At 41.8% G+C, this 144,179-nt stretch overlaps 1 protein-coding gene and 2 pseudogenes across 1 annotated transcript; 2 read left to right on the top strand and 1 right to left on the bottom strand.

The window, feature by feature from the left end:
• Positions 1–84,960: 84,960 nt before the first annotated feature.
• Positions 84,961–122,363, bottom strand: LOC147455034 (uncharacterized; annotated as a pseudogene).
• Positions 122,364–125,734: 3,371 nt separating this feature from the next.
• On the top strand, positions 125,735–126,436 carry LOC147455033 (uncharacterized; annotated as a pseudogene).
• Positions 126,437–133,193: 6,757 nt separating this feature from the next.
• Positions 133,194–137,445, top strand: LOC147455032 (uncharacterized). Its single transcript, XM_086516898.1, has 5 exons — positions 133,194–135,305; positions 135,389–135,625; positions 135,747–135,898; positions 136,675–137,058; positions 137,148–137,445. Exons 1-5 carry the CDS (start codon positions 133,955–133,957, stop codon positions 137,208–137,210), a joined length of 2,187 nt encoding a protein of 728 aa, XP_086373024.1. The 5' UTR covers positions 133,194–133,954; the 3' UTR covers positions 137,211–137,445.
• Positions 137,446–144,179: the final 6,734 nt, after the last annotated feature.

Raw genomic sequence — 144,179 nt, 5'->3', positions numbered from 1 at the left:
AAATAGATGGCTCTAAAAAAGGCTAGGCATACGATGGTATACATTGGGTGAAGTAAAGCACTAGGTCTTTGAACTTGCTAGGTGTAGGGAGGCATTGTAGCACGACCTAATCGTAACCCACAAAATTGTCAAATCCTGGATCGGCAACCCGGCTAGTGCATGGAAGCACGAGCATCGGATGAATGGAATGGAGGATTCAAGAGATCAACTCTCCAATGTAAGTAGAGATTAGCCATTGCAAGACTAACTCCAAACCTACTCTAATGACTAATCAATTAATCTCCTACACACATCAAGCCCACCGAAGTCCGACTTGCCATAGACTAGAAACCCCAAGCACACTAATGACAAGCACACTCTAATTACCACATGTCAATTAAGGCACTTCATCAATAGCTTACACACACGAGGTGAATGGTGCTAGAGCTTCATAAAACCTATCTACACACACAAGCAAAGAATAGAGCACACACACAAATTACAATATTAAGACCCAACTTAATCAACCTAATTTGTGTTGCTAAATATCGCAAATCAATTGCTCGTAGAGAGATAAGAGTGGTTACTAGCAAAAGAAGTATATACATCTCTCAAATCTAGAATAATGAAAGTATAATACTACTTCATGACAAGATGAAATGTAGAGAAGAAGAGACTAATGAGAAAATAAGAATTAGATTAATCAAGAAGAGCTTACTCTAATTACAATGGTTAGCAATAGCCTCTCAAACATAGACATTAAGCTCAAGGCTAGGCCAAAGAGTGAACACTCTAGAGAGAGGGAGCTCTCAAAAGTGGATCCTCAAGAGTGGATACTCAAGAATGAAGCCTCCTTGCCTCAAGGCTTCCTTTTAAGGGCTTTCACCACAATCTCTTCTACTACGGGTTTAAGCTTGAGCCCTCAAACTACCAAATACAACTTTGGAACTCCAAGTGAGCCCAAGACCTATACAAAGTGAGTGGAAATATTGTGACATCCATAGCATATCTCCCGCTCGATGCATATTCGGTGTAGCCTGTGTTAGCCGCTGCTAACATTCCCCCCTTCCTAATTTGGCGCACGTCCTCGTGTGCCGGTGATGCAAGACACGGTGACATGGTAGAAAGCAAGTCCATGGAAGAAATGTTGAGTTGCAAAACATAAGAACAAGTAATGAGCATCAATGGCCACCAAGAATGAATAAAACATGAAGCATAAATGAACAATCATGCAAAGTGATTTTTTGCTTCTAAAAGATGGGTCAATCATAGTCAAAAGCAAAAAAACTAGACACATAAAGCAAAAAAAACACCTAAACTATTGTGAAGATTAAACCACTTGAAATTTCAGTTTTATGCATGAAACACGAGCAATCAATTATGACCCTAGGCTAATGCAAGTCAATAAACCTATTAGCCTAAAAACTATGTGAACAATCTTAATAAATCATTCAAGTCTATCATGTCTACGGGCTATAAAAAAGCTCCTAATCTATTAGTACATTGTCAAAGATTTTTGAAGCTCATGGAAGTTTTGTCTTTGTCATTTCATTGAAAAAAGTAAACACACAATCACAAGGCTACCACCCCAAGGCAAGTCTAGGTGTGACTCTCGGCTCCTTGAACCCTCAAGAAGGTGTTCCAAAAGCCTACTAGCTTACCAAGGCAACGGCTAACCCCTATCAGTCCAGGGCATCGGTTTAGGGCCTTGACCAAGTGATCCAAGGTGATTCCCCTCGCCTGCAAAGTGCCAATAAGGTGCTAGGCCTCACATAGACACAACATAACATACAGATTTGATTTTCATGTGCCTAGTAGCATTTTTGCTACTTTTTCTTGACACTTTTTCCTTCATTGATTCATTTTTTAGCACTTTGTTGCTTCAACATGAGATGCTAATGGCAATTGGACTAAAGGACTAAAGCCTAATCATAGCCCTAGGTCATGTCAAAAATGAATGGAGTATTAAGACTATGAGTCTAGGACTAATGAGAAATGAACCTACATTAATCTAAGGTCAAGGCCAATTACCTATGATTAGCACACATAAAACCTAATTTTTTAATGAGTTAATTTTCACAAAGCAAAGTGTTGAAACTTTAAGATACCTAGCTTTCGAACATGAAAAAACCATAGCTTAGAAGCAAAAATTACTTAAGCCAAGCATAGAGAATGAAGACATGAATAAAAGAGCTAAAATCATGGAAGGATTACACCTATTCATGCTCCTTGTGCATCCTTGAGCAAACATCCCCTTTGTAGAGAAGCCTCTTGATCTTTTTATTTGCAAAAGAAGTTGATTTGAAGCTAAGTGTAAACACAAGCTCCAAAGACTTGTATTGAAATCCAAAAGCACTCAAAAAACATTAATGAAAACCTAAAGCTAGGGTCTTGCAAACCCGAATTTGCCAAAGGGAAAAAACCCAAGGGAAAAAAATGCCTTTGGTTATGCACATGATGCTCTAAAGTAGCAAATTTATGCATACATAACAACCATGAGAGATAAAATGAGCTTCTACATAAGCAAATTTTACAATTTTTACAACCTCTCATGCATGGTTCAAAGTTGATTAATTTCTAGCTCACTTGAAGTATGGAATAAAAACAACCCAAGAGCTGAAAAATAATGCAACTTTGATCAAATGAAGTGACTTTGAAAGTCAAATTTTACAATTTAAAGCTTTTCAAAAAGTTGGCAAACAACTAGCTCATGAAATTCTACAATTTTAGAGCACTCTATGAGCTAGAGATGACTGCAACTTGATGAAATGAAAATGAATGGCTCTCAATAGCCAAATTTTGTATTTGAAAGCTCAAAAAAGTTGGTTAAACACTAGCTCAAAATGAAAAAATTTAACACCAAACTATGAGCTGGCATATATATACAACTTTTAATCCAAACAATTGAAATGGCTCTAAGTAGCCAAATTTTGTAATATTTTGCAATGATGACCCCTTCTTGGATCAATGAAATCACACACCTGCCACACCCCTTCAAAATAACTCAAATCGTTAGTGCTCTTAAGCATTTGAAAATTCAACACAAGCACTAAAAATCATGTTCAATTCTATCAATGGTCATTTAAGATACCCAATTTAGTGTTATGCAATGATTTTTGCATACATATTAAGCACCGAAAAAAATTTGAGCAATGCCAGGTTCAAATTCTAGTGCATGCTTCATTCATAAACTCAAAAGGATACTACTCTCCCATGTTTTCATTCAATTCAAGCTGCAAGCAATGTAAAACCCAAACTTTAATGCGCGCTCTCCACTAAACATGACTACATCATTCGCTAGTACCTCTTAAATGTAAAGCATGCATAAAAATGAACTTGTCTTTTAGATCAATAAGTTCTTATCAAACCGTGCACCATATTATGCTCAATAGAAATCCCACAATTTAATGCTTTTCAATGACCATTCTCCCAAAATCATGCTCACTTTAGCATATTTGGCATAATGTCAAAATAAAGAGAGAGTTTAGGATGAAGCAAATTTTGAACTCTCTTAATTGGTTAAGCACAACCCGATGTTGAGTCATGATTGGCCAATTTCCCTTCAAAACAATGCACAATTGTTAGCGCCAAAGCATTTATACATGCAATGCAAGCACTAAAATGTCTTGCATAATCTTTTACCTTGGCAATAGCCACATTTTTGCAATTATAGGAAGGTCGCAAGCAATGTCAACAATTTGAAACTTCATGAAGCACAAGTTCCTTTAAGCCACATCTAAGCATTTTGTTTTTAACGATCAATCCATGGCTAGCATGAAATGATGAGGCACATCGCTTGATTGGAATTGTCTTTTTTGTTGTCTCTGGCGAGATCTTGTCGGGCGATAGAGAATGAGAGAGGGAGCAAGCACTGAAGGTGGGAACACTCTCTTGAGAAGAATGTACCACTTTATTTTTTTTCTTTTTTCTTTTCTTTTTAATTTTTATTTTATGTCTACTACTCAGCGCCAAAGGTCAGACCCTGCAAAGAAAGAACGACAAGGGAGACATTCGGGGCTGCACCGAGCTGAGGAAGAGAGTAAGAGGAGAGAGTGGGGTTGAGTCATAGGACAAAGCGGGCAGCCACTCAACCTGGGCCCCACGCAGCACGGGATGTACTAGGGTGCGCAAGTGGGGAGAGAGAGAGAGAGAGAGAGAGAGAGAGAGAGAGAGAGAGAGAGAGAGCATGTTGTGTGTGTGGGGTACGCCACCAAGCCAGGCAAGTGGATCCAATTGAGTGTGTGTATGTGTGTGTATGGAGTCAACAAAGCAGGTGCGAGAGAGATAGCGCCGAGTAGGTAAACGCTTTTTGAGCGCAGTGATGCATCCGACTGAGCCCGCTTCTGTTGTGTGTTTACTGTTTTGGCGAGGTAAGCCTGTAGCAGAAAATGGGTGTGTGTGTGTGTGTTGGCAGAGGTTGGCCGCTCAGCGTTGCAATCATCGAGCGAGCAGGGTGGGCCAGCATGATGTAGAAAGAGCATGTGTATGTGTTTTATTGCGCAATTATCGACACTGGCAGCACCTCATGTGTGTGTGTGATGGCGTGGGCCAAGCCAAGGCGGGGTGGGCGAGCAAGGCTATGAGTAGTGTGTGGGTGCGCACCATTCCAGTGAGTAGCGGCCCAGTAGGACCAACGAGGTTGTGTGTTCGTGTGTGTGTGTGTGTGTGTGTGTGTGTGTGTGTGTGTGTGTGTGTGTGTGTGTGTGTGTGTGTGTGTGTGTGTGTGTGTGTGTGTGTGTGTGTGTGTGTGTGTGTGTGTGTGTGTGTGTGTGTGTGTGTGTGTATTGTAAATGCACCAAGCCAGGCAGGCCAAGAAAAAGGGTGTGTCGTTTTTTAGAAAAAGGGTGTGTGTGTGTGTTTGGGGTCCAAAGACTAGCGCCGTATTTGGCAGGAGAGCTAGTGTGTGTGGAATTACCATTCTTTTAAAAAAAAATAAAGAATACTCACTTAGAGTATGTTCCCACGCAATGTATTGTGTGTGTTTTTGAGTAATATGGCAAGCCATTTACTTTCTTTAACGTTAGCCTTCATATGGTGAGAATGTGATTCTGCGAGACCATAGAAATGAGATTTCAAGTGAGACATTTCTTTTCTCAACACTCCAAATCACTCACTTTTTGACATAAGGTGGTCGAATAAAATGACATATACATAAGTAGCACACTTCACAAAGACTGGCATTCCATTATAGCCGACAATGCGTCTCTCAAACATTCCTTATGTTATCACATTTGATGAGGCATATGCCGCATTCCGCCATCTTGACATACACATCAGATGAAAAAGAAAATTCATGCACACCATTTGTTTAAGTCCATCAATTGGGTATTGCACACACTAAATGAATGCAATCGTTGCCATGTTCATCATATCAATCAATCATTACGATGGCAATACATTTAAATTTTTCACAATTGGACATTAATTGAGCAATCTATCTCAACATTTGACCCAATATGTGATACCCATATCAACTATTTGGCCGAATCATCATCATAATTGGTAAAAAATACCAATTATTCATTCAAGCACCGGATTGCACATGCCATTGAGTAGGCACACACACCCAAATTTAGGCCAAAATTTTATGCAATTATTCGATCAATTTTACATTGCAATGCACAAATTGAAAACTCAACCAAGCATAAGTGAATGCATGCATGCTCCATTTCTAAAAAATTAAACTAGTTTCTCCCAATCAAGCAATGCACACACTAAAAAATTAAGCACAAATGATTGAATTTTTTGTAATTGGAAATGAATTTAGGCTTATACCTAATGATTGCACATACTTTTCATGAACATTTCACAATCAAAAACCATTTAGGTGTCCCAATTGACCATCAATCATTAAAAATCAAGTGGTCATGGATGGGCACACACAGTCTATTTTTGTCCAATTTTTTGGCAATTAGGCTTATCCAATGATTGAGTTAGCCTCACATACTCACCATTTACATGATTGCATACTCATGTATCATTAATCCCATCACTTTATATGCATGCACACACTAAAAATAAGGTGCACACCCACTTGAAATTTTTGACAGTTTTTTTCCTCTTTGGTGTGTGCACACACACAATGATTTTTATCCACACACATGAATTCTTGATGAGAATTAAGCATTATTTGGATACACACAAAGTTCATTAGTCACAATTTGACTATCAATTTCATTCAAAGTGTATCAAATAAGGTGCAAAGTGTAGGTCAATTTGTGTTACACGTCTAATTTTAAAAAATAATTAGCAAATGGAATCACATTGATCAATCAAAAATTGACATAACAAGTGAGTGCACTTACATCGTAATTACACTCCAAGCTATTCCTTTGCTCCACATGAAGTTGCATCATTGCATACACAAGTGTGTGCACCATCAAATCGGCTCCAAAATTGACCATTTGTAGGTCAAAAAACCACACACTCAAATCATCAAATTAGGCATAAATTAGCACAATTAACTTGATTAGAGTGATGATTCCACCTCTTTCAAGGGAATTTCACATACTTTACACTTCAATTATTAGTGGTTAGGTTAGAAAGGTTAGTCAAAATTAGTAGAAATTAGCATGAAATAGTAAAATATTTAGCATGGAAAGAAGCGAATTAGCAAGGGTTATTGGGGGTTTGGGGTATTCATAACTTAACATTAACATCAATTTCTTGCACAGCATCATCAAATTAAACCAAAAATTGAGTTACACAAACTCAAAAACAGAGAAATTAGTAATGAAATTACTCTATTCTACACATCCTAAACCCACTAGCTTAGGTTATCGATCCCCGGTAATGGCGCCAAATGTAGGGAGGCATTGTAGCACGACCTAATCGCAACCCACAAAATTGTCAAATCCTAGATCGGCAACCCGGCTAGGGCATGGAAGCACGAGCATCGAATGAATGGAATAGAGGATTCAAGAGATCAACTCTCCAACGTAAGTAGAGATTAGCCATTGCAAGACTAACTCCAAACCTACTCTAATCACTAATCAATTGATCTCCTACACACATCAAGCCCACCGAAGTCCGACTTGCCATAGACTAGAAACCCCAAGCACACTAATGACAAGCACACTCTAATTACCACATGTCAATTAAGGCACTTCATCAATATCTTACACACACGAGGTGAATGGTGCTAGAGCTTCATAAAACCTATCTACACACACAAGCAAAGAATAGAGCACACACACAAATTACAATATTAAGACCCAACTTAATCAACCTAATTTGTGTTGCTAAATATCGCAAATCAATTGCTCGTAGAGAGATAAGAGTGGTTACTAGCAAAAGAAGTATATACATCTCTCAAATCTAGAATAATGAAAGTATAATACTACTTCATGACAAGATGAAATGTAGAGAAGAAGAGACTAATGAGAAAATAAGAATTAGATTAATCAAGAAGAGCTTACTCTAATTACAATGGTTAGCAATAGCCTCTCAAACATAGACATTAAGCTCAAGGCTAGGCCAAAGAGTGAACACTCTAGAGAGAGGGAGCTCTCAAAAGTGGATCCTCAAGAGTGGATACTCAAGAATGAAGCCTCCTTGCCTCAAGGCTTCCTTTTAAGGGCTTTCACCACAATCTCTTCTACTACGGGTTTAAGCTTGAGCCCTCAAACTCCCAAATACAACTTTGGAACTCCAAGTGAGCCCAAGACCTATACAAAGTGAGTGGAAATATTGTGACATCCATAGCATATCTCCCGCTCGATGCATATTCGGTGTAGCCTGTGTTAGCCGCTGCTAACACTAGGCCTCTCTTCTAATTTCACATAGTAGCAAGGTGGCCAATTTAACCACCCCGCTTAGTGAAATATACTTTTGATTACAAAAGTACCATGCCCATTTTTCTTGAACTTAGGTATGTGTTATTTCAAAGAGAAGACTAATACAAGATATCCTTACCTGAAGATTCTTGTTAATAGATGTGAGTCGAATAACTATTTTTGTTTCCTTTTCATAGCATATATCTCTGCAATAGCTTCTAGTATTTGCTCATCTAATTGCTCAATATTTTTGAGTCGCTCCAACATTTCATGACTCATCCTCTAGCTCATGTGCAACTCGAAAGGGTTGGGAGTAAAAACTTTATTGGAAATATAGCATCAAGTTTGACGACCAGGGTCAAGCTTGCTTCTATAAAGCTTAATTCTCATTGGTCCTTTATATTGGCTACCCAATAGGATTCAAACTTAATTGTGGGCTCCCTAGTGTGTGTGTGTGTGTGTGTGTGTGTGTGTGTGTGTGTGTGTGTGTGTGTGTGTGTGTGTGTGTGTGTGTGTGTGTGTGTGTGTGTGTGTGTTTTGTCTCTCATCTCCCTACACTTAGTGCTTTCCCAATGCAAGTGGGGGGGTGCAACTTGGCCCACTTGGGGTCCTTAGTTATTAAAGGTCTAAAATACCTAGTGTTGGCAATAGTCTTTCCCATTGATCCTGGGCCTAAATGACTTTAACACTAACATTTGGAGGCTTTAATTGTCATAATAATCAATATCTAATTCTCCTAAATGATTTCTCATGTTAAATTGATCATTTAATATGGGGAAGTGCCAAGGGAGAAAAAGCTAGAATATTGGTTAAGCTAGCAGACCAGCCACAATAGGGATCCAAAGGGGGGGCCATCTGCAAAAGAGCCATGTGAAACAATGGGCTAAAAAGACCCTAAGGTTCAGCCCATTAAGACTTCCAAAATGCTAAGGTTCCAAAATTCAAAGGTTATGTCCAAAGGTCAACCTTAAGGAATTGGACGCTTTGTGCGTGACCAAAAAAGTCTTGCATATCCCTACATAGGAGGGGGCGAGCCTAGCAAGTAGGGGATGAGAGAGAAATCCACACACACACACACACACACACACACACACACACACACACACAAGCCCCCTTTACACAAAGGGAATGAAGGACACATGTCAGATGCCTAAGCTAGTTGCTCCCAAAGTGTGCTCAATTCCTATTGGATGACCCTTGAAGTGGACCAATGAGAATTAGGATAGAGTAAATTTAGCCCAATTAATTTTAAAACACTTAATAAAAAGAACGAATGAAAATTAAGTCTCCTGGATGATTATTGGACAGACCGTGAAGGGGTCCAATAGGAATTGAGCAGCCCAAGGGCTACTTAATTCCTATTGGTCGGAATGGGGAAAGGTCCAATGGGGATTTAATTCATTTAAATCAATTAAGTTTAATTGATTAAGCTCTCACAAAAGGGGAAAGGGGGACACATGTCATAAGGCTATTGCTTATGCTGCTTAATAGCCATTGGCTTGACTTGGGGAGGTCCAATGGGGGAAAAGCAAGAGCAATTAGCAAGAGGGCTCGCCCAAGAGAGAGAGAGGGGGCTGATTTTTGCAAGGCATTATCACACACACACTCACACAATCTCATGTGTGAAGAAAGAGAAGACTATCTCTTCCCAAGCTTTAATGGAGACCTCATCACCTACTCCAAGCTTGTGAGATAGAAGCCTACATCGACACACTCTTGGCATGTGGATGCAAATCCAACCAAGAGCCAAGCTTCAATGCATGCTCATATCCTCTACCATGCTAATTACTAAGCTAAGCTATGATTATATGAGTGATTATGTGAGGAGATGTACATCTTTCTCGTAAGATACTCCTTCTTCCTCTCAATCTACTCTCATGCCCTGCTAGCTCTCACCATCTTCGAAGGTGTGTGAGGTCTTGGGTCTGAGAACGGGGATAATTAAAGTTGTGTTTGCTAAGTGTTTTGCTTAGTGCATGAAGCTTTCATCTTCATTGCACTAGCTAGTCTTGAAGGAACACAAAGAATTGTATTGTACAATGTCTCTCTTGATGGGAGAAACCATAATACAAAGCCTTTTGGAGGGGGGACCGGCTCCATGCAAATCCGGTCCTCAACTATTGTCAATAGCTTAATTTCTCTCTCTTTTGAAAGTATTGTTGATGCTATCTAACTAGGTGTTATGCTTTTTGTTGCTCTCTCCACCCAAGCACTCTTGTAATTCTCATTAGGAATTTATTCTAATGAAATGCCCACTATGTTCATGCTAATTTCCGCTACACATAAGTTTTTAGACCATTAAATGTTACATTGGTATCAGGGCACAAGGTTTCTCTTTTCTTGCTCAAGAAGGGAGGTCCTCAAGCTAGCTATAAATGGTTGGTATTATTAATTGCCTATGAGTAAGTAGAATAGGGATTTTTCAGCCTTGCAGTGTGCTTGCCTTCGTGCAGTTAACGGGGCAGCACCGTCAAGAGCTATGGTCTTAATAGTGGAGTCCTACGGGGCTTGCCTACGGCTAACCACTATTGAGCTATTAGAAGCTTGACAGGAGCCGGTGCTGTTTTGGTGTCGAAAGACCCTCTCTTCTATTCCTTGCAATTAATGGTATTCGAGCTGCAGGTATAGTAGCTTGAGTGCTTTTTCTAAAGGGGTAAAGAGGAGTAGCAACTAGGGCTTGAAGTGCCAAAGTAAACCTAAAAAGTTTACACCTAAAAGTTGTTAGAATGGCTACAATAGTAAAGAGAGTGAAATTAATGTTGATAACTTTGATTTTGCTCATGAGCAAGCTACTAATGATGCTTCAATGCTTGTTAACTATCTTGTTTCTAGGCTTCCTTAAGCCATGGGCAATCCATCTCTCCAAAGTGAAGTGCAACGGCAGCTCCGTGCTCACGGGATTCTCCAAGCTCATCACCATGACGAGAGAACACCTAGGAAGCCTCCTTGTGAGACTACCAAAAGAGGTCTCTCTCTGATTCGGGAAGAAGAAGAGAATCCATACGAAGGGCTCAAGAATTTACTGCTTGATGATGCATCTCCTTCCCAAAGGAGAACTCAAGAGCCTCCACCGAAGGAACGAGAAAGAAGTGAGTCTCTATTGAGCCAGCAGAGGATCACACCCACATTTTTGCTCACACTCATCATTTTTGTAACCATTGATTGTAATAAATGTCTTTCCGACATTGATTTTGATTGGAGCCATTCATTAAGTAACGGGACTCAATTGAGTTTCCAGCTTGTAATTCCGAAGTAATTTCACTTGCTGATGTAATTAGTTAGAGATGTTCTCACCTCCAAGGCTTAGGTATATAAGCCAAAGTTTTGTAACCTAAGAAAAAGAGTTTTTATTTAATCAAAGTGAGTTTTTTGGAGCGCCGTGACTGTGTCAGAGAGAGAGAGAGAGAGAGAGAGAGAGAGAGAGAGAGAGAGTCTTATCTACTTGCTACGCGAGCTACGGAGCCGCCATTGGAGAAGCGACACCACCATTGTGTTAGCAACGGCGAGAGCTACGCACAGATACCAAGAGTGCGCGCTATCGGCTTCTATGTGTGGTAAGTTCCTACGAGCTTCGGTGTGAGTTTTCTTCCAACTCGTGTGTCGGAATGGAGCGTGCAGCATATCTATAGAACCACAACGAGTAGAGCTACACATTGGTACCATTGGGGTCAAGTTTCGATCACCTGTATTTTTCGGCCTGTCTTCATACGCGTTTACCGCACGGAGTGATTATAGGTTGATTTTGCAGTTCAAGTCTTTAGGGTGTTGTTCTTACCTAATGTATAGACTTCCCCTTGAGTTTGAGATCGATTCAATGATTCTAGATCCTGTTTCGTATAGCATTCGTTCGTAGTACGGATTTCAGTCACTTGCGTATTTTAGAACTTAGATTTGATTTCCTTAGTAGTGATTGTCATTAGAAGGTCGAGTAGGTGATTTGACACCCACCTAGTTGTTTCCATGCGCCTGCGGGTCAAGCTCCGTCCTCGTCTGACAAATTCTGTTGTTGATTGAGTTCTCGCTATTTAGCTTCCGCTAGCGGCGTAACCGCCGTAACATTTGGCGCCGTTGCCGGGGACGAGAGCCCTAAGTAGGTGACCTTAGACTAATCCTACGAGGTGAGTCGTATAAACTACTTTGTATACTTTAGTTAGAAAAGATCTAGGAGTGGTGGACTCCGAAGATCTCGAGAGATACTAGGAAGTGGGGTATTCCTGGGTCTTCCGTGTTGACAGTATTTTTAGATTAGCTTAGATTTGTTTGTTGTTTTGTTGGTATTGAGTAGTTGTTGATAGGAGAAGAATTTGCTAGTCCGTGAGTGGCAGTGGATCTCTTTAAAATCACAATTACCAAACCCATTTTATGATTAGGAATAGCTTAGGTAGGACTTCATTTGATCCTGATCTGGAGCTAGTAATCATTGGAGTATTTGCTTGATATGGTTGATTGCATGTTAGATCACTAAACCGTCGAGTTAGTAGTGAAACTTGCAATAAACAAAAGCCAGAGAAATTTTCTGTGTATCTGGGAGTTGCTGAGCACTAGAGAAAGCTTTAGGAAGGATTCTGTGCCAAAAAACTGGAAATCTGCAACTTTAGACATCATACGTGTATGATGTCTAAATGACCAAACAGAAACCAAAACAGAAATTTTGACTTTACCAGAGTGTTCAAAAGGGGAGTTATACCCTAATTTCAACTTAAAACAAGAGCATTAACACTCAAAGAAACCCAAAAAGACAAGTCGGAGTCCAAGAAACGCAAAGAATAGGAAATTTTGGATTCAGATCTTGTTTTTACATTCAAACCTGACAAAAACACTTGAAACTCAATTATAAACATTGGAGAAGGCTTAAAACCAAAAATAGTCAAAATCTAGAAAAAAAGACATCATACGCGTATAATGTCTTTTAGCACATCCACTACTTATTTTTGATATCTGACCTGACAAGACTGTTACAAACACTGTAGAAAGCAAAAATATCAAGTCTTGACCCAAATTGATGAAAAAGACATCATACGCGTATGATGTCTTTGACCTAATTTTGGACATATTTTGATACTTTGCCAACACAGATCCATTGTAATAACTGTCTAGAGGTTATATTTCAAGTTTCATCCCATTTGGATCACAATTGACCCAAAACAAGTCAAAAGCGGAAAATTGCCAAGAAAAGCCTAAATTAGCCATAACTTGCTCAAACAGAGTTCAAACTGAATTTTGTGAGTGGACAGAGCATAAGGGGGCTACTGAGAGTGAGCATAACCAAAATAGTCCAAATCTGTGAAAAAAGACATCATACGCGTATAATGTCTTTTTCAGCATAACTGCAACAAAATTCTCACTTGATGAAACAGAAGTTGTCCAACTGACAAGATTAAACAATTGACCAAGTATCAATCAATTTGGATCAATTCTGACCACAAAAACTTGGGAAAACAAAATTGCCGAGACGGAAAAGTTAAAAAGTCCTTTAGGGGAATTGATGAATTTGAGATCGGGCAGGAATCTCCAAAATAACCAACCAAAACAAGGGGAACAAGCAAGTGTCATATCAACCGAGGGAAGTGTAAACCAAAGTTGGGTGCAACCATTAGAGATGATCTTTGAAGGAAGTGTTTCTGATACTTCTTCGGAGAGATCTTACGAGATTTTCACCGAACACATGGAACACTTGAACCTGAACAACAGAGAAAATATGGCAGCAGGATCATCAAACCCTTCCGCCACAATGAAGCTACTGTTCATAAAATATCAGTACGACAATGAGCAAGGTGCCAAGATCTACAAAGATGGAATGGACCGCTATTGTGTAAAGATAGAAGAGAGACCTAGTGAGTTCAAGGACTTAGTGCCTGTGAGCTATAGCGGAGATAGATATCTAGATGACGAGGGCACCATGTACTTGGTAGTCCTAAACCCTAACATTGTGGACAAGTGGGGATTGATGGGCACCAAAGCCAAAGTAGATGAAGAACTCGAGGAGAAAGCACCAATAATGAACTTCCTTGATGCGAGGTTAAGAAGAGAGAATGAAACTACAAGGATCAACACTGATAACATCTATGTGGGGCTATACAAATATAATAATGGGGAGCAAGATCTCTATTATAGATGTGAAGAACCCTACACTGGAGAGTTGACAGACCAAAAAAGACTTTATGTCTTTACCTACACAGAGGGATCGGAAGTGAAAATTGCCGCTTACGACAAGTATGGGAGGCAATACTCAACAATGGGCAAGAAAGAATTAGAAGGATATACATACTTTGGGGGACCACTACATAGTATTATGTTACTTCTAGCTCACAAAGACCAGCACCAACAAATGGATTGCAAAACCCAATGACGACAGGAGGACAAAGAACTCAGGTTGCTGACTCTTTCAGTCAACCTCAGTACTCGAAGCCCGGACCAATGGGATCATTACATTCCAGAGAGTCAATGGATACGAATCGAGGTAGTGCAGTTCCAATCCCCACATATACCACTCCAGGTCCAAGGTTCGAAGCGGAACCATCACATTTACCTCCTAGTAGTAGATTCAGGGCAGGGGAACCGACAAGGGTAACCCATGAAGTCCATGATGCTAGAGAAATCTTTAGCCGGGACACAGGAGCAATGAGATTGGTAGCAGACCATAGACGTATGAGACCATCTCAAGTAGCGAAGTGTATGCCAAAGAAGTATGGTGGTTCAGGAGATCCGTATGCACATGTGTCACTCTTTAAGCAAGTCTTAAGAGCTGAGCAGATAATAGATTTCCATACACAATACGAGGGATTTGGTCTTACTCTAGAAGGTCTGGCATTGACATGGTTTCAACCACTGAACATAGGGGGATTCCATGACATTGACCATTTGCTAAGAGAGTTTGCTGAGGAATTCTCAAAACGAGGGATTAAGCACAATACGGTCTCACAAATATATGCTTTTAAACAGAGAGAACACGAAAAAGTGAAGGAAGCTTCACTTCGCTTCAAACAATACATTGAGAGATGTCCAATACGTGAATGACCACAAGATGACAGACTATCTATTCTCTTTATTGAGGGACTGAGAAACGACACTCTCAAGAAGGACTTGCACTTGAAAGCTTGTACAAGTTTCGAGCAAGTAACGAGAGAGGCATTGTACTTAGTGGATAACTGTACGGTTTATAGAGAGGTGTCAGCGGATACAGATTTTGCATCCAGTAGCTCCTCCTCCGTAGCGAGCGAGACTACCACTAAAAAGAATGTTCAAACAACAACCATGCCAAATGTAGAGCAAATGATAGAAGATGCTCTAAAAAGGATGGCACCATACCAAAAACCATTGCCAAAAACACTGAAATGGTGTGCTATTGAACAAAAATGGACAAACCACCCAACAGAGGAGTGCTATTACAACAAAGGGTATGTAAGGGAGCGTCAGTATGCACCTCGTGCTCAATTAGCACCACCTCAGGTACATCCAGTACCTCGATACCCAACGGGAAATGTACCAGGACCTATGGGGATGGAAAGACCGCAACCGGTATTGGGACAACAACCACCTTTACCAGGAGCAAGACCAGTAGGCATTAGATATGCACCAACCTTAGAGAATCAGGAAGAACAAGCCTTAGTGCCTGTTCAAGCCTATTATGAAGAATCTGGTGCACACATGTCTCCAACTGTGTATTACCCACCAGAAGAACCCAAACAACCAGAACCATGGGGCATGATTGGGAATGTTGGAATACCAATAGTTATAAGTGCTTCTGATGAAGAGAGATACAATTTGGATGCAAGAACATTGATTTTCATAGCTCATGGAGGGTTAACAGGACAAAGACCATCCTATCCACAAAGGACGAATCAAATGGGACCAAGACCAGCACTAGGACCCTGTTACAAGTGTGGAGGTGACCATCTGATGAATGTTTGTCCACATACGGAAATCATTAGAATTAACGCTTATTGCACTGAGTGTGGGGTTACTCACTTCATTGAGGATTGTTCAAAGAATCCAAACAAAGTGCAAAAGACGACATTGAATATGTTAGAAACTATTCCTACCAGCAGTGGGTCTGAAAATGAAACTCTGATACCAACTCAAGTTGTTACTAGAGCTCAAGCTAAGAAAACCACTAGAGAACCTGAGAATGGAAAGTTAGCGACTGAAGTGGTTAGTCAAGACCGCGGAGTCAGAGAAACACATGGAAAGCTAGAAAAGCACGCATGAAGTTGAGAAAAGAACGTGAAGACGCTATTCTAGTTGAGGAACTAAAGCGAACTAAAGATAGATTAGAAAAACTTGAGAGTCAAAACGGGAAACGAGAAATGAGCCCGGAAAGAACGAAACAAAAGAGTATCAAAGAAACAACGAGCTTAAGCTCAGGGGGATCAGTGCTAGTCGACAAAGTACACGAACCATTGGACGCACTGATGAGAGCTTACGAAGCTAGGTTAAAGAACAACCAAACACAAGAACAGAGGTGGATGACATACCCAAACGCGGAATTGGAAAAGCAGAGACTTGAAATGTGCCAGAGAATGATCGATACTGCACAAGCCTTATTAGAACCACCAAAAGAAACAATGAATTGTGGAACGGAAAACCCAATTCAGCAAGATACTATCGTTTCACGGGTAGCTGAAAAGACTCCCAGTGCACAAAAGCTTGAAAATACACACAAGGATGACCGCATAGTATTGAGCACAACCGATCAGGAGATAGAGAGTTTTCATCCAGTCATACAGAGGTCTTACGGAAGAGATGAGGATTACAATGAATTTTGGAAACAAGTGAGAGAGGCAAACTTTGCAAACGAGCTAAGTTGCCAAGCTAATCAGACAAATTGGGAAAAGGACATCAGGAATCCTCCCATAGTGGAATTTGAGGCAGGATCTCAAGTGGACTTGGATCTGCAATCTTACTGGGGAGATGGGGGCTCTGTTAGAACAATGGAGAGCAAACCTCACTCACTGAATACCTTACCTTCATACTTAGGAGAGTATGAAGCAAAATCCGAGACTAGAGCACTTCCCTCACGAAGAATCTCATCAGAAAAAGTCATGGACTCGCAAGGATTGATAGAGATCTTGTCAACACCAGTGACATGCACTATCACTCTAGCTGAGCTTTTGAGGCTAAGACCACATATGTGGACCACTGTAGGAAAATGCTTGGAGAAATTTGGGATAAAAGACCCAACATCGAGACTGCAAGAGGGTATACAAGAGCTGAGTAAACCACAAAAGAACGCTAAGCCTGTACCCTTAAACAAGGTCGGAGAGTATTGCGAAGGTGAAGAGGGGAATACAACCTTACCAGTTGAATTCCAAGGAGTGAACACGGTGGCAATACTAGACAGCGGAGCTGGGGTAGCCATTGCTACAAAAGAAATCTGGAAAAAATGGGGGAAACCAGCAATAAGGAAGACTAGGTTGAAACTCCAATTAGCAGATGGACACATGGAGAAACCTATGGGGTTATTAGAGAAAGTCGTAGTGACTTCTTGCGGCATTGAATACGAACATAATTTTGCTATTGTCGATTTTGGCAAGGAGAATAACTATGATATCATATTGGGAAGACCATTCATGAGACAGTTGAAAATGGTCCAAGATTGGGGCTATGATCACATATACCTGAGAAATATGGAAACCACTACACGTGTGAACCTGAGAGACCATAGCTACAAAGATGTGAACCAAACACCGGTAGAGGAGTTTGATTCAGCTACTTTGGCGGGATCCGAATTTCCAGCTTGGTTAGGTAAGCCAAAGGAGTTATGGATGTGTGGAGCCTCGAAATGTGGAAGTCTGAGGCGAGAAGAATATGTTTTAGAAAGGTCTATCGAAGACGAAACTTATATAGGAGAACCCTTTCCAGAGGACACACTTGAACCATTAGAATGGACACACATTCTAGCAACCCTAGATGTTTGTGCAATTCCGGATGGTCCCACAACGAAATTTTGCGACAAGGACGGGTACGACGTGGTTCCGTACTTCATGTTGAGAACTGTACTCGAAAAAGAAACTGAAAATAACGATACACTGGAAAAGGAAGATGAAGAGGAGGTGTTTCACGACATTCTCGATCATCCTGAGTGGGGAAATGAAGCAGACAACGAGTCAACGGACAATTCAAGTGGAAACGAAGAAACTATAACGGATGTCCGATTTTATGATTTTCCGAACCAAACTAAAAAACGCCAGAAACGCTATAGAGAAAAGAGAAAAACAAAGGGGGTTAGAACCAATCCGATGCCTAAAATAAGAGGAAAAAATCAATTCCTAATGCTAGTAATGCTAGCCGGAAGATTGTGTTAAGGACAAGATTTCTGGAAGAATGAGAGGCAATGATCAAAAGAGCTTACGAAAAGACAAAAGAGGCTCAAGAAATCAAGTTCAAAGCAATGGAACGAAAACTGAAACAGAAAAATCAGAAAAGAACAAGCGCAACAGAGATCACACGGAGTCCAAGTTAGAACGTAGAAACAAGTACAGAGAGCTCAAGAAAACTTTGAAAAAAGTTTGGACGACAGAAATTGAGAGTGGAGAGGATGAAAACGCCAAAATTAAGGAAAACATGGATGTTCCCTCTCACTACAGGAAATTCACAATAGAGGATAGGAAGGTGGTATTAACCCAACCTATTCGAGAGAGAAGGGAGAACGAATCTTATGACGGACCGGAGGATGCAAAAAAAGTTGATTTAGCAGCTCCAGGTGAGACACCTAGACCGGTGTACATAGCCACAGATTTGTCTCCAGGCGAGGAAGAGAGACTTTTGAGTCTTCTCAGAGAGTACAGGGATGTGTTTGCATGGTCTTATAAGGACTTAAAGGGAGTTGACCCATCGATATGCCAACACACAATCCCACTAAAACAAGACGCAAAGCCTAGCAGACAGAGACCATACACATATAATGATACGTTTGCTAAGCGAATCAAAGAAGAGATAGATAAGCTAATGGAAGCTGAATTCATATACGAGATTGAACACACCGATTGGGTATCTCCGATTGTGGTGGTACCCAAGAAGAACGGAAAACTCCGAGTGTGTGTCAACTTAAAGAAATTGAATGCTGCAACAATCAGGGACAATTATCCCCTGCCGATAACTGATCATGTTCTAGAGCGTGTATCAGGGAAAACAGCATTCTCCTTTCTTGATGGTTTTTCAGGATATAACCAGCTAGCCATAGCACTGGAAGATCAACATAAAACAGCTTTTGCAACGGAGTGGGGAATTTATGCTTATCGGGTTATGCCTTTTGGTCTAACCAATGCTCCCGCAACCTTCCAGAGGCTGATGACGCATGCTTTCAAAGAATACTTAAGGTTGTTTCTAGAAATATACATGGATGACTTATGTGTACATTCTCTTCTGAGAGATGAGCATCTAGAACACCTAAGAAAAGTATTTGAGAAATGTAGGACATATCGCATTTGTCTCAATCCTGAGAAATGTGTGTTTATGGTCCGACAGGGCAGAATTCTGGGACATATTGTCTCACAAAACGGAATATCCACGGATTTAGAGAAGATAAAAGTTATAGTGGATATGCCTAGACCAACCAATACGAAACAAGTACAGAGCTTTATGGGACATTGCGGATATTATAGACGATTCATTTACATGTACGCTATAATAGGCCAACCACTTTACAGGCTAATAATGAACTTTGAATGGAGAGAGGAGTGTGAGGAATCATTCAAGAAATTGAAAGAGGCACTCATTACTGCTCCAGTCTTGAAATCACCAGATTGGGAGAAGATATTCCATGTGCATATAGATGCTTCGGCATATGCAATAGGATGCATTCTGGCTCAGCCAGAAGAAGGAAACATGGATTTTCCTATCTGTTACGCCAGTCGACAGCTCAACAATGCAGAGAAGAATTACACCACAACAGAGCGAGAAGGATTAGGAATGATATATGTTGTGAAGAAATTTCGGCATTATCTTCTAGCCAACAAGTTTGTGTTGTTTACGGATCACCAAGCCTTGCTCTACCTAGTGAATAAACCATGCAATACCGGGAGAATAGTGAGATGGTTCATTATCTTACTGGAATTCGACTTCACGGTAGTAGTAAAGAAAGGAAAAACACATCTTAGAGCTGATCATCTTTCGCGATTGACGAATGGGGAAGACCCTATAGGAGTAGATGACGACATGCCAGACGCGTACTTGTTCAACATAGAAATGATACCGAAGTGGTCTCAAAATGTCGTTAGCCTATTAACCTATGGAGGAGAGTTTGATAGAAGACAATACAACCAGAAACATATTGCTATTCAGCAATCCAAGAATCTTCAATTGGTTGCAGGAAGGTTGTATCAATTGGGAAATGATCATGTTTTACGACTATGCATCAATCCTGAGGAATATAATATATATATGTGCGAAGCACATGTTCAGGAATGTGCATTTCATTGTTCAAGAAGGAACACATATAGGAATTTGTTACAATTGGGAGTCTATTGGCCAAGAATGAAAGAAAGCGTACATGAATATGTCACTGTATGTATTGTATGTTCATCAAAACCACCAGCAGAGTATTCGACATTATATCAGATAATGATCGCTCCGGAATGGAGTCAGTATATTGTTGAATATCTCACAAATAGAACTTTCCCAGAAGGAACGTCAAAAGCTCGTCAGAAATCTGTAGAGACAGAAGCTAGAGATTACGCTTTAATAGGAGATCAACTCTATAAGAGAGGTAAAGACAACCAGCTTAGGATTTGCGCATCAGAGACTGAGTATGTGATAATACTAGAGCAAGCTCATGGAGGAGTAGGTGGAGGCCATTTCTCAGGTGATAAGACAGCGGAATTTAATGAGAGTACTTTCAAGAAATGATTTTGTTAGCATAGCGGGTAGACATAATTGAAGATAGCAACATAATCATAGCAATTAGTTAACTTGGCATAGACAATACTTTTGCAAGAGAGAGAGTTTAGAGAACATGACAACAATTGAGGACCGGATTTATGTGGAGCCGGTCCCCCCTCCAATAGGCATTTGTATTATGATTTCTCCCATAAAGAGAGACTTGTTACAATACAGTCTTTGTGTTCCTTGTGACCTAGGTGATGCCATGAAGATGGAAGGCTTCATGCACCACAAACATAACATAAACTTGAAGAAAGCTTTAACTATCCCAAGCCTCAGTCCCAAGACCTCAAACACCTTCGAAGGTGGAGAGAGCTAGCAGGGAATGAGGGTAGGGAAGAGGAAGAAGAAACATTTCGTAGGAGAAAGAATTAGTTCCTCACTTATCATACTCTTGTTGCTAGCATACATAATAGCATAGTAATGAAGAAGAAGGAGATGGCAAGCTTAAGCATTGAAGCATGGCTCTTGGTTGGATTTGCACTCCATAGCCAAGAGTGTTGGTGTAGGCTCTCAACCTCTACTTGCTTGGAGAGGGAGCTCTTGCACTTTGCATAGCACACAATGAGAGTGATTGTGAGTGTGTGTGGGTGAGTATACCCCCTAGGCACCCCCCTAGCTTGCTTGGGTCGACCCCCTCTTGTAGCTCATGCCTGAAGCTCATTGGACCCCTCCAGGCCTAGCCAATCACAAGCAGGAGCCATTACAAGCAACATGGGTAGCCTTGGGACAAGTGTCCCCCTTTCCCCTTTGAGAGAGAGGACTTGATAAATGCTAAAACAATTAGATAATTCATGTAATTTATCATTGGACCCCTTTGAAGCTTAGCCAATAGGCTTCAAGCAACACATGAAGGTAACATGGGTAGGGGCCTGACATGTGTCCTTGCTGCCTCTTCAAGTTGGGGCTTCCCTTGTGTGTGTGAGTGGGTGTTCTCTCTCTAGCTCCTAGGAAAAGGGCTCGCCCCCCCTCTTGTAGGAATGATTTTGACTTTAGGTGATCAAGCACCTTACTCATCAAGCATGACAAAGCACTTGAACTAGGGGGTGTTCCCACAAGCATCTCAGGCAAGCTTCTCAAGGCACCTCAAGCACCTCAAGCATGGAGCCAGTCAAGCACCTCAAGCATCTTAATCAAGCACCTCAAGCATGAAAAACACCTCAAGCATGACAAGCACCTCAAGCAGGACAAGCACCTCGAGCTTGTTAGGAAATAAAACGTAGCTAAATAGATAATTGAGTAGATTACTTAATGGAGAGAGACAGATTTATATACACGAGATTATAGAGTAGAGAAAGAGAGAGAGAGAGTATACACGATATACGTGGTTCACCCAATGTGGGCTACGTCCACGGGAAAGCAGCCACTCAATGGCTTTAGTACTTCAAAACAAGAAGTAGTTTACAAAGGGATTATACCCTTAATGGAGCTCCCGCCTTGCTTCACTCTCACCACCTCACACTCACCTTGTTGCATCAACTTCACACTATGAAATGTGTGTAGAAATGGCCTCCTTTTATAGGCCAAAAGGGCTGCCCTCTCTTATGAGAGACAGCCATGTGTAGCCGCCCTTGTGCGAATAAGTCCAAATCGGACCCTCCAATCCGCCCATGTGCGGCCGCCCTTGAGAAGACAAGTCCGCTTTTGAATTCGACCACCGGCCATTGAATTCGGCCACCGGCCACCGGCCATTGACTTCTGACCACCGGCCACCGGCCATTGACTACCGGCCACCGGCCAACCGACCAGTTGTTTTCCGGCCACTTTCCGGCCGCCGTCCGGCCATAACATTCCGGCGAAAAAAAAAGTCTCGGGGGCCTCCGTCCCCGAGGCCTTTAAAGTTGCCCCTGATTCTTGTCCGTGAAAATTTTGGTTTCCGGTGAGTGATTTTCCTTCACGCACGATGGCTTCTCCTCATAATGGGGGCCTTACAAATGTGCGTTTTTACCACAGAAAATTACAAGGGTAAATCAGGCTCCATACTTAACAATCTCCCACTTGGAGACTGATCTCCAAACCAACCCTGTGACTGCTTTCCATTATGGCTCTTATCCTTGAATGCCGATTGAAGATGAGCAAAAGCTCAACTTCTCCTTGTTGACCACTTTTGTAAACATGTCTGCAGGATTTTCACTTGTATGCACCTTTCCTAGCTTTAGTTGTCCCTCTTCCAAAAGAGTGCGTATGAAGTGATATCTCACCTCAATGTGCTTTGTCCTTGAATGAAAGGCTGAGTTCTTCGCAAGATGGATAGCGCTTTGGCTATCACTGTACAAGACACAATTATCTTGTTTGAATCCAAGCTCTTCTAAGAATCTGTGAAGCCATAGAATTTCCTTGCTTGCCTCCGTCATTGCTACATACTCTGCTTCCGTGGTAGAAAGTGAAACCACTTTCTGCAGCTTTGAAGCCCAGCTTACTGCTGTGCCTCCAACCGTGAACACATAGCCAGTAGTGCTCCTTCGAGTATCTTTGTCACCTGCCATATCTGCATCAGCATACCCTTCTAGAAAAATATCAGTTCCTCCAAAATACAAAGCATTTGTTGTTGTCCCTTTTAGATACCTAAGTATCCACTTCACAGCTTGCCAATTCTCTTTACCTGCGTTGTCCATGAACCTACTCACAACTCCCACTGCATGTGCAATGTCTGGCCTTGTCCATACCATAGCATACATTAGAGAACCTACCGCTGCAGCATATGGAACTTTAGACATATAGGCTATCTCCTCTTGTGTCTTTGGACACATATCCTTCGTTAGTTTAAAATGACCAGCCAAAGGTGTAGAAACTGGTTTTGCATTTTGCATTGCAAACCTTTCTAGTACCTTCTTGATGTAATCTTCTTGAGATAGCTTTATTGTCTTCTTCGTCCTGTCCCTTGATATTTTCATACCAAGTATCCTCTTTGCAGCACCTAAATCTTTCATTGAAAAAGATTTAGACAACTCCTCTTTTAGGTCTTTGATGTCCTACATGTTAGCACTTGCAATCAACATGTCATCAACATACAACATTAGGATGATGAATTTACCATCTCCCAAATTCTTCGTGTAGACGCAGTGATCCGAGTTGCATCTTGTGAATCCATGATCCAACATCCATCGATCAAACTTCAAGTACCATTGTCTTGATGCTTGCTTTAAACCATACAAGCTCTTCTTTAATCTGCAAACCATTTTCTCCTTACCTTTTACTTCATACCCCTTTGGTTGAAGCATGTAGATTTCCTCCTCTAAGTCACCGTGAGGGAATGCCGTATTTACATCCATTTGCTCGAGATTTAAATCATGAGCAGCCACAAGGCTTAAGACAAGCCTAATTGAGTTCATTTTTACAACAGGAGAAAATATTTCATTGAAGTCAATACCTTTCTTTTGAGAAAACCCTTTTACCACAAGCCTAGACTTGTACCTTTTCTTCCCACCTCCTTCTTCCTTCAACTTGTACACCCATTTGTTTTGAAGTGCCCGCTTACCTTTAGGTAACTCAACCAACTCCCATGTTTGGTTGCAATGTAGTGAGTCCATCTCCACTTGCATGCTCTTCGTCCATTCTTCTTTGGATTCATGTTGCATAGCTTCTTCATATGATTCCGGCTCTCCAGAATCTGAGATCAAGAGATGGTTGAAGGAAGGAACAAACCTTTCTGGAGGTCTACTTGCTCTTGTAGATCTTCGGGGAATAGGTTGAGTCTCCTCATTTGGTTGACGTTGTTGCACATTGTCACCGTTTGCAGTCCTTGAGTCTTCACTGTCCTCAAGCTCCATGTACTCATCACCTGTTTCTTTTGTTTGTTTTCTTTCCAAGTAATCTTTGTACATATTTTGTTCGTTAAAAATTACATCCCTACTCCTTAAGATTTTACCATCTTCAGGATTCCATAGACGATACCCAAAGTCTCCTTCTCCATAGCCAATGAAGAAACACTTTTTGGACTTTGCATCTAACTTTGATCTTAGGCTTCTATCTATGTGCATGAAAGCCTCACACCCAAACACTTTGAGAAATGCATAATTCACCGGTTTACCTGTCCATGCCTCTTCTAGAACTCCCCCATCCAATGCCGTTGAGGGTGACCGATTGATTAAGTACACAGACGTACTTACAGCTTCTGCCCAAAGTTCAAGCGGTAGGCCTGCATGTAGCCGCATGCTTCGTGCTCGTTCCATGATTGTCCTGTTCATCCTTTCCGAAATCCCATTTTGTTGAGGTGTCCTTGGGGTTGTCCTTTGCCTCCGAATGCCATTGCTAGCACAAAAGCTTTCAAAAGCTTGGCTGCAATATTCGCCTCCATTGTCAGATCTGAGGGATTTAACCTTGGTACCTGTTTCATTCTCCACAAAGGCTTTCCACCTTTGAAATATGGAAAATACATCGGATTTATTCTTCATGACATAAACCCATGTTTTTCTAGTCGCATCGTCTATGAATGTTACATAGTACAATGAGCCACCAAGTGATGGTGTATTTGCAAGACCCCAAACATCAGAATGAACCAACTCAAGTTTTTTATTTTTTCTTTCATTTCCTGATTTTTGAAATCTTACCCTCTTTTGTTTACCATAAACACAATCTTCACAGAACTCTAAGTCCACTTCTTTCAAACCTGGTAGAAGCTTCTTTGTTTGAAGGATTTGCATTCCTTTGGCACTCATATGCCCAAGTCGGTAGTGCCACACCGCACTGTCAACTTCTGTAGTTGCTGCACAAGTTGAAGGTTGCGTGCTAACAGTACACAAGTAAAGTGTACCGACTTTTTCACCCTTGGCAACCACCAAAGATCCCTTTGAGATTTTCCACCGTTTGTTTCCGAATGCAATGTTGTGACCTTCATCGTCCAATTGTCCTGTAGAGATCAATTTTTTGCGAAGAGAAGGAACATGCCTAACATCTTTAAGCTTCCATTCAGTTCCGTTAGCAGTTTTGACAGAAACTGTACCTTTGCCGACAATCTCACAAGCTTCATCATCTCCCAAGTATACATACCCAAAATTACCTTTGGTGTAGTCTTGGAAATGTTGCTTGTGTGGTGTCGCATGGAATGAAGCCCCGGAATCTACTATCCAGGAATTAGACACGTTGTCTAATGAGAGAATTAGAGCATCTTGCTCTACTTTACCTGCCACATTGGCCTCTGATGTTGGCTTGTTGTCTTGAGACTCTGTCTCCTTCTTCTTCTTGGACCAGCAATCCTTCTTGACGTGGCCTTTCTTGCCGCAGTTCCAACATTCAAGAACTGACTTTGTGCGTGACTTGCTCCGCCTTGAGCGATCACGACCCTTTTGGTTTTTGAACCTCTCCTTAGGCCTTCCTCTTGTTTCCACTGATAGTGCAGCACTTGATGATTCTCCTGTGCTTCTCCTTCGCATTTCCTCGCTTAGGAGAACACCCACAACATCATCAAACTTAAGAGTATTTGTGCCAGAGATAGAATTACTTACAGCCATTACAAGGCTGTCCCAACTATCCGGTAGAGATGATAGTATAAGGAGAGCTCGCACTTCGTCATCGAAATTGATTTTCACTTATCGAAGTTGACTTATGTTTGTGTTAAAGTCATTTAGGTGTTCTGCAACTGAACCATTCTTTGCCATCTTTAGATTGAACAAACATTTAGTCCTCCGTGGTCTTCATCTCCGAAACATTGAAGGCCACCGTCGACGCCAAGCTTAACCGGATTGTTCCCAGTGCCTTTCGATCAAGGACAATCCATGCTTCATCTGCCATTGTTGCGGGCTTCTTCGCAAGACCGCCTAGTGGCAAATAGAGGTCCTTCTGGTAGAGATAGTCTTCAATCTGCATCTTCCAATGTTGGTAGTTTTTGCCGTTGAACTTCTCAATCTTGAGCTTCCCTTCCTCCGCCATAACTCCCACTCAATTCAAGGAATCCTTTCCTTGAGATAATTTAGCTACGAGCAAACCTTGCTCTGATACCAGTTGTTAGGAAATAAAACGTAGCTAAATAGATAATTGAGTAGATTACTTAATGAAGAGAGACAGATTTATATACACGAGATTATAGAGTAGAGAAAGAGAGAGAGAGAGTACACACGATATACGTGGTTCACCCAATGTGGGCTACGTCCACGGGAAAGCAGCCACTCAATGGCTTTAGTACTTCAAAACAAAAAGTAGTTTACAAAGGGATTATACCCTTAATGGAGCTCCCGCCTTGCTTCACTCTCACCACCTCACACTCACCTTGTTGCATCAACTTCACACTATGAAATGTGTGTAGAAATGGCCTCCTTTTATAGGCCAAAAGGGCTGCCCTCTCTTATGAGAGACAGCCATGTGTAGCCGCCCTTGTGCGAATAAGTCCAAATCGGACCCTCCAATCCGCCCATGTGCGGCCGCCCTTGAGAAGACAAGTCCGCTTTTGAATTCGGCCACCGGCCATTGAATTCGGCCACCGGCCACCGGCCATTGACTTCCGACCACCGGCCACCGGCCATTGACTACCGGCCACCGGCCAACCGACCGGTTGTTTTCCGGCCGTCGTCCGGCCATAATATTCCGGCGAAAAAGAATATTCCGGCGAAAAAAAAAGTCTCGGGGGCCTCCGTCCCCGAGGCCTTTAAAGTTGCCCCTGATTCTTGTCCGTGAAAATTTTGGTTTCCAGTGAGTGATTTTCCTTCACGCACGATGGCTTCTCCTCATAATGGGGGCCTTACAAATGTGCGTTTTTACCACAGAAAATTACAAGGGTAAATCAGGCTCCATACTTAACAGAGCTTGGGCCGGGTTCCCACCTCAAGCTCAGCCCTAGCTTGCTTAAGGTCAAAAGGACTTTTACACACATTTATTGGAGGTCTTCAATGAAGCTAACCCTAAGGTCTTATGCTCCATTGGTTAGCCTTGCTCTTTGATAGACCATCTCCCTTTTGGGCCCCTTTACATTGGCCCCGTGTTGAGATAGATCTAAAAGCACATACCTATATCTTAACACTTGTTCCCGTTTATTCTCCCACATTAAGTGATCAATTTAATATGAGAAAATCATTTGGGTTAGTTAGATATTAGATTTTATGACATTACCTCTCTCTTGAAATCATAGTCGTCCTCGACTATGAGGTAGAAGAGATAAAGTCTTAGTCATTAGTCAATCGTACTTAGCGGGTAAAGGATCCCTTTTTACCCTACGACATCTTTCCAAGATGGATGACTAATCCATTTGGTGCTTGGGAGACATAGCTGCCGCAAGCATGTCTGCTCTTTAGTCCATTTCATTCTCCCAAAGTAGAGTGACAAATTCTACTTGGTGTTTGAGAGACGTCGTCATCACAAACATGATTCTAAGCATGCATACTAGTTAAATTTGTGCACAATTAAAAAGAGGACTAGTCATATAAGACAAAAACATGAGTTATTTAAAAGAAATTTGTACATTTGCTTACTCTAATGTAGCATTGTAAGCATTGACAAGGTTCATACTATCCTTAAGTTGTACTCCTTGCATCCATTTAGCATCTTCAAAAGGATAATTTTTGAACTTAATAAGATACCGTCGGATAATCTTACCATGTCGTAGTACCTTGTCTTCATGCCGAAGGATAGCTTCGGGTTGTAGCACCTCTTCTTGGTCTTCAACTTCGGGAGGGTCTTCAATAATTGGTTCAATTGGTGGCTCTCCTTTGTAGGGCTTAAGTAAGCTTACATGAAAGGCATTGTGTATAAGCCAATGGTTGGGAAACTTGAGTTGATAAGCCGTCTCATTGATAGGCTTCAAGATTTGGAAAGGACCATAGTATCTTTTTGCTAGTTTAGCATAATACTTTTGATGGCCCGTAGGATTTTTGCCCGTCGTTTGCCTTAATCGAGCCTTAGGAAACTTGAGTAAGACCCAATCATTTTCTTTGAACATTAAGGCTCTTCTGTGCTTATCAGCGGCAGCTTTTTGCCTTTGTTGAGAGATGGCTATAGCCTCCCTAATCTTTTGAAAAGATTCTTGTAGGTCACGGCTATACTCATCGGCGGCGAAGATCTTCCCATGTACTTTCAGTAGCAAGGGACTTTTAGGTCTTCCTTCTATGATCTCGAAAGGTGCTTTGTCCGTAGAAGTATGTACAGTATTATTGTAGGCATACTCTACTAGCGGTAAATACTTTTCCCATTGTGAGCGTTGATCTACTTCGGTAACATAAGTCTTGAGTAGATCGAGTATCGTAAGATTGGCTATCTCACTTTGGCCATCCGTTTGTGGGTGATAGGCTGAAGAGAAATTCAATCTTGTTTCTAGATTTTCAAAGAGACCTTTCCAGAAATTACTGGTCATTCTAGGATCTCTATCTGACACGATGGATGTGGGTAATCCATGGTGTTTGAAAATCTGAGATATGAAGAGAGTTGCCATTTGATGTGCCTTAATAGTCTTTTTGACAGGAATAAAATGTGCTTGCTTGCTAAACCTGTCGACTATTGTCCATATTCCTGTATTCCCATGGATAGACTTGGGTAATCCAAAGATGAAATCCATGGATATACTCTCCCATGGTGAATTTGGAATAGGCAATGGCTGGAGTAATCCAGGTTGCTTCCCTCTATCATACTTGGTCTTTTGGCATACTACACATTTTGAAACATACTCTTGTATGTCCACTTTCATGGTAGGCCAATAGAAATATGTCTCTACTCCTCGGAGAGTAGGTTGAATACCTCTATGCCCTGCATATGGAGGAGCATGGGATTCATACATAACCTTCTCACGAAGGGAATGGGTAACACATAGCCTATTGCCGTGGAGAAGATAACCATCCTGCAAGGTGAATGGTTCCTCTTTCTTCCCCAAAGCAAGGGCTGACATTATGTCTCTAAAGTCAGGGTCAGTAGCATACTCATCTATCATAGAGGATAGATCATTGTGAGTAGCTATAGACACCGCATTAACTTTTGGTCGTCGTGAAAGTGCATCGGCAACTTGATTGTGCTTACCAGCTATGTGAGCAATATGGAAATTAAATTGCGAAAGAAAATTTGCCCACCTCATTTGTTTGTCGGAAAGCTTGGTTTGCGTCATGAAATACTTGAGACTTTGGTGGTCGGTTCGTAGGATAAATGGAGTCCCCAATAGGTAGTGCTTCCATGTGTCTAGGGCATGTAGAACAGCTAAAAGCTCTTTCTCATAAATGCCCAAGACTCGTTCATCACCATTGAGCCTTCGGCTCTCATATGCTATGGCATGCCCTTCTTGAAGCAAAACTGCTCCAAGGCAATCACCACAAGCATCACATTGGACCTCAAATGGCTTTGAGAGATCCGGAAGCACGAGGACTGGTTGGGAAGTAAGCTTATCTTTGAGTTTTTGAAAAGCATTTTGCTCCTTAGCAGACCATACAAACTTAACGTTCTTCTTGGTTAAGTCGTGTAGTGGTCCTGCTACTTGAGAGAATTTTGCTATGAAGTGTCTATAGTATGCACACATACCAATAAAGCTTCTTAGCTCATGTAGATTCCTTGGGTTAGGCCATGATTTTATTACCTCTAACTTTGATGGATCCATACGAATACCATCGTGAGAGATAATATGGCCTAGATATTGAATCTCTTGAAGGAAGAATTCACTTTTCTTTTGGTTGAGAAAAAGTTTGTTCGCCCTCAAGGCTTGAAAAATCACTTGGAGATGTTGCTTATGTTCCTCCAAAGACTTGGAGTAGATGATGATATCATCGAAGAACACTCCAGTGAATTTTCGATATGGTCTAAAAATTTTCTCCATCAAACGATTGAACGTAGCTGGTGCATTAGTCAAGCCAAAAGGCATGACTAGATATTCATAAAGACCAAATGTTGTGCGAAACGCGGTCTTTAAGATATCCTCATCCACTATCCTTATTTGATGATAGCCACTCTTAAGGTCAATCCTACTGAAGTAGGTAGAGCCTTGTAGCTTATCAAACAGATCTTCTACCCGAGGTACGGGAAATCTGTTTTTGATAGTGATATGGTTTAGTGCTCGATAGTCCACACACATACGGTATGTACCATCTTTCTTTTGCACTAAAAGGACTGGAGAACAAAAGGGAGAGAAACTAGGCCTCACCATCCCTTTGTCTACCAGCTCTTGTACTTGCCTCATGATCTCCTCTTGTTGAGCTTGTGAGACTCGATAAGGAGGTTTGTTAGGCGGTGAGCTTCCTGGAAGGAGCTCAATACGATGGTCATCATCCCCTCGTTTTGGAGGTAGGTCCATAGGGATATCATCGATGAACACATCTTGGAATCCTTTTAGAAAAGTAGACAAGTCTAACTCTTCTTGATTCCTATCATTTTCATTTGATGAAACATTATTAGCTTTTAGAGACTCTTTGACATAAATCATGTACGCAGAAACTGAGCTCTTCATTGATTTATCAAAAGAAAGAGGATTTACAAGTGGAATAGTGTGACCACGCTCACTAGCATCTATATACATGTTCTTTCCCCTGTAGGTGAAGTAAATTCTCCGTTCAGGGAACTTCATGTTGGCAGCCATGCGATCAAACCATGGTGCCCCTAGGATAACATCCTGATGTTGGAGGGGAGAGAGGAAGAAGTCTTCTTTGTCGACATAGCTTTGGACATGAAGCCTCAACTTCCCAATCAAGGGAGTAACGGAGGCTTGTTGTCCCTTGAAAGCTGCATCAGCTGTTACTATATCTCCCATCTCAAAAGCTTGAATGCCCAACTTGGTGGCCAACTCTATTGATATGAAGTTGAGAGTAGAGCCAGGATCAAACAAGATGAAAGCATCATGCTCTCTTACCTTTCCCCAAGCATAGGAGAGTGATGATCCTTTGCAATGAACATCCTCTTTTGGAGCTTCGATGGTGGAAGCCCTAGGAGTCTCATTGCGAGTATTCTTCTTGGGGCAAGAACGATAGCCATGTCCTTGCTCCCCACACTTGAAACACTTATGGTCCTTGCGAAAAGCTTCAAGCTCTTCAGGAGAGAGTTTGTTTTTACCTTTGTAAACTCCCTTCTCCTTGGACCGATTGTTGTTGTTGTTGTTGGAAGTGCCTTGGGAATTATTTTGAGCATTGGATTTCCCCTTTGCATCATTTTTATCTTTGTTTTCCATGGGCTTGACATTACGTCTAGCCCCTTGATGGAAATTGATGCGTGAAGCAACCATGGTGTGGTGGATTACTTCGGTAATAGTACCGGGCCGTTGAGAGTTGATATATTCGGCCATCTCTTCAGGTAATCCCGCACAGAATTGTTGTCTTTGCTCGGCAAAGTCTATCTTTTGAAAGACAGTAGCTTTGAGATGTAAATCCCAAAACTTATCTACATACTTGTTGATAGACTCATGAGAGAGGAGCTTCAAGCCGCGCCATTCGGTAAGAACTTTATCTTTAGTATCGCTTGGAAGAAATTGCTTCATGATGGAAACTCGTAGAGTTTTCCATGTCTTTGGGGCTTCTCCATTGCCACGAAGGCTAGCCCACCATTGACGAGCTGATTTTTGGAAGTGCATAGCTACATGGCGTAGCTTGGAGGACTCTGTGAAGCCCTCGTCCCCAAAGGCCGCATCAAATTGCTGGATGAAGGCCAACACTTTGTCGGTAGCACCAAAGGTGCCATCGTAGGTGAGAAAAGAGATACTCTTTCCTCCCTCCTTGAACTTCTTTAGCTTTTGTGACCTTCGCCATGCAGGAAATGATTTGCGATGTCCTCCCCTCTTGTATTCTCTAGGAGAATAGCCATAACTTTCATCGGAAGAGAAGGAAGGTGAAGAAGAAGGAGAAGAGGGTGACCTCTTCCTAGCCCTTTTCTTCCTTTGTTTCCTCTCTTGCCTTTGAGAGTGATGAGGAGAAGGACTATGGGTTGCTCTTTTCCTCTTGGGAGGAGTAGGCGATCGTCTAGACCGCCTTCTTCGTGGAGCCACATCTTCAGAAGAACTTAGACTTTCATTGCTTTCTTTCTCTTTGGATTCTTCCTCTCGAATGGGAGAGAGTCTTCTTTTGGGGGTCTCTTCAAGAGGCCTCCTAAGCTCTCTCTCCTCTTGGAGAGGAAGGGAAATTCCATAAGCACGAAGTTGTTGAGTAACTTCGGCTTGCAAGGTAGGGTTGCCCATAGCTTGTTGCAACCTAGTCACAAGATAATTCACAAACATGGGAGCATCATCATTAGCACCTTCATGTGCAAAATCAAAGCTATCAATGTTCATTCTACTCTCTTGATTATTGTCAGCCATGATAACAAAATTTTATGTATGTACTTAGTGTATGCTTTGGCAATTCAAAACCTTAGTTGCCACTCCTCTTAGCCTTTGAAAATCGGCTCTTAAGTATCTACACCCATGGCTCAAAGTGGTTAATTATAGAGAGTAGAGGAGTAGGTCTAACATAGCAGAGTTGCCAAGGGCTAGCTCCTTTCGGACTTCTTATGGCACAATAATGGTAAAGCCGTAGGCAAGTCTAAAAAGACTCCATTATTAAGTCCAAAGCTCCCGAGGTGTGCACCATCCCCCACATAGTGGGCTTAACAAAACCGGTATTAGATCCCAGTTCCACTTACTCTATTATAATTAACAACATCAACCATTTATAGGCTACTTAAGGACCTCTTTTCTTAACCAAGAAAAGAGAAACCAAATGCTCTGATACCAATGTAATGGAATTTGCCTATTCAATTTGAGAATAGCGGAATTTAATGAGAGTACTTTCAAGAAATGATTTTGTGAGCATAGCGGGTAGACATAATTGAAGATAGCAACATAATCATAGCAATTAGTTAACTTGGCATAGACAATACTTTTGCAAGAGAGAGAGTTTAGAGAACATGACAACAATTGAGGACCGGATTTATGTGGAGCCGGTCCCCCCTCCAATAGGCATTTGTATTATGATTTCTCCCATAAAGAGAGACTTGTTACAATACAGTCTTTGTGTTCCTTGTGACCTAGGTGATGCCATGAAGATGGAAGGCTTCATGCACCACAAACATAACATAAACTTGAAGAAAGCTTTAACTATCCCAAGCCTCAGTCCCAAGACCTCAAACACCTTCGAAGGTGGAGAGAGCTAGCAGGGAATGAGGGTAGGGAAGAGGAAGAAGAAACATTTCGTAGGAGAAAGAATTAGTTCCTCACTTATCATACTCTTGTTGCTAGCATACATAATAGCATAGTAATGAAGAAGAAGGAGATGGCAAGCTTAAGCATTGAAGCATGGCTCTTGGTTGGATTTGCACTCCATAGCCAAGAGTGTTGGTGTAGGCTCTCAACCTCTACTTGCTTGGAGAGGGAGCTCTTGCACTTTGCATAGCACACAATGAGAGTGATTGTGAGTGTGTGTGGGTGAGTATACCCCCTAGGAACCCCCCTAGCTTGCTTGGGTCGACCCCCCCTTGTAGCTCATGCCTGAAGCTCATTGGACCCCTCCAGGCCTAGCCAATCACAAGCAGAGCCATTACAAGCAACATGGGTAGCCTTGGGACAAGTGTCCCCCTTTCCCCTTTGAGGGAGAGGACTTGATAAATGCTAAAACAATTAGATAATTCATGTAATTTATCATTGGACCCCTTTGAAGCTTAGCCAATAGGCTTCAAGCAACACATGAAGGTAACATGGGTAGGGGCCTGACATGTGTCCTTGCTGCCTCTTCAAGTTGGGGCTTCCCTTGTGTGTGTAAGTGGGTGTTCTCTCTCTAGCTCCTAGGAAAATGGCTCGCCCCCCCTCTTGTAGGAATGATTTTGACTTTAGGTGATCAAGCACCTTACTCATCAAGCATGACAAAGCACTTGAACTAGGGGGTGTTCCCACAAGCATCTCAGGCAAGCTTCTCAAGGCACCTCAAGTACCTTAATCATGCAGCAAGTCAAGCACCTCAAGCATGGAGCCAGTCAAGCACCTCAAGCATCTTAATCAAGCACCTCAAGCATGAAAAACACCTCAAGCATGACAAGCACCTCAAGCAGGACAAGCACCTCGAGCTTGGGCCGGGTTCCCACCTCAAGCTCAGCCCTAGCTTGCTTAAGGTCAAAAGGACTTTTACACACATTTATTGGAGGTCTTCAATGAAGCTAACCCTAAGGTCTTATGCTCCATTGGTTAGCCTTGCTCTTTGATAGACCATCTCCCTTTTGGGCCCCTTTACATTGGCCCCGTGTTGAGATAGATCTAAAAGCACATACCTATATCTTAACACTTGTTCCCGTTTATTCTCCCACATTAAGTGATCAATTTAATATGAGAAAATCATTTGGGTTAGTTAGATATTAGATTTTATGACAGGAACGACCCCATATAACATGGTTTTTGGGCTAAATGCTATCTTACCAATAGAATTCTTGATTTCAACCTTAAGGGTGGCTAAGGATCTAGAGTGGACAGGGCACGAGCTTTCCGATAGAATAGATGACCTAGAAAAACTAGACGAGCTTCACCTAAAAGCAGTAGCTTCTATCTACGCTCAAAAAAGACGACAAAAGGAATTTTTTGATAAGCATGTGCGGACTAAAGAGTTTAAGGTTGGGGACTATGTCCTAGTTTACACTCTGAAACACCATGCTAAGAAGCTTAAAAAGCGAGGGATGGGACCTCTGGTGATTAAAGATCTATCACCAAGTGGAGCCGTCAAGCTTGCTACATTAGACGGAGAAGAAATGCCCAATTGGATTAGTGGATGCAGAGTGAAAAGGTATCTTTTGCCGCTAACCCAAGACATGCTTCTCAAAATACATCAAGAAAAGTTGCATGTCCAGAAAAAGAAAATGATTGTGGAGAAAGCGCAAGCCGAGGCGAAGGAAAAAATGGAGAAAAGAAGACTACTGCGTCAGAAACAACGGAATGAAGAAGCAATACTAATAAACGCAGTCAGTATAACAGAAATGGATAATGACAAAGAAGAACCCATCATTGAATGCAAAGTAGGAACCAACCAAATCAAAGCCAGAGCACTATTGGATTCAGGAGCTCAAACTAACCTACTTTCACTCAGTTTGTATAGACAATTGACAAATGACACTAAATTACAAACTGCCAAGCAAGAGTTAAAGAGTTACTCTGAGAATTCAATCAAAACTGTCGGATGCACAGTTTTACATATACAGATTAACCAGTATGTGTATCCTCATATGTTTTACGTGGTTGAAGACCAAGCTACACAACATCCATTACTGCTAGGACAACCATGGCAAAAGCAATACAATGCAATGATTGACTGGAGTTCTAAATCAGTGCTTATCAAATACGAAGGTGAAAGTCAATCAGTTAAGTTCACCAAAGGAGCAGAGCCAACTCCAAAGGACGAATCCAAAGACAAAGGTAAACAACAACCAGAGAAAAAGAAGAAGCAATGGCAACCAAAAGTTTCTATACAACCGGATTACTCTTCGACGAGGAATTCCCAACAGTGGATAAGGAAAACAAACAATAATATAACAGCTCAACCTTGGGAAAAAACGGAGTCAAAGTTGGTATGGAGACCAAAAAAGGTTGTGCCAAAGAACACAAAGGTGGAAAACAGAGTCTTCAATACCAGACAACAGAGTGATTCCAGACAATCAAGGACAGTGAAACAGATCTGGATTCCAAAGAAGTTCATGACGGCACAAAGCTATAGCAAGAAAATTTGGATCCCAAAGATTTGTAAACAGGAACTCCCTTCAATACAATCAACGGAAACTCCTAGGTATTTCAAGTCGAGGAAATCAACACAAAGAACAAAGCAGGTTTGGGTCGCAAAGAGTTTGTGGCAAGCACAAGTGAAGCGGAAGCAGATTTGGATTGTAAAAAAGAACAACAAAGTAAAGAAGAATCCATCTACTGATTCTACTACCGAAGTGCCAAAACCAACCCAAAACCTGACCACCAATCCTTCAATCAAACAAAGAGCAGCGTTATTGGAAAGACTGTTGTATCATCGCTCTACAATTGCATTGGGAACTTATGACCAAAACAACTACAATGCTTCGCCCACAGACACTTCATAGTCGTCCGGGAGGACTCAGACTAGGAGGGGGGGAGGTATACAGGTATACAGGAGTTATAAAGCAGCTACAAGCGCCAAAAACAAAGAAAAACAAAAATTATATTACAAGGGCAGTGTCTTACATGATTTTGCAATTTTTATGTTTGATTGCGGATATTGATAATATTTATGCCCTTATATACCTTGTTTTGCAACAAGAAGAGATCAAATGATGAATTTGGATCTCTAGATGTGTAAATATCATTAAATAAGAGTGTTTTTGGAGCTAAAAAGTGGAAAAAAGTGGTAATCCAAGTCCAGAAATCACAAATAAGTGTATATTCATATACACAGAGTTACCAGCTATTTATTGTGTATGTTTGGAATTTTTTGGCTTCAATTTGCTATTTTCCTTTATTTTTTATGATTTTCTTGATAAAAGTAAAAGAAAAATAAAAAAGCAGGTGAAACGAGATCAGAAAAAAGAAAAGAATAGATGGTGATGATCCTAATGACAAGGGCAACCCATGGTAAAAATTGAGTACAATTCGGGAAAAGTTGCGGAAAGCCCGAAATGACAGAATTTTGGCAAAGTCGACAGATTTCTCAGAAACAAGTCAAACGGAGTCCAAATTGAGAAATTTCAAATCCTAAAGTGCATTTCACGACGAGATAGGAGCATATGTCAAATTTGGTAACAAGTGATCCGGGAAGTCCAAAGTTAAGTATTTTTCACTTCACTTTCAAGTTCATTTCCACTATTACCTTCTTGGAGAGAGCAAAGAGCACACAGGAGCATCCAACCTTCTACAGCCTTCTACGACTGCTACGAGAGCTCAGAGGACACCAGACATGAGAGGTAGACTCGTTGCCATAAGCTTTTGATGCTTATCATTAACTTTTGTCGCGAAAATTGACCAAAACCAAGAAACAAGAGAAGACAGGGAATGCGGTAGAATGCTAGGTAGTGGCACAACCGCCTAACCAAACCTTGCAAGAACTTATAGGTGGGTTACCCTAGTATATAAGATGGGTTTCTATTACTCAAAGCTCGAGAAAGAACGACTGGAAAAACCCTAGGTCAACAGAGCCTGCAAGAGGCAAACAGGAAAAAGTTGTCGAAACGACACAAAACTTCTCAGGAAGCTCAACAACATCGAGGGCAATGCAACCATGGAGTATCTCCAGGTTTGGACCACCAAAAGTGGGTCAAAACAACCGATTCGACGACAGACACACAAAGCGTCATTTTGGCATAACGGCTTAAATTGACGACCGAATGAAATGAAACTTCACAAGCAGCTTCAAATATACATGGATGACTTATGTTTGCAAGCAAAACCCAAAAGAAAGCCGATTCACTTACCGATGGTGAAAAAGACGCTTTCGGGCAACCAAAAGGAGAAAGATGGAGAACGGGGAGCCAAAGTCAAGTCCAACCAAATAGATGGCTTCACAACATATCCAATGAGCTGGAAATGCAACTCTCGAGAAGAAAAGTTGAAGAAATTCAACCCCAAGGCAAAAAGACGACTTCGAAGACTGAAATGTCTATAAGGGGGCTTTTTAGCTAAACTAATGACTTTTTAAGTTGGAAACTAGTTAGCAGGGCTTAGGGCACTAGCACAAAGCATTCTTTGCACAAAAAAAAAAAAAAAAACCAACATTTCAAGAAAAGACATCATACGCGTATGATGTCTCACAGCATGAAATTCACATCCATTTCAACATTTAAGTGCATAGCCTCATTCCACATGTTAATCACATCCTATGAACCAAGTATCATGAGAATTGGAGTTAAAAAACCCAAGGAAAACCAAAAAGACGCAAAGTAGGCCATAAAATTGATTTTTTGTCCTAATTTTGTCAAAATAACTCCAAACTCATTGAAACTTTGTAGGATTGTTGATTAACACATCTACAAGCTATCTGGAACCAAAAAGCACCATTTTGACACAAAAGACATCATACGCGTATGATGTCTATTTGCACTTACAGAGCCAAAACTGCTCATTTGTCATCATACATCCATTATATATATCTAATACATGCTACATATGAAATTTGGAACCATTTGGTCAAGAGGATCACCCCATTAGCCCAATTGAGGGAAAATCCTTCACCTAAAGCGTATTTTTGGCCCAAATCCAACATACTCAAGTCCAAACCAAGATTTGAGTAGATATAGTCCTTCACTAGTACATGGGGAGTCCACAGAACCAATCCCATGCAAAATTGACACAAAAGACATCATACACGTATGATGTCTCCAGAGCCATTTTTAGCCCAAAATCTATTCAAACTTCATAAATCCACTGAATAAGCCTATCTAAAGCCAAATCCAAGCTTATAGAGAAATTTGGTCCAAAAATACACTAAAGACATCATACGCGTATGATGTCTCACTATGTGATTTTGGCACCTCAGAGCTTCAACCACCAAACAGAAGTGATGTACATGCCATTTGAAAGTGAACCACCAAGTTTTATCCAATTTGGATCATAAAATCCAAATCCCTTTCAAAATTTTGCCAAGAGCCGGAACTGGACTAAACTGGCCAAAACTTAACCAAATGGGATCCAAACTCAAATCCAAGCATATGATACTCATGTATACACTATCAGCTACAAGCACAACCAATATGAAGTCATTTTGACACAAAAGACATCATACGCGTATGATGTCTCCAACATGATTTTGAGCCCATTTTGCATATTTTTTCACCTACCTTGCATCCTTAGGCCCTGAATAGCTCATGTTTCAATTTTCAAGTCATTTGGATAGTTAAAATCTTCATTTCTACTTTCAGTACTAAAAAGACGCTAACTTCTGAAATTGGAGTTACAGGATCCATGGATTCCGCCAAGTTATCGGCAACAAAGAGAAAAAGACCGACAATCAAAGATGCTCTTGCAGAAGCGGAACCCTTTGACATTCCAGCAGAAACCCTCAAGCCAACCAAAACTTGGGTGGAGGAAGCAGTATTGGAGAAAGAGGGAATAAAGATCTACTAGGGGACTTTCAGAGATCCTCAAGGGCAAGCGGTGGATGTATCGATGATCCCCCAAGAATTGGTAGATTATAGCAGGTCAGAAGACATCAGCAGGTACCTGGAAAGGGCAGACTTGCACAGTTTCTTCACCTGGATACAAGAAGAGTGTACAAGTTGGCAACATCCATTCAGAAGGATGGGAAAGCCACATTGACAGCCATGGATGGAGAGAAAGTAGAAGTACAGATCACTCCACAGCTCATTGCAGACGCATTGAAGCTGCACAACAAAGGGAGCTCTGTCAGGGAAAGAAGGGAGGCCATAGAGGTCTATGGATCCAAGAAACAGAATGCAACCTATGGAGATATGGCGGACCAAAGAGCGGCAACCCTTTGCCGACTGTACAACCAGTTTCTCCATGTTTGCAGTAAAAGACCGCAAAAGTATACGACACCGCCCCATGCCATTGCGACCACCATCACATGGGCATTAAAGAGCAATATGCCAAAAGAGGTGAATTACACTCAACACATCCACGAGCAAGTAATTGCCATGCACAACGAGAAGCCAAAGTACATAGGAGGAGCGGAAATTCTGACAAGAATAGCTTATGAAGCTATTGGAGCTAGAGATCAGTGGCCAAAGGTTCCCTCCCAGAATGAGTGGCTTAGAGAAGCCGACGAGGAGGAAGAACAGCCCGAAGTATCCAAGAGGGCGTCCACAAGAGCACGCCGGAAACTAGAAATAGTTTCAGAACCTGAAGAGGAGGTGGACGAGCCGCTTATGAAGAAAGTAAAGAAGAAGGTTGCTCCCAAGCAAACCAAAAGTCAGAAAGTGGCAAGAATGGAAAGACTAGTGGAGCAGTTTAGAGCAGAAAGAGCTCTAAAGGGTGACTTTGAAGAAAAGTGGGTGCCAGACCCCACCAAAGTCGGAACTAGCTCAGCCAGGCCACATGTTGATCAATACGATCAATATATTAAAGCTTATGAGGAGTCAGAGGCTATACTGGAGCAACAACCTGTCGAGCCATACACTGAAGAGGAGGTACAGCTTTTAAAAGCTGAGCTGAAAAAGGACGACAAGGGGAAAGGGAAAGTAGATGAGTCTACTAAATCTCAAGAGAAAGACGGGCAAGCCGACAAGGGGAAAGCCAAAGAAGCTGAGGATAGATACCCCTCTATGACTGATGTACCAAGCCTGAAGAAGACGAAAAATATCATGGAAGAGACCACAATAGAGATGGCCACAGATGATTTGGAGAGGCCGAAGGCCGAGACCAAAGAAAAGGAGATAGATCCAGTTCAGCAAAAGAGAAGTGATTATGAGGATCTGGTAGCGATAAGATACACTGAAGCAGAGGCCCTTGAGGCAGTTTATGGGATCACCCTACAAAAACAAGATGATCGAAGAGGGACGGAGGAAAAAACAAAGAGTACAAAAGAAAGTGAAGAGAAACTGGACGAACCGGAAGCACTAGAAGAGCCAAAGCCAGTGGAGGTGGTGGCAGAAAGAGCTTTAGAGTTGACAGATGATGATGAAAAAGACATGCACATGGTGCATGAACTGCTCAGCAAGATAAAAGAAAGGTCCAAGGCAAAGGAAGTAGAGATTGAGACAACCAAACAAAGGGAAGCGGAGTTGTAGAAAAAATTAGAGAATGCTATGACTGAATCTGAAAGTCATAAAGCATCACTCTATGACGCGGAAAACGAGAGAGACGGCTTGATACTCCAGCTAGCCGAGGCTTCAAGAGAAGTGACAAGTGCACAGGAAGCAAGGGAGCGGCTAGAGGATGAGTTGGAGGCGGCCAAGGATGAGCTCATTGAGCTAAGGGAAAGAGTCGAGCTCCAAGAAAGAACAATCACTAGACTTAGGACTACCCCTAGAGCTAGCAGAGCAGGAACCGAACAAGAAGGAACTCTCATACCAGCTTTAGAAGACCAAATCCAAAGCTTACAAAGAGAGCTGAGATTAGAGCAAGTGCAAAGGTTGCACATTGCGGAGGGATCATTGGCCGTAGAGGAGAGGCTCACATTAGAAAATCAAACACTACGGACAGAGAATGAGGCCCTCCGCAAACAGCTCCAAGATCTACAAGAGCAACAAAGAAGAGAGACAGAGACACCACACGAAGAATCAGGTGGAGCAGCCATAGAGCTACCAGAAACTGGAGAGGCAACCACAATTGAAGATCCAGCCCCAGCTCAAGAGGTGGCCTCGACTTCAAGAATCTTTGAAGAAGAAGAACAAAGGCTCCATGACCAAATAGAAAAGTCAGCAGAGGAGAGTGCCAAGGCGGAAATGGAATGGGAGAGGAGACTCCTAATCTCCATTAGACTTCAGGGACTTGACACGAAAGTGCTCCATGAAGAGTGGATGCAACCCAGCCTGCCTTTCCCTTTGATGAAATTTGAAGTGCTAAAGACGAAAAAGAGAATAGAGGAGGAGCAGTATGTCGCTCTTTACGAAGGCGACATCACAAAGGAGGAACAGTCAAAGAAGATAGTAGATTCACAACCTAGATGGAGGAAAGGTTGGCTGAACAAATACCCAGCCTACCTAATCTACTTGGTGGAGGCACCAAAGGAGATTCGGGAGAATGCAACCTTCTGCCCGGTGCCAAGAGTCAGAAACTGGAAAGAGCATGGCAAGATTGCAGAAAAGAAGCCAAATTGGCTTAATTATCCCAGGATGCCAGGACCAAAGGCAGGAGAGAGAATAGGTAAAGCCTACATGGTGAAAACCCTAACGGGCACCATCAAGCTCTTTACTGGCTCTCCTGACCTTTCGTGTCAGATGCTCAAGAAAATCTGCAGGACTCTCTTAGCTTGCATTGAAGTGTTCGCGCCAGATAAAGCCACGACCTCGAGTCTACTATCGACGGCCGACACAGTGACTGATATGATATATGATCTTTCATTGCAGCCTTCTCCAAAAGTGTTACACCTCCTATACCAAAGGATTATTTTTTTGCCTAGCTTCCACATGCAAACATTCGAAGAAGCTTTCTACACCGGCTTTTTCACCCATGAAAGCAAAATATTCGGCCCAACCTTGACCATCGGCAACCTACGATATGAATCACATTTGCAGATGCTCAAGACGACAGGACTTTATTGACCAAGCATAAAAGCCATGTCAGGGACGACATGAACGCGGAGGGGGGGAGTGTTGAGCCAGCAGAGGATCACACCCACATTTTTGCTCACACTCATCATTTTTGTAACCATTGATTGTAATAAATGTCTTTCCGACATTGATTTTGATTGGAGCCATTCATTAAGTAACGGGACTCAATTGAGTTTCCAGCTTGTAATTCCGAAGTAATTTCACTTGCTGATGTAATTAGTTAGAGATGTTCTCACCTCCAAGGCTTAGGTATATAAGCCAAAGTTTTGTAACCTAAGAAAAAGAGTTTTTATTTAATCAAAGTGAGTTTTTTGGAGCGCCGTGACTGTGTCTGAGAGAGAGAGAGAGAGAGAGAGAGAGAGAGAGAGAGAGAGAGTCTTATCTACTTGCTACGCGAGCTACGGAGCCGCCATTGGAGAAGCGACACCACCATTGTGTTAGCAACGGCGAGAGCTACGCACAGATACCAAGAGTGCGCGCTATCGGCTTCTATGTGTGGTAAGTTCCTACGAGCTTCGGTGTGAGTTTTCTTCCAACTCGTGTGTCGGAATGGAGCGTGCAGCATATCTATAGAACCACAACGAGTAGAGCTACACATTGGTACCATTGGGGTCAAGTTTCGATCACCTGTATTTTTCGGCCTGTCTTCATACGCGTTTACCGCACGGAGTGATTATAGGTTGATTTTGCAGTTCAAGTCTTTAGGGTGTTGTTCTTACCTAATGTATAGACTTCCCCTTGAGTTTGAGATCGATTCAATGATTCTAGATCCTGTTTCGTATAGCATTCGTTCGTAGTACGGATTTCAGTCACTTGCGTATTTTAGAACTTAGATTTGATTTCCTTAGTAGTGATTGTCATTAGAAGGTCGAGTAGGTGATTTGACACCCACCTAGTTGTTTCCATGCGCCTGCGGGTCAAGCTCCGTCCTCGTCTGACAAATTCTGTTGTTGGTTGAGTTCTCGCTATTTAGCTTCCGCTAGCATCGTAACCGCTGTAACAGTCTCCCGCCACCTCGGTAGAGATGGCTCCACGAAGACGGCGGGCTAAACACTCTCCATCACCACCAAAGCAGAGAAGACCATCACACTCTTGTCCATGCCATAATTCAAAGAGGGATGATAAAAAGCAAGAGAAGAAAAAGGCGAGAAAGAGGACACACTCTTCTCCATCTTCTTCATCCTCTGCCTCTTATGAAAGTGATGGTGAAGATGACAAAGATCAAGACAAGAAAAAGGCGAGAAAGAGGTCACCCTCTTCTCCACCTTCATCAAATTCTTCACCTTCTGAAGAAAGTGATGGTGCAACCTTTGAACCATCAAAAAGAAGAGGCCATAGGAAATCCTATGCCGCATGGAAGAGGTCATCCAAGCTGAAGAAGTTCAAAGAGGGAGGGAAGAGCATCTCTTTCCTTACCTATGATGGCACCTTTGGTGCTACGGACAAAGTCTTGGCCTTTATCCAGCAATTCGATGCGGCGTTTGGAGATGAGGGCTTCACGGAGTCCTCTAAGCTACGCCATGTAGTTATGCACTTTCAAAAGTCCGCCAGGCAATGGTGGTCTAGCATACGAGCCAACGGTGAAGCTCGACGAACATGGAAAGCTTTAAGAGCTTCCATTATGAAGCAGTTTTTGGCCACTGATGCCAAAGACAAAGTACTCACCGAATGGCAAAGCTTAAAGCTCTCTCCCTATGAATCCATCCACAAATATTTAGACAAGTTTTGGGACCTACAACTCAAAGCCACTGTCTTCAAAAAGTTGGATTTCTGAGAGCAAAAGCAACAATTTTGTGCGGGCTTAACCGAAGAAATGGCGGAGTATGTCAACTCCCAAAGGCCACGTACCATATCGGTGGTAATACACCATACTATGGTGGCCTCACGAATCAATTTCCAAACGGGGGCTAAAAGAAATAATAAGCCCCCGGAAAACAAGGGTTCTAATGAGCCTAAGGGGAAGGACAATGTCCAAAAGTCTCCTAAGGGCAACTCCAACAAAGCTAAAGAGAAGGGAGTTTACAAAGGTAAGAACAAACTCTCTCCTGAAGAGCTTCAGCGTTATCGCAAGGATAACCGGTGTTTCAAGTGCGGCGAACAAGGGCATGCGTACCGCGCTTGTCCCCAAAAGAACAACCGCCAAGATCCTCCCAGAGCTTTCTTGGTTGAAATCCAAGAGGAGGAGACTCACCAAACTCATCACAAAGGATCTCCTCTATTCCATGCTTGGGGAAAGGTAAGAGAACATGATGCTTTTATTCTCTTTGACCCTGGTTCTACTCACAATTTTATATCTATATAGTTGGCCACCAAGCTAGGCATACAAGCTTACGAGATGGGAGATGTCCTACCCGCAAACAATGCCTTCAAGGGGCAAGAAGCTTCAGTCACTCCCTTAATCAGGAAATTGAGGCTTCATGTCCAAGGCTATGTGGACAAAGAGGACTTCTTTATCTCTCCTCTCAAGCATGAGGATGTAATCCTAGGGGCACCATGGTTTGACCGCCTGGCTGCCGATGTTAAATGTCCTGAAAGGAGAATCTCCTTTAGGTTCAGGGAAAAAGACATGTATATAGATGCTAAGGAAATGGGTAACACTATCCCCATTGTACATACACCAGCTTTCAACAAGTCAATAAAGAGCTCTATTTCCATGTAGATGATTTTTGTTAAAGATTCTCAAAATGAACCTAATGCTTTAGCAAAAGAAAATAAAAGCAACCAAAAGGAATTAGAGTTATCTAGTTTTCTCAAGGGGTTTCAAGATGTTTTTATTTTGACGACATCCCTTGTGAGCTACCTCCTAAACGAGGTAATGATGACCATGCAATTGAACTTCTTCCAGGAAGTTCACCACCTAACAAACCTCCTTATAGAGTTGCTCAAGCTCAACAAGAGGAGATTATGCGGCAAGTGCATGAGTTAGTTGAGAAGGGCATGGTAAGGCCTAGCTCATATCCATTTTGCTCACCTGTGCTATTAGTGCAAAAGAAAGACGGCACATATCGAATGTGTGTCGACTATAGAGCACTAAATAGGATCACTATCAAGAATAGGTTTCCCGTTCCACGGGTAGAAGACCTATTTGATAAGCTACAAGGATCGACCTACTTCAGTAGGATTGACCTAAAAAGTGGCTATCATCAAATAAGGATAGTTGATCAAGACATTGTAAAGACCGCATTTCGCACCACATTTGGTCTTTATGAATACATTGTCATGACTTTTGGCTTGACCAATGCACCAGCCACATTCAACCGCTTGATGGAGAAGTTGTTCAGGCCTCATCGAACCTTTACTGGAGTGTTCTTTGATGATATTATCATCTACTCTAATTCATTAGACGAACACAAGCAACACCTCCAGGTAATATTTCAAGTTTTAAGAGAGAATAAACTTTATGTTAATCGAAAGAAAAGTGAATTTTTCTTGCAAGAGATTCAGTATTCAGGTCACATTATCTCTCAAGATGGCATCCAAATGGATCCATCAAAGTTAGAGGTAATAAAAGGATGGCCTAAACCAAGGAATATTCATGAACTAAGAAGCTTTATAGGTATGTGTGCATACTATAGACGCTTCATACAAAAGTTCTCACAAATTGCGGGACCATTACATGACCTAACAAAGAAAAGCGTTAAGTATACATGGTCTGCTAAGGAGAACAATGCTTTCGAAAAGCTTAAAGAAAAGCTTATCTCTCAACATGTGCTTACACTACCGGATCTCTCAAAACCATTTGAGGTCCAATGTGATGCTTGTGGTGATTGCCTTGGAGCTGTTTTGCTCCATGAAGGGCACGCCATTGGCTATGAGAGTCGAAGGCTCGACCCTATTGAGCAAGATCTAGGCATATATGAAAAGGAACTCCTTGCAGTTCTACATGCCTTAGACTCATGGAAGCACTATTTATTGGGGACTCCTTTCATTCTGCGAACGGATTACCAAAGTCTTAAGTACTTCATGACGCAGACCAAGCTCTCCGACAAACAAATGAGGTGGGCAAATTTCCTTTCGCAATTTCATTTTCATATTACTCACATTGCTGGCAAGCATAATCAAGTAGTTGATGCACTCTCAAGACGGCCGAGAGTGAATGCGGTTTCCATAGCAACTCACAATGATCTATCTTCAATGATAGATGAGTATGCTATTGATCCCGATTTTAGAGATGTGATTTCAGCCCTTGCATTAGGGAAGAAAGAAGAACCATTTACTTTACAAGATGGTTCCTTCTCTATGGCAATAGACTATGCATTACTAACTCACTACGTGAAAAAGTAATGTATGAATCTCATGCTCCACCTTATGCGGGGCATAGAGGGATTCAGTCTACCTTAAATGGAATTGAAACATATTTCTATTGGCCTACCATGAAAGTGAACATACAAGAGTATGTTTCTAAATGTATGGTATGCCAAAAGACAAAATTTGATAGAGGGAAGCAACTTGGATTGCTTCAACCCTTGCCAATCCCTAATTCACCATGGAAGAGCATATCCATGGATTTTATCTTTGGATTGCCTAAGTCTATCCATGGGAATACGGGAATATGGACGATAGTAGACAGGTTCAGTAAACAAGCTCATTTTATACCTATCAAAAAGACTATCAAAGCCCATCAAATGGCAACCCTCTTCATTTCACAAATTTTCAAGTACCATGGCTTGCCAATGTCCATAGTGTCGGATAGAGATCCTAGAATGACCAGTAATTTCTGGAAGGGTCCCTTTTAGAATTTAGGGACAAGGCTAAACTTCTCTTCAGCCTATCATCCACAAACGGATGGCCAAAGTGAAATAGCTAACCTAACCATTCTCGATCTACTAAAAGCCTATGTAACGGAAGTAGATCAAAGATCCCAATGGAAGAAGTACTTACCCTTAGTGGAGTATGCTTACAATAACACTATACATACTTCCACAGGAAAAGCACCTTTCGAGGTAATTGAGGGAAGATCAAAAAGTCCCTTGCTACTTAAAGTACATGGTAAGATCTTCGTTGCAGATGAGTATAGCCGAGACCTACAAGAATCTTTTCAAAAGATTAAGGATGCTATCTCTATCTCACAGCAAAGACAAAAGGCTGCTGCTGACAAGCACAGAAGAGCCCAAGCCTTTAAAGAAAATGATTGGGTCTTATTAAAGTTTCCCAAGGCTCAATTAAGGCACACAACGGGCAAGAATCCTACGGGCCACCAAAAGTACTATGCTAAACTAGCAAAAAGGTACTATGGTCCCTTCCAGATTCTTAGGCCAATCAATGAGATGGCCTATCAACTCAAGTTGCCCAATCATTGGCTCATACACAATGCTTTCCATGTGAGCCTATTAAAGCCTTACAAAGGAGAGCCACCTAAAGAACTAACTATTGAAGACCCAACGGAGATCGAGGACCAAGAGGAGGTGCTGCAGCCCGAGTCCATTCTCCGACATGAAGACAAGGTATTAAGAGGTGGTAAGACTATCCGACGATATCTTATTAAGTTTAAGAATTATCCTTTTGAAGATGCTAGATGGATGCAAGGCATACAATTAAAGGATAACCTAAACCTTGTCAATGCTTACAATGCTTCCCATGAGTAAGCAAATGTACAAAATGTTAAAAATGAACAAAGTTTTTTGTCTTATAAGACTCTCTTTTTCTTTATTGTGCACAAAAATGAAGTAGTATGCATGCTTAGATCAAGTTTGCGGAGACGACGTCTCCCAAACACCAAGTAGAGCTTGTCACTCTACTATGGAAGATTGATTGCGGCAGCCTCAGGCTCTCAAGCGCCAAATGGACTAGTCATCCATTGTGGAATGATGTCGTAGGGTAACATAGGGAGGAACATGACAATAGTTGAGGATGGAATTTATACGGATCCGGTCCCCCCTCCAATAGGCATTTGTATTATAGTTTCTCCCATCAAGAGAGACTTGGTACAATACAATCTTTGTGTTCCTTGTGACCTAGGTGATGCAATGAAGATGGAAAGCTTCATGCATCACAAGCATAACATAAACTTTGTAGATAGCATTAACTATCCCAAGCCTCAGTCCCAAGGCCTCAAACACCTTCGAAGGTGGAGAGAGCTAGCGGGGAATGAGGATAGGGAAGAGAAAGAAGAAACATTTCCTAGGAGAAAGAAATAGTTCCTCACTTATCATCACTCTTCTTGCTAGCATACATAATAGCATAGTAATGAAGATGGAGAAGATGGCAAGCTTAAGCATTGAAGCATGGCTCTTGGTTAGATTTGCATTCCATAGCCAAGAGTGTTGGTGTAGGCTCTCAACTTCTCTACTAGCTTGGAGAAGGAGATGGAGATCTTGCACTTTTCACTTCACACAATGAGAAAGTGTGTGTGTGTGTGTGTGTGTGTGTGTGTGTGTGTGTGTGTGTGTGTGTGTGTGTGTGTGTGTGTGTGTGTGTGTGTGTGTGTGTGTGTGTGTGTGTGTGTGAGAGAGAGAGAGAGAGAGAGAGAGAGACTATACCCCTTTAGCAACCCCCTACTTGCTTTTGGTCAACCCCCCCTTGTAGCTCATGCTTGAATATCATTGGACCTCTCCATGCCTAACCAATCATATGCAAGGGCATATCAAGCAACAAGGGTAGACTTGGGACAAGTGTCCCCCTTTCCCCTTTGAGAGAGAGGACTTGATAAATTCAAAAAAATTTAATTAAATCTACTTAATTATCATTGGACCCCTTGGGAGACCAACCAATAGGCTTTGGACACTCCTTGAGGGTAACCTAGCTAGGGGCTTGACATGTGTCCCACTTGCCTCTTGACCAAGGGGTGCCCTTTGGGAGAGAGAGTGGTCAAGCAACCACCCCCCCTACTTGCATGGCTTGCCCCCTCTTTGTAGGGATATGTTTTGACTTTTGTGACACCTCAAGCCCCTCAACCTTGGGCCCAGTTCTCACCACAAGCTCGGCCCTTAAGCCCCTCAATCTTGAGCTAGCATGACAAGCACCTCAAGCATCTCAATCATCAAGCACTTCAAGCATCTCAGTCATCAGACACGACAAGCACCTCAAGCTTGGGCCGGGTTCCCACGTCAAGCATAGCCCTAGCTTACCTAAGGTCAAAGGAATTTTAACACTAACTATTGGAGGTCTTCAATGAGGCTAAGCCTAAGGTCTTTAAGCTCCATTGGTTAGCTTTGCTCTTTGATAGACAATCTCACATTTGGGCCCCTTTACCATTGGCCCCATGTTGAGATAGATCTGTAAGCACACGTCTATATCCTAACCCTTGTTCCTAATTATTCTCCCACATTAAATGATCAGTTTAATATGAGAAAGTCATTTGGGTTGGTTAGAGGTTCAATTTTATGACATTACGTCTCTCTTGAGTTCATAGTCATCAACAACTGAGAGGTAGAAGAGATAAACGACTGAGTCATTAGTCGATTTTTCTTAGTGGGTAGAGGATCCCTTTTTACCCTACAACCTCTCTCCAAGATGGATGACTAATCCATTTGGTGCTTTGAGGACATAGCTACCGCAACCATGTCCGCTCGTTAGTCCATTTTATTCTCCCAAGTAGAGTGACAAATTCTACTTGGTGTTTGAGAGACATTGTCATCACAAACATGATTCTAAACATGCATACTATATAAATTTGTGCACAATAAAAAGAGAACTAGTCTTATAAGACAAAAACATTGGTCATTTATAAGAAATTTGTACATTTGCTTACTCTAATGTAGCATTGTAAGCATTGACAAGGTTCATACTATCCTTAAGCTGTATTCCTTGCATCCATCTAGCATCTTCAAAGGGATAATTTTTGAACTTAATAAGATATCGTCGGATAATCTTACCATGTCATAGTACCTTGTCTTCATGCCGAAGGATAGCTTCAGGTTGTAGCACCTCTTCTTGGTCTTCAATTTTGGGAGGTCTTATATACTTGGTTCACTTGGTGGCCCTCCTTTGTAGGGCTTAAGTAGGCTCACATGAAAAGCATTTTGTATGAGCCAATGGTTGGGCAACTTGAGTTGATAAGTCATCTTATTGATGGGCTTCAAGATTTGGAAAGGACCATAGTATCTTTTTGCTAGCTTAGCATAATAATTTTGATGGCCCGTAGAATTTTTGCTCGTCATTTGCCTCAATCAAGCCTTAGGAAACTTAAGTAAGACCCAATCATTCTCTTTGAACATTAAGGGCCTTCTGTGCTTGTTAGCAGCAGCTTTTTGCCTTTGTTGAGAGATGGATATAGCCTCCTTAATCTTTTGAAAAGTTTCTTGTATCGCGATCCATGTCCCCCATTTGAGATTTTGGGCAAAGACGTATATAGAGTATAGCAAAGAACCATAAAAACATACTCCCTAAAACAAATTTACAAAAAGAGTCCAAAAAGTACACCAAAAGGGCAAAATAATCTAGGGTGAAAAATGCAAAGTTAGACCTAGGGTATGACTTTCAACTAATCTAAACCAATCCAAATCACATCAAGAGCATATAGCTAGTATCAAGGCACCAAGGGCCAGTTGTGAGCAAAGTTTCATCACATTCTCCCACTGAGGGACATGGATCGCAATCCATGTCCCCCTATCATAGATTGAAATTAGAGTGATACCATAGCGAGATATGGTCATAAGAAGTACAGAGGTATTTTCAAAACTCAATTTGTACATCATTAGTGGATCCTACAAGCTAAGATAGGTTTGGTGCAAAAAGCGTAAATTTTTTATCAATTCAAGAATTTTGACTAACAGAGCAGTTGTAGGCTGATAGCCATCGAGTGTTTATTGTGCAGATTGCAAGGCTAGAGCATTGCAGCTTGCAGTGATTCTGATGGAAGATTTGGAGACGACCAAAGAGGTAACATCTTTGGGTTTTGCAAGAGTGATTGTTTCTTGATGTATTTGAGATCAGGTAGATTCTACCCAATTAGAAACTTGTCATGAGAGACGAAGTTTATTTTCACTGAAGAGATTGTGAATCAAAGACCATTGGCTCCCTTAGAACCGATCATTGAGAAGAGTCTGTCTGATACATCATCGGAGAGATCTTACACCTATATGGCTGAGGGACTCAACAAGGTGAGTTTTAAGGAGAGCCCAAACATGGGAGAAGGACCATCCCAACCAACACCCAAAATGAAATTGTTGCACTTGAAATACCATTTCAAAAATGACCAAAGTGCAAAGATTTACAAAGGCAATATGGACTGTGTAAGGTCTCTGCCATCCTTGGAGAGGGGATTTCCATGTAAAGGAAAAAAATATCATGCCATTTTGGTCATAAATCAAAAGTTTTTAATTTTGGCAATTTTTCCACCTCTAATGAGCTAACGATGAATATATTGATGTAAGCTTTTCAAAAATGAATTTTTTACTTTTTTGTCACTTTTGTCCAAAAATAGAAAGTTTTGAGGTGCTTACACCCCATCTAGACGCGAGCGTCTCATCTAAATCTATGTCATCCTGAATTTCCATAAAAATAGCTAGTTGCTCAAAAATCTGCTAAATATAACAAGTGTATGCATCTCATACCTTATCTTGTTGTCCTCCAAGTCGTCTTTTAATAGCAACTTCCAGAATCAAACTTTGATAAGCTAAGCTCACTTTAGCTAAATAAACCTTATTTTAATGTTGATAAATTAATTCATAGCCTAAGGTATGTATGTGTATGCATGTGCATGGGCATGTATGTGCCTGTGTAGGCATGTTCATGGATGACCCATAGACATGGACCCATATCTTATGGCATGGTTCACTCTAAGCATGGGGGTTACATGAGGTGTATCACCTAAAGTGGTATAGAAAGTCTAGGGGATGGACACTTGACACCTTGAGTGGTAAGTGAGGAGGCTTGTGACACCTCTACACTCTTATAGCAAGAGGAGACACTTCATGAAGCTAGGGGCTAGCTTAGCTAGCTAGGGGGCAGCTTAAGCACACCCTAGCTTGCCAAAATTCATGTAAAGGAGCATCTCCCACTCACTGGAGACACGTTGGAGATAGGGAAACTCTGTTGTTGTGGCTAGTCTTGGCGACGCTACTCCAAATCCTTGAGAGATCAAGAACTCCTACGCACAATCCAATAACGTATTTTTGCTACATTAATTCACTTCTATATCTATATTCTCTCCTCTTCTCGAGAGACTCCAAAATTACTACTACCATTCTTACTTTTATCTATCTAAAGCTCGCTGGTGACAACAAAAACTCTACTTCTTTTAAATCTAATATATGATTCGGTTCTTGCAAGATGGAAATAAACCAAATCAAGTGTGTTACTTACATAATCATAGTCGTAATACTCGTAATGCATTCAATCGTGTTGTTATGTACGTGAGTCTTGTTTAATTTGCATTAAAATTTGAGAGATGGAATTAAATCCAATCATCAACTACGTGATATAAGATGATTGCATGATCATTTCTTAAACTTGGTATGCATTATGTTTTCCAAGTTTATATTATGGTCGTACATGAATGCATGGGAATGTGATTAGTGTATGGGTCATAACGCATGTTTATCATAAGACTATGGCAGGATTAAGGAAGCATATGTTTTTGGATTGATGTGTGAAATAACCATATATTGTTGGAATTAAAACACTTATATCAATTACCCTACCTCCATTGGATTCTTTATACTTTAGCTTACAACTTCTAGAGCTATTGAGCTAAGTTAAGTATCAAGTAGTGGAATGGCACCCAAGAGAACTCGCTATGGTGGACTACACAATCATGAGACCGGAACCAGTGATGGGAAAGGCAAAGGAAAGGCCCCGATGAATGAAGAAGTGTCATTTACCTCACGAAGCAATGTCATTGCCCAAGGTAAGGTAGGAAATTTTTTTTCGTTCATTGCATCATGGGTAATGAGGAAAGAGAAAATTACATAAACCTTGGGTAAACCGCATCAATTGAACTTGTTAATTTTCTTAAGTTTGAATTAATAGGAAGGAATTGTTTGAGGATATATTGTCTAAAATAGAAAAGATATGTTTTCCTAGGAAGAACTCTCTCAAACTTACTTGATTTTATTCCAATATTGATTTAGTCAAAACTCCCCTTTATCACACGGAGGTAGCTCGTGTTTCTACGTAGGAGCCATGCATTTTTATGCATAAAGTTGATCCATTTATGAGACAATTTGGTTTATATCAATAAACATATAAAGTGGCATACTAGAGAGTTACTCCAGGAGGTGTAGTCCACTATTGGTTGTATGGGCTGCCAACGACAATGGATGGAGTAAACATCTGTCGAAAGAAGTTTCTACAATTTCGAGTATTGGAATTTAATGGATTAATGTCGTATGTTGAGTTTTCTTTTAAGGAAGGATTGTCTTGGTGCCAATTTTTTATTGATTGAAGGGATGTCTTGACAAACTTTTGATGGGAACAGAAAAAAGAATTTTGTGTGTATGAACAACCAAGTGGTAGTAATTAGGAAACAAGAAAAAAGTGTGAGGTGCGGGGATGTATTAAACCCAAGATGGGAGTAGTTTCATATTTTCATTTAAGTACTTGTAGTTTTTTCAAAAGATGTCCAGTAATTGTAATTTGAATAGGGACAAACCTCTTCATATCAAAAAACGGGTGATTCCCTAATGGTTGTAACATTTTGAACGTGTGGAATGAAGAAGAAGGAGAGGATTGATGTCTGGTGAAATATCAAATTCTTGTTTTCCTAGGCATTCAGTTTGTATAAAAAAAATGCAGTCGCCTGACAAATTCTTGATTCTTGTATATGTGTTGAACATTTTTTGTTAATGGATTCTGTTAATGTAATGGAAGTAAAGGCTGTTTTCCTTCATTAATATCTTCATTTTATGGTTCCCTCATAACACTTGGCGATCCTATGTTGTGGTTTGATGCCTTGAGCATGATTAGGAGCGAACCTAGAAGGGGTACAAGCAAGTTATGATGGTAGAGCCGTGATCTATAGTAGAAGGAGCAAAAAGAATGATTGAAACAAGAGTTTCACGGGGTTGAAATGGTTTTTGTGTAGTTTCATGTCTTTACAAGTTCTTGACAGTTTTTGTGCAGTTCTATGCAGTCAGTTTCAGTGCAGCCAGTTTCTCTACAGTCAGTTGCCTTTCAGTTCAAGAAATTGCATTTTGCTATTGCAAGCAATTTTTGTTTCCTAAAAGTATGCAAGTTATGTAGTACACAACTTTATGCATTTTTTTGAAGGTTATTTTAGTATGTGGTCATTGTTGTTCTGATATTTACTTTATGGCGGCAAAGAAGAAGAATATTTTCTCTATTTGTCAAAAGCATGGGCATTATGAATATGAATACCTCAAGCAGGACTTTCAAAACAAGAACCAGCTTTTGCTAGAGTCCAACCACGTCCACAATGGCAAACGTGTTTGTGAGTCCCTCATCATCATGCAATACATTGACGCTTGGCCCTTTGCTGATGCATCCTTCCTTCCCAAGGACCCCTATGATCGCGTGATCACCCACTTTTGGGATGACTATGTTGACAAGAAGGTGAGATTCCGTCACTTAATTTTGTTACATTCCTGCTTGCACAATGGGCAAGTATGCATCTTGATAGCACAATGGGTCCATAAGGGTTGGCATTGTAGAGGTCATGTAGCACTACGGGTTGTTACAGCAACAAGGGTTGAGAGAGAGAGAGAGAGTCACCCTCCGGCAGAGCGACGTCCTTACATGTGTATGCCTTGTCCAAAGGAGGAGGTTTGTGTCAAGTATTGCATGCCAAATTTGTTGAAGGAGTTGTATCAGATTATACAATGTTTTTAGGATGCATCATATCATCAGGACATGTACGATACTCAAGAGAATTTGGATTGGTTTTTGGATCTTCTTGATGATATCCACAAGTGGCATAATAGTCATGTCGGTAAGAAGAGAAATTCATGCTCAACTGCTAGGCAAATATCAAGGTTGCCAGAAGCATGGGAAGATATACAAATTATTGAAGAGAAGGAGTTGGTTCAAGAAGGAGATATTGTTCAAATCAAGGGAGAAGGAGTGGAAAAGATGATGGAGGAAGAAGAAGGAAGCCATGAGCAACTCATGAGCCAAAGGAGCCAAGAGGACTACCAGCTATCCCCAAACCTCACATCAAAAACACTCATCTCTTTGCAGGAAGAGAAGGCAAGTTACCCAAAAGAAGAATTTGTGATTGAGAAGAAGGGAATGCAAGTGGGGGTGAGCCAGAGAAGCCACCAATATCCCATACAAACCTATATACCAACATTGGACATCAATCTTGAAGAGGTTGAAATTCAGGGAAAGATCATATTATTGTGTATTGAAGTGGAAGAGATGAAGATAGATGAAGACATTATGTGTGTTAATGATGAGGATGATGTGATGAATAAGTTTTTGATGGATCTTAAGAAGGAGTATCCCACAAGTGGCAGTTCGGAAGGTGTTTTTGTTGATGGAGTTTTTGGAGTCTTAAAGAGTGGAATCCAATTTCCAAGAGTGGATAAGAGTTATGCAAGTTATGAAGACAAGGATCATGAATTTCAAGTCCCTGAATTGCAAGTTTTGATGTCGAAAGTTCCTAATTTACAGAGTTCCATAATGCAGGTCCCTGATCCATGATTTGCAAAGAAGTTATGTACCTGAATTTGTTGAATTTCAAAGTCTTGTTTCTCAAGCGAAGATGATCAACAATCTCTCATTAGAGTTGGAGGATGAGAGGCATTCAAGTATGGCTGCATCAAATGAAGCGGTTTCCAAAATCAATCAACTTCAAGAAGAGAAGGCATCATTGATGGTGAAGTTTTCTCAGGTTCAAGTTGAAGTAGATTTCATATTTCTTATTGTTGTGAAGTTAATGATGCTCTTAATCAAGTTGTCCTAGACAAAATTAATCAAATTGAGGATTTGAATCTTCAACTTACTCAAATCGTGAATGTGGAGTCTTATTCAAACCTTGATGTTATGGAAGATGTCTTGAATGATGATGTTGTTGTGAGTGATCTTTATGATGTTGGTACTTTTCCAAATTCAATCATGGAGAGTGGAAGTACATCTTTTTCCAGTGAAGTTCAATTTCTTGATGATGTTTTTGAGGATTTATACCAATTCCTAATGTCTGGTTTTGCTAATGCCAAGGAGATGGTTTTGATCGATGATATTGCAATTTCTTGATCAAGTGGCTTTTTTGAAGATGCTTCTATCTTTCTATGTGATTTTGCAGATGAAGGAAATATAGATGATATCATTATCTCCCAATGGCTTTATTTGTTCATGTTGAACGACATCCATGATGGGTTTGATGGCTTTATGTGTTTTCTATGCGGGAAGATGCAGTATACATGCTTTATGCAAGAAGAGAAGAAGTAGAAGAAAATTGAGGGAACACAAGTCAAAAAAATTTCAGGTTCAATCACTTGAAGTCTATTCAGTTCAATGTTTTTATATTGGTCAAGTGGAGTTATATAATCTCTCTGAGGAGCAGTTTTCTAGAGGTTTACATGTGAAAGTAGAAAGTGAAGCAATTCACATTGAAGTTCAAGATGGTTTTCTTGAGTGTTCTTACATCCACAACTTTATTTTTGTTGGGATTTTTTTGCATGTTGTGATGCAAAGTGACTTTGCTAGGCACAGTGAAGTCGATTTTGGTGGATTAGAAGCAAACATGTTTCAAATCATAGATCGTGTGGTATTTCCTGAAAGTCAAGCCATGCAACCTGCAATGGAAAAAGTTAATGTGAAGTCCTTTACAGTGTTAATGGAGTGCAAGAAGTTTGAAAGTGAATCTGAAAGTTTTCACTTTCAGGGAAATATCAATAATTGGAGTGTTTTGCGGCCAAAAAATGGATTTCTTGATGTTTTTTAGGGCGGTTATGAGCAAGCCATCTTGGTGGTGTTTTTTATGTGTGAAGGAGAGTCCAATTTATTATTTTTATGCCTTGAATCAAATCAATTTGATGAAGAAGAAAATCTGTTAAAGTGTTTCTTGAATCAAGATTTTCAGGAAAATCAATTATTTTGGCATATGGAGTCTAAATCAAGTCTCAAAGTGTTTCATCTACATGCAAAGATGTTGGAGATGCTCAAGAGGAAGTGTCTAATGGTTGCAAAGTTTGAGAATTTGCAACTGAATTTGTACCTAAATATGAAAATGGACCTAAAAACCTGAAATTACTTGAAGAAGAGGAGAGTTTTCTACTTTGTAGAAGAAATTTGAAGCAAAATGTAGAAAGCAAAGATCAATTTGGTTATTTTTTGCCTAACATGAGTCGGGAAGTTCAAGGAAAGCTTGTTTTGGATGATGTGGAGTCCATAGTTGATTCTAATCTTCTTCCACGGGTATTGAAGATATTGAAGAAACAATGTTTGATAGTTTGCAAGGTGTTTTTTCATATTCAACCATTCATAACTCATTTTGAATTGAAACCTGACTTATATGAAAGATTATTTGCGGCGAATTGGTGGTTAACATTGATTGTGGAGATGTTTTTGAATTATGTGATGATGGTTACCAAGCTCAAAGTTGTAGATGCTTCAAATCTTGAAGTGTTTAAAGTGGATGAACCTCAACCTGAAATGAATTTTTCAATTTTCTTGAATTTTGAGCTTGCACATTAGATTTTTCAGATGGGAGATGTTGATTTTGATGATTCAATGATGTCAATCTCATATTGTTTGGATCAGATTTTGCAAAACGATGATCAGGAGATGAAGGTTTTGAACCTGATTTTGCTAAATTCTTGTGGAGTTCAAAGGGATTTTATATTTTGGGTTTTTTTCTTGCAAAAGTTGCAATCTTTGATGAGCGAGATGATTGAGTTGCAAAGAGAAGAACTGTTTTGATTCTAATTTGTCGAGAATGATGGATATTGAAGAGGAGATGTTTATAGGTCATTTGAATCATATTTTCCATGGTTCTTGAAAGCAGTTTGTTTACTTGAGAAGATGTTTTGAGGATATGTTTGATGAATTTCAAATTTGCAAAGAGATGCAGCTTGCAGAAATACAGTATTTTGTGAAGAAATCAGTCACTCTGATTTTGGGGATGCAAGAGATCCTAAACCTGAATTCGGTACTTTTTATTCTATTTTGGTGGAGTGAAAACTTGATCATTGATTTGTGGTTCTACAAGTTTGTTTTCTATGAGCTCTCATGGACGATGATTTACTTGATGGGTTCCCAGCCCTAGCATGTTGTCAATAAATGGTGCACTTGTAAATCACCTTATTGTGTAGTCAGGTGGTGGTCACAATGTTTTGGGATATCAATGTAATCCTTTTAGGGTTTATGGGCAGTGTTTAGTGACTATGTAGAATCTTGGATTAAGTTCCAGGCACCTCACTTTGCACTCTATATAGTTATTAGCACTAAGTTTTTTGAACAAAGATTTGTGGGAATCGAGTCAAAAGTTTTTGCCAGGAAAAACTTTTGACCATCGGATTGTGCCAGGTGTTAAACCCAAAATGGAAGTAGTTTCATATTTTCAGTTGAGTGTTTGCAGTTTTTCAGGAGATGGTCAGTACTTTTAACAGTTATGACCAAGGCACTTGATTGGCTAAGCTTGGCATGAGCCAATGAGGTGCAAGCATGAGTAGAGGGTGAGAGGGGTCGACCAAGATGAGGAGGGAGGGTCTCTTTTGTGGATTCTCAACCCACACACACACTCTCCCATTGTGTTGAGAAAGAGCTTCATCTCCTTCTCCAAGCTTGAGAGCCTACACAAACACCTCTTGGCTATGGAATGCAAATCCAACCAACAGCTATGCTTCAAAGCAATGCTTGTGTGGGACGCATGTCTAACCTCTCCATCCTATCTTATTGCAGTATTAGCGAGAACCACGATTAAATTGTCAATTTATGAGATAAAGCTGACTCGACTAGTTCATAGAGGCTACAAGAGGTTGTCAATCTCTCGGAAAACAACTAACAAATCGCATCTAACTCAAGCTACACTCAAGTGACTGAAATCACCAAAAGCCAATCACTCATCGGTAAACAAATCACATCCGTTACAGCATCAAATGATATCCAAACGTAATAAAACTTCTAGGACATGTTTATAAGACCTAAGCACACATGCTTATGGTCTCAAACCCCACTTTAGGTCAAGTTCCAAAATCACGATTATTAACAGCAGTGGGTTTTTGACCTAGTCGTTTTCGACCCAAAATGCATCTAAATGCTTAGCAATGATGCCCCAATACCCCGCCTATGCTTAGTTTTTTTATTTGAAAGTGTAAAATCCTAGTTATGATGAAATTAGGCCACGGGTCGGTGACACCAAAAACTACGAATTATTGTGATGTGTTTACGTGAATGCGTAGAGCTCTTACATGCGGTTGCAATGCAACAAACGCAATTGCAATGTGACAATCGGGGAGGGAATAGGAAGCGCGAGAAGGAGAGGAGTGAGCGTCGTTAGCTCATGCTGTGTATTTCATTATCCAAAACTTAACAATAACTTACAAAAATTGACTTTTATACCTTAGACAAGGTTTTTGGTGGTTAAAACTAATAATCTGGGAGTTCTACCAAAGATGGATAATGACAGATTGATACAATCTGGAAGCTTGTAGCCCCGGCTCATTGATTATAGAGTTTATTTGAGAAAACAGGAGTTACAATATTCCCGATTTATCAAAATAATAAGTGTTTTACAATGAGAATTCCGAAAAATGGTATCCGTGTTAGCTTGCTGCTAACATTCCCCCCCTCCTCGCCTGTGTTGTCCCTTGACACAGCTTTATGGGCTGAAGTAGTCTTCGGGCTGGCGACTGGCGAGGCGGTCTTTAAGCGCACTTAGTCCCTATTGGTATCTGATCTTTCTTTCTTGATCTGGCACTTGCAAAAACTGCATAGTTACTCTGTTTTTGAGCTCCACCGCTGAGTAGCCTACAAACCTTGATGTGAGGTTGTTGATCACCGGCGCAAATATTTTCATCCTCCAGGTAAAGAATCCCGTGTAGAATGCTTTCTCAAACGCCAGCATATTGTGTGAAGGTAAAAACATGCATCTGGCGTAGAAGCCATAGAGGACTTCTTCGGAAGTTTGACCACTAAGATCATAGCATAAACCTTTATTACCCTCGAGGAATGACATCCAAGGGGCGCCTGCTTTCTCTGGCTCATTGAACACTTCGATGCATGTGAGCATTCGGTAGATCTTATATAGCATAGCACATGACAAATCTGGTAGACTTTTCAATAATGACATGGCACCCTTTAGGGTATTCTTCAGCCGCCGCTGGTCCCTTTCCGGAGCAGGCAGTCTGGGGTAATTCAGCCAAGTTGGCCACTTCTTTAGTAGTGCCTCATGTGTTATCTAGGTCCTTACTCTTGGTACAGGATAGAAAGTCAGATCTTTTTGCAGGGCCACAGGTGCTCTTATGAATAGAATCAAGTATCTTGGGTTTTTGTTCAGCCAGCTCAACCTCCACTTCGGGTGGTCTTTATCTGCACCCTCGACTTGCATGTCTGTGTAAAGCCTTTCTTTTACCTGTAGCCACTCAACTTTAATCAGAGGGTGGGGCAAGGACTGTTGGTGCCATTGTGCATTTATTTGATTGGGAGTGAGTTGTGTGACATTGACAGAATGACGTACTCTCAGCTCCCAATCCATTGTTGCCTCCCACTGCTCATCTACCTCTTGTGTAACTTTTTCTTTTAGTGCATCTTCTTCAGCCTTTGAGAGTTGGATCATGGGCCTTGTGTCTTCTTTTGTAATGGGTACCTGAAAATCTTCCTCGCCACTCAGCTCTATTGTGGACTGTGTCTCCATTTCAGCAAATGATACTGAGGGTATTTCTATCTAAGGCTGCTCCGAAGTGCCTGCCTCTTCTTGCGTTTCCGGCCTTCCCTCTTTCAGTAGGCTGGTTGACTCTTTTGAGTTCAGCTATCTCCTTCAGTAGTTTTTCTTCTCTTTGGACCCGCATCAAGGCCAGGTCTCTGCGCTAAGATTGCTCTAACTTCAGCCCCAGCCTTAGGTCTTTATTTTTCTTTTCTAGTTCCTTTTAGAACTCGTATGTACCTTTGATCGAGGCAACGGCTGGATTTTCTCATATTTGCCACAAGAATATCGCCTAATCGTTGATTCTTTGTTCTGAGTACTGTAGAGAAGCATTGGCTACATCTAACTGTACCTAGATTTTTTGAGCTAATAGGGTGGTAGTGAGAATTTCATTTGTAACTTCAGCTGATCATCCTTGGCTTTGCATGCATCCGACAGTTTGGTAAGCATCTCACCCAGCTCCTCCATTTCTTTTTGTTGCTTATCTCTAGCAAGCTGATGTTGTTCAGCTTCTGCTTTCAGCTCCTGCACTTGCCTTTGCAGATTGATGATGACATTAATCCTGTCGTCTAACTCCCCTTGGAGTGTGTCGATCACCATCTCTAACTCTTTGGCCTGTGTGCTACGGCTAAGTGCTGCTAATCGAAGCCTTTCTGTCATCTCCTGCATTTGCTTAGCATATTTGTTAACCTGCAGGATGACTTCATCATTGGATTGCCAGTCTTCATTGCGTGCCAGCTGCCTTGATGTTTCTGCAGCCTCCTGGGTGTCTGTTACTTGTGTCAGGACGGCTGGTTGCTGTTGTTCTTGTAGCTATGGTTGTTCTTTTTCCGTGGAGGTAAAGGGTGGTGCCTCGGCCTTCTCTTGCTGTGATGCGGTAAAGGGTGGTTCCTCTACCTTTTTCTCCTTTGGTTGCTTAAACTGTGTGGTGTCCTCTTTTGTTGCAGGACTTGCTGCCTTTTCTGTCTCTGGCTCTCTCTCTATTTGCTTCTCTTGGGTAGAGGCATCTACTTGTTGTGTTGTTTCCGCTGCGTCTTGCTGTTCAGATTCTTATGCAGATTCATCTACCTTTTCATGTTCAGCTTCTACTTCTTTCGTTGGCTCATTTGTTGTGTCTTTAATTGCCGGTGATGGTGGTGGGCTCGGCATTGGTTGATCTTGGTGTTCAGAGACAGGAGAAGAGATGCGAGGAGACACATCACCTTCGGCATGTTGTGCTTCTCCTTGTGCAGTGGTCTCCTCTGCATGCTCTTGATGTTCTTCTGACTCTTTTACCTTCTTTGCCGCTTCTTCGACTTCCTTTAGCTTTACAGCTTCTGCTTCGTGGTACATCCGTTCCAGTACTTCAGCGGGTTCTTTAGCCTGCTTCCTGGTGTGATGCTTGGTCCTTGGTCCCTTAAGTCCACTAGGCACCCATTTTTTCGGGTCCTTTCCTTGTGCTTGTTGGCTGCATTGGTGTGCATGTTTCTCTCTTTCAAACCGGGCTTGCTTTTGCCATGGCTTTTCTCTTCATTTCCTCCCTTCATGCTCTCTTTTCTTCATTATCCGAACTTTCACTGTTGTGCCTTTTTGGCGAGCTTTCAGCCGATTCTTCATCAGATTTGTAGGATCTCTTGGCCGATCTTGTAGCTCGAGGAGATGATTGAGCTGACACTATCCAAGTGTTTTGGTATGGGGCAGGTGGTAGGTTGTCGGCCATGCCGATGGCATGGTATGCAATTCTTGTCAATACCTTTGGTGCACCCAGGTAAGTAATCTTTCCTTCTTTCTTTGTGGCTTTCAAAGTGGTCAAGACATACTGTGCGTGGTCCACCGATTGCCTGGTTGTTGACTTAAGAACTTGCGTGAAGATGGTGGCAAACGCATGATTGCGCGTGGTACACCTTGGTGGCCTTTTAGCAGGGAAATGAAAATGTTGGTGGTATAACCTGGCTGGCTCTTCAACCTGTTTGTGAATAAGGTCATCAAAGGTGGCTGCGACGATTTCTTTGGTGAAAGTACCTGTCGTTTTCCTGTCCTTTTCCCTCATTGTCGCAGTCTGAGTGCTTCTGCCACTATTTCCTTGGTTATCACAACTTTAACTTTATTCCCCTGAGGGTCAAAAATCTGTGCAGTTCCATCTTCTTTAATCGTGGATAAAAGCTCGTAAGCTTTTTGAAAATCCACACCGCACGGCTCCTGTTCATAAAAATCTCTGAGTCCTAGCCTGCGGTTGGGTTCTTTGGTCTCATGCTTCGTGGCGACATCATACACTTCTTTTGGTAGGAGTTGCAACTCTACCTAATGTCCCTCCTCACTCTTGAATCTGTCGGGCAACACTATGGTGTGATGCTCTTCTAGCTGTTCTTTTGAAAGATAGGCTGCCTTGGTGGCTTTGACTGAATCTAGATCCAGTTGGTATGCGGGTAGCTCTTGCAACTTTTCTTTCTGGTTGAGCTTCTTCTTGGCCCTCTCTGTTGCTTACATGGCTCCTATTCAGTGAATAGTGTCAAAGTTAGCAGATTTATCGGATTTTTCTCTAAAGTGTCCTTTAGTCTGAAATGCTGGCAATTTTAGTCCAATTTGTTTCAAATCAATTTTTGAACAAGCATAGATGCATAAAAACATGCAAGGAACAAAATGTCAAGCTCAAAAAAAAATTTGCAACCAAAGTAAATAATCGTGATTATTTGGAGCTGAGTAATTTCTCCAGTTTTTGCAAACTTGGCATCACAGGCTTTGAAGTATATACCAAATACATGCTCTTAGTGAAATATGGGCTCATTTGGATGCATAGGGTGAAAATGGTACCAGATTTTGGCTTTAAGTCTCTAAAACATTAGACATAATGGAAATTTGAGATTTTGAGCTCCAAATTGGTTCAAACTTGGCTAGTGGGCTTACCACATCATGTACTTTGGATGTATGATGGCAAAATATCAAAATTCCCTCATTTTGGCTAGAAAGTAAATTATCATGATTATTAACATTTCTACCAAAATCAACATTTTTTGGTACAAATTGGTTCTAGGCATTGTATAGACTCTGTGTATGAGATATGAGGTGATTTGAATCAAGAAATGTAGTCCATAATCCAAAAATTGGCTTGCAAAGACTTCCTTGCGTTTTCTGGCAATTTTCCAAGTTATAGGTGCTTATTTTGGCTCATACTTGATTTTTGGCATGTAATAGGTGTGTACACATGATAGGTGAGGTAATGATACGATTTACAAGCAAAAATAGTGCAAAAGTAAATAATCGCAATTATTTACAGCAGTCACAAATTTTTTGCAAAACTTAAAAATTTTGACATAAACACATTCTATACACCTAAAACAAGTCCTAAATTGAATTTGGTCAAGTTTGGCCTTGTCAGCATCACTTTGTGCCTTGTCGACTCTGAAATCTCTGATTTCTGTGACTATACTGCCTGTTGAGTTGGTCAGTCAATTTTGAGGCTTGGACTTGTCCACAACATAGTTGTGAAGTAACTCATCCAATCTTGGCTCATTTGAGTCAGTTTGACCCCATATATCGAATTTGACACTTTGTAGCCTTCGAGCCGTTTTCTGCTTTTTAAGGGCTTTGCTTGATTGATTTCACTAAACCAATCATATACATTGTATATGAACCTCGTAGGCAAGCTGTCTGTGGAGTCAGATCCAAATTCTGGCATCTGCCAAAAACGTAGCTTTTCTACTGGGGACCCCCTCTACCCCTGTCGAATGGTCAACTGATGATATAGAAAGGTTCTATTATGTTAGGGCATGCTACAATTCAAATCTCATCCGATTTGGTCGAGAGCTGACAGGCCGCTATGGTCAGTTTTTGGTCATAGGTCTTCGTACACTGCTTTGTTTCTAGGGTTTTTTCTAGGGGTTTAGACTAGCTACCGGCCGTAAAAAATGGATCATTGATGAGTAAAGAACTTACCCCTCATGTATCGTGTGAGACGGCGCTGAAAACAGGTAACTATAGACTCCGGAAAAGACACGCGAAAGAGGTCGAAAAGCCCTCTTTGCAAAGGCCACAAGTGGAAAAGAGGTGGTTTTAGCCTAACTTGGATATCTATACGCGGACTTCCCAAACCAATTCTCCCCAGATTCCCTCGTTAGTCCTACTAGGCCGTGAAATATATGTTAGACTCAAAAATTTTCTTGATCAGATAATTAAGAAAATCCATTGAAAAACATAGCTTTATTGTTTTTTGTTAGATTTCTCTATTTTTAAGTCTCATTATCAATAAAAATGATGAAAAATAACCAAAATATTATTTTTTAATGATTTTACGATAGTATATACACTATTTACATTCATCGAGAAGATACTATCAGTGAATTTGTTACCATATACATGTGGTAGTGATGTGTGTGAACACACTAGGACCGTCGAGGCATTTTTTTCCTCTTTAGGAGGTTTTTCCCCCCGAGCATTGTATATATGCCCATCACTCTAGGGCTATCGATCTTTCCATTACACACTAAGTAACACACTCTCTATTGTGTGCCTTGAGCTTCCTTCATCTTCTCCAAGCTGTGTGCGTTTCTCTGCAACCCTAATTCCAACAATTGGTATCAGAGCAGGTTACGTCCTCTCGGGCTTAGTCGACAACTGCTCCAGCACACGCCTGCTCACTTTCTCCGATTACAGTGAGGTTTGGCGAGCATTCGCAGATCCACATTTCGGCCTCATTTCGGCCTCCGTTTCCACTATAGGCAGGTCTGCACAGGCAATTTCGTCATTTTGTGCAAAATTTATGTTAGTGCCGATTTTTGCATAGCAGGTGCCTTACAGTCTTCTATGGTTTGTGCTATATAGCACATTTTGTTCCCGCTCTGTTTCTCCTATTTTTGGGCAGTTTTCACATCAGGTGCAGCATTTACCATGGCTGACAACAGCACAGATGTCTTCAAGATGTTTGTTGCTTAGTACACGTTGGATGGGGACAATTACCCTATGTGGGCTTATATGATGCAACACGTTCTTGTGTCAAAGGGCGTCTAGAATATTGTGCAGGGCATTGATGTACGTCCTGGTTCTGAGGATGTAGGCGATGTTGAGGATGTTGCAGGTCTTGCTGCAAGGATTGCTGCTATTAGAATTGTTTTGCCTACGGCAAAACAAGCTCGTTGGGATGTAAAGGATGCATAGGCTCATGCATTGATTGCGTTGTCTATGAAGCGCACCATTGTTCCTCACATCCGTTCAGCAAAATCTGCAAAACAGGCTTGGGATATTCTAGTAGGTCTTTATGCAAGCCGCAATGAGGCTAAATTGCTTTGCTACGTAAAAGAGCTAGAGTCGAAGATTATGCATGAGGAAGATGATATGGACACTTTCCTTGCTAGTGTCAAGGATATCAATGAGCAACTTAGTTATGCAGGTGAAGTCATTTCAGACAGTTGCCTTGTGCAGACTGTTCTTGATGCCTTACCAGATTCTTACCAGACTTTTGCTAGTACTTGGAGACTTATGACCCAAGGAAATCTTGAACTTGTCAATTTTGATGCATTATGCACATTGCTATTGCAAGAGTCACTTTCTAGAAAAAACAGGACTAGGTAGTGTGCATTGAATAGGCTTTTATTGCTTCTCGGAGAAAGGGTGGTAATAGCAATACAGCCACTTCTTATGGTTCTGCTGCGAGTGCAAAAAATTCTATCCCTAATGCTTCTGCTGGCAGCAATTCGTTTGGAAATTCTGCTGATAAGGGCAAAAAGAAAATGCGTTGCCAATATTGTAAAGCTAATGTCAGGACAACGGCAAGGCCGGACGAAACAAGGGCAAGGCCGGGCCAGGCAGTGTGGAAAGGGAGTCCAACTAGGGCAAAGGCTAGGAGCCATGATATATAGTGGGTGGTTGGGAGGTGGACTCCTAGGTTCTAGTTCCCCTTGTCTAACGTTGGTATCAAGAGCAAGGCTACTAATTTTGGGAGGGCACAGCCGTGGTGTTGGAGAGCCACACAAATTCTTGCATGCTTTTGTATGTCGGGGTCAAGGAGGCCATGGAGCTCACCCCCTATGAGGAGGACGAGGAAGACAACGGCGTGGGCAACACCACTTGCGAGGGGAAGAGGTCGACAAGCGACCTGCACCGAATCGCGCCCTCTCGGGCTTGACGGCATCCCACGGGTGCACTGAGCAAATTATGTGCCTGTAGGCAGGCGCTCTCGATCACCATACAAGGCGGGGTGAGCAAACGCTCCCCCCTCGCACTGTCTGCGGGCCGTCATAGCCTGGGAAGAGCTCTTTTTACACACCCAGTGGGCGCCCAACCCATTTGGGGTTAGTGGCCACAAGTTATTTTCCAACCAAGGGACGGTACCCACAGCGGGGTACCCCCCCTCCCTCTTGTGAAGCTTCGGGCAAAGCTAGGCAAATCAACAAAGCCAAGCAAGAAGGGCAAGGCCGGGAAATACAAAGGCAAGGTGTATTTCTGTTGTGTATCTTGCATATTATTGTTTCGTACCTTCATTCAAGTCATCGGCAAGTTATCCAAAATACACAAACAGTATGGGTGCTCAGGCAAAAAAACACCTACACTATTGAATTGTTTTCTTGGAACCGGGAGCAAGATTACATCCTCAGTGGCAATTGGAGCACAAACGAAATTAGCAAGGCTAATTACCGATATTGACAGGATTCTTTATCGATATTTATCAGTTGCGGTACATCAGGTATTTTTCTTGCTATTCCTTGCACTGCACTGTGTCGCCATGGATTCAGATATCAATATGACTTTTGATTTCAAGCAAAATACGCCTGATCCTGCTCATGATGGCTCGCGGCCGAATGCTCTCACGGAGAGTGCCCACGACACTACGGCAGGTAACGACACCTATGAATTGCTCAACATTCAAGAATTTCGTGCACTTCAGACACGCATATCAGGCATGGAAGGAAATTTTAAATCTTTAAATGAAAATGTCACTAAATTATCCACGTTAGTGATCCAATTAATGCAACAACACTCCAAGGGTCCTGCTGACACGCACATGCATGAGCACGTTGCTACACAAGGGCAAGGCCCTTCTAATCAGGGACAAGGTCCAACAGCTGATACTTTGCACACTCTCACTGCAAAAGAGGTGGATGAGTTGTTGAAAAACACCAAACCACAGACTTTTAAGGGAGAAGACCGCGATCGCAATAAGGATGTAGTGAATATCTTTCTCAGCAAGTGAGATTAAATTCACGCCTTACGGCGTACTCCGGACGCAGTCAGAGCACTGCAAACGAGCTTAACTCTGGAAGGCAAGGCCTAAAAATGGTGGATGTCTCTCAAGGAGAAGAATATCATACCACAGAGTTGGGCAGCTTTTGAAGCTATGTCTCGCAAAGAATTTTTGCCTACAAATGAGGCAGATCGGAATTGGACGGCTTGGGACACGTGTTCCATGCGCCAATACCCATCATTACTTGAATATATATCTCACTATCAGGATGTTATCCTCAAGTTGGAAGGCTTAGATAACTTTCAGCAAGTACGGGGATTTATACGTGGTCTGACACCAGAGCTTAAGAAGCACATCAAGACCCAAGACCCTAAAACACTTGAGGAAGCCAAAGTGAAAGCACATATTCACAATGATCCAGATGAAAAGAAATCACATAATACTCACGTGCCTGTTAATACACATGGTAATACACGCACACAGTATGGGCACGATACAAGGAAATTTATAGTAGTCAATTCAGAAGCATCTAAAAAACCCAAGGGGTCCAGAGGTCCTCTCTCTCCTGAGGACTTTGATAAAGCTAAGAAAGAGAAATTATGTTTTTGATGTTTATGAAGCGGTCATGGCAAAAAGGATTGTCCCAAGGGGAAATCTGCTGCTCATAGCAAAGAGAAAGCAGTGCACACGGTGCAACTGCTACCTCTTGAGTCTTCCTCACGATTCTCTACAGTGGAAGTAGCACACACCGAGGTGGTGCATGAATGTTGTCTCACAGCTTCCATGTGGCCACAGACCTTCGGACCACATGAGTTAGTACGTATGCACGGATCTCTGCAAGGACACAAGGTGCGTATCTTGGTAGATGACGATGCTACTCACAATTTTATCAATTATAGATCGATGAAAAAACTCAAATTGCCTCAAACTTTGAGTACCCACCGCTACAAGGTAGCAATGATGAATGGACATGATACCGAAATCTGGGATACTCAAGTCCGAGTTGTTCCGTTGGAAGTACAAGGTTACTCCACATCCTTGGATTTTCAGGTTATGAACATGGAGAGGGCAGACGTGGTACTTGGTAGGGAATGGTTGCATAGCCTAGGACCATCATTGAAGCGTAGCTATGAGCACAACAGCTTGATGTTCGAATCCCATGGTGCACATGTGTTGTTGTTAGGAGAGAAGGATGTACCTTCTTCACCATTGATATGTACAGCTGAGCTTATGCAGCTCGTTCTGATAATGAAATAGATCAAGTTTTCTTGTGTTACTCATTGTCTCATTTTCTCTCTAACATTGAATCTGTTGAACATTCCTCAACGCCGCATGCTTCTCTCTCATCTCTTCCACCAATGGCTACTTCCAAACAAGCAAACATTGCTAGTGAGTTACAAAAATTATTAAAGGAATTTCAAGATGTTTTTCCAAATGATTTTCCACCAAGATTACCACCGACACGATCGATGCAACATAGCATCAATGTGGTTACAGGCAATAAATCTTTCAGTAAATCGCCCTACCGTATGAGTTACTCTGAAGCTGCTGAGGTGGAACGTCAACTTGTTGACTATTTTAGCAGTGGTTTTATTCTCCTCTGCCGACAGTGAGGTTCTTCGAGTATAAGAAGTTACTTATCTCAGTTTTCCTATTGAGCATCACATTTTGACCTAGTTCTTCACCATGGGCTTCTCCTATCCTATTAGTGAAGAAAAAAGACGGAAGTATGCGCATGTGCATAGACTACCGTGGCTTAAATGCGGTTACGGTTAAGAACTATTACCCATTGCCACGAGTGGATGAGTTGTTCGACAAACTCACTCATGCTCGCATTCGGTCAGGTTATCACCAAGTCCGTATTCGACTTGCTAATATACCCAAAACTGCATTCCGAACAAGGTTTGGACACTACGACCTTTTGGTGATGCCCTTTGGGTTAACCAATGCACCCACAACATTCATGACACTTAAGGATAGTGTCTTGAAGCCGTACTTGGGCAAATTTGTCATCGTTTTTCTCCATGACATTCTAGTCTACAGTGCTTCTGAAGAAGAACACTTACAACACCTGAGACAAGTGTTCGAATTGTTACGAACAAATAAATTATACGCCAAGGAATCTAAGTGTGATTTTTTGAAAGAAGAAATTCACTATCTTGGGCATGTTATTTCAGCTAATGGGCTATATATGGATCGATCCAAAGTGGATACAATCCGGCAATGGCCTCCTCCTAAAAATCTAAAAGAGTTACAAATTTTTTTAGGATTTGCAGGTTTTTTACGAAGATTCGTTAAAAACTATGCTAATATTGTTGTTCCCATGATGGATCAACTGAAAGGCAAAGGCAAAGCTTTTTAGTGGGGACCCGCTCAACAGCACAGTTCAATACGCTCAAGGATGCATTAGCTACAGCTCCCATACTAGCTATTGTAGATCCTTTGACACCATTCGTTTTGGAAACGGATGCCAGTGACCATGCTATTGGAGCACTCCTGTTACAAGACGGACGGCCAATTGCATTTGAAAGCAAGAAGCTTGATGCATCTCAGTAGAACTACTCTGCTTATGAGCACGAACTCTATGCAATAGTGTTTGCCTTAAAAACATGGCGGCATTATTTGTATGGTGCTCAGTTTGAGATTGTGTTTGACCATGAAAGCATCAAATGGTTTACACAACAAACTGATTTGAAGGGTCGGAAAGCCAGGTGGGCCGAGATTCTTCAAGAATACGACACCAAGCTCTGGTATCATAAAGGACGATACAATGTGGTGGCTTATGCTCTAAGTCGTATGCCGGAAATCAATTCTCTCTTGTTCATGGAACTTTGTAGTAAATTTTTGGATTCTCTCAAAGGAAAATATGAGCATAATGAAGCATATTCGAAAGTGTGGATCCATGTATAAATGAGGGATCCTTCTCACTCCAATGATGGTAGTGTAACGTTAACCTCCACACATAGTTCTCCTCTATCGAGTGATGAACTATAGCGATGGAAGCATTTCACCATCGACAATGGGTACCTACTCCATAAGGGGAGAGTTTGTGTACCGACGGACACAGACATTCGGTGCCAAATTCTTTATGAATGTCATGATAGTCCAAGTGCAGGGCACCCGGGTATTAGAAAGACTTATGCTCTCATACGACGACAGTTTTACTGGCTAGATTTACATGTCTTTGTTCAAGTTTATGTCTTGCATTGCCAAAAATGTCAAGTTAACAAAGCAGAGTGCCTGAAAGCAGGTGGACCCTTACATCCTTTGGAGATTCCCAATGCAAAATGGGAAAGTATCTCTATGGACTTTATTGTGGGTTTAACCATTGTACGAGGTCATGACTCGGTATGGGTGGTCGTAGACGGGTTCACTAAACTATGTAAGTTTATTCCTACCAAATCAATGATTAAGACTCCAGAACTAGCCAAGTTTTTTGTGGACAATCTATACAAGTTGTATGGTTTGCCAAGTAACATTGTCAGTGATCATGATCCCAAGTTTAAAAGTCATTTTTGGAGGGTTGTGTTCAAATGATTGGGTACACTACTAAACCTCAGTACAACCGATCATCCAGAAACAGATGGTCAGACTGAACGAGTTAACCAAGTGCTAGAGGATGTGCTAAAGAGCATATGTTAGCAAAAAAAACAGTCAGACTGGGAAGAATACTTACCTATTCTGAAGTTTGCCTACAATAGCGCTAAGCATGTCACAACTAGATTTAGTCCTTTCATGCTCATGTATGGGTTTCAACCTAGGTCACCTGTTACGGTGGGGTTGGCAATCAAAAAGCTCCAACAGGTTAAGGATTTTCTCCAAGACCACATGGATATGTTGAAACTCGCTCGCCAGAATGTCCTACAAGCACAGGATCGGTATAAGAAGTACGCTGATGAGAAACATCGGCAAATTACCTTCAAGGAAGGGGAGGAAGTATTTTTACGTGTGCCAGAACATTCAGAAAGTCTGAAAACTGGGCCAACACCTAAATTATCTCCTCGATATTGTGGGCCTTTCAAAATACTCAAGCGAGTAGGTGATTGTGCCTACAAATTATTGCTATCTACACATTCTCGTACTCATCCGGTGTTTCATGTAAGCCGTTTACGTAAGCGGTTACATGGGGACGACAATGTCATTGACCAATAGATTTTGGTTGATTTCGTTGAACCTCCTACCTTACCGCATGAACCTAAACGTATTCTTGACTATCATGAGTTACGTACGCATCATCATGTACGCCAACAAGCCTTAATCAAGTGGAAAGATCGACTTGAGGAAGGTGCCACTTGGGAAAACGTTAGTGTTCTTAAGAAGAAGTTCCCCACTTTTGTTTTCGAGGACAAAAACTCTTCTTGAAGGGGGGAATAATGTCAGGACAACGGCAAGGCCGGACTAGACAAGGGCAAGGCCGGGTTAGTCAAGGGCAAGGCCGGGCTAGGCAGTGTGGAAAGGGAGTCCAACTAGGGCAAAGAGCTAGGAGCCATGCTATATAGTGGGTGGTTGGGAGGTGGACTCCTAGGTTCTAGTTCCCCTTGTCTAACAGCTAATGATCGCTTGATCAAGTCGTGTCCTAAGTTGAAGGCCAAAGAGGCTAAGAAGAAAGAGGGTGGTTCCACTGCAAATGCTGGTTCCACTACAAATGCAGCTATTGTTGAGTCTTCTGTAAAAGGAGACTGCATTGCTGATGTTGATGCAGAATGAGCTTTTTAGTGCAGAGTGCACTTACAACCCTGTTGTTCATGATGCATACTTGTCAGTTGCTGGAGATTCACATGCGTGGTATTTCGATAGTGGTGCTACAAAGCACATTACCTCACATCGTGAATTGTTCACCTCTCTCGAGTATGTCCCTCATGGGAATTCAGTCACTTGTACCAACAATGCCTCTTATCTGGTTCAGGGAGTTGGAAAGATTGTGTTTACTGCTGCAAATGGCAGTTCCTTCACACTTGTTGATGCACTTTATGTACCTGGGATCGAGAAGAATCTCTTGTCTGTATCCTCACTTGCTAGACTTGGACTTGTAGTCAAATTGTGGATGACAGATATACAGTTCATGATCTCAGTTTTGGTGATGAAATTGTTGCATCTAGCCTTTTGTGCCATGGGCTATATAAGCTCACTTGTATGACAAGTGTGTACAAAATTTTGCAAATGTTGTTGCAGATTCAAGGGCTATTTCATATGCAAAACTTTGGCATGCACGTTTTGGTCATCTGAACTTTGCCAATTTGCTGTGTTTGCAAAAATCTAATATGGTTGCTTCTTTGCAACCTCTTGAAGCACTTGTCAAACATGTTTGTGAAGGCTGTATTTTGGGTAAGATGTAGCGTTCTAAGTTTCCAAAGGATGGTTCAGTTCGGGCCACATGCACGTTGCAGCTTGTGCATAGTGATGTTTGTGGGCCCATGCAAACTCCGTCCTTGGGCAATTACCCTTACTTCGTGACTTTCATTGATGATTACTCCAAGCATGCATGGGTATTTCCGCTTAAAGAGAAGTCACTAAGTAACACACTCTCTATTGTGTGCCTTGAGCTTCCTTCATCTTCTCCATGATGTGTGCATTTCTCTGCAACCCTAATTCCAATAGAATTTTCCCCTGATGATAAATTATAAGGGAATTATTTGGTAATTTTGCAAAAAATCATACATTAACATCGAACTTTTTCCTCTCTCTTCAAACATTGCCCTTATTTACTTAGTGTCCTTCCACCCCTCCTAGATGGCGTACTCCGGGACGACTGTGTGCATGGGTTGAACAATCATGTCTATGCATAGACGTGGTTGGCTATATCATGCTTTGAAGATCAATGCAATTCAGACCACTATGTTGTGCAAGAGCTGAGTCTTCAGTAATTAACTCAAGGGTGTCTTGTGCCAAGTCTTTCTGATGCTGTCTTCCAAAGAGCAAATCTTGTAGCTTGTGTGCTCTCTCTTTGATTGTACCATCAGGATACTTCAGCACGCTGATTACTTGAGTTGTTGGTAGCACTTTGAATGTTGTCGAGCTTTTTCTCGCCATTAGTAGCTTGGTTTGCTTGGTGTTGTATGGTATGGTGGAGTCTTTTGAGACTTAACTCGCCATTGCTTGATTGGTTTTACGGTTTATGGAGAAGATAAGTGCTCCTTTTTCTTCCAAATCCATTTCAAGTTAGGTTCCTTGCTCGGAGATGCTCGTCTCTGTGTCACTACCCTTGGAACCTTCCTTTGTTTTGTCGGTGATGTTTTGGGCTCCCAGATTTGAATCGGATTATCCTTAAGCTGTGCTTTTGGTACCCAAATTCGCTTGACTCCTTGCATGCTACTTGTAGCATTTGCTTGTCGAGGGGATGGAGAAGATTGATTACTTCGTGGTTTGGTCTATTGATTGCTTCGTTTCCATTTCTCCTTAATTGGTGAAATTGGAACAATGAGTTGCCCGCCTTTAGGTGATAGCTTCAGCTGATCTGTATCCCAATCTGGTACTACTTTGTATGTCCGCATCCAGGTAATTCCAAGAATCATCGTCTCATTCATGTGTTCATTTGGTAAGCATACAAACTGATAAGGACATGAACATCCATGTACTATCACGTTCAAGTTGACTACTCCCAATGTTGGGGTTGGGTTCTTGCTGCATCCTTTGATTGTCGCTATTCTTGTTGTTAGTGCTTGACTTGTTGCCTTCTTGTACGTGGAATAAATGATTGCATTTACCCTAGCTCTTGTGTCGACCAAAGCATTGGTGCTATGATTGTTGAGTTGTACTTTGATGCGCAGGTCCATTCCGTCTAACCGGTCATCATCTGTTGAAACTGCATCTTTAGATAATTCCCATTGTCGATCATCTATTTTCAGAGTGTTGATGGGAATTGGTATCTATTGATTCCTGAGAGCGGCTTTCTGTTTGATTATCTGAAGCCGAGATTCCTCTTGGGCTTCATCAATAACCTATTGTCATTTAATCCTCCTTTTCATGGCTGCATGCATTCTTTCTAGCAATTCATTGGTTAACGGAAAATTGTATTTCCAATTAGCCATGGGTTCACCATCTGGGATGGACAATTTTACTGCTCCACTTGGAGATACATCTTCAATTATAAACAGTCCGTTTCCCTTTTTCTTAAACTTGGGAATGTATTGCTTAAGGGAATAGACTAAAACTAAGTCCCCTTTCTTGAAGATTTTTGTGATTAAGTGAGAATCAAAAAACTGTATTTGTTTTCACTTTTGTGCATAGATGTGACCTACAGCAGTCAGCCTTTGCTCATCTAGATTTTTCAAATCTTCAAGTCTTTCTGACAATTCATGTCCAGTCCACTCAAGATTCCTTGCTACCCTTAATGTCGGCAATAGAAATTCCATTGGCAGTATGAAGGTTAAAGGGTGTAGCATTTAAAGTTGTTTTGAATGAAACTCGATAAGCCCATAGAGCAGCATGGAGATTCATTTCCCAGTCTGTCCTTCCTAAACTAACCACTTTTGTCAGTACCGAACTAAGAATTTTGTTCGTATGCTCCGCTTGTCCGTTTGCTTGTGGGTGATAGGGAGCTGATTTGTTATGGATGACCATAAACTCATTAAGCAAATACTCAATTACCTCATCGAGGAAAGGAGTTCCCCGATCACTGACAATTTCTATTGGCAGTCCATATCTCGTGAATACATATTCATATAAGAATGAGGCAGTGGTTCTGGCATCATTCTTTTGAGTTTCTTTAGCCTCGGCCCACTTGGTCAAAAAGTCCGTAGCTACAATGATATATTTAGCCTGGGTTTTATAAGCAGATGGCTGTATCGGCCCAACAAAATCTATATCCCATTTTGCAAAAGCTCTAGCCCCCATCATTGGTCTTAAGGGCATTTCTTTTACATGTGATGGCATTTTTTCTCGTTGACAAACATCACACCTTCGAACATATTCTTTGGCATCTGCAAAAATTGTTGGCCACCATATGCCTACCATCAAAATTTCTCTTGTGGTAGTCTCACTAGAAAAGTATTGGCCACTATATGCCTACCATCAAGATTGCTCTTGTGGTGGTCTCACTAGAAAAGTGACCTCCAGATAATCCAGAATGTGCTTGTTCTATAATTGATATATACTCGTCTTCATTTGCACAAAGACGCAAATGTTGATCTTCACCTCTCCGATACAATTGGTTCCCAATAAGAGCATAGTCTCTTGCTTCAGTTTCAATTGCTCTTTGATGCTGTTTACTCATATCCTCAGGAAATGTTCGGCTTGATAAGTAAGTAAACAGATAATTACTCCACTTAGGAACAAGTGACATTTGAAACAATGCTACATGAGGTATGGGTGTTTGTTTTTGACATTGAAGACAATTCTTTACAAAAGATCGAACATCACTCCTCATAGTCGGCCAAAATACTCCAAGTCTCAAGATCGTTGCATAGTTTGATCTTCCGCAAAGTGAAGTCCTACTATGGTAACATGTTACAACAAAGCTTGGTTGTCCACAAAGAACACAAACTTGTTGGCTAATAGGTAATGTCTATACTTTTTTACATCATAGATCATTCCTAATCCTTCCTTTTCGGTGGTGGTGTAATTTTTTTCCACCATGTTCGATTGTCAACTAGCATAAGAAATAGGAAAGTCAATTTTCTCGACTCCTGGTTGAGCTAGTATACAACCGATAGCAAAATTGGAATCATCTACATGTATGTGGAATATCTTATTTCAATCTGGAGCTTTCAATATTGGACCTGAGGTGAGAGCTTTCTTAAGCTTCATGAAGTATTCTTCACATGCCTTGGTCCACTCAAAGTGTGTAATCAAGCTATACATGGGTTTTGCAATTATAGCGTACATGTAGATGAACCACCTGTAATATCCACAATGCCCCATGAAGGCTTGTACCCCCTTGACTATTGTTGGTCTACGCAAATCAACAATGACATGAAATTTTTCAATATCAGTAGCTATGCCATTTTTAGACACTGTATGTCCAAGAATTTTTCCTTGTCTACCCATGAATGTGCACTTTTCAGGATTTAAGAAAATCCTATAATCTACATTTTTCGAATACCTTTTTGAAATGTTCAAAATGATCAGCCCGGATTGATGAATGTACGCATAGATCATCCATATATACTTCTAAGAATTTTCTAAGATATTCTTTAAAAGCATGGCTCATCAACCTTTGAAATGTGGCTGGAGCATTAGTTAACCCAAACGGCATAACCCGATAGGCAAAAATACCCCATTCTATTGCAAAAGCAGTTTTATGCTTATCTTTTGGGTAAACCAAAAGTTGATTGTATCTCGAGCTAATTTTCAAAAGTAAAGAAGAGTATTAATTTAAGTTTTGAGTTGCCAAAGCACAAAGTAGCATATACATAAGTTTAGTTAGCATGGCTGACAATAATAAAGAGAGTAGAATGAATATTGACGACTTTGATTTTGCACATGAAGGTGCTACTAATGATGCCCCCCATATTTGTGAACTATCTTGTCACTAGGTTGCAACAAGCTATGGGCAACCCGGCTTTACAAGCCAAAGTTGCCCAACAACTTTGTACCCATGGGATTCTTCAAACTTCCCAAGACGAGAGAGAGCTTAGGAAGCCTCATAATGAGACTCACAAAAGAAGATTCTCTCCAGTGAGAGAAGAAGAAGAAGAAGAACCCTATGAAAGAGAAAGAAGTGAATCTCCAAATTCTTCAAAGGATGTGGCTCCACGAAGACGACGGTTTCAACAATCCTTTATATTGGGGATCCCCAGACCACTTGCCATGAAGTTTGACATGTGCTCTTATCTTGCCGTTCTTGATATGGACTCCCTCGCCTTTGAATGTGGGTGGTTGGGATTATTTCAAGAGAATTTTGTTCTCTGGTGTGGCAGTATATAAGGCATTTGATGGTACCTACGCACTAATACACTTGTCGATGGTCTGATTTAGGACTTAATGCAATATCAAGTGTTTTAAACTTCCACATCTCAAGACAAAGTTTTTGAGTGCAATTAACTTCAGTAACTTCAAGATGCCATAGCTTTGTTCATAACAAGATATATACAAAAATTGAGATCTTATTGAGAATCTTGACAAGCTTCATTTTATCCTATATAATATATACAAAGGTTAGATCTTCCAAAAAGCTAGATAATTCTTGAAGCCGGATTCCCAGGGACATAGTGGTACAATCGATAGGTATTTGTGGATAAGTATTTACAATCCACTATTTCATATGAGTAGTAGCTCTTATACACATTATTGCAGGTTCATAAAATACAAGGCTCTTAGTTTGAGGGAAAATTTCAGGGACAGAAATGGGTTTGATCTAGTAGCTAGGGACCACCTTCATCACTTGATTGAAAACCCATCCATTTAAGGTCATGTCAATGCTATCTTCAGAGATAACAGTGTAGTCATCTCTAACAGTACCAAGGAAGTAATAAAGGTGGATAACTTGCAGCTCTTCCCCCCATCGAAGCTTCTTTAGATCAGAGGAGAGGCATCCAAGCTTCTTCACATTGATGTAGAAGTTGCCACCATCGCAGTCCCATGCAAGCTCCCATCCCCTTTGGATTCTTGTTGATGGACGAGAGAAATCCTTCATCAAAATCTTCATCATGTTGATTGGAGGGTACCTAAAAGGTCGCTAGGCCCTAATCTCTTGAGAAAACATAGTCAAGAAAGAATTGATTTCCAATGGACGGCCGTCACCGAGTACTTGAGTCCGAACCATTGAAGAGGGTTCCTAGCCCTGTCTCGCAGGGAAAGCATGAACTAACACAAGAATTTTATACGTCCCTGATTCTCACCTTCCAAAAGAGAGAAAACCCAAATACCTATTTCCCCATAGCTTTCAGAGACACGTATATTTGGGACTTCTCGACTCTGGCACAATGAGTCTCTAAATTTGCTTCTCCTAACAAGAGGGAGTGGAGAGTTTCTCTACTAATCGAGACCACCCATCCTTTACATGGCAACCCAAGCTAGTCCCCATTTTCCACCCTGTTGTGGGGAAACCATAACATGAAGATAATAATGAAGAAAAACAGCCTTTACTTGCATTACATTAACAGAATCCATTAACAAACCTTGTTCAACACATACACAAGAATAAGGAATCTATCAGGAGACTGCATTTTTTAATATGAACTGAAAACTAAATACATATCCTCTCCTTCTTCTTCATTCCACATGTTCAAAATGTTACGACCATCAGGGAATAACCCGTTTTCTGATATGAAGATGTTTTTCCCCACATTAGAGGTAGCATTTGGACAAGTGTCCTCCTTTCCCCTTTGAGAGAGAGGGCTTGAATAATGCTTGGATAATTAGTTAATTAAACTAAATTCCCATTGGACCTCCTTAAAGGCCAACCAAAAGACTTTAGGCACACTATGAGCGCAACCTTCCTAGGGGCTTGACATGTGTCCTATATGCCTCTTGTGGAAGGGTCTTGCCTTGAGTGTGTGTGTGTGTGTGTGTGTGTGTGTGTGTGTGTGTGTGTGTGTGTGTGTGTGTGTGTGTGTGTATTCTCTCTCATGTCCCTACCTTTAGGGCTCGCCCCCTCCTTTTGTAGGGATCATGGTTGACTTGCACACCACAAGCACCTTATCCTTCAAGCATGACAAGCACCTCAAGCACCTTAGTCATCAAGCACCTCAAGAACCTTAGTCAGATCAAGAACGACAAGCACCTCAAGCACATGCCTAGCTTACCCTAAGGTCCGAGGACATTCAACACTAACCTTTGGAGGTCTTCAATGAAGCTATCCCTAAGGTATTTTAAGCTCCATTATTTACACATTGTTCTTCAATAGACCATCTGCTTTTGAGCCCTTGTCAAGATGTAACCATCTCTCGTTTTGGCCAGTGCTGAGCTAGGTCTAATAACAAATATCCATGTTATAGCTCTTGTTTCCCTTTTACCTTCCCGTATTAAATGATCAGTTTAACATGAGAAAATCATTTGGGTAAATCTATATATTATATTTTATGACAAAAGTATCATATAGTTAGCGCATGTGCACACTATGGCTAGGGGTCGTGTATTCTGGGAACTGCCTCTTAGAGCATGGGTAAGGGCCAAGAAGTCCATGTGTCAATTTAATAAGAAGTTTACCCATGCAGGCTAGCGATGGCCTCACTGGGGCCGTAGATGTGTGTGTGTGTGTGTGTGTGTGTGTGTGTGTGTGTGTGTGTGTGTGTGTGTGTGTGTGTGTGTGTGTGTGTGTGTGTGTGTGTGTGTGTGTGTGTGTGTGTGTGTGTGTGTGTGTGTGTGTGTGTGTGTGTGTGTGTTCCCTTGCTTTGCCTAAGCACGGTGGGTTGCAAGCAACCTAAAATTGGTATAAAAGCCATGCTCGCTCTTTCTTATCCTACACGTGAACCCCAGCTCCTTGCTAGAGCTCCTAGAGGTGCTCGCCATAGCGCTTTCTCTCACTCTTGCCCTTTGATTAGCTACGCTATCTACTGATAGGCTCCCTCTAGTGGTGAGCACGTTATTAGCTACTGTCTCCCTTGCTTGATACCTCTAAGCTACCCATTTGTAGCACTGTAGCTCATGCCTTGTGAGTTGTTGGTAGCTTATCATAAGCTATCCTTTGTCATCCTATTGTAACGGCGTTTACTGTTGCCTTTAGTGCCACCTTGGAGCATTGTTTATAGACCAACTTACCTGCAACCTTTTGATTTCTTCTAAGGGCAATTTCACACCAAGGCTAACTAAAGTTGATAATAGCAAGGCTTTCCACGTTGCTAAAGTTTCAAGTCGAGTAATTAAAGCAACCAAGGGTACTAAAGGAAGAGAAGCAAGCTGTAAAGGGAAATGGCCGTGAGTGTGAGGGAGGTGTGATGACGAGATTGATTGTAATAGTTGGTGGAGGTTAACGAGGATAAGATGACATCGCTCATCTTCGACAATAAATTAACAAAGAATTGTTAGGGAAATTATGTACAATGTGCATAGTTTGTATTTCTTACTTTGTTCCGTTATTTTTGAAGTTTTTAAGTGAGTTTTGCTTTTAAAACTAGCAAGATGGAAAAAGATCAAAACCAAAAAACATCCGAGACCAACAACAATCAAGACCAAAATATGTATGGGATTGAGGACATGGGGGAAGAACGAGATGTGCCATCCCGTGAGCAGCATGAGATGATATTACATAGGATAGAAAATATAGAACTACAATTGCTGACTTTCTTGGCTTCCCTAGATGGTCTCAAAGATCAGATGACTAAATTAAATGAGTACTTGCAAAAAGGGAAGCAATCAATGACATAGTCTTTTATACCATCTGATCCAAATATACCTTCCACATCTAGAGACGAAGGAACTGTGTATAAAGAGATTGCTCTTCTTCCTCTTGTAAACCCATCTAGACCTAGGGACAACCGTGTTTTCAAAGACATGAAACCTCCTCAAGGCAAAAACCCCTTGAGGCTAGTCTGTCATTGGGGCCAAAAGCCTACAAATGGTGGATGAGTCTCAAGGCATCACGAAAGATTCCAGGGGATTGGGCTCAATTTGAGAGCATTTTTGTGAAATAATTTCTCCCTTAAAATGAACCAAAAAGAAATTGGGAGGATTGGGACAAGGCTATGCAACGGCGTAAGCCTTTTCTTACTTATAGTGTAGAGTATGGCTTCAGGGGATAGATGCCTTTCAAAAAACAAGAGGGTTTATGTAGGGATTAGATAGACATTTCAAGTCAAAGGTTAAAAGAAGTGCACCCAAAACTTGGGACGAAGCAATGAAATTTGCACAAATTTATGAAGATAATACTCGCTCAACAGCTTCTAATCCCACTCAGACTGAGCCCAAGTCCACAAATACAGGGATATCACGGCCTTTTCTAAAAGGAAAAAGGAAATTCCCATTTAATAAGGAGGGTAAACCACTTTTTAAAAAGAGAGTTGCATCAGGATCTAGACTAAACCAAGAGGACTTTGCAAAGGCAAAAAAAAGAAAATTTGTGCTTTACTTGTTTGTCACACTTGACCATTCTCAATGGAATTGTTCTAAGAATAAAAGGAGAAAAGATGACGAAAAATATACAAGTCTTGACAAGGGTCATAAAGACATGTAAATTCACGTAGTCCAAACACTTTAAACAGCGAGTCATAAAAAAGTAGCACGGGCCGTGAGTTGTCATTCGCAAGGGTGCATCCAAAATTTCACAAAGACATAAAAAAGAGCACTTTTTAAGTAGAAAAATGCATTGCAGAAAAGAGTTTTTTTCTTTTAATAAAAAAGCTAGTTTGTCATATTACTATATTATAGCACTAGTTGATGGATTCTTGATCTTTAAAAAAAGTTAATTATTTTAAAAAAAAGACAACATAGGCACAGCCTACAATTCTTTAGTTTCTAAAATTGGCCATAAAAACAATTTTTTTGATCCTAATGTAGTCTTTATGTCATAAAATCTAATATCTAACCAACCCAAATGATTTTCTCATATTAAATTGATCACTTAATGTGGGAGAATAAACGGGAACAAGTGTTAAGATATAGATATGTGCTTATAGATCTATCTCAACATGGGGCCAATAGTAAAGGGGCCCGAATGGGCGATGGTCTATCAAGAGCAAGGCTAGCCAATGGAGCATAAGACCTTAGGGTTAGCTTCATTGAAGACCTCCAATAATGTGTGTAAAAGTCCTTTGACCTTAGGTAAGCTAGGGCTGAGCTTGAGGTGGGAACCCGGCCCAAACTCGAGGTGCTTGTCGTGCTTGAGGTGCTTGTCCTGCTTGAGGTGCTTGATTAAGATGCTTGAGGTGCTTGAATGGCTCCATGCTTGAGGTGCTTGACTTGGTACATGATTAAGGTGCTTGAAGTGCCTTGAGAAGCTTGCATGAGATGCTTGTGGGAACACCCCCTACTTCAAGTGCTTAGTCATGCTTGATGACTAAGGGGCTTGCTCATCCAAAGTCAAAAAGATCCCTACAAGGAGGGGGGCGAGCCTACAAGGGGGGGAGATGAGAGAGAACACACACACACACACACACACACACACACACAAGGGAAGCCCCAGCTTGAAGAGGCAGCAAGGACACTTGTCAAGTTTCTCCTCATGTTGCCCTCATGGTGTGCCTGAAACCTATTGGTTGGCCACCCAAGGGGTCCAATGATAATAAAGGATATTTGATTAATTGATTTTGCATTTATCAAGTCCTCTCTCTCAAAGGGGAAAGGGGGACACTTGTCCCAAGGCTATCCCTGTTGCTTGTAATGGCTCCTGCTTGTGATTGGCTAGGCCTGGAGGGGTCCAATGAGCTTCAAGCATGAGCTACAAGGGGGGGTTGACCCAAGCAAGCTAGGGGGGTGCTTAGGGGGTATACTCACCCACACACACTCACAAACACTCTCATTGTGTACTATGCAAAGTGCAAGAGCTCCCTCTCTTTCTCCAAGCAAGTAGAGGTTGAGAGCCTACACCAACACTCTTGGCTATGGAGTGCAAATCCATCCAAGATCCATGCTTCAATGCTTGAGCTTGACATCTATTTCTTCTTCATTACTATGCTATTATGTATGCTAGCACGAGAGTTATGATAAGTGAGGAACTAGCTCTTTCTCGTATGAAATGTTTCTTCTTCCTCTTCCCTACCCTCATTCCCTGCTAGCTCTCTCCACCTTCGAAGGTGTTTGAGGTCTTGGGACTGAGGCTTGGTATAGTTAAAGCTTTCTTCAAGTTTAGGTTATGCTATGATGGTGATGCATGAAGCTTTCCATCTTCATTGCTTCACCTAGGTCACAAGGAACACAAAGAATGTATTGTAACAAGTCTCTCTTTATGGGAGAAATCATAATACAAATGCCTATTGGAGGGGGGACCGGCTCCACATAAATCCGGTCCTCAACTGTTGTCATGTTCTCTAAATTCTCTCTCTTGCAAAAGTATTGTCTATGCCAAGTTAACTAATTGCTATGATTATGTTGCTATCTTCAATTATTTCAACCCGCTATGCTCACAAAATCATTTCTTGAAAGTACTCTCATTAAATTCCTCTACTCTCAAATTGAATAGGCAAATTCCATTACACCTTAACCAACATTGTCACTCTACAGATCAAATTTCATAGACATGGTGCTCTCATAACTACATAAGCAATAGATATACGAAGAAAATTCACGATAAATATGAAGAAATTGGGCTTGCATGCATGGATTTTCTCCAAGCAAGCTCAAAAAAACTTTATTCTTACAATGAAACTCCATCACATGCCATATAAACTTTAAAACATTGAGAATTTAAGCAAATAATAAAAAGCACAAATCAAAATAAGTATCTTCACATCAAAATGTCAAGTTTTTGAACATAAACATAGTTCGATGAGTTTAAAGTCATAAAAACTATGCTTGAATGGGAAGATCTTCTTCCTCCTCATTCCTTGTCTCCTCTCCCAGTGAAGTTATTTGAAGAGGAGTGTCACTAGCTTGCTCCTCAACCTCTACATTATCTGGTTCAAACTTCACAAGATCAACTATCTCCCCAACTTTCTCACTACCAATTGGAGGTTGTGGCTCTCTAGATGCATCAAAGAAGCGAGGATCAGATGCCATGCTTTTCATTCCCACCTCTTGGAACTCATCTGGGAACTCCTTAAGAGCTGTGACTCATTGCTCAATAAATTTAACTTGAAGTGGATCACATTCCATAGCAACCACATTTCGGCCTCGCTTCAATGCACCTAACAATTGTAGTGCCTGTCCCCGCAAAGAGGTCCATTACCCATTCTCCTCTCATTGAGAGTAAATCAATCAAATCCATCATCAAAAGTTGAGGCTTTTGATATGGATTTATGACTCCTTGTACATCTGCACCGGTATGTTTGAGCTTTTTGCAGACTCCTGGTCGTTGAAAACATTTGTGCGATTTTGTTTCACCGCAAAATTATATGATCCTTTACTCTACACACCTAGAGATGAGTAAAATCCAATGGTAGCAAACTCACAAGCCCAAGAAAGGCGATCAAGCTTATATCCATGAATGTTTGGCTTTATCCTGCAATAAAATAGCTTAGATGTAAAAAGAAAGCAAAAAATAACACCTTACTACTAGTATAAAACTTCAAAGGTTTCACTTACCATGTTAGCATTTGACATGTCATGTTTGAGTCAGTGAAATCTTTTTGCGCTACAGTAATTTGATCATGGGCATGAAAAAATACTAGTGACCAAGAGTCACAAGTAGTTATTTTTCCAAAAGCCTCTATAACTTTTTTATAGGCAGATACTCCATACTTTACATCATCGTTGACAGAGTTTGGGGCACTAAAAACCATAAGGAGCATCTGCAATGGCTAGTGTGTAAGACTGTGGGGTAACAAATGTGCTCATTTCTTCACCCTGCCTTCATGAACACACCAATGAGATGGAGACTCATCTATATTATCCGGAATATAAAGTGAGAGACCAGGAGTAATTTCAAAGCTTTGGGGTTGTTGTCTCCTTCGCCTGTCAAGACGACACCGTGACAAGAATTGTTCAAAGTCGAGAGGGATTTGCTTGATGGCAACCCGTGGATCTTTGTTCTAGAATACACAACAAAGTTATAAGAGAAAAGGAAAAGACTTAATTAAAAAGAGATAAATTTTAAGTCTAACTAGAGTTTACTTTATAATTTGTAAGTGGATTCTAGAATCCTCAAAGAATAAGTTATAAAATCCATGAAATAAATCACAAGTTAAATAATCCATGGGATTCTAGAATCCAGCCACATGCAAAATAAAAAGACTTGAACTTTGGATTTCACAATCCAAATGGTTTTCTTGGGATTCTAGAATCCAAACCCAAAACCAGCAAATGGGACATTGATTTAAGATTTTAAAAACTAAAGGGTCACCTTAGGATTCTGGAATCCAAAGCCACATAAATGTAATGTAAGAAGACTAACACAAGATTCCAAAATAATCAAAAGCAATACTAGAAGATATTCAAAGTCATTTTTGGCCAAATACCAAGGTCTTTTAGACATAGTTTAAATAACAAGAAATTATAACCAAGGGGAACAAATCACCGTGTTAGAAAATAGCAACATGTACTTCTCCAACACATGGGGTTTGCTTGAGTCTGGATGGTACTGCACCACCTTGTCCCAATTAGAGCAAGGCAATTTTTCAATCATTATTCTTTGCATGTGCAACATGGTCTTTTGCGTGATGATAGACAAAGACAAAGATTAATCATGATAGAAAGAAAAACATCAATGAATATTTCAAATCATCATAATTACAAACCTTTCAAATTCTTCTCCCATTTGCTCTAGAGAGATGCTTCCACCCTTCACACGTGAGAGTACAGCAATAATCAATGATTTTTCACGTGTTCCTTGCAATTGTCTCCATGGTGTTATTTTCATATCTTCGGGGATGGGCTTTGGTGAATGCTCTTTTGAGACACCTTTTCCTTTGAAAGATACATGGGACTTGCTTAGCTTTTGATCCTTTAACTTTCCTTGGTCTTGTAGCTTGAAGATCTCCTCTTGTAAGTCCCAAACTTCTCCATCTGGAAAGGCAAGTTGAAAATAGTTGTCATACTGTTTAGTATTAGGCTTTTGACTTGCTCCACGACCACCTTTCTTTTTCACTTCAAGGCCACACTTTTCGCAAAGTGCTACGCGAAAATTGTCCTCGACTTTTCCACCATGCTTTATGGTATCAACCGACTCATTATGAAAGAATCTTATCTTTTGAATGAAAGACATCTCCAAACGAAAGTCCGAGTCAATGTTATGGTCAAGGGCAAGAACCTTTGCCTCCTCATCTGTTAAGCCAGCATACACCCAACACATGGCTATTTTGTATGTGTCCACATGCTCATACTCTGCAGCAAGCTCTTGCTTTGCAATCAATGAGTGAGTGCCCCCAAGAACCCAATATGTATAGGACTCAGCATTGGCCTTTACCCAAGAATTTTTTATAGGACACTGTTGTCTATCCACCAAAACAAGCAAAGGTAACACAATGGCATTTGGCTTGTTTTTCATTTTGAACTTTAGGTTATGAACATGCTGCTCAATAACTACACGAACCCCTAAGGGTCGTTTTCCGGTGTAAGGATCCACAGGTGGACGTTCAATTACACTTATGGGCAAAAATATGGGCAAAGGATCTACCATGTTATTTTGTTTAACCCTTTCTCTCAAAACATTTAAAGAGCTTGAATCTCTTGTATCAGGTAAAGGGGCACCAAGACCATATGGAACAATCTATGATTCAGGAACAAACTTAGACTCTTTTGGTTTACCTGACTTTTTGCTTTGTTTCTTGCTTGTAGCAGGGGTTTGCATCACTGTTGAGGGGGGCATTGTTAGGAAATAAGACGTAGCTAAATAGATAATTGAGTAGATTACTTAATGGAGAGAGATAGATTTATATACACGAGATTATAGAGTAGAGAGAGAGAGAGAGAGTACACACGATATACGTGGTTCACCCAATGTGGGCTACGTCCACGGGAAAGCAGCCACTCAATGGCTTTAGTACTTCAAAACAAGAAGTAGTTTACAAAGGGATTATACCCTTAATGGAGCTCCCGCCTTGCTTCACTCTCACCACCTCACACTCACCTTGTTGCATCAACTTCACACTATAAAATATGTGTAGAAATGGCCTCCTTTTATAGGCCAAAAGGGCTGCCCTCTCTTATAAGAGACAGCCATGTGTAGCCGCCCTTGTGCGAATAAGTCCAAATCGGACCCTCCAATCCGCCCATGTGTGGCCGCCCTTGAGAAGACAAGTCCGCTTTTGAATTCGGCCACCGGCCACCAGCCATTGACTTCCGACCACCTTTCAGCCGCCGTCCGGCCATAATATTCCGGCAAAAAAGAATATTCCGGCGAAAAAAAGTCTCGGGGGCCTCCGCCCTCGAGGCCTTTAAAGTTGCCCCTGATTCTTGTCCGTGAAAATTTTGGTTTCCGGTGAGTGATTTTCCTTTACGCACGATGGCTTCTCCTCATAATGGGGGCCTTACAAATGTGCGCTTTTATCACAGAAAATTACAAGGATAAATCAGGCTCCATACTTAACAATCTCCCACTTGGAGACTGATCTCCAAACCAAACCTATGACTGCTTTCCATTCTGGCTTCTTATCCTTGAATGCCGATTGAAGATGAGCAAAAGCTCAACTTCTCCTTGTTGACCACCTTTGTAAACATGTCTGCAGGATTTTCACTTGTATGCACCTTTCCTAGCTTTAGTTGTCCCTCTTCCAAAAGAGTGCGTATGAAGTGATATCTCACCTCAATGTGCTTTGTCCTTGAATGAAAGGCTGAGTTCTTCGCAAGATGGATAGCGCTTTGGCTATCACTGTACAAGACACAATTGTCTTGTTTGAATCCAAGCTCTTCTAAGAATCTATGAAGCCACAGAATTTCTTTGCTTGCCTCCGTCATTGCTACATACTCTGCTTCCGTGGTAGAAAGTGAAACCACTTTCTGCAGCTTTGAAGCCCAGCTTACTGCTGTGCCTCCAACCGTGAACACGTAGCCAGTAGTGCTCCTTCGAGTATCTTTGTCACCTGCCATATCTGCATCAGCATACCCTTCTAGAAAAATATCAGTTCCTCCAAAATACAAAGCATTTGTTGTTGTCCCTTTTAGATACCTAAGTATCCACTTCACAGCTTGCCAATGCTCTTTACCTGGGTTGTCCATGAACCTACTCACAACTCCCACTGCATATGCAATGTCTGGCCTTGTCCAGACCATAGCATACATTAGAGAACCTACCGTTGCAGCATATGGAACTTTAGACATATAGGCTATCTCCTCTTGTGTCTTTGGACACATATCCTTCGTTAGTTTAAAATGACCAGCCAAAGGTGTAGAAACTGGTTTTGCATTTAGCATTGCAAACCTTTCTAGTACCTTCTTGATGTAATCTTCTTGAGATAGCTTTATTGTCTTCTTCGTCCTGTCCCTTGATATTTTCATACCAAGTATCCTCTTTGCAGCACCTAAATCTTTCATTGAAAAAGATTTGGACAGCTCCTCTTTTAGGTCTTTGATGTCCTGCATGTTAGCACTTGCAATCAACCTGTCATCAACATACAACATTAGGATGATGAATTTCCCATCTCCCAAATTCTCCGTGTAGACGCAGTGATCCGAGTTGCATCTTGTGAATCCATGATCCAACATCCATCGATCAAACTTCAAGTACCATTGTCTTGATGCTTGCTTTAAACCATACAAGCTCTTCTTTAATCTGCAAACCATTTTCTCCTTACCTTTTACTTCATATCCCTTTGGTTGAAGCATGTAGATTTCCTCCTCTAAGTCACCATGAGGGAATGCTTTCTTTTGAGAAAAACCTTTTACCACAAGCCTAGACTTGTACCTTTTCTTCCCACCTTCTTCTTCCTTTAGCTTGTACACCCATTTGTTTTGAAGTGCCCGCTTACCTTTAGGCAACTCAGCCAACTCCCATGTTTGCTTGCGATGTAGTGAGTCCATCTCCACTTGCATGCTCTTCGTCCATTCTTCTTTGGATTCATGTTGCATAGCTTCTTCATATGATTCCGGCTCTCCAGAATCTGAGATAATGAGATGGTTGAAGGAGGGAACAAACCTTTCTGGAGGTCTACTTGCTCTTGTAGATATTCGGGGAATAGGTTGAGGCTCCTCATTTGGTTGACATTGTTGCATATTGTCATCGTTTGCAGTCCTTGAGTCTTCACCGTCCTCAAGCTCCATGTACTCATCACCTGTCCATGCCTCTTCTGGAACTCCCCCATCCAATGCCGTTGAGGGTGACCGATTGATTAAGTACACAGACGTACTTACAGCTTCCGCCCAAAGCTCAAGCGGTAGGCGTGCATGTAGCCGCATGCTTTGTGCTCGTTCCATGATTGTCCTGTTCATCCTTTCCGAAATCCCATTTTGTTGAGGTGTCCTTGGGGTTGTCCTTTGCCTCCGAATGCCATTGCTAGCACAAAAGCTTTCAAAAGCTTGGCTGCAATATTCACCTCCATTGTCGGATTTGAGGCATTTAACCTTGGTACCTGTTTCATTCTCCACAAAGGCTTTCCACCTTTGAAATATTGAAAATACATCGGATTTATTCTTCATGACATAAACCCATTTTTTTCTAGTCGCATCGTCTATGAATGCTACATAGTACAATGAGCCACCAAGTGATGGTGTACTTGGAGGACCCCAAACATCAGAATGAACCAACTCAAGTTTTTTATTTTTTCTTTCATTTCTTGATTTTTGAAATTTTACCCTCTTTTGTTTACCATAAACACAATCTTCACAGAACTCTAAGTCCACTTCTTTCAAACCTGGTAGAAGCTTCTTTGTTTGAAGGATTTGCATTCCTTTGGCACTCATATGCCCAAGTCGGTAGTGCCACACCGCACTGTCAACTTCTGTAGTTGCTGCACAAGGTGAAGGTTGCGTGCTAACAGTACACAAGTAAAGTGTACCGACTTTTTCACCCTTGGCAACCACCAAAGATCCCTTTGAGATCTTCCACCATTTGTTTCCGAATGCAATGTTGTGACCTTCATCGTCCAATTGTCCTGTAGAGATCAAATTTTTGCGAAGAGAAGGAACATGCCTAACATCTTTAAGCTTCCATTCATTTCCGTTAGCAGTTTTGACAGAAACTGTACCTTTGCCGACAATCTCACAAGCTTCATCATCTCCCAAGTATACATACCCAAAATTACCTTTGGTGTAGTCTTGGAAATGTTGCTTGTGTGGTGTCGCATGGAATGAAGCCCCGGAATCTACTATCCAGGAATTAGACACATTGTCTAATGAGAGAATTAGAGCATCTTGCTCTACTTTACCTGCCACATTGGCCTCCGATGTTGGCTTGTTGTCTTGAGACTCTATCTCCTTCTTCTTCTTGGACCAGCAATCCTTCTTGACGTGGCCCTTCTTGCCGCAGCTCCAACATTCAAGAACTGACTTTGTGCGTGACTTGCTCCGCCTTGAGCGATCACAACCCTTTTGGTTTTTGAACCTCTCCTTAAGTCTTCCTCTTGTTTCCACTGATAGTGCAGCACTTGATGATTCTCCAATGCTGCTCCTTCGCATTTCCTCACTTAGGAGAACACCCACAACATCATCAAACTTAAGAGTATTTGTGCCAGAGATAGAATTACTTACAGCCATCACAAGGCTGTCCCAACTATCCGCCGGTAGAGATGATAGTATAAGGAGAGCTCGTACTTCGTCATCGAAACTGATTTTCACTGATCGAAGTTGACTTATGTTTGTGTTAAAGTCATTTAGGTGTTCTGCAACTGAACCATTCTCTGCCATCTTTAGGTTGAACAAGCGCTTCATAAGAAATACCTTATTGGATGCCAATGGTTTCTCGTAGAAGTCGTCAAGTGACTTCATCAAGTCCTCCGTGGTCTTCATCTCCGAAACATTGAAGGCCACCGTTGACGCCAAGCTTAACCGGATTGTTCCTAGTGCCTTTCGATCAAGGACAATCCATGCTTCATCTGCCATTGTTGCGGGCTTCTTTGCAAGACCGCCTAGTGGCAAATAGAGGTCCTTCTGGTAGAGATAGTCTTCAATCTGCATCTTCCAATGTTGGTAGTTTTTGCCATTGAACTGCTCAATCTTGAGCTTCCCTTCCTCCGCCATAACTCCCACTCAATTCAAGGAATCCTTTCCTTGAGATAATTTAGCTACGAGCAAACCTTGCTCTGATACCAGTTGTTAGGAAATAAGACGTAGCTAAATAGATAATTGAGTAGATTACTTAATGGAGAGAGACATATTTATATACACGAGATTATAGAGTAGAGAGAGAGAGAAAGTACACACGATATACGTGGTTCACCCAATGTGGGCTACGTCCACGGGAAAGCAGCCACTCAATGGCTTTAGTACTTCAAAACAAGAAGTAGTTTACAAAGGGATTATACCCTTAATGGAGCTCCCGCCTTGCTTCACTCTCACCACCTCACACTCACCTTGTTGCATCAACTTCACACTATAAAATGTGTGTAGAAATGGCCTCCTTTTATAGGCCAAAAGGGCTGCCCTCTCTTATGAGAGACAGCCATGTGTAGCCGCCCTTGTGCGAATAAGTCCAAATCGGACCCTCCAATCTGCCCTTGAGAAGACAAGTCGGCTTTTGAATTCGGCCACCGGCCATTGAATTTCGACCACCTTCCGGCCGCCGTCCGGCCATAATATTCGGGCAAAAAAAAAAGTATCGGGGGCCTTCGCCCCCGAGGCCTTTAAAGTTGCCCCTAATTCTTGTCCGTGAAAATTTTGGTTTCCGGTGAGTGATTTTCCTTCTCGCACGATGGCTTCTCCTCATAATGGGGGCCTTACAAATGTGCGCTTTTACCACAGAAAATTACAAGGGTAAATCAGGCTCCATACTTAACAGGCATGGCCCTTTGAACCTCTTCATCACTAGAAGAACTTGAATCTTCTTCCTTCTCTCCTTATTCTTCCATGTAGTCGCTTGAATATGTCTTCTCTGAGCCAAAAAAGCTCTCCATCACTTCAGTATAGGCTCTCCCAAATGTCTACAAACATAAACAATGAAGTTCCTTGAATATTTCAAGCTAAAACACAAAAGATAAAAAAGGAACAATAAAAATTGAATTCTTACCAAGCCTCGTGTTTGCATGGCATCAATCATCAAGTCTCTTGTGCTTACCGGATTCACTTCAGTGATCTCAAAGTCTTTTAATAGAACAAGAACAGCAAGGAGACTTGAGTCATTACGCTGAACAAGAAAATATATCCTATTTTTTCCTTTGTGCTCTTGTACTTTATCGATGCACCCAGCAAGAGTAAACTTATTTACATCACTTGAACGTCCTTTATGTTTCGTAACGATTAAAAAAGGAGTTGTTGATCAACCAATTGCTTTTGATCCCCAAGACGCCCAATGCAAAACGCCCAAGCATGCTCATATTTGGGTTTTGTAGGAACATTACCCCAAATATTTGTTTCTTTTGAGCTTTGAAGGGTTATTGCTTTTCCTATAGGTGTGGATTCTATACTCTTGTCCTTTGGCTCCTTCTGGTGACGCTCTCTAGTGAGCTCAGTCGACGGCTCACGAGGAAATTGTTCTGCAGCAAGAAGCTCCCAACGAGAAGAACGAGGAGGACTTTTAAAAAGCGATGTTTCTTGAAGGCATGGGCTTTGTTGGACGGATACGCCACGACTGACGTCAGCACAGCGAGAACTCACCTAACAAGTAATGTCAGCTAAGGACGAAGCTCGACCCGCAGGCGCGTGGAAGCAAGCATAAGGTGTCAACCTACACTCGACCGACTCCTAACTAATTCCTACTTAGAGCCGAACACCCATCAAACACTTTCGAAACACCATAGAACTTGAAGGAGACCTTACTAATACCTATAGGCCGCTCTCCCTAAGGTCTATGAACCAAAATCACGACCCAAAATACCCAGTGCAGAAACACGTAGGATGTCTGGCCGAAATCTGCAGGTCTTCATTTCCGAAATCTGAAGTGCCTAATGTGTAGCTCTACTCAATGTGAATGCGTGGATATGCTGCAATGCGAAATCAGATAACGTATGCTCACCCAAACAACAGATGAAGCTCGTAGAAGGAGCTCCCAAAGCCGGATCGTACGCGCGCAATGTTGGTATCAGCTCGTAGCTCTAGTCAGGGGCAACACGCTGCACTTCTCCGCACTCGATTCTAACCACCATAGCACACGTAGCGTTAAGATGAAGCTCACACTCTCTCTCACGTACACAGTACACTCTCTCACAGACTTCCCACTTGTTTAAAATGACAAAAGGTTTTTCCATTAAGGTCAAAAAGTGGTATATATACCTTACAACTTCTCAAACCCTAAAGTTCCAAAATCAACCATCTACTCATTCTAACTATCAAAACTGGGATACAATCTGGAAACTTCTGTAAGTCCCAATATTTACAAGGTGAAAAATCGGGTTTTCCTCATTGAATGAATAATTACAAAAAATAATAGTTCCGAGTAGTTAGATGCAGTGGGGTGTGTCTAGCTTCTAACACCCCCCCCCCCCCCCTCCTTGTTCATGTCGTCCCCGACATGGCCTTGATCAGCTGCCTCATCTTATCGTCTCCCGCATCTTTAGCAGTGATTCGTACCTGGCATGTAGGTTAAGCATTGTTGGTCCAAAGATTTCTGTGTTCATGGTGAAGAATCCTGTATAAAATGCTTCTTCAAAAGCTTGGAGGTGATAAGATGGTAGAAACATGATTCTTCGATACAGCGCATGTATCACCTCCTTGGAAGGCTGACCTGACATATCATAAGCACATCTGTCTGTATCCTGGAAGAAGAATATGCTGTCAGTCACGTGGCCTGGCTTGAAGGTCTCGAACACTGCTAGGATGGTTCTGCAGATCTTTCTCATCATAATGCATGTAAGGTCAGGTGAACCAGTGAACAACTTTATGGCGCCCGTTAGGGTTTTCACCATGTATTGTACACTTATTCTCTCACCTGCCTTCACGCCCGGCAGCTTTGGGTAGTTCAGTCAAGTGGGTTGGCTTCTTTGCAAGATTTCTTGTGCCTTCCACGTCCTAACCCTTGGTAGAGGACAGAAGCTGAGGTTGTCCCTGATATGTTTAGGTGCCTCTACCAAGTGGATTAGGTATTGTGAGTACTTGGTAAGCCAAGCCTTCCTCCACTTTGGCTGAGAATCTACTATGAGCTTAACTACTTCTGGCCTCGAGGTGTCTGCGTTGTAGAGAGGGACCGTTTGCTCTTCCCTGATTCTCTTGTTTATTGTTGTTGCTTCATATTTCAGCAATGGATATGGGAGAGAGGGTTGAAGCCACTCGCGCCTGACATTGCTGGCGTCGATCCTCTGGATGGTCATAGAGTTGAAGACCCTCTTCTCCCATTCCAAGGCTTCCTTTGTGCTTTCTCTTAGCTCTGCCTCTATTGCCTTACGCAATTTTTCCTCCTCTTCTTGTGTTAGATCCTGTGGCTCTTGAGAGGATCCTGATGTGCTTTCCTCTGGCATGGGTGTGTCCACAGGATCTGCCACATTGTCGAGGTCGATGCCCTCATTGGCAGTTGGCCCTGAGCTTTCTGCTTCTGCTTGTTGCCGGCCTTTCAACTCCTTAATTTGCTTGAGGAGTGTCTGCTTTTCCGCTTCGGCTTCTCTGCCCATAGTCACGAGGAGGTCATTGAGTTCAGCGTTTACTTTTTCAGCCTCCTCGAGCTTTATCTTTATGCTCTCCAATTCTTCTTGTAGGGCTTTTTGGTTGTCCTCCATTCTTGTTTGCATTGCGATAGAACCTTCAGCCATCATTAACCTCTGCTTCTTCTCGAGAGTCAGATCCTTCTAGAGTTCTTGCATCTGCTCTTCATATATTTGACTCTCGAGAATGATTTGAGTCGAGCTCGTAGCTCTAACTCTAGCAGGTGATGCTCGCAGCCTCTGGATGGTTTGATCTTTGACTTTTAACTGGTCCTTGAGCTCAAGGACTTCATCCAGGCTTGCTTCTTGTTCTATCTTTGCCTTTTCCTTGGCATTCCTCATGGCCTCTACTTCTTTAGTTTCCTCTGCTAGCTGGAGTGTCAGATTATCCCGTTCTTTTTCAGCATCTCGCAATGACTTGCTGAGTTGCAGACACTCTTCTTCCGCTGCTTGTAATCTTTTTGCTGCTGCCTCATTTGATTCTTCCTTTGCTTGGCAGTTTTGTAGAGCCGTTGCCAAGCTGGCCTGGAGGTCAGCTTCTCTCTCTTTTAGCCCTTGGATTTGTACCTGCAGAGTATCCCTTTCCATCTTGGTCTTTTCTTCGGTGGCCTTTAGAGTTATCAATTCTTCGTCTGATGCCATAGATTGTGCTCTTATTCCAACTAGCATTGTCATCACCACATCCCAATCATTAGAGGGCGGGTGCAGGTCTATCGTGTCGGTAGCAATTTCCTTTAGCTCAACTAGCTGGATGCCTGGCATCTGTTCTTTATGCCCTGTCCTCGCCAAGTCGAATGCGACTGTGGCGGCTTCTTCCCTTGTATAACCTGCAGCTAGCAGGTCCAAAAATGCATAATATGCCTCATCTTGTCCTTTTTGCTCAGACACAGGCTTGGCCTCTTCTTTGGGCTCAGGTTCTTGCCTTTGCTCTTGCTCCTCAGCCTGGTGTTCTCCTTGATTGTCCTATGCCTCCTTATCTTCTGGTGGAGGGCTGCTAGGAGGTGGTGATGGTGGTGGTGATGGCTGTGGGCTGGGTTTAGGGCTATCTGGTAAAGCTGCAGGTTTGCCCTTTAAGTCTCTGTCTGCTTTCGTTTTTCTTTCCCTTTCTTGGCTTTTTTGTTCATCTAGCAATGTCTGCCTTATCTGCTCCACTTCATCCTCGGTGAAAGGGACATGGGGAATGTTTTCCGCTGCAGCATCAAGAATCTCGAAATTCTTGATGTAATCTTCAAAGCGGTCCCTCTGCACTCTTCTGGATGATCCAGACATAGACTCGAGAGATGGCTTCCAGAGTTCGTTTAAATCACCCTTGAGGGCTCTTTCTGCTCGGAAACTCTCCATTAGCCTCTCGAGTCTTGCCGCTTTTTGTGACCTTGTCTCTTTGGCCGGCACTTGAGCAAACTCCTTTTTTCCTTTCTTCTGCTCAAGTTGCTCCTCTGCAACTGGCTCTAACCGTCTCTTCAACCTCGTAGCCACCCTTGGTGCTCTTTGTGGCTCATCTTCCTTGTCTTCTTTTACCCTTAGCTAACCATTCTGAGATGGGGGGTCAGGCCACCTTCCCTTGGTGTGTAGTGCTGCATAAATTACCTTGGTTATCACTTCTCCTGGCACTATGTAGGTTGGCTTTTTGTTGCCCATTTTTACCAAGCTGTCATGTATGTATGCCGCATAGTTGATTATCTTTGGGGTGCCTTTTGTCATTGCCCAAGTAAACGTTGTGGCAATTGCACCTGGCGGCATCCTGTACTTCTGTGGCCTCTTCGTGCACATGTGGAAATACTGGTTGTACAATTGGCTCATGATCGCCACCTTTGGGTCGGCGATGTCTTCAAAGGTGTAATGGGACTTTTTCTCTTTGTACACCTTGACTTCATCCCTTCGTTTTGTCACACTGTCTCCCTGATTGGAGAGATCTAGTGCATGGGCTACAACCCGCTCCGTGATAATGATCTCTGCATCGGGTCTGCTGTGCAAATCTATCACCTTGGCCACTCCATCCTCTTTGATGCTTGTTACAAACTCCCATACTCTTTTGACGTCCACCCCTGCTGGTATTGCTTCGAAATAGTTATGGAGGTCAATTTTCTCCAAGTAGCCGGCCATTTTGCTTCGGACAAATTCATTGAGCTCTCTTGGCAGCATTGGCAGCTCTATTACATTGCCGTCATTGTCTTTGAACACTCCCTGGTAGATCTTTAGGTCGTTTGACTCTAACAGATCTTCCTGTATCCAGGTGCTGGTGGGCTTTAGTGTTCCCCCTGGAATGACAAAAGGTTCCACCTCGTCCAGATAATCTTTGATTGTCATTCTTTTCTTCTTTGCCGGTGACCTCGAGGCTACCATAGATCCTGTTGCACTCAGTAATCCAAAGTTAGCGTTTTTTTTTTTCGTATTAGCTGCGAAACTAAGTTTTACTTATCCAAATGACTTGAAAATTGAAATTATAGCTTAAAAGGAACTTGTGAAGCTGTGCATGTGCTCATAGTGCAAATCTGGCCAAAAAATTCCATCTAGACATCCTATGCGTAGGATGTCTTTTTCTTCAGAATTGGTTCATACTTGACATGCAGGTAGTGTAAGGCTCATGGAACATGGTTATAAGCTTGGATTTGAATCTGGATGTCAAAAAGTGGATTTTTGGGCTGATTTAGGCTTTAGGTCACAATTTGGGTAGGTTGTCCATCATGGGTAGCAATTGATGTCCAAATGGGTTGAAACTTGGTATTTGGGCGCAATGCATCATGGTATTGGCTCCTATGATATCATTTCTTGCACAGAAGGCTAAATATGTGCTGAAGACATCCTACGCGTAGGATGTCTTTTTCATCAGAATTGCATGAAACTTGTTCTATGGGTTGTCCTTGGCCTATGAAACATGGCCATGTTCTTGGATTTGAATTTGGATAAGATTTGATGCCTGTAGGGCTCTGTTAGGTGTTTTTGGGCTCAAAAAGTGTATCTTGAAGGTGTTGGGGGTCAAAAGTGATTAGAATGGCTTCAAACTTGACATATGGGCTCTTGCTGATGAGGTAATTAAATCTGGAATGACAAAACTTCCCTTCCATGCCAAAAAGGTCCATTAGAAATCCTACGCATAGGATGTCTAATTCATCATTTTTACTCCCTGACCACACATATGGTTTGCTGACGTGTATGTGAATGTGTTGTGTAAGTTTCATGAGATTTGGACAAGATTTGGTAGGTCAATGGCCCATTATTGCCTCTATGCCCTAACTTTGCGTTTTTCCATGCATATGAGGTCAAATCTGGTCCAAATGTGATGAAACTTGGTGTAGGGCTTGTAAATGTCATTCAGAACATGTGCATGACAAAAATTGTTGGGTTTTGTGCCAAAAAGTGCCTTTGAGACATCCTACGCGTAGGATGTCTCCTGATGTTTTTTCAATGTTAGTGCTCCCACTGCTTGCCCTTTGCCCCCCTAAGTCCCTTTTGAGCCTAATTTCAACAAAAAAGTCAAATGGATAGAGTATAACTCCCTGTGTGGACTTCAGAGCCTCCCAGCCATTTTCTAACTTTTGGAGTGCTTTTTGGCGATGAAATTTCTCGATGTTGGTCTCCATAGCTTCCCAATCCCTTGGGGATCCTTGCCATATGGTTTTTGTCGACTTTGGCTTCACCGGAGCTCTATTTGGCAATTTGTCGCTCTAGAAGCACCCGTGGTTGCGTTTACATACCTTTGATGATTTGTGGTGGTCTACCACCATAGGACTTGGTTTTTGATGGTCTAGGAAAGCCGCTCGTGAAGTTTGGTGGCAAACGGACTTGCAGTTTCGCCGCAAGTGTCTTTTGACACTTTGTGTGTCTGATGCCGTTTCTGAGGTTTAGTGCCGCTTCGGGTCACTTTTTGGTCATGCGGGTCATATGGACTTGTCAAGCATGTCGAGATGCTCCTACCCATAAATTTTGGTAGCATTTGGTCGCCATTTCGCCGATTTCCCATTTGGTGGCCTCTTGCGGGTTTCTGGGAATTAGGGTTTTTCCCGATGGTTTCCCACTGCCTTTGGCTATCCAGGACTGGTCTCCCAGACTAGGGTAAGCTGCCGATGAAGTCTTATTGCTTTTGGGTTAGCCGTTAGGCCGCCGTCTCTACTTGTAGGTCTCTACTGCTCGCTTTGTGTGTGACCTCTACGCTAGTTTTCGCGACATAATGACAAACATGCGTGAAAAGCTCAAGGTGGTGAGCCTACCTCTCATGTCTGGAGCTGGTCGGGTAGACATGCGCGTCGTAGAAGCTGTTGGAAGGTCGATCCGCTCTAGGTGGCATAAGCTCTCTCCACAAGGTCAATAGTGAGAATGAGCGAAAAATGGGGTGGAAATTTCTTATAATGGAGGTCTCCAAACCATTTTTCATGAAATTTGACATGTGCTCCTATCTTTTTGCGAGATGCAGTTTAGGCTCAAAAATTTCTTTATTTGGACTCCATTTGCGGTGTTTACCAGAAATTTGTCATTTCGGTCAAAACCTGACCAAAACACGCTTTTCGCTCCAGTCTCATAATTGCACCCCCACTGTACCATAGGTTGTGCTTTGCCAACGCTGTTGATGGAGTCGTAGCTTTTTCTGAGGATAGAATTGGCTGGGATGTAATATCTATGGGCCTTATGGCCTTGGCTTTCCATTGGTATTTTGTTGTTGCCGACTTTTGTAGATGGTTTGGCACTTTCTTGTTTGCCACTGGTTTGTCTTTCATCGGCATCCATATATATCGGTTTCCTTTTTTGAAATGCCGCTCTCTGCCTTCCATTATTGCGTGTACGGCAGGTAGTTCTTTTTGCTTTTGCTTTGGTATCCAGATTTGAGTGACATTTGGATTATTGCTAAGCATTTTCTTTGGTATCCACATCTGTTTTATGCCCTTGGTTTGGGGTTGAACCGTCTGCTCTATTGGAATCTGTTTGTTACATTGTTGTTTTTCCGCCATTGCATTTCTATCCTTCCGCATCCATACTTGTTTACCTTGTTTTGGTAGCCTAGATTTTTGCATTGTAGCCGGTGACTTCATCTCTCTGTAATTAGCATGGTTGGCTTTTACCTGGTTGTTGGTCTCGGGTTTCATGTTGTTCTTTGATGGCATTTGTGCTTTTGTCTTTGTTGCCAGTGATTGCATGGCTTACAGTTGATCATGATGGTATTGCTGAGCAAAAGCTATCACCTGTCGTTCATGTTCATGTTGAATTTTTACAGCCTTTGCTTTCCAATCTATCTGCACATTGTATGCTTTTTGCCAAGGTTGCCCTAGCATCATTGGGTGTTGTGTGCTTTCATCTGTCACCACATAGAATTTGTGTGGATAGATATATTGATGTATCTGTACATGCAATATAGTCCATCCCAATATTGTCAATGGGTGTGATGTGCTACTTTCCAGCACTTGGGGAGTAGGATGAAGTTGATCTGTGACTTTGAGCTGTTGGTATAATCCATAAGAGATCAAATTTGCTTGAGCACCCGAATCAAGCAAAGCTGTTGATTCAACTTGATCGTTGCCTACTTTAACTGTAATTATTGGCTCCACTGTTTCCTCCTCCGACTCAGTCAGTCGAATGGCATTGATTCGCAATGGTGCTCCACTTTTCTGCTGTTGTCGCAGAAGCCGTCTTTTTGCAATGCGTTCCTGTGCTTCGGTTTGAGCTTCCTACCGTACTCTCTCTTTTTCCTTCATTCTTTGCTTTCCTTGATGAATTTGTTGGAGCATCTCCTGTGTGAGTGGTAGATGATATCTTCTCAGTCGACACCCACTAATTCAGGCATTTCTTCACCTGCTAGTGTAGCAAGCTTGACAGCTCCACTTTGTGATAGATAATGAATCACAAATGGTCCCATCCCTCGCTTTTTAAGTTTCTTGGCATGTTGCTTCAAGGTATAAACAAGTACGTAATCACCTGTTTTGAACTCTTTGGTACGCACATGTTTGTCAAAAAATTCCTTTTGTCTTCTCTTTTTAGCATAGATTGAAGCGACAGCTCGTAAGCGGAGTTCATCTAGCTTTTCAAGATCATTAATTCTTGAAGAGAGTTCATGCCCTGTCCATTCCAAGCTTGTTGCTACTCGTAGAGTTGGGATTAAAAACTCTATAGGTAGTATAGCATTTAGCCCAAACACCATGTTGTATGGTGTTGTTCCTATTGATGTTTTGTAAGCTATCCTGTATACCCATAGTGTTGAGTGTAACTGTTGATCCCAATCGTTTCTTAATGCTGACACTATTTTAGTGAGAACCGTGCATAGTGTTTTATTTGTGGCCTCAGCTTGCCCATTGGCCTGTGGATGGTATGGTGCTGATTTCCTATGTATGACCATGAATTCCTCTAGTAGATATTCAATGACTTCATTGAGGAAGTGTGTTCCACAATCACTGACAATTTCTATTGGTAACCCGTAACGTACAAAAACATTCTCATACAAAAATTGAGCCGTGGTGCGTGCATCAGCTTTTTGTGTTCCTTTCGCTTCGACCCATTTTGTGAGATAGTCCGTAGCCACAATGATATATTGGGTATGGGTGCGATATGCAGGGGGTGATATAGGTCCTACAAAATCAATGCCCCATTTTGCAAATGCCCTTGCCCCCATTATTGGCCTTAATGGCATCTCATCTCTTTTTATTGGTATCTTGGTGCGTTGACACGCATCACAATGATTTACAAACTCATCGGCATCCATGTGCAATGTAGGCCACCAAATTCCTGCGGTTAAGACAATTTTTGCCGTCTTATCGCCCGAAAAATGGCCTCCACTTACTCCGCTATGTGCATGTTCTAGAATCAGTAGGTATTCGCTTTCACTTGCACAGATTCTAAGTTGATTGTCCTTTCCTCGCTTATAGAGTTGATTTCCAATTAACTGAAAGTCACGAGCTTCCAGCTCTATAGCGTTTTCTCGTGCTCTTGTAATGTTCTCAAGGAACGTTCTAGTGGTTAGGAAGTCAATGATATATTGACTCCATGCAGGTGCTATGTTCACCCGAAACAAAGTTGCGTGATCCACTGGTCGTTTGGCACTACATATTGTACAATTGGTAACATAAGAATGTGTATCCGCATACATAGTTGGCCAATAAACCCCTAACTGTTTCAGTCTCTGGTGTGTTTTCACTGTCGAACAATGAAATGCACAACCCTAGACATGTGCCTCTTTAAGGTAGTACTCGAATTCTTCCGGATTTATACATAATCGTAGGATTAGGTCAGATTCAAGATGATACAGCCGTCCTGCTATCAACTGGAAGTTTTTTGTTTGTCGAATTGTTTGTTATTTGGATCTGCGCTCCGTATTATCAAACTTATGTCCGAAGGAGAGAATGCTAACTATTTCCTGAGACCACTTGGGTACCATTTCAATGTTGAAAAGATAAGCATCTGGTATGTCATCATCTACCCCTTCTGGAGCTTCCCCTTTGTGTATTCTTGAAAGATGATCTGCTCGCAGATGGGTTTTACCCTTTTTGACCACCACTGTGAAGTCAAATTCTAGAAATATAATAAACCAACGTACGATTCTCCCTGTCTTGCAAGGTTTATTTACTAGGTACAAAAGAGCTTGATGATCTGTGAAGAACACAAATTTGTTTGCAAGCAAATAATGCCGAAATTTCTTCACATCATAAATCATTCCTAACCCTTCCCTCTCGGTGGTTGTGTAGTTCTTTTCTGCACTGTTTAATTGTCGGCTCGCATAGCAAACTGGAAAGTCCATTGTTCCGTCTCCAGGTTGAGCTAGAATACTTCCAATGGCATATGTTGAAGCATCAATGTGCACATGGAATATCTTTTTCCAATCTGGTGCCTTTAGTACAGGTGTTGATATAAGGTTTTCCTTCAGCTTTTGGAATGAAGTTTCACACTCCTTGGTCCATTCGAAATTGACTAGCAAACGATACAGAGGTTGTGCAATAACCGCATACATGTACATGAATCTTCAATAATATCCGCAGTGCCCCATGAAGGATTGCACTTGTTTCGCATTAGTAGGCATGGGCAGGTCTACAATGACTTTGACTTTGTCTAGGTCTGTGGTTATGTCGTTTCGTGAGACAATGTGTCCTAAGATTCGTCCTTGCTTAACCATAAATACACACTTTTCCGGGTTTAAACAGATTCGATATGTTCTGCACTTTTCAAAGACCTTTTGCAAATGGTCAATATGTTCCTCTCGCAGAAGAGAGTGTACACACAGGTCATCCATGTAAATTCTAAGAATATTCCTAGGTATTCCTTGAAAGCGTGAGTCATTAACCTCTGGAAAGTGGCTGGTGCATTTGTTAAGCCAAATGGCATAACTCGATATGCATAAATCCCCCATTCTGTGGCAAACGCTGTTTTGTGTTGATCCTCCCTTGCTATTGCCAGTTGATTGTATCCCGAAAACCCATCTAGAAAGGAATAAGCCCGTGTAATGGAATTAGCCTATTCAACTTGGCAATAGCGGAAATTAATGAGAATACTTTCGAGAAATAACTTTGTGAGCATAGCGGGTAGACATAATCGGAGATAGCAACATAATCATAGCAATTAGTTAACTTGGCATGAACAATACTTTTGCAAGAGAGAATTTAGAGAACATGACAACAGTTGAGGACCGGATTTATGTGGAGCCGGTCCCCCCTCCAATAGGCATTTGTATTATGATTTCTCCCATTAAGAGAGACTTGTTACAATACATTCTTTGTGTTCCTTGTGACCTAGGTGATGCAATGAAGATGGAAAGCTTCATGCATCACAATCATAGCATAACATGAACTTGAAGAAAGCTTTAACTATCCCAAGCCTCAGTCCCAAGACCTCAAACACCTTCGAAGGTGGAGAGAGCTAGCAGGGAATGAGGGTAGGGAAGAGGAAGAAGAAACATTTCGTAGGAGAAAGAATTAGTTCGTCACTTATCATACTCTTGTTGCTAGCATACATAATAGCATAGTAATGAAGAAGAAGGAGATGGCAAGCTTAAGCATTGAAGCATGGCTCTTGGTTGGATTTGCACTCCATAGCCAAGAGTGTTGGTGTAGGCTCTCAACCTCTACTTGCTTGGAGAGGGAGCTCTTGCACTTTGCATAGCACACAGTGAGAGTGCTTGTGAGTGTGTGTGGGTGAGTATACCCCTCAAGCAAGCCCCTAGCTAGCTTGGGTCGACCCCCCCTTGTAGCTCATGCTTGAAGCTCATTGGACCCTCCCAGGCCTAGCCAATCACAAGCAAGAGCCATTACAAGCAACATGGTTAGCCTTGGGACAAGTGTCCCCCTTTCCCCTTTGAGAGAGAGGACTTGATAAATGCAAAATCAATTAGATAATTCAAGTAATTTATCATTGGACCCCTTTGAAGCCTAGCCAATAGGCTTCAAGAAACTCATGAAGGTAACATGGGTAGGGACCTGACATGTGTCCTTGCTGCCTCTTCAAGTTGGGGCTTCCCTTGTGTGTGTGAGTGGGTGTTCTCTCTCTAGCCCCTAGGAAAAGGGCCCGCCCCCTTTCTTGTAGGAATGCTTTTGACTTTAGGTGATCAAGCACCTTACTCACCAAGCATGACAAAGTACTTGAACTAGGGGGTGTTCCCACAAGCATCTCAGGCAAGCTTCTCAAGGCACCTCAAGTACCTTAATCATGCAGCAAGTCAAGCACCTCAAGCAAGGAGCCATTCAAGCACCTCAAGCATCTTAATCAAGCACCTCAAGCATGACAAACACCTCAAGCACGACAAGCACCTCGAGCTTGGGCCGGATTCCCACCTCAAGCTCAGCCCTAGCTTACCTAAGGTCAAAGGACTTTTACACACATTTATTGGAGGTCTTTAATGAAGCAACCCTAAGGTCTTATGCTCCATTGGTTAGCCTTGCTCTTTGATAGACCATCTCCCTTTTGGGCCCCTTTACCATTGGCCCCATGTTGAGATAGATCTATAAGCACATATCTATATCTTAACACTTGTTCCCGATTATTCTCCCACATTAAGTGATCAATTTAATATGAGAAAATCATTTGGGTTGGTTAGATATTATATTTTATGACAGCCCGTTTCCCGGCCACTCGCTCCGGTACATGTTCTGTGATTGGCAAGGGATAAGTATCCCTTATGGTTGTTGCATTCACCTTCTTGAGGTTTACACACACCCACAGTTTTCCATTCTTTTTGGGAACTACCACAATGGGTGACACCCAATCTGTATGTTCAATCTGATAGATGAATTCAGCTTCCATCAGTTTATCAATCTCTTCCTTGATTCGTTTGGCAAATGTGTCATTATATGTATAAGGACGTTGTTTGCTAGGTTTTGTATCTGATTTCAAAGGAATTGTATGTTAGCATATCAATGGATCAAATCCTTTGAGGTCTTTATAGGACCAAGCGAACACATCTTTATACTTCGTGAGAAGTTGTGTTAGTTGTGCTTCCTCCTCAGGCTCTAAATCGTTAGCTATATAGACCGGCTGAGGCTTTTCACCTGGTTCTGCGAGGTCTATTCTTTTTGCATTTTCAGGCCCATCGTAAGATTCTTGGTTGGTTCTCTCCCTGATTGGTGGTGTCATGATGATTTTTTCTATCTTGGATAGTAAATTTCCGATAGTGTGCTGGTACGTTCATGTTGTCGTTTTCTGACTCCCCTTTACCATCACTATCTTCTTCAGTAGTCCATATCTCTCTCAAAGACCGTTTCAGTTCTTGGTATTTCTGTTTACGCTCCAGTTTGGTCCACTCTTGTTCTTTTGTTGTTTCTCTTTTTGATTTTTCATATTTTTGTGATTTTGTTTCGGTTTTAGCTTTTCTTACCTGTTTTATTTCTTCTCGCGTTATTTCTTTTCGATTTTCTGAGAATTTCCCTGATATTTGATCTTTCACACAATCCTCAGGTTTTACAAGCATCAAATAGTGAGTTTTACCTTTTATCCTGGGCATCAGATTCTCTCTCACTTTGTTTCCTGCTCTTTTCCTCCTATAGCGTTCTTGGCGTCTAGGGTGTTGATTAGCAAAATCATAAAACTTGATATTCTTGGCTTCATTTCCACGCTCACTTGAGGTGTCTGAACACTCATTATCTGCATCATCATTTACTTCTAAATGTTCAGAGGAGTTGTAAAACTCTTGTTCTAGAGATTCTACCGTCTCTTTTTCTGGTACAACGCTTACCATGTAATAGGGTAGCACATCGTAGCCATCCTTATCGCAAAATTTTGTTGTTGGACTGTCGGTAATGGTACAGACATCTAATGTTGCCAGTATGTGTTCCCATTCTAGAGGTTCCAAGGCATCTTCAGGGAAAGGTTCCGGAATATCCTCTTTGTCCTCAATTGCTCTTTCTGAGACGCATTCCTCTTTTCTTAAGCTTTCACAATGTGAAACTCCGCACATCCATAGCTCTTTTGGTTGCCCTAACCATGCTGGTAGTTCCGATCCTGCTATTGTAGCCGAATCAAACTCCTCCACTGGTGTTTGGTTTACATCTTTGTAACTATGGTCTTTCAGGTGTATTTTAGTTGTCGTCTCGCCATGTCTGAGGTATATGTGGTCATAACCCCAATCTTGGACCATCTTCAGTTGTCGCATGAATGGTCATCCCAAGATTATCTCATAATTGTTCTTTTTGTCGAAATCGACTATAATTGCAAATGTATGCTCATACTCGATCCCGCACGAAGTGACAATTAATTTTTCTAAGAGTCCGAGAGGATTCTCCATGAACCCATCTGCCAACTGCAGCTTCATTCTGGTAGCCCTCAGAGCTGGTTTTCCCCATTTTTTTCAGATTTCCTTGGTGGCGATAGCAACTCCCGCTCCACTGTCAAGAATAGCTTTGGAAACTACTCCTTGGAATTCTACCGGTAGCGTCGTGTTTCCGTCTTCTCCCTCGCAATATTCTCCAACCTTATTCAATGGTACAGGTCTAGTGTTCAGGTTAGGTCTATCCAACTCCCTGATTCCTTCTTGTAGCTTCAAGGTGGGGTCTTTCACTCCAAATTTTTCTAGGCATTTTCCTACTGTGGTCCACATGTTTGGCCTTAACCTTAGGAGTTCTGCTAACGTGATTGTGCATGCCACCGGGGTGGATAACAACTCAATCAATCCTTGTGAATCCATCACCTTGTTAGAAGGAAGTCTTTGAGATGGGAGTGCTCTCACTTCCGACTTAGCTTCATATTCTCCCAGGTAAGAGGGTAAAGTTCTCAAAGAGTCTGGTTGGCTGTGCCCCGAACTAATAGATCCTTGGTCTCCCCCTTGTGAATTTATCTCAAAGTTCATTTGTGATGTTGCCTCAAATTCTTCAATAGGAGGTAAGATCACGTTCTTCTCTTTTTTTGTGCTATTCATGTGGTTACTCATCCTATTAGCCTTGTTGGCCTCTCGGATTTGCTTCCACAGATCATCTAGACTGTTATCGTCCTTTCCCATTTCTGCCAATATTTTAGGATGGACCCCGTCACTTGCCCCATCGGTGGTATTTGGCACTATGATAGGCTCTCCTCTGGATTCATAATCATTAGTGAGTCTTTCCTTTGTTTCTTCCACTACAAGAGGTTGTGTGCTATTGTGACGCTGTTAGCGACGAAAATACACTGGGTTTTTATAACCCCCGGCGTCGCTAAAACCGTCGCTACGAGAGCATCGCTATATGCGTCGCTATAAGCGTCGCTATAAGCGTCGCTATATAGCGACGCTCATAGCGACGGTTATAGCGAAGTTTACACAGAAGACTATAGCGACGCTACAGAGCCATAAATAGCAACGGTTATAGCGACGCCCGAGAGAATTTTTTTTTGGTGACAGGGCATTGAATGCCCTGCCACCCATCAACCATATTGTACTTGATTCACTTTTTAAAAAAAGTGCAAGTGTAGATAATAGACCCAAAATAGTCACCCACAAGACGCATTGTTTGCAAAATTGACAAGCGTAAAATTGACAATTGTACACATCATAGGCAAAATGAATTGATTGGCAAATGTAATAATGACAATTGTACAACATCATAGGCATAAAGAATTGATTGGCAAAAGGAACTGCGGTGACAAATGTAATAATATACATGGTTCAAAAAGACGTATAAAATCCGTCTCATGATACATAAGCTATGAGAAACCCTAAACTAATGCTATCTAGCTACGGCTAAATTAACGTCATCTAGTCAGACGTCTCATCGCGTCCAAGCGGCATATCTGTCGGATTCTGCAAAAAAAGACAATAAGACAGCTTTCAGTAAGTATAAACATATAACGACATTTATAAAACAATACAAAAAATAGAAAAGAGTAAACCCTAATACTAACCATGCCGCCGCGAGAACTGAGAATGTCCATCAGGGCGTTTAAGCCCTTCCTGCCTGCGTACTCGCGCTCGTACGGTGTGGGATCACGTCCTGTCATCGACCACTGTCAAAACATACAAAGATTTCATTATGTTAGAATTAAAAAACTCATAAATCCTAAACTATCGAACATAAAGAGCAATGCGAAAACACTTACAAAATCGGCCTCAAATGATGCCCATCCACCGCTCCCCAAGTGGTGTGAGCTCCCTGCCTCTACTCGCGCTCTGGTTGCATCCTTTTGTTGCTTCCACTTGTCGGGATTCTCGCGCGCTGCTTCCTTCGCATTCTTCCAATCTTCTTTGGCCAGCCAATCTAGCATGTTCCACCCATTCTTGATTGCTTTTTGCACTTCGGAACGCTTGTGTTTGCAGTATTTGCGCATTCAAATCTTCATCAGGTCTTCATTGAAGCGCTGATCCCGTGTTGGAACGGGAAACTCATCATGAAGTATGCTGATGACTCTGTTTTTTAAATCACTTGGTACTTCACTCCATTTGTTTAGTATGTAGTGTCTAAACAGCTGAGAGCAAAGACCACGCATGCGCGAGATCACCTTCTTGCCGTCATCATCCATGATGATGCCGCCGCTGAAGTCGACGGAGTAAGGCAAGCCCTCTGGCCGGTGACGCGTGAACCTGGGTGTCCCGGCAGGGGTCTCTAGCGGCGTGTCGATGGGGGTACGGACGTCAGGTGTCTCCACCGGCGTCTAAGCCCCGGAGCGAGGAGTGTCGAGTGGGGTGGCTCCTGGCGGAGTAGGTAGAGGTGTGTAGCTGCTAGGAACAGTCAGCCGCGCAAAACCTGGCGTAGATGGCGATGCTGTGGCTGGTGTGGGGGCGGGCAAAGAAGGGGAGGGTAAAGACCCTCGTCGAACACGAGGCGGTGTGGAGGCATCGGCGGCGGAATCCCCACAACAACCGCCACCGCCACCACTAGAGCGCCGGTGTCTAGACGAGTGTGAAGATCGTCTCGTCGACGCCGAAGCTTCGGAGCGCGCCGAATGCTCCGAAAGAGAGGGAGATGCGGATGGAGTAGGAACGCGCGATGATGTGCCAGAGCAATGAAGCTCCACGTACCACTGTCTCTGCTGCGGTGACAAAGAAGAAAGAAACTCCTCATCATCCATACCTGCATTAAACACACGAATATTTTAACTTAATATTGAATGAATAGAGTAGACAATGACGCAAAGACCATTAAATACAATGACGTAATGACGCATATAAATACAATGACGCAATGAATTGAGTGATAGAAGAGGCAAGTCGAAAACTTAGAATTTTCAATCAAAAGATGTGAGCGCGAGTAGAAAAGAGCGTTATACACCATGGAAGGTACTTAGAGAGCCAGAGCTTTTACAACACAGAGCAAAATTGTTCAAATACAATATTTGTGGCTTTAAGAGATCTCTCTCTCATCCTCACATAACTCAACATAACTTCCTATATCTATATAGAGCTCTCCGTTTAAACACATATCCTCTGTTTCATTTTGTAGCTCCTCTGCATGCACCCCATATAGAGAAGTAGCATCTTGATGCTCGTCTGGCACCACCGCAGCGGCTTCTGATTGAGCATCTTCTCTGATCTCCTCCATTGATGCCGTTGTGATTGGCACATGGTAGCCTTCATACGTCCTTGCACTACGAGGGGCTACCTCTATGACGTACCACCAGTTTGATGTAGACTTTGTAGGATGAAATATTACCTGCCAGAGCCACATAACTTACATGAGAGCTTTCAAGCACATAACTTGTAAAAGGGGGATGTTAACTATTTACATACTTACTTGTTCACAATGCTCTGGTAGTACGAAAGTGTCTCTTAGGTCAGTCCATTTCTTAGTAGAATCCACCTCAAGAAAACCAGACTCTCCTCTACGCACAGTAGCGTTGCGACCCTCCATGATTATCTTGAACCATTGCACGTCGAACAAGTCGACAAAAAATCCTCTGTAATCGATCCTCAAAATCTCTTGCAGCGTGCCGAAGTAAGTGAGTTCCGCCACCACAGGATCTGCATCAGAGGAACGTCGTCGACTAGACTGTTCAAATTTTGCCATGATTCCACAATCTTGAGTAAAACGCTTTTTGTCGATCCATTCCACCCTAAAATGTCGACCTTTATACCATGCTGCTGTGTATGACTTATACTACAACGAACAAAGATTATGAGTGGCCGTTCAAACGTTTATAAATAAAGTCACTAGCATGTCGTACATTGCAAACTTACCTTGGTTGCGCAACCCCGAGAGTACTCCCACTCTTCCTCAGTCACTTCGTCACCGCATTGTTGTGCGCTTTTCAATTGGTTGTGCAACCATCTTAAGCTCATGAAGGTTGGTAGGCTCTCCAGACCCGTCAGATAGTGCATCTGTGGTCGTCTTCCCCGTCTCCACTCGATTCGTGCCCTTTGTCGCTCTTGCTTTGCATCCTCATATTGTGAAATCCACTTTTGCATCACTGGATTGTGAAGCATGCAAAATCGGTTGATTTTAGCCTCTAGATCTTTCGTCATCTTCTTCTCAACACCGAGATTGCACATGACAATCCCAGATATGCGCTCATCATCTATGGTTCGCCATAGCGTGTCCCGGGCTTTATCAAATCCGTCTAGCCACTCTCCAATGTACACTAGGGACTCTGATACCAACCAACCTTCTGCCATGCTACCCTCCGGACGTGGCACTTTTGACGCACATATCCCTTAAGCGTTTTCATGAAACGTTCTAAGAAGAACATCCATCTGGAATGAACTGTGCCAGCTATTTCCACCTCATCAACTATGTGAACAAGAAGATGCACCTGAATGGTTAGCATGGTAGTAGGAAAATGTTTCTCAAACATGCACACAAGCTCCGCAGCATTTAGTTTGGCGAATGGTATGGAGTCTACGTTGATCTCCTTTTGTGAGATCCATTGCACCAGCTTTGCAAGTTTGTAGATTGTGTTACGGATGTCGAGAGACAAACATCCCTCAATGGCAACCGGTAAAATCAACTGTAAAGTATGTGCAGCAATGATATTAAAGTCCACATTTTATGCAATGATATTAAAGTCCACTATGAACGTACCTGACACATTTTATGCCAATCGTGTGACTTCAAACCGGTAAGCTTTTCGTCTTTAGTAAAACACGTTCGGAGCGAGTGCATTACGCCAGTGGGGGTCCGCAAAGATCGAATGGTCTCTTTTACTTTGCGTTCTTGGGCTCCTGTGAAAATCCATGGTGCTTTAGGGAGTTTTATCGATCCATCAGACGCTGTTTGCGGCCAATATTGCTCCATACGATCCACATTTCTAAGGTCAACTCTGGCTCCCAAAGTATCTTTCTTGCCGGTCAGATGGTCCCATAGTAGATTACCCACATTCTTGAATATGTGCATTGGATCGAGCAAGTGATTGATCATGAGTCGGGGCCAGTATGGTAACTCGTATCATAGAGATAGTCTCTTCATCCCTGGAGGCAATCCGTTATCGCACATCTCCTTCTGCTCTAACCATGCTTGTGCAGACATCCTTGGTGGCTCTCTTCCCAAAAAGCCGTCACGTAACACATGATTCTCTGGAAGATACTCTTGATGACCTTCGTAGATTTGCTTCTTCAGTGAGGGCGCCCTACGTGCATTCAGTCTAGGTCCACATGTGACACATGCTCTGTATCCGCTTGTTTGAAGCCCTGCATGTATACACATGATAATAGATCAACTATGGGAAAAAACAAGATTTACAGTGTCTGAGTGAGGAGTGTCAATAGATCACCTGAGCATTCTGTTAGCCCGGGATAGTCATGCATGGTCCACATTAGAATGCCTCTGATCAAAGCATTCTGTCGTCCTGTGTGTCGGCTCATATCCACCACCTCTATGCCAATCCACAATTGTTGTAGCTCTTCCAATAGTGGACAAAGATACACATCCATATTCTCCACTTTATATCGCCCTGGCACAATCAAGCTTAGCCATAGGTGCCCCTTCTTCGTAGTCAACCACGGGGGAATGTTGTAGTTGACGATGACAACGGGCCATACTTTGTAACATGTTGATCTTTGACCAAATGGATTTACGCCATCCATAGCCAAGCCTAAGCGCAAATTTCGAGCTTCCCTGGCAAAATCCAACCATGTTCCATCTATATGTTTCCAGGCTGCGCAATCTGCAGGAATTCGTAGCACACCATCCGAAGATTTATTCTCCTCATGCCATGATGCTAGGGCGGCCATGGACTTACATTCGAAGAAATGCTTGATGCGAGGAAGCAGAGGAAAATGTCGCAAAACCTTTTGTGGAATTTTTGTCCCGTGGAGATCTACTCGATATCTTTCGGAATCACATTTCGGACACTTCTCCATGTCTATGTATTCCCCTCTGAAAAGAATGTAGTCATTAGGACAAGCGTGGATAGAATTGTAATCCATCCCCAAGTTTCGCAAAATCTTTCTTGCTTCATCTCGGGAATCTGGCATCACATTGTGAGCTGGTAGTATGTGCTCTTTAAGCAATCTACACAACATAAAAATACGATACAGTCGTGTAAAAATCTATCAGATCATTATACATTTAGAGTTTTATTAAAGTAAACTAATCGTAATAGATCACTTGAAAAGCGCTGTGATGCTAGTGTCACTCCATCCAAACTTTGCCTGCATGTTGAGAAGAACCAGGAGTGCTTTCAATCTAGACATACGTGCTCCATTATACAATGGCGTATCGGCTTCACTTTTCATATCATCATAGATAAGCCTTTCTGAATCCATGATCGTCTCGATCATTTCATCAATCTCGGGCTCAAACATTGCCTCGTTGGGAATGTGCTCTACATGATCATCCCCCGAGCTGTCAGAGGCTACATCTTGTGGCCTCACATATGCTGCTTGACCAAAGCGCCTGCGAACACGTCTATTGGGTTGCAAGATTGTTGCTTGTTGGCCAGCGTCAGAGTCCGACGAGTTATAATTGGCAACAACTCGATCTATAATAGATGGATCGAACTCGCCAAATTCGCGAACGTGCTGCAAAGAAATACGTCTTGTCCGTCGCACAGCATGCTTGCATTGATTACAAGGACATAAGACCCTCGTTGAAAGATAGGTGTTTCGGTTGGACGGTCCCACATCCTCGTCACTACTCATAATGAGGATAAAAATCTTATAACCTGGACAACAAATTTAATATTCTATTGGCATTCTTCGTCTTATCTCTCTCTCTCTCTCTCTCTCTCTCTCTCTCTCTCTCTCTCTTTACCTCACATTCTCTAGTCATGTCCAATCCCCGCACACCTCGGTCTAGAGGTGCACGGAGATCAGAACCACCGGGTTATAATCTCGTCTTTATTGGTCAATACCTATATTTGTGGGTACAAGAAATCTACAGACCCACGTCTACATGATACTGCATGTAGTGGACAAAACCCCTTTGCCTCTTCTCTAGCTGAAGCACTTCACAGCATCTTAACATCTTTTCACAGTAGATCTTTTCATTGTTCGTCTAACTCTAAACCCTAAACCGTAAGTAATTCTTGCGTGGACTCGATCTAACGGAAATAAGCGTAAATCTAAATAAACGTAAATCTAACTAAAAATAAACCTAAATCTAATTTAACGTAAGTCTACATCTAACCTAATCTTTAACGTCTTTTGGGATAGTTTCCTACGACGTTAAAACTCTCTTCTTCTTGTGTGTGTGTGTGTGTGTGTGTGTGTGTGGGTAAACCTAAATAAACCTAAGTCTAATCTAATATAACATAAATCTAAATCTAACGTAAATTATGTTATATTAAAAACAAAGAACTAAACTAACAGGGATTATAAGAACCTTAAAACTGATTTAACACATAATTTTTCACATAACTCGGCAAGAGTTGGCATTCTCATCACTAAAGATGTGAGAGTTAACTTCCGGCGGTGATGCTGCCTCATCTCCATCCACATCTGACGACAGCAATTGGCCCTTTAGACCGTTCTTGCTCTTGTTACTAACTTTGAAGTTGCTGTTGAATGACTAGAGGTTGTCTAGATGGTCATTGTGTCGGGGATGTAGTGACTCTTGCCGCCCTGAAGATCCACCTTCTTCCCTATCTTCTGAAGACATTTCACCAGTACTTTTGGATCGACGGAGCCCACCATGAGTGAAGGCAGCAATACCCTATATTCCATTGAGGGCTTTCTTCATCCGCTTCATGCAGGCATCGCAGTCTATGGAGACCTAAATCTAATCTAATATAACGTAAATCTAAATCTAGCGTAAATAAACGTAAATCTAATTAAAAATAAACCTAAATCTAATATAATTTAACTTAAATAAACCTAAATCTAATTTAACGTAAGTCTACATCTAACCTAATCTTTAACGTCTTTTAGGATAGTTTCCTACGACGTTATAACTCTCTTCTTCTTGTGTGTGTGCGCGTGTGTGGATGTGTGTGCCAATAAAAAGAGATAAATGGTATAACCTTTCTATCACCCATGCCAAGTATGATAGATTGGTTATGCCATTTCCCTCTTGAATAATAGGTCTTGAGTTCAACTCCTCGTCGGCTAGATCTTTAGGCCTTTAGTTTCCTACGACGTTAAATTAGTTTCTCTCTCTTTCTCTCTCAATGTGTGTGCATTTTTTTGGATCGTATGCATGTTTTCTCTCTCTTTTCCTCTCTCAATGTGTGCGTTTTTTGTTTATGCATGTTCTCTCTCTCTTTTCCTCTCTCAATGCGTGCGTTTTTTGTTTATGCATGCTCTCTCTCTCTTTTTCTCTCTCAATGTGTGTGTGCATTCTTTGTTTATGTATGTGTGTGTGCGTTTTTGTTTATGTTTGTACTCTCTCTCTCTCTCTCTCTCTCTCTCTCTCTCTCTCAAAAACACTATGTGTGTGTGTATGTGTGTGTGTGAGAGAGAGAGAGAGGGAGAGAGAAAGAGGGGAAGGGAACATGAGAGTGAGGAGAGGGAAGGAGCATACCTGGCTCTCCTTCCTCTCCTCGTGTGTGTGTGTTTGTGTGTGTGTGTGTGTGTGGAGAAGAAAAAGAGAGAGAGAGAGAGAGAGAGAGAGAGGGAGAGCGTTACCTGCTCCTTGCTTGAGGGCGCCGAAAAACTCAGATATGAGATCTGAGTTTTTGGGCGTGCTCTGTTATTTTTTTAGCCCAGTCGGCGTCGCTATGAGCGTCGCAAATTTCTTTGGAAATTTGCGACGCTCATAGCGACGCCGGGATTTATTTTTTTTAGCGTCGCTGTGTGAGCGTCGCTAATATGAATAGCCTCTTGTAGTGTTCATGTTTCTCTAACATTGGTTGGATAGGGGTTGGAGCTAGTGCGGCATGACAATTTGCCGGTTTACCCAACGGGTCTTCCATCAATGATTGAGCCGTCTCGATCATCTTTTTACACATATCCAACCTCTGTTTTTCTATTTCTGCATATGGATAAGTCATCCACCTTTGCTCCTGGGTTTGGTTCTTTTTAAGTTGAGCTTCATAAGCTTGTAGCAGTGCATCCAACTGGTCGTTTACCTTGTCTACCAGTACAGATCCTCCCGATCCTGCACTTTTGGCCTCTTCTATTTCCTTGGATGCTATGGCTGCTGTGGTGTGTGAGCTTTAGCTAGGTCCTCTAACCGCTCCAATATGTTCTTTGTATGTTTCAACTCATCGGATAGGGCTACTTGCTCTCGTTCTTTCCTGGCTTTCCTACGCGCCTTTCTAGCTTTCCAAGTGCTTCTCTGATTTTTCGTTTCTGAACTTTGGGCATCTATTTTTGGTTCTTCTATTATGGGTTCGTTCGTCCTTCTTTGGGCTTGGGCTCGTGTTACCGCCTAAATAGGTATGATTGTTTCATTTTCCGATCCTCCACTGGAAGGTACTGTCTCCAACAGGTTCAAGGTGGTTTTTGCTCCTTTGCTCGGGTTTTTAGGGCAATCGGGAATCAAATGAGTAATTCCATATTCTGGGCAATACGCATTGACTCTAATGATTTCATCATGAGGACAATCTCTCAGCCAATGGTCTCCACCACACTTGTAACAGGGTCCCTTGGGTTGTTGAGGTGCTCCTTGAGCCCCTCGTTGCTAGTAAGCCTGTCTCTGTCCGCCCATGCCTCCATTGGCTATGAACAACAATGTTCGTTCATCTAAGCTATATCTTCCTTCTCCTGCGGCCTGTGCAGCAGTTGGAGGTCCTTGATTCCCTATCATGCTCCATGGTTCTGGTGTCGAGGGTTCTTCCGGTGGATAATAGACATGGTTTGCCGCATATCCATTGGGATCTTCATAATATGCATGCATAGGCACTAAAGACTTTTCTTCTAATTCAGTTACCGTTGGTGTGTATCTTATACCAACTGGTCATAAACCTGGTAGGGGTGGTTGTTGCCCCAACATCGATTGTGGTCTTTCTACACCTACAGGTCCTGGTAAGTTGCCTGCTTGATATCTAGGCATCGGTGGAACTTGAGGGGAAGCTACGGGAGCTTGGGGAGCGTAAGGTCTCTCCCTCACATATCCCTTGTTATAGTAACATTCCTCGGTCCCATGGTTTGTCCATTTTTGCTCAATAGCACACCACTTGGGCTGTTTAGCCTGAGGTTTGGCGTACAAGTTGATCTTTTTTAGCACTTCATCTACGAGATGCTCCTGGTTTACGGCTATTTCTCCTTTCAATGTTGTCCTGGAAGACTTGCTCCGACTTTGCTGTGAAGATGAATCGTCATCAAGGTCCTTGAACTCCCCTTCTTTGTAGACCGCACAATTGTCCACAAGGTACAGAGCCTCCTTGGTCAACTCATTCAACGTCGTGCTCCTCTTCATATGTAAGTCTTTCTGGAGATCTGCATTCCTTAGTCCTTGGATGAATATCAGCATAAGTCTGGACTGAGTTGGTAGTTCTTCAACAGGACAGAACTTAAAATATCTTTTTAGTCTTAGGGCTGCCTTCCGTACAGATTCTCCATCTTTTTGTTTGAATTTATGGATTTGTGAGGCGGTATTATGAGCTATTCCCCTTTGAGAGAATTCCTCAATAAACTCGTCAGACACTTCCTCCATCGACTCAAAGTCTCTACGCTCCACAGAGTCAAACTAAGTTGCAGCATCATCCTCTAGGGTTAGTCCAAACCCTGCAAATTGGGTAGGAAAATCTAACACCTCTTCGGCTCTAATTACACGCACAAAGGCTGCCACATGATCTCTTGGGTCTCTATTTCCTGTGTATTTCTTGTTTACCCATTTTTGCACTTGAGAAGGTCTAATTCTGCGATGGTCTACAAACCTCATCATTGGATCACCCCGTCCAAGTCTATACACCTCCTCAAGCCTTCTGTAATAGGCTGGTTCCTCTCCAACGGTGCTCCTAAGCCATAATTTCTAACGGTTCTTGCTCGAGGTGGTTCTTCTCTTCGAACTTGTTCGATGGGTGGTCCTCCAAGCTTGGTCGACCCTTGTGTCTTTGGCTTACTCTCTGCTTGATACCTTGAATAGTGTGGTGGTTCTTGCAAATCCCTGAGCCCTCATGCGGCTTGATAACCATCTCGGTTTCGGTCTGGTTCCATTGTTGCACTCTGTCGAAGCCATGCCTGCAATGATGGCTGGTTTACTGGTTGGTCTTGGTTGTTGAATACTTGCTGTCTGGTGGAATGTGAGGTAGTATCATACTCATCTAAAAATGGATTTGTTGACTTGCTTGGGGTGTGGGCGGCTCTCAGCATTTCCTCAGAGGCATATGCTGATGCTTGTGGACCTGTTGCTCTTTCTACTTCCTCTGGGAGAATACGTTGGTATTCTCGCCCGTATCTATCAACAAAAACTATGCCCTTCCCCGTAGCAGTTTCATAAGAGAATAAGTAAAGAACCTTATCTTTGCTTAGTTCGTTTACGTATGGTTCTTTGCTGCGAAAGTAAGAGACAATACCCTCGCTCTCGTGTTTGTAGATTCCCACATTCTCGTTACAAGTTGGAATCCTGATTGTTTTCTTATCGTACATAAAAATAGCTCCGTGCCGATCAATGTTTGGTGGCGGCTCTTGAGTTTCTAAAACCATTTTCCCTTTAGCCACGTTATCTCCATATCTGTTGTAATCTTCAGGGTTGCTAACTATTAAATAGTGGTTCCCCTTTTCGTTTCGGAATCTATCTCCATCATCATACACGCGGATTATCTCCAATCTTTGTGCTGGCCTTTCTTCGATACAAATGCACTTGCGGCCTCGATAGTCAGAATAGACTAGGGCTCCTCTTGAGTTTGTTCCCTCTAAGAAGATCACCGTAAGCCTGGAATCATTCAAAGGATTTTGGGAGGTGCTTCCTCCTTACATAGGTCCATCATAGGTGAAACCTCTTGGCTGTTGACTACCCATCATGAAGAAAGATTTGTCTGACGAAGTGTCAGTATCACTACCTTCCTCAATAATCGGTGCTAGCAGATCTAGCCTTGCTTGAGTTACACTCTCTTCGGTGGACACTAAGCTACCTTGGTCACCTGTCACCTTCTGGTCTCTAACAATGTGTCTTCCTGATCTTAAATTCATCAAACTTATCAATGCAATTTAGCACAAATTCAACCACTCACCTGGCAGCGGGTCAGTTTCTGCACAACTTCTTGCTTTGTTGCTGAATATACCTGTACACAAGAGTTTTAGTTTCGGCAATTGAATCAAAGCATTTATCTGCTAGAGGTTATCTTAGTAATGATTGGTATAACTGGAGAGTTAATCTCAACCACTACTGTATTTTATACACTGCTGATGTTCTGGATTAGGTTGCTAATCTGAAACAGTACTTCCTTCTGGTGTTGGCCAATTTACGCGAAAAAGTTTGAATTCAGTGTTTGCTTTGTCAAATGGGCAACCAAGGTCCAAATTCACTTCTGAAAGAAGTTCTGGAACCCTTAAGCCAAATGGAACCTCACTGTCAAATTTTCTCTGCAGTATGCCCCAATAGACATCCTACGCGTAGGATGTCTCCTACTGTATTTTGCCTGGATTTTTGCACTGTTGTTTCCCCTTGTTGTGCTGAGCTTACAGCTGCTTTTACTTTTTTTGATTTGGACTTCTATAAGCTGGTCAATGAGTCAGGAATCTGTTCCGACGGCCTGTTGATGGTATTGATCAGTCTAATCAACTCCAAACTGGACCAAAATTGACTACCAGGCTTGCCTTAGGCTATATAACACCTTGCAATGCTCTAAGTCAAATTCTGGATTCATTTTCTTGCATTAGACATCCTACGCGTAGGATGTCTTTTTCATCAGAATGGCTTTAAACTCAAGGCTTAAGCTCCCCTTGAGTTGCTAATCACCTTGGTATACTCAGATTTCAGTTTGGAGTCCCAAATCACTCAGAAGACATCCTACACGTAGGATGTCTTTTTGACCTGTTTGACCCCAGATTTGTTCCACAGCTTCCCCTTGATGTTAGTATCCCAGTGGTATGCTTAGATTTTGATTTGGATGTCAAAAGTCCCAAACTTCAACTGTTTTTGCTTTTTGAGTCAAAAGTGCTAAAGTCCACTTTGAACCCAATTTTCTTACCCAAATGAGGTGAAACCCCTTTCAGTCACTCAATATATCATGCAAGACACACTCATGCAGCCATCTTATGGTTTTGGTCTCAAGTTAATGTTTTGGCACTATTTGGGTAGGATGTCTTGCAATGTCAGTCTATCTGGCCTTATCCTGTCAAGATATGGCCAAATTTCCACTTTCTAGTTGAAATTAGGGTAAATCCTACCTTTTGAACACACTGGTCAACTCCAAATCCCAAAATTCCTTCCAGATTGGCCTGTAGACATCCTACGCGTAGGATGTCTCCTGGCTTAAAATTAAAGTTTTTTTTTTCTGACAGGAATGCTCCTGTTGCTCTGAAGACCTATCAGAAACACTCACAGTAACTTTTGGACTTCAATTAGGCTTTCAACCACACTTTTGCGTCTTTTTGCGTCTTTTACAAACTTGTAATGATTCTACCAAGCAAGTGTACATGCATGAAATGCTCTAGATCTGAATCATGATGTCCTACTTACTCTACTCCTACCTATCATGAAGAAATGGTGATAATGGTGTTTTTGGTTGCTTTTTGGCCTCTCCGAACTCTCAAGCTCTCCTCTCACCGCTTCTACCACCCAACTCCTACTCTAGAACTCGACTATTACCTACAACTACCTAAGTCTACCTCCTCTACCTAAGTCGAAGGATCTAGGCCAGACACACGCTTCCTAGACTCCCTCTAAGACCTAGAGAGCCCTCCACCCTCTGATCCTATCTAAATGTAAGGCGAAACTCTTGGCAAGCCAAAAATCCCAATCCTCAAGGATTAGTCTCGGTCACCTACCTAAGGTTTTCGTCCCCGGTAACGGCGCCAATGTTGGACGGATACGCCGCGACGGACGTCAACACAGCGAGAACTCACCTAACAAGTAATGTCAGCTAAGGACGAAGCTCGACCCGCAGGCACGTGGAAGCAAGCATAAGGTGTCAACCTACACTCGACTGACTCCTAACTAATTCCTACAGAGGTCCCTACCAATTGTCTAAGTCACAGCCTTCAAGAGTGCAAAAGAGGATACTTCCTACAACGCTTGCTAGAGTGGAACACCCATCAAACACTTTCGAAACACCATAGAACTTGAAGGAGACCTTACTAATACCTATAGGCCGCACTCCCTAAGGTCTATGAACCAAAATCACGACCCAAAATACCCGGTGCAGAAACACGTAGGATGTCTGGCCGAAATCTACAGGTCTTCGTTTCCGAAATCTGAAGTGCCTAATGTGTAGCTCTACTCAATGTGAACGCGTGGATATGCTGCAATGCGAAATCAGATAACGTATGCTCACCCAAACAACAGATGAAGCTCGTAGAAGGAGCTCCCAAAGCCAGACCGTACGCACGCAATGTTGGTATCGGCTCGTAGCTCTAGTCGGGGGCAACACGCTGCACTTCTCCACACTCGATTCCGACCACCGTAGCACATGTAGCGTCAAGACGAAGCTCACACTCTCTCTCACGTACACAATACGCTCACTCACAGACTTCCCACTTGTTTAAAATGACAAAAGGTTTTTCCATCAAGGTCAAAAAGTGGTATATATACCTTACAACTTCTCAAACCCTAAAGTTCCAAAATCAACCATCTACTCATTCTAACTATCAACACTGGGATACAATCTGGAAACTTCTGTAAGTCCCAATATTTACAAGGTGAAAAATCGGGTTTTCCTCATTGAATGAATAATTACAAAAAATAATAGTTCCGAGTAGTTAGATGCCGAGGGGTGTGTCGAGCTTCTAACAGGCTTCGTGGTGCAAGAAATTGCTGAGAAGACATTATTGTACATGAGTGCCCTCCTGAGCTTGAACCTAGTTGAGGTTGACCGGAAGTTTGCCGCTTTGAAGTCACTTTAAGCCTTTTACTTGCTTGAAATTGTTGCGAGTGAGATGCCATGACCTTCAAAAAAGACACAATCATGACAAAGAAAGATTAGCATATAGACAAAATAAAGTATAAGAATGCGTTATGATGCCAAACAATGAAATAAAAGGTGTAGAATCTGGGCTTATAAAGAGCCTCTTGTAGTCATATCAAGAGTGAAATGTAATTTAGAATCCATGAGATGCAACAAGATAAGAGTTTAGGATTGTGGAATCTCCCTATACAAGAAAGTGTTGTGTGCTATCTAGAACTTAGTAGAAAGTAAAAAAAAATGATGGTTTGGAACTTCAGGGTATCTATGGTAAGGATAAAGAAACAAATGTTTTTACAAACACGTCTAGACTCAAGTGGATTCTAGAATCCATTTGGAATACCAAAGAAGCACGAAGGGGACATAACAATGGAGCATATTGGTCAATGTTAGAAGAGCAAAAACGACAACAGAACGACGGCGAGGCATGCTGTCTCAATTTTTTTTCCAGAACGAACATGCACATGTCAGATCCATCATGCCATCAAAACACTGTCGGCCTCGACACACGCCGCAGCCGCAAAGTTGCTATCATTTTTGCCATCTGCGCACCACCAAAGCGCTCTCTTTTTCATCATCTGTGCATGGCTTTTACTAAAAAAAAAACAATTGCGTACCTTTTTTCCTGTTTGTGGCTCTAGATGCTACTCTTGTCACATTTGCTAGAGGGGCGTGTCTATGTACATTCTTTGCCTTAAACGTTGTAGTTTTTGGATTCCAGAATCCTTTTTTTTTTAAATCGGATTCTGGAATCCACAGTCTCTGTAAATACGGATTCTGAAATCCACAATTTTTGTAAAAACGAATTTTGGAGACCAGAGTCTAGGTAAAAACGGCTTTTGGAATCCACAGTCTCCATAAAAATGGATTTTGGAATCCACAATCTACATAAAAACGGATTCTAGAATCCACAATCTTTGTAAAACCGGATTCTGGAATCTAGTTTTACAAAACTTTGGATTCCAGAATCCACTTCATTCATAAAACCGGATTCTGGAATCCACTTTTGCAAAAATTTGGATTCCAGAATCCACTTTTCGTGGACTTAAATTCTAGAATTCTCTTAGTTGGATTCTAAAATCTATTTTTTCACGACATTGGCTTCCAGAAATCCACCTTTTTAAGAAAATTGGATTCTAAAATCCACGTTTCTAAAACTTTGCAACCATAACACCAAAGATTGCACAAAGTTGGATTCCAAAATCCATTTTGATTGAAAAGTTACATTTCACATGCAATATTGGCCTTAAAAGTTGAATTCTAGAATCCAACTTTATCATAGGCTTCAATTCTAGAAGAAGTAATACTACTCTTGTCTTTCTTGAAAAAATTGAACCAGTAAGACATGTCTTTTTGTACAATTTAGTTTTTTTCACTGAAAATATTCTAAAAGTTTGGTTATTTTATGAAAATAAACAATAGGATTCTGGAATCCAAATTTTTGTTCCACTTTAGATTTTAGTCATTATATTGTGCTTCACTTTTTGAAAAAAATTACTTATTAAAAAACACAGTTTGTTTTAGCACTAAAAAATTTTAAGTGACCTAGTTGTTTTTCAAATTTTCTACAATTTAACCTAAAAACGTCAATACATAAAGTTCAAGAATTCTAAAAACTTAAAAATACTAAAACCTTTAAATTAATGCTCCAAATATTGAATAATCCAAAAATTCTTGCTTACCTTGAAAAAGGAATTGTTAAAAAGAAGCACAATTGCAAGCGAGTGCGATGAGTACTCTAGATCTTGAAATACAACTTCTGCATGTGAAAAATGAGAACTTCGTCCCCTTTTAAAGCCTCTTATTTTTTAATATAATATATTTTTATTATTTTTAAAAATAAATTTTAAAAAACCCCCCTATTAAGTTTCCCTTTAGAGCTATAATCATGCAAGTTGCTTCATTTTGTTTGTCACACTCTACCAAATGGAGCTTCTAAGTAGTCCTAGTAATGTAGAACCTTTTTGTCCTTCTATGTCACTAACACAACTTTTCTTGCTAGTGAGGGAACTCCAATTTCTAAACGGTGCTCAAGAACAGTTTCTTTTGATGTGGTGGAAGAAGAACTACATCATCTTCATGGGAATGAAGCAGTTAATAACACATACCACGAGCAACGACGAACTCAAGGGGTAAGAGGTCAGAGAAAACAACGACTTCTTTCAAGGCGAGAAGTTCGAGCAACATCTAGAGAGTTTTGTTGTGCTAAAAATTGTTTAAGAAGCTTAGGGTTTCAAAAAATCCAACAAGAGCGTAGCAATTTTTTCAACTTAAAGAGGGGTCCACAGAATGTGTTCTTGAGGTCATGTATACGTTGCTCCACCTCCTCAACAAAATATGATGTATCGGATGTTGTTGTTTGCAGAGCGAGTTTCCTAAAGGTATTTGGCATAAGCAATTTAAGAATTCAAAAAATCATATCGAATGTGAGCCAAGAAAGTGTTTCTTTAGCATTTAGCACACATGAAACCCCCCAATATTGTTTCCTCAAACAATGGTTGGGAAATTTCATCATCTTTAATGGAGAAGTGCTACTTAACTCAAACTTCACACATCTACCCGACAACTTTACTAAGCGAGAGGTATACAATTTGTATGTGGAGTCACAAAAAGATAGTATAAACTCCACTCTTTCGCTACCATCTTTCTTGCGCATTTGGAGACAAGAATTTCATCATGTTAAAATTCCCAAGAAGTACAGGATGGGTGTTTGCCAGATATGTGCAGAGTTAAAAGCAAAGCGAGACACAACAAAGACTATGAATGATAAATGTAAGTTATTTTAGTTTGGTTAGTTAAATCAAATTACTTCTCTCAAAAATTTCAAAAATCTAACACTCTTCAAACTCTTTTACAGTGCCCATTCTACAAGCATTGAAAATTCACAGGGAGCAACAAAGTACAGAGCGTCAAAAGCTAGCAAAGCACAGGAAAAAGTGTTTAGAGAAGAAAGACAAATATCTAGGCCTACTCATCGATGCATGGATCAGAAGAAAATAATGTTACCACATTTTATGCGTCCTCCAAAGAATCTCAAAGAGGAAAACTTCATCTAGCTCCATGTTATTGGAGCCTTAGTTTTCAATGGTGTCATGTCATCAAGGATCTTTATTAATTTTCCAAATATTCATAATGATCCTAATTTGACAATCACCATCATTCAGAACATCATTGAAGAATGGCAAGGTGAACTACCACCTGTCCTCTACTTACAACTTGATAACACTAGTAGAGAAAATAAAAACCAAGTTCTCCTTGCATACTTGAATATGCTGGTGCAAAGGAAGATATTCAAAACAGTGAAGCTTGGGTTTTTACTAGTGGGACACACACACATGACCAAATTGACCAAATGTTTAGCAGGTTCTCGATCAAGTTGGCAAAGAAAAGCGCATTTGACCTTCCACAAATATGTGTCTTGCTGGAAGATGCCTATGTTCCCAGGCCCTCCATTAAAATTGTGGAAGAAATATATGATTTTAGGTCTTTTTTGATCGGTGCCGCCACTAACATGCCATCATTTGCACATCTCAATGATCATAATTTTCAACATCAATTTAGAATCAAGCAGGTAGAGGAACAGACTCTCCTGTGGTGTAAAAAATACTCAAACTCTGAAGATTGGTTGCCAGCGGAGGGCTTGAAGTTCTTATTGTTTGTTACGGATTGTGAAATTCAACGATCAAAGTACATGTTGCTCTTTACAACAAGCGAGACACAAAAAGCTGAGAGGGAAACCGCCCTATTGATCCTCTAAAATGCCTAAATGAGATCAAGGAGACAATACATGGCGCACATGTGTATTTCCCAACAAGCTCTCTAGAATGGTGGGAGAGTTTTTTTACAAAGCAGGTGAAGCTGGTTGAAGAGCTCAAGGATGACACATTTCAACTTGAACATGCATTTGCATGGCACCATGGTGGTCTTTGCAAAAGGAGTGGTAATGTTGTGGCTAGTGGTGTAAACAATGTGCAGATTTCAGCAGATTTGTTATCTCTTATTCATGGAGAAACAAGGGATGTATGTTGGCCCAAGAAAGAGCACAAAACATTGACAACAGGAGAGAGAAATGTGGGAAGGAGATGTAAATGAGATAAAAGAGTCACAAAAGTTTTCAGAGAGCGCGATGTATTGAATGGCATGGAAGTGCATTGGTACCAAACAACTGCAGAAGATCCATTGAAAGGAAAATATGACCCTGAGATGGTGAAACCAAGCAAAAAGGGGGGGAAAATCAGGAAGTTCTCATTGTGTGGGCACACTTAATCTAGAGGATGTGGAAATCCTTGTGTATGGGTTTGACTTAAAGAAATACCACACATAACTCTGTCAATTATGCTCTTGTCAAGAAACTAAAACTTTCTCAACAACCAAGTGCTCATCAATATGTTGTCTCCATGATGCATGGTGAAGACAAGAAGATATGAGATACTCTAGTATCCAATTTGGAAGTCGAGATACAAGGGTATAAAGATACACTTGAATTTCAAATTATGACTATGGATCGTGTGGACTTGGTTTTGGGAACGGAATGGTTGTGGGGACTATGAACTTCTATAAAATGGAGTTACCAACAAAACTCACTAGAATTTGAAAAACAAGGAAAAATTTTGTTATAGAAGGTGAGCATGATGTGCAGAATAGTCCTTTGATATGTTCTCTTGAGTTGCTAAAGCTTGTAAATAAAAGGTCTTGTGATGTATATATACTTTGGTGTCGATCTGTTGTAAATAAAGACTCTGATGTAGAAATAAAAGACCAAGTTTCTTACTTTGATGTAGAAATAAAAGACCAAGTTTCTTACTCGTCTTTGTCTTCACATGGTAATTATGAAAATGATATCAATGTTTTGGTAGAAGAGTTTAAAGATGTTTTTCCTATTGATTTGCTAAAAGGTTTACCTCTTGAAAGAGGTGAAGTAGATCATACTATTGATTTAGGCCAAGTACAACACATAGAAGTAGAAAAGCAATTGCAAGACTATGTAGATAAAGGTTTTATTAAACCCAACAATTCTCCATGGGCTGTGCCAATCTTACATGTAAAGAAAAAGGATGGTTATATGCGATTTTATGTTGACTATAGAGCACTAAATAATCTCACAATCAAGAATAGGTTCCCTATGCTTAGAATGGAATATTTTTTTTATCAGTTAGAGGGAGACAAGTATTTTACCAAGATCGACTTACAATCATGCTATCATCAAGTTAGAATAAGGGTTGAAGATGTTGCAAAAAACAGCCTTTAGGACTAGATATGGGCATTATGAATTGTTGGTAATTCCTTTTGGGCTTACCAATGCACCAGCTCCCTTTATCAAGCTGGTGAATAGTGTTCTACGGCCCTATCTAGGCAAATTTGTAGTAGTCTTTCTTGATGATATCCTCATCTATAGTCGTACTTGAGAGGATAATTTAAAACTTCTTAGAAAAGTGTTCCAATTGCTCAAAGAAAATTCTCTTTATGAAAAGGAATCCAAGTGTGAATTCTTTGCACAAGAAGGAAGGTATCTTGGTCATTTCATTTCTAGAGACGGAATCAGGATTGATCCAGAAAAAGTTCAGGCTATTTTGCAGTGTCATGAACCTAAGAACCTAGAAGAGCTACATATCTTCTTAGGAATGTGTAGATTTTATCGTAGATTCCTTAAGGATTATGCCAAATAGCAGTCCCATGACTGACCAACTCAAAGGAAAGGGAAAAACCTTTGGGTGGGGGGAAAACCAAAAGAAAACTATGCAAAAACTGATGGTAGCAATAGGTTGAGATGGATGCTAGTAATTTGTTATAGATGCAATCCTAACTCAAGAGGATCGACCCATAGCATTTGAAATTGAAAAGTTAGACCATGCACAACATAATTACTTAATATATGAGAGGGACTTGTATGCTATTGTACATGCATTGAAGAAATGGAAGCACTATTTATATGGTGCTAAGATTATGATAGTGTTTGATCAGGAAAGCACTAAGTGGCTTTCCAATCAAACAGAATTGAAGGGTCGTAAGGCCAAATGGACTGAACTCTTACAAGAGTTTGATTATGAGCTTAGGTATTGCAAAGGAAAATATAATATGGTATCAAACTCCTTTAGTAGGATGCCTATGATAAATGAATATAGGTTCACTCGGTTCAATAGTGATTTGTTGGAATCATTAAGAGGGAAATGTAAGGTTGATTTTGCATATTCCAAGATATGGGAAACCATTGAGAAATGGGATCCAGAACAAGAGGTTTCCAATGAGAATCAAGCATCGAGGGGTGCTTTAGAAGGATTCAAGTGGATTTTTTTTGCCATAGATGATGGCTATTTACTCTACAAAGGTAGAGTATGTGTCATGAAAGATGAAGAGATTAGGTGCCAAATACTCTATGAGTGTCATGATAGTTTAAGTGCGGCACACCCATGTGTAAACAAGACTCGTGGTCTTGTTAAGAGGCAATTTTATTGGTTTGGAATGCATAAGGAAGTCCTAGAATATGTGGTTAAATGTAACAAATGCCAGATCAATAAAGTTGAAAGGCTTAAGATGAGAGGACTACTCCATCCATTAGACATTCCTTTAGGGAAATTGGAGGGAATCTCCATGGTTTACCTAGACCTTAGAGGGGGACACGAGTTTGTCTGGGTGATAGTGGATAGATTAACCAAGATGGCTAGGTTTGTTCCAACCAAATTTGATGGTAAAACTCATGAATTGGCTAGATTATTTGTAGAAAAACTCTATTAATTACATGGTTTACTGGCAGACATTGTGTCAGATAGAGACATGAAGTTTAATAGACATTTTTGGAGGGCTATATTTAAGAGATTGGAAACTAAACTAAGCTTGAACACAAATGAGCATCCTCAAATGGATGGTCAAACTACAAGGCTTAATCAAATCCTAGAAGATATCTTACAAGCATATGTTAGTAAACCAAAAACTAATTGGGAAGAGTACTTACCTATAGTAGAATTTCCATATAATAGTGCCAAGATCTCCTCCACTAGATATAGTCCATTGATGTTAATGTATGGGTTTCAGCCTAGAGCTCCTTATGCAATAGGATTGCAAAGGGAAAAGGTTCAGGTAGCTAAAGACTTTGTAGAAGATATGAATGAAATACTTAAACTTGCTCAGAAGACACTATTACAAGGGCTCAAGATAGAGCAAAAACATATATTGTTTTGCATAGAAGGTCTCTTACCTTTGAGGAAGGGGAACAAGTTTATTTGAAAGTGCTTGAAAAGTCTGAAACCATGAAGACAAGACCATGTTTAAATTATCATCAAGGTATGGTGAGCCTTACACAATACTAAAGAAAATTGGAGATATGGCTTACCAACTCCAATTATTAGAGACAAGTGGCATACATCTAGTATTCCACGTTAGCAGACTCAAAAAGAAGTTGGGTCAATCTAATAATCTTATTCAAGATGATCAACTAGTGGAACTCATAGACACTCAATCTCTTCCACATGAGCCAATGAAAATACTAGACACTAAAGATAAAAGAACTAGAAATACAATTTTTAAAGAGTGTTTAGTTAAGTGGAAAGATTGTGATGAGGAGAGTTCAACATGGAGCGAGTAAGCATTATTCATAAAAGATTTCCTAACTTTAGGATTGTTCTTTCCAATTAAATTTTTTAGGAAAAAATTTTTCCTTAAGGGGGAAGGAATGCGAAGTATCCTATAGTTAGGGCATGTGCACACTAGGCTAGGGGTTGTGTACCATGGGAACTGCCTCTTAGATCATGGATAAGGGCCAAGAAGGCCACGTGTCAATTTAATAAGGAGTTTACTCATGTAGGCTAGCGACGGCCCTCACGGGTCATGAGAAGGGAGAGGTGGAGCCATAGAGGTGTGTGTGTGTGTGTGTGTGTGTGTGCACGCGTGTTCCCTTGCTTCGCTTGAGAACTACGGGTTACAAGAGACCTAAAAGGGTGTGTATGTGTGTGTTTTGTCAATGTGTGTGTGTGTGTGTGTGTGTGTGTGTGTGTGTCTTTCTTGGTTCTAGTTTGGGGTTTTGTGTGCGGATTTGTGTGAGTACTTGTCTGCTTGTGGGTTGGTTTATGAGTGTGAATGTTAGGAGCGTGTGTTTGTGTGTGAGGTTTGGGTGTTTGTTTGTGTTTGCATGTTGTGCGTGCATGCATGGCTTCACGGGGTGATGGTTTTCAACAGCTCTCTTAGGTGTCTATCGATGCTTCTTCCCGCCCATCCTCCTTCCTGTGAATTTAGCTTTTTCCCGATCACTTGGCAATCTTGGGTAGCATAGATACCCCCTACCACTTACTTGGAGGATTCTTCGCTTGATAGCTACGAGGTGCCTATCTTCTAGATGCATTTGTGGATATCTTATCCTCTTGGCTCTTCACCTAGATCCTAGGGAACTTTCACCCTCAATAGGAGGGGTTCCCCCTGGTTTTTCTCAGTGTTACAATTGTTTCAGTCTATGAGCATTACCTTTTAGTTTTTTCAGTCTCTGATGGGCCTCAACTCTTTTAAAGGTTCTATGTCTTCAGCCACCCTTGTACTTTTCCTTCAGGCAGTTGTATCGGTTTTACTTCGCTCTAGGTAGGCACCTTTAGGGGGTCAAAGTAATAGAGAATCAACAATGTGCTTTCTAGAGAGGGAGAGAGAGATAGATAGATAGATAGATAGATAGATTGAATTATCGTCCACGGAGGTCATATATGACCAATGGGACCAAAAAGGAGCACTACAACAATTTCTTCTTGGAGCGAGGTGTGATACATATCAGTTAAGGACCGAGGGTCCATCAAGAGGGTAAAGTAAATAAAAGAGAGAACAAAACCTAAGGGGGTTCAACTGAGGGGATAGCCGGCTTAGGATTTCGAAATTCCTGGATGATCGCTTTGCCATTTCGGTAGACTGCCCATTTGCCTTGTTTACGTGCCTCATGCATCTTCTTGAGCTCACTTGCTTTACTCTTGAGTTGATTCGTGGTCAATTCTTCAGCAATCCAAAGCTTTTTTCCCTTGAGAAGTCGAGATTGGCATAACAGCTTCATACGCTCATCTTTGTCCTTAAAGGTGAGTATGCAATGTTCGGGTGGCACATGCCTATGTGTGTCGTTGATCCATGAAATAGTTTCGGGCTTGATGTAGACAAGTTGAAGAATGTCATTTAGCTTGGAGATTGCCTCCTCGAGGGTGTCCTCGATGGTGCACCACGGTGAGTGGAGCCCCCCAATCCTGACCTTGAGGCCGAGCGATTCTTGTAGTCGGCATTCATGTATGGCTGCTTGTATCTTGTTGTCGATCTTCTTATGTATTGCTTCGTGTGATTCTTTTTGTATTGTTTCCATGACAGTCTTGGTGAGTGAGGTTTGAACCTCCTGTGTTTTTGCAAGTAGAGCTTGGCTCTCTGCCTCCTTTCCGTCTTCGAGCTTGCGTAGCCGTTCTTTGAGTTTCTCATTTTCCCCAATGAGTTCTTGAATCCGAGCCTCGAGGGCTGTGAACCTTGCTTCTTGGCGGGCGGCAGGGTCCTTCCTTGGTGCTGCAGCCACTGCAAGAAAACTCTTGCGTGCAATGGGAGTGTCAAATGATGACATCGGTGCTAGTGATACCTTGTCTAGTTGGCAACTCTGTCGATCTGAGAGTGTGGTGGGCGGGATTGAGGGCTTAGTTTGATTTGAAAATAGAGGAAATTAAGCCTTGCTCAAAGCTCTGTATAGACGGGTCAGCAGGTCGGCACGGGTTTTGCTGGGGTCGAGCACAAAAGGCCACGAGAGGGCCGAGCACAGATGGCCACAGGACAGGGCCGAGCTGAGAAGCAGCCACTCGCTACCGGGTAGCAAGAAAACAAGCAGGAAATGAGTGTCGACCGGCAACGTTGTCTGCAGGCTGTGTCGACTGGCTACGGCAGGGCTGCGGGGCTTTGGCTCGGGCAGGGCGGGGCTGAGAGTTAACGCCCCCCCACAGGGCTGCCCTCGCCCAAGGGGAGACAGGAGGGGTCGCGTAGGTTTAGGTTTAGGTTTAGAGAGAGAGAGAGAGAGAGAGAGAGAGAGAGAGAGAGAGAGAGAGAGAGAGAGAGAGAGAGAGAGAGAGAGAGAGAGAGAGAGAGAGAGAGAGAGAGAGAGAGAGAGAGAGAGAGAGAGAGAGAGCATAGGCCACTGCATTTCTTCATGTAGACATGTAGTCTACCACAACTTAATACATTACGATGAGCATTTATGAATTGCTATTGAATATGGGATGATTCATAAGAAAAATGATTTTAAAAAATCGGTACCCTCTACTTATACATAATGGATTTTCTAAAATTGATACCCCCTACTCATATATAATGATCTTCTATTATTATATTCATTTGTGTAGGAGATTCCACCTTGATCTCCGCCTCTGAAGCTGAGCGACTCAATGTTGATGTCTATGCCAGACATTAAAATGTGTAATTCAAGATTTGAACCCCCTCTCTACATATGTAGGATTAGGCTGCTTTGGTCTAACTAGCTGACCATAGGAGCTCGTTGCATTGGGAGGGTGCACTGCAATGTACATAAGTCTATTCTCCTCACCTTGCCCGTTCTCTCATCTCTGCACTTGCAAGACTCATTCGAGCTAGTCGCTCCATTGCGTATTTTTCACCAGCACCTCGTCCATGTGCTATGCAGTCCGCCGCCCTCTCATCTTGATCTAGGAGGAGCCACTCATCCATCCTCCTCCGTTGAGTGCCACATGATCAACTTGTAATTTGCAGAGAATCTGCATAGAAGCCCTCATTTCTTTTTTTCAAAATTGGTATCCTCTCGGGTGACCAGAATTTTGAAATACATGGGGTCTTTAAGGTATTTACGAGATACTAGGGGGCGGATCGACAAAGCGGTGTGACTCGCTGAGCTTGGAGTAAGCCCTAGGGCCTGGACGGTGGACCTGCAAGGGAGAGAAGAGACGAGAACGTCTGACAGAAAGGTGGAGCTCGTATTTTGGCACTTCCTTTCGATCGAAGCAGCAGGTGGAGCTTCTTGGGGATGGTTGAATTTTAGTTCGCTACGCCTTAGCAGCAGGTGGAGCTTCTTCCTCTTGCTTACCCGAAACGACGTAGAGGAGTTTCCTTGTCGCACATATTGAAGTGTTTCCACCTTCCTCACGGAGGTTTCAGCGGAGCTTGAGTCAAAGGAACTGCAGGGTCTCTGTCAGTCTAAGGTCTAAATCAGCGCAAGACGGCTTCAAGCATTCCTTGAAATAGCTAAGGAGGTCGTTCATGCGGTGCAATCCGGGTTTAGATGGAGAGGATGTGCTCAGATTTCTGACGTTTTGAGCCTTTCTGATTCTCCTTTGAGCAAATTTGCTGTGTTTACTTTCTTCCTTTGGCTTTGTTTCTGCTGTGCTAGCCTTTTTGCCGTTTGTTTCTGGGCCAATTTGGCTGTTGTTTTTTTGTTTTCTCAGCTCTATCTATCTCGAATCAAGTTGTTACTCTCGGGAAGCCTCTCTGTTGAGAGGACTTCTCTTTTGCCTGAGTTTCATTTTAGAATCTTCGCATGTTTGTTGGTCATTGTCCATCTTATCTGTCTTTCTGTCTTAGGTCTTATCAGCTGCGAGCTAGTCTGGTTTATTAATCCATGTCAAATTTGCCAACTCTGCCTGATAGCAGGCCTTTGGAGCAACTTAAGGTAACAGAGCTCAGAGATGAGCTGAGGAAAAGGGGTGTTAGCCTTAAAGGGGTGAAGAAGGACCTCATTGAGAGATTGGAGGAGGCCATCAAGCAAGACAAACAGGATGGATTTGTTTACAAGAAAAATCAGGAAGGAGTATCTAAAACTGATGCTGCGGATGAACCTGAGGAGTTGGAGGGGGAAGAACAGATAGGAATGGAGGAATCACCCAAGATTTCAACATTTCTTGAGAGTCAGGATATGGCAAATGAGCTCCTCAGTATTACTTCTTCCAATGCCTCGGTCCTTACCATCAAAGGAACAACTCCTTTCCAAGAGTCGCAGGCGCTGTCTGTCGTAAGTGCACCTGGTGGAGTTGCTGGAGTTAGTGAAGATAGGGAGGAATGTAGCACTGGTGGGAATTTGGAGACTAACAATAGTGTGGTTTTTGTGAATAATGCAGTCTGTCAGAACGGAGATGCAGATCTGTTACCAGAGACTGTGCCTGATGTTGAATCTAGTTTAGCCAATGCATTGGATCCTCATAAGGGAACCACTGACATTGTGTGTGATCCCATTGGACATGTCGAAAGTCAGGAAATATTACACAATAATGTGATGCCTGAACTACTGGCAAGTAAGAATGTTGAAACCCAAGATGAGTCGAGCGTTCTGTGTGGAACCTCCGCTTCAATTATGACATTATTTGAGAATGCTGAACCCCATGATGATGAAGTGAATGTGACAACTGGTGGTAGGCAAGTTTTGGAAAATAAGCAGTCCAAATTGGAAAGTTCTGAAAATTTGTCAGCTGGAACACTTGTTCAGATCCCCATTCAGGCTACAGCACCGCCAAGTGCTGTAGTAGCTGAAATTGATAACGAACCATTGAAAGAGTCAGAATCTGCTGACTTAGTGAAGCCTGTCATAGATGAAAGATACATAGCCATTAATGAAGAGAAGCTTGGTGTTCAATTGGAGGGTCTTGAAAAACGTGACTGTTTTGATATGGCCAAATCTGAGGTGAAGGTGGAGTCAGTGGAGATAGGTATACAGCCAGAAAGGATCCCAGATGTAGCTAGTGAAGCAGGACAGGAGCTACAGAAGTTTGAAAAGGATCTCCCACAGCAGAAAAGTTCTTTTGATGCGGCAGAGCTAAAAGTTAAAGCTGATCCATCTAATCATGATATTATTTGGAGAGGCGAGTGCAGGGAGGTTGTGAATGGAGTGCCTGATGTTGAAGGAAATGATGCAAAGGATGTTGTAGATTTGAAATCTGACGAGGATGGAGATCTTAATGATTTGAAACGGAGTAGTGGTATGCGATCCTGGCTGCTGTTCATCGACACTATTTTTAGCTTTAGATTGTCTGTTGTCAATGTTTTGGTTTCTTGGTGGCAGAGCCCAAGCAACAAGAGCCTGCCAAAAGGATGCGCCGATGGAATTCTGGGGATCGAGTTGCTGGAGATACCCTCAAGCCGTTGACCTCTGGTACTGTGAAGGAGATCATGCTACCTGAGAGCAGAGATGGCCTGTCTGCTGTAGGCCAGAGAGGTCTTCAGAAGGTAGTGGCTACCTCAAGGTCGTTACCTCCCAAAGTGAATGCGGAATCCGAACATGGTAGCAACACTCGATCTGGTTTGTTTCTCTTCCTGTAGTTTGTGAATTGTCAGTTTTTTCATGCCTCTCTGCTCAATGAGGATTATTTTTGCATCATGCATCTTATGTTCAGATGCTTACTTTGGCCCATGGTTTCCAGTTCCTCCATCAACAAGGGCTCCTTCAAACTCCCTCAAAGTTGAAAGGTTCGTTCGGCCATTCACCTTGAAAGCAGTCAAAGATTTACTAGCAGAATTCGGAGATTGTACTGGTTTTTGGATGGATCAAATCAAAACTCACTGTTTTGTTTCGGTATGTTTCGTGCACAATAACGGCTCTGTATCTTTGTTTGTGTAAGTGAAGTTGTGATCCTTCTCTATTGTTTCACCGGCTTCTACAATCAGGTGTCCAGCTCTAGGCGTGTAGCCACCTAGTGACACGGGGTGAGCACTGCATTACAATTGCTAGAAGAAAAGCCCTGATCTCCAAAAACTCAACCAACTACACTTGTAAAGGATCTAGGTAGACACTGAGGTTCCAACGATGGCTTAAAAATAAACATCAGCTTATGCTGAGCTTCTGGACTTGTCATGCCCCTAAGACTACAAGTAGTCTTTTGGACGGTTTAGTTTAAGGGAAAATTACCAAAATACCCCCGTAATTTGTGGAAATTCCCAAAATATCCCTCAAATTTGAAAAATTCCCAATATCCCCTTGCATCATCTTGGGATGGATTTGCCCCAATTTTTGCTTAGTCTAATGCTTATGGCAATGGAGATCTATCTTTTAGCGTCTCAGACAAAATTCACGAATGAGCTCGCAAATAGAGGCATCTGTGTTAAAAAATGATGAACAGTTTCAGGTAAGTCTTTTGGGAATTTTGGCAAAATTAAAGGGTATTTTGGGAATCTTTGGCCAAAATATGAGGGGTTTTTTGGTAATTTCACAAATTACAGGGGTATTTTGGTTAAATTTTCCTTAGTTTAAATACGCAAAGTCAGGCTTGGCACACTTAAGATGCCATTCAAGTTTCTATCATGGTTGTACAGCGCAACTTATCTTTTGTTTACTGTGCTACCTTGCGGCAGTACTCGTCTGTGGATGAAGCAGTTGCAGCGAGGAATGGTCTCTATCACAGGCAATGGCCACCTTCTGTTGGTAGTTTGCTTATTGCAGATTATGTTGATTCAAATGAAGTGAAGATCAGGTCAGAAGGCTTGCCAGAAAAAGCACAGGCTGCACCTGCCGCCCCTCCATCAAGATCTCCAGATCCAATACGAGCTCCGCTTCGAGTGAGCCAGCCATTTTCTTCGTTTAGGAGTGATTCTGTTACTTTACCAATGCCGCGCTTTTTGAGAGGGGGGCAATTTCCTTCTGTCCCTCCTGAGCCTGCAGTTCCTACGCTGGATGACTTATTCTTAAAGACCAAAGCAAAACCTCACATTTACTACCTACCTCTGACTGACGAGCAGGTTGCCGAGAAAATAAAGAGGAAACAAACCTTTTAAGTAGGGTATGGCACTGGTGTGAATCTTAATTGATGGCTGTTTTGCTTATGTAGTTGCATTTTTTTTGGACGTATTGTAAGGACGAGTGCATGAGACAGGATTTGCAAAGTCCTTGAGATAGTTTTAAAGACTTTGCAGCATAAACTTGCCAACTTTTCTTATGTCATCTTGTGGGGGCCTCATTGTGGAGCATGCTCTACAGGGCATGTGTTTTGTACACGTTGAGTTTCCCCAAGATGTTAATTGTAATCACGGCCACCCCTCCTGTGTGAAGTGTGGTCGTCTTTGCCCAGAAGGCAGTGTAACTGATGGTTTGAAATGTGCAAACTTCATATCTTTTAACACTGCCAATTTTGTTTCGACCTTCCACAACGCCTTGCTCAAGTGAACCTTGTTATTTATAACTTTTCTAGTTTTCATCTCCTTTTTGCTTTACAACCCACTTAGTTCTGGTTGGGGCTGACTCTTTACCGTTCATGATTTTTTAACTGGTGCCCCCTCCCCCCTAACCCCCCCTTCCCAAAAAAAAAAAAACCCTGTTAATTCCTTCAGTGAATGCCGGTTCTTAAGGCCTTGCTCATGTTGGAGTGTTGGTATGGGATTTCTGTAACAGATGGACAGCTGGCATGACATCTTTGCTTGACAGGCTTCCTGATGCTGTCAGTTTTGTTGGCTGCATAATGTGCTCCCTTGTCTAAATAGTTCTGATGTTACTCGGCTAGTTTTCTTTGACAGAGATTTGAGAGTATCATGTAGGATGTAGTCATGTACAGCAAAGTGGAGCTCTCTGTTTCAAGACATTATGGATGTGCACACAGTCCATGTTGCAAAGATTATGAACACGATGTACATTACAGGAACGAACATGACGCCTACATGAATGTAGTGCGCACACTCCATTGTTGCCAAGATTATAAACAATGTGTTCCAAAGTTCATTATCTTGTAGATCTTGGACATGATGTGTGCAAAGTTCATGAATGGGGATTCTTGGACTTAGTATGGTCTACAATTCCACTTTCTATGAGGCAACCAATGCTCATGATGACATTCTTTTGGTAACAAGTGGAGGTGTGTATCAAGTGTCCATGGTTACTTCTTCGTTTACTCGGCCTTCCTACGTATGCTCACTGTCAGTTGTAGAGAGGGATTTGGTGTTAAAATTAATCATATCATGTGAATGCCAATACGATCCCAGTGCTCATTGTCTTTTAGGTATTTATTTTAGTTATTTGACATGGGACTAGGGCGCCTAAGGTACCCCAGGTAGTATATAAGGGCGATTGGGTCCCCATTGTAACTTCATGTAATCTAATTCATTGCCAAATTGGTTGAACTAACACTAACTCTCTCTCTCTCTCTCTCTCTCTCTCTCTCTCTCTCTCTCACTCTCTCTCTCATGCATTCTCTCCCTATCTCCAACGACAGTCTTGCTCGTGAGGTGACTGTTGGTTCCTTGCTATGTGCAATGTGCTTTGAACTCTAGCATGCGGGGTCAAAGCAAGTATTGGGGAGCACCTATTACCCCTCTCTTACCATTCATGTGCCTCTTAGTTGAAACATGTTGTGGCATCCTCCACTAGGCTAGAAAGCTAGAAACGAAGCCATTGTGGCCACCACCACCAAGTGGGCCATTTTATCTCCTAGGTGGAATAGGTGTCACTACTATCCTCATCAACCTTGCGTTGGCCTTTGTCCTTTCTTGAACCTCAAACCTTACCCTTGAAGACTAAACCTCCATGAAAAAATAATTGAGATTCTTAGAATCCAGCTTTTCTCTTGCGACTATACAGGTGCCCTAGCACCGTCTCCTCTTCTTTAGGCAACTTCTAAAGTACCACAACAACTAATTGTGTACTAGTCGATATGTTATCCATAGTCACAATCGAGTGTTGGTTTCTTGTCAAAGCGTAGAGTTAGTGAGAGAGGGAACGGTTATGGAGTGAGCTCAATGAAGTGAGCTTTTTTTTTCATCTCACCACCACTACCTCTCATTGCCGCCCCTTAGCACCCATCACCACCCACCGCCCTAGCCAATCACTGGTGGTTAGTGGTGATAACTTACTACCACCATGTGCCGCCCCTACTCTTACCACCATCGCCTATTGCTGCCCCTCCCTCCAATGGAGTAGCCAAGGACCTCCCCTCTCTCTCTCTCTCTCTCTCTCTCTCTCTCTCTCTTTACTTTTCTATGACGTTAAAATTCTTCTCTTTTTCTCTCTCTAAAAAATCTAAAACATAAGCGATTTTGCTAGTGCCTTCGTTTTTTTTAAAAAAATCAGACCCTCTCACCGCTCCCCTTCCCTCCCTCTCATGATCCCTCCAACCCATTCCCTCTCTTGTCCCCTGTTCTCTCTCTCTCTCTCTCTCTCTCTCTCTCTCTCTCTCTCTCTCTCTCTCCAGCCCACCTCTTTCCTCTCTCGGGTCCCCACCTCTTGCTTTACGTCCGTCCCTCCCTCTTCCCTAGCTCCGATCCTTCTCTTCTCTCTCTCTCTCTCTCTCTCTCTCTCTCTCTCTCTATATATATATATATATATATATATATATATATGTATGTCCTATCTTGCTCTCCTTATTCCTTCCTCTCTCTCTCTCTCTCTCTCTCTCTCTCTCCCCCCACTTGCCACCCCTCGATTCCCTGTAATCCTAAAACGAAATGGAATGAATTGTTATATTAACTAAAATGGAAATTAAGAATTTTCATAAGGCAAAAATGACCTATGAGACCAAATTGATACAGTCTTGGTGGATCTAATACAATGCATGGGTACAAAGGAAAATGAGAGAGGGAGAGAGAGGGAAGGGAGGGGCCAGCGGGCGAGGAAGAGGTAGATAGATAGATTTTATTATTGTCCTCAGACGTCAAATATGACATATGTGACCAAAGTTACATGTGATGTACTATTTGTGTGGTTGATGAGTGATTCTTGATGGTACAAAATAGTGGTGCTCAGAGTCGCAATGGAGAGCCCACACTATGGGTGGGAGAGGAAAGTGTGTAGGTTTAGGTCATGGCTGAAAATGTGAAGGAAGTAAGTTCACATGTGACCAAAAGCTGAGCACTCTAGAAGTGTGTGGTACTCAGACTCTCGAACTTGCAGTGAAAGGGAAAGAGAGAGAGAGAGAGAGAAGGGAAGAGGGGGGGGGGGGGGGGGGGGGGGGGAGGCTGCGAGAAGGGGAGAGTGGAGTGTAGTATCTTTTTTTAAAAAAAGGGAAAGAAAGGGAGTGCAAGGGGTGCTTAGGCAAAAAAAAAAGGGTCATCCAAAGCAATAGTTTTTTTGCCTAAGCACCCTGTGCACTCCCTATTTTTGCCTTTAAAAAAAGAAAAGAAACTACACTCTACTCTCCCCCTCTCACAATCCCCCCTCCTTCCCCCCCCCCCCCAACCCTTCCCTTGTGGACCCTCTCCCCCCTTCTCTCCCTCTCTCCCCCTTCCCCCCCTCCCCTTCTCTCTCATTTTATTTTGTACCCGGCCATTGTATTAGATCCACCAAGATCAGTTTGGTGGCATGGGTCATTTTGGCCTTTTGAAGGCAATTAACATAGCATTTCATTCCATTTCATTTCATTTCTCATTGGGATTGGAGGGACTCAAGCGACAGTGTGCCAGGAGGCAGAGAAAGAAAAAAGGAAGATGCAATGAGAGAGAGAGAGAGAGAGAGAGAGAGAGAGAGAGAGAGAGAGAGAAAAGGGGTTGACAATTATGAGGGAGAGAGGGGGAGTGTATTGTTTTAAAAAAAAGAAAGACAGGCTCACCCTGTAAACTCCCCCCCCCCCCGCATGCTCCCTCTCTTTCTCTATCCTACTCTCTCTCCACCTGCCACCCCTCTTCTCTTTATCTCTCTCTCCCTCCCAATTGGCCCCCCTCTCTCTTCCCCTCCTGCTATCACTCTCTCTTTCTCTCCCACTCTCTCTCTCTTTTACAAAAAAAGGGAGGCACTACAGATACTGCTAGTGATTTGTTGTTTTTAAATAGCTCTCTCTACCCTCTCTCTCTCTCTCTCTCTCTACCCTTGCCACCCTTCCCTTTCGTCCTAGTGTGTGTGTGTGTGTGTGTGTGTGTGAGAGAGAGAGAGAGAGAGAGAGAGAGAGAGAGAGAGAGAGAGACGGGGAGTGGACCTCACTCTAGGATGGGGGGAAGGGAAGGCAGGGGTGGGGAGGGAGGGAGGGAGAGAGAGAGAGAGAGGGGGGGGGGGAAGACATGGGGGAGAGAGGGATGGAGCTCACTCCAGGAAGGGTGGGAAGGCAAGAGAGAGAGAGAGAGAGAGAGAGAGAGAGAGAGAGAGAGAGGTGGGGGAGGGGGAGACAACGAGAGAGAGGGGTGGCGGGTGAGAGAGAGACACACGCACAGAGGGAAGATAGCACGAGAGAGAGAGAGAGAGAGAGAGAGAGAGAGAGAGAGAGGGATAGGGAGAGGGATTATAGAGTGACTAGAGGAAGAAGGGAGTAAGAGATAGGAGGACTGTACGGAAGGGATGGTGGTTTCTAGAGAAGGAGCTGGAGGAAGGGAAGGTGATTAGAGGAGTAGATGGAGAGAGGAGGTGGAGGAGAGGAAGGATGTTGGAGGAGGAGGCTGAAGAGGAGGAAGGGAAGAGGAGGAAGCACATGGGCGGCAAGAGGAGGAAGGGGAGGTAGAGAGGGCGGCACTCCAAAACAAAAAAAAAAGCTCGCTCCGTTGAGCTCACTCGAAGACCTAACTCGTGAGAGAGTGCACGAGAGGGAGAGAGATAAAGAGAGTTTGCTATACCAACCAACTTGGCAATGAACTAAATGATTATACTGTGGGGGCTTAAGTGCACTTGTATACTACATGGGGTACCTTAAGTGCCCCAAAATTACTCGACCTAGACTCGTGTCAAATAAGTTAACTTGATACGTAAAAGACAACTTAAAGTATCGGATCACATTGGACAATCACATGAAATGCATAGACTATAACAAACACTTCAATGAAAAAACTCTTTTTGACTAAAAAAGAACAAAAGCCATGCAAGTTTGCAAAAATTTTGAACAATTATATAGTGCACAGGCTTCTTGAATTTTATACATCTTTGGCCAAAATGATACAAACATTTTGAACAATTATATAGTGCACAGGCTTCTTGAATTTTATACATCTTTGGCCAAAATGATACAAACATGCTACAAAATTACGTAATACATGGACATCCTGAGCCTTAAATGTAAGTATGGTGGAGAGTTGGCAAGGTCTCTCAAAGCCTAAACGTAAAAGGAATGGAAGCATTGCCATGCGTCGTAGTCGTGTGCAATCCACGTTGACACATAGGCATGAAATTTAAATTTAAACACTGTTGTGCTGCGTACTTTGGGATTGTCAAAAGCTCCATCTCATCAAGGCACTTAATAATGTTAAATCAATTTTCAAGGCATACTATAAAAGAGATGAGATGTGTCTTGTCTAGGTAGTGTTTATGAAATCTTTTTAGACCAGCCATTGAAACACCATGGGGTGCATCATGGTAACAAAAGTAACACAACACATCACAATAAACCTATAATTATTTATTATTTGAGGTTGTGCACTTTAGTTCGATTGTCTTGTTGCTAATGCATTAGCCTAAACTTCTTTGTTGGCTAATCCCATCGTGGCAACATTATACATGGCTTTATACTTGAGCAATTGCCATGCTTTTCTCCATCCAACTCGTTGAATGTGTATTGTATGTAGGTTTGTGGACCTCTAAACAAAGTTTTCATCAACTACTCACTTCATTCCTAGTAGGTTATTATTAGATTCTCAAATCAAAGGTGCAAAAGTTGGAATCATAATTTTCAACATAAGGATTTGTAGGGGTAAACAAGAGGAATCAAACTGTGCACCTTAGCTCCATATAGTTTGTCCATAGTAAGATGTGTGGTATTGCATTTTTTAGCAGCCTTGAAGTGTACCAATAACCATAGTAAGGCTTGCATTCCTTTTTCAATTTGCTTCCGAGTCTCAAATGCGAATGTCAAGACTTGAAAGCAATTTTTTTCAATTTGAACCATGCTTCACTTGGTCTACTCGAACTATAAAACGATCTTGCTTTTCATCGAAAAGCATAAAAAGCACCCAAAAATTGGATTTTTACAAAATGGAACCCTAGCTTCGTTGGACTCAAGATTCGGCCGTGCTTTTCACAAAAAAGAACTAAAAGCAAAAAAAAGAGAAAATTCTTCCAACTTAATAGAGTTTAAAAATGTCCTCACTTTCTACTTCAAAATATCAAAGCATTGGACTATAAGAACTTTAAGGTCACGTGCCTTAAAAGAGACTTGAAAGAGACTTGAAATCGAACATCTTACATCCCACACTTTAAGATTTGAGTTGTCCTCACCTCAACAACAAGTTTAGGTCATTATGTTTCAAAAATCATCATGTTTCCAAGTACCATCTTTCTCATGATAAGTTGACCATTTAACACGATGTGAAGTAATGGTCTAGTTACAAAGAGGTTTGGTTTTACTTTGAAGAATGATTTGAGAGTGTACCTCAAAAGTACCATCGATGGAAGTGAACAAGAGAGAACAATCAACAATGTGATTTGGGTTGGGTACATACTTCTTAAGTAAGTAGACATAGAAAACTTCATGTACCTTGATATAAGGTGGTAATAGTAATCAATAAGCTCGAGCATTTATCCTTTCTGTGATGACAAAAGATTCACAATATCTTGCATTGTTTCTTGTACTTACCCATTGATAGAGAACCGTATTTAGGTTTCACAATATCTTGCATTGTTTCTTGTACTTACCCATTGATAGAGAACTCTGTTTAGGTTTCACTTTTAAAAATACCATATCTCCTTCTTCAAAGAGTCAACTAGATCGTTTGGGGTCAGCATAACTCTTTTGTATATCCTGAGTAGTCTTTATATCCTAGTGTATAAGGTCTGTCTACAATTGCATCTCATCCAACATGTCTTTGGATGCTTGAACTCTTATGAGTGAATCCATATAGTTTAATGACGCATTAAGATACTCTTGGTCATACAATGCTTGAAACGAAGACATTTCAATTGTTTGTTGGAAAGATGAATTATATTTAAATTTAACCAAATATAATACCTTGTTTACTTATTTTGT

Source organism: Adiantum capillus-veneris, chromosome 7 (assembly GCF_014529385.1).
Source record: "Adiantum capillus-veneris isolate H3 chromosome 7, ASM1452938v2, whole genome shotgun sequence".
Lineage (NCBI taxonomy): Eukaryota > Viridiplantae > Streptophyta > Polypodiopsida > Polypodiales > Pteridaceae > Adiantum > Adiantum capillus-veneris.
The sequence above is the reverse complement of the archived record's forward strand: the minus strand, read 5'-3'. Positions and strand labels throughout refer to the sequence as shown.

Excerpts from the sequence above, each read along its gene's own strand:
- LOC147455032 (XM_086516898.1), top strand. The coding sequence starts at position 133,955 with ATGTCAAATTTGCCAACTCTGCCTGATAGCAGGCCTTTGGAGCAACTT. Across the intron at positions 135,899-136,674 it reads AAACTCACTGTTTTGTTTCG|TACTCGTCTGTGGATGAAGC; the intron begins GTATGTTTCGTG and ends ACCTTGCGGCAG. Across the intron at positions 137,059-137,147 it reads TACCTCTGACTGACGAGCAG|TTGCATTTTTTTTGGACGTA; the intron begins GTTGCCGAGAAA and ends TTGCTTATGTAG.